Source organism: Salvelinus alpinus, chromosome 8, assembly GCF_045679555.1.
Source record: "Salvelinus alpinus chromosome 8, SLU_Salpinus.1, whole genome shotgun sequence".
In the NCBI taxonomy this organism is placed as follows: Eukaryota; Metazoa; Chordata; class Actinopteri; order Salmoniformes; family Salmonidae; genus Salvelinus; species Salvelinus alpinus.
In genome coordinates, this window is record NC_092093.1 from 30278374 (window position 1) to 30395085 (window position 116712).

General features: G+C 42.3%; 4 protein-coding genes across 33 annotated transcripts; 3 read left to right on the forward strand and 1 right to left on the reverse strand.

Annotated features, from left to right (window-relative positions):
* Nucleotides 1-1877: 1877 nt before the first annotated feature.
* On the forward strand, nt 1878-12738 carry LOC139582939 (uncharacterized). Of its 12 annotated transcripts, none has more exons than XM_071413451.1 (15): nt 1878-3082; nt 6422-6513; nt 6759-6823; nt 6916-7042; nt 7990-8184; nt 8328-8530; nt 8708-8779; nt 9001-9067; nt 9150-9277; nt 9427-9496; nt 9597-9806; nt 10046-10084; nt 10253-10504; nt 10670-10785; nt 11020-12738. In XM_071413451.1, exons 5-15 carry the CDS (start codon nt 8091-8093, stop codon nt 11056-11058), a joined length of 1290 nt encoding a protein of 429 aa, XP_071269552.1. In that variant the 5' UTR covers nt 1878-3082; nt 6422-6513; nt 6759-6823; nt 6916-7042; nt 7990-8090; the 3' UTR covers nt 11059-12738. The 12 variants fall into 12 exon arrangements, with proteins under 12 accessions (XP_071269552.1, XP_071269553.1, XP_071269546.1 ...); XM_071413452.1 differs by having other exon boundaries at nt 6916-7003; XM_071413445.1 differs by having other exon boundaries at nt 6916-6961.
* A 1803-nt stretch (nt 12739-14541) lies between these two features.
* Nucleotides 14542-25871, forward strand: LOC139582937 (uncharacterized). 12 transcript variants are annotated; one of them, XM_071413438.1, is made up of 15 exons: nt 14542-16411; nt 19753-19844; nt 20090-20154; nt 20247-20373; nt 21321-21515; nt 21659-21861; nt 22039-22110; nt 22332-22398; nt 22481-22608; nt 22759-22828; nt 22929-23138; nt 23581-23832; nt 23991-24110; nt 24345-24533; nt 24732-25871. In XM_071413438.1, exons 5-15 carry the CDS (start codon nt 21422-21424, stop codon nt 24938-24940), a joined length of 1614 nt encoding a protein of 537 aa, XP_071269539.1. In that variant the 5' UTR covers nt 14542-16411; nt 19753-19844; nt 20090-20154; nt 20247-20373; nt 21321-21421; the 3' UTR covers nt 24941-25871. The 12 variants fall into 12 exon arrangements, 10 of the variants coding, with proteins under 10 accessions (XP_071269539.1, XP_071269540.1, XP_071269536.1 ...); XM_071413439.1 differs by having other exon boundaries at nt 20247-20334; XM_071413435.1 differs by having other exon boundaries at nt 20247-20292.
* Nucleotides 25560-65217, reverse strand: LOC139582936 (atypical kinase COQ8A, mitochondrial-like). 6 transcript variants are annotated; one of them, XM_071413427.1, is made up of 15 exons: nt 65086-65217; nt 54209-54391; nt 53136-53534; nt 52976-53042; nt 40519-40581; nt 38070-38195; nt 34888-34973; nt 34503-34643; nt 32627-32708; nt 30719-30812; nt 29630-29771; nt 29244-29351; nt 28988-29053; nt 28818-28904; nt 25560-28601 (listed from the first exon to the last, which is right to left on the reverse strand). In XM_071413427.1, the coding sequence occupies exons 2-15, from the start codon at nt 54371-54373 to the stop codon at nt 28308-28310; spliced, it is 1920 nt and encodes a 639-aa protein (XP_071269528.1). In that variant the 5' UTR covers nt 54374-54391; nt 65086-65217; the 3' UTR covers nt 25560-28307. The 6 variants fall into 6 exon arrangements, with proteins under 6 accessions (XP_071269528.1, XP_071269527.1, XP_071269526.1 ...); XM_071413426.1 differs by having other exon boundaries at nt 29624-29771; XM_071413425.1 differs by having other exon boundaries at nt 40507-40581.
* A 3337-nt stretch (nt 65218-68554) lies between these two features.
* Nucleotides 68555-111397, forward strand: LOC139582901 (inositol-trisphosphate 3-kinase A-like). 3 transcript variants are annotated; one of them, XM_071413340.1, is made up of 8 exons: nt 68555-68960; nt 71889-73156; nt 100493-100592; nt 100983-101196; nt 102405-102609; nt 105503-105604; nt 106419-106490; nt 108562-111397. In XM_071413340.1, the coding sequence occupies exons 2-8, from the start codon at nt 72020-72022 to the stop codon at nt 108781-108783; spliced, it is 2052 nt and encodes a 683-aa protein (XP_071269441.1). In that variant the 5' UTR covers nt 68555-68960; nt 71889-72019; the 3' UTR covers nt 108784-111397. The 3 variants fall into 3 exon arrangements, with proteins under 3 accessions (XP_071269441.1, XP_071269442.1, XP_071269443.1); XM_071413341.1 differs by having other exon boundaries at nt 71892-73156; XM_071413342.1 differs by having other exon boundaries at nt 68555-68814.
* The last annotated feature ends 5315 nt before the right edge of the window (nt 111398-116712 follow it).

Here is a 116712-nt window from a genome sequence, read left to right on the forward strand (position 1 = left end):
CCTGAGATCCCAAGTTTGAGGGATCCCTTGTGCACGATTTGCCCAGATCTTCAGGAGCGGTCACCGAGTGAAGATTCACTTCCCATCCCCGTCGCCAAATGTGGTGGCATATTTCTGCTTTACCAAATGAGGAGAGTTACAAACTACACACCAGTCAGAGTTATACTTAAACTACATCTTTAATAATAAGAAGCTTTGCAATAGCATTTGACCTTCAACAATTCACTATTTCTAATGAAACGTTGAGAGTACCAACAGAAAAGTACAAAGATCTTTTATAGCCAAGATACACCCCTCTCAACTTACATGACGAATCACAGATCTTACGAACTGTTCACAAAGAAAGACTGCCACCACATAATGCAGTGACTCTCATACATAAGGCCTTACAGAAATACAACAGCAGTCCTTACAGAGTCTTGGTGGTTCCAAACTTCTTCAATTTAAGAATGATGGAGGCCACTGTGTTCTTGGGGACCTTCAATGCTGCAGACATGTTTTGGTTCCCTTCCCCAAATCTGTGCCTCGACACAATCCTGTCTTGGAGCTCTACGGACAATTCCTTCGACCTCATGGCTTGGTTTTGCGCTGACATGCATGGTCAACTGTGGGACCTTACATAGACAAGTGTGTGCCTTTCCAAATCATGTCCAATCAATTGAATTTATCCAAGGTAGACTCCAATCAAGTTGTAGAAACATCTCAAGGATGATTAATGGAAACAGGATGCATCTGAGCTAAATTCTGAGTCTCATAGCAAAGGGTCTGAATAATTATGTAAATAAGGTATTTCTGTTTTCTATTTTTAGTACATTTACAAAAATGTCTAATAACCTGTTTTTGCTTTTGTCATTATGGGGTATTCACTTTTGTCATTATGGGGTATTGTGTGTAGATTGCTGAGGGAAAAAAAGTATTTAATACATTTTACAATAAGGCTGTAACGTAACAAAATGTGGAAAAAGTCAAGGTCTCTGAATATTTTTTCGAAGGCACTGTATATAATTAATTTAGAAATCCAATGGATGTAGCAACTGCAGATTGCTCCTTTAAGTTCAGCACTATATTCTTATCAAAATGTGACTCCTCTGCAACAGTAATTTATGCTTGTCACATTATATTTAGCAATTGTCACTGTACTCATCCAGTTCTATCGTTGATGTTGACATGTATTTTGTTTCTCTCTTGACAGCTGGTAAACCTGTCATCCTGGTAGTGCTGGATCACACCTTCGATCCAGACTACACTGTACCTGACAGTAGCAGATTAGTGACCAGAGGTGATGTAATACTCACAGTGGACTGTCTCTTCCATGAGAGCAAAGGACTACTGAAGTGTCCACGCAATGAAGCAGCAGTCAATGACATTTTGAAGAAGCTTGACATACGCCCTGAGGTATCACCATTTGAAGTGTTTTAATTCAGTACTGTGTCACTCTGTAGATAATGTATCAGAGGAAGTCATAGAAATGTTCCTATTTTTTATCACTTATTTTTTCAGACTATAAATGAAGCACGAGCCAGTAGGGCTCATGAGAGGCAAACTGTACAGCCAATGGTAGTTTACTTTATCTTTGTTATATTCTACATTCACTACACTAGTAGTATGAACATGATATTTTTTTATATTATAAACTCCAAATGAAATATTTGTGTTACTCTAAACAGATATCTAATTATTTCCAAATGAAGTTGAGATGCAGTATGTTAATCTCTTCTCAGGAGACAAGCTGTTGTGACATTTTCCTCAATTACCACTGTTGCTGTTTTCTACCCTCCAGAGTATGTCCTACAGAGGACCAGAACACCCCTTATTCGAGAACAGAGGACAGACACATTGTGTGGTCCTCTTGTAATGCATCCAATGTCTATGACTGAAATCAATTGCAGGAAGTACATTTTCTGATGATTATTACATTGTGAGATATTTCTTTAGGGGGAATAGACACATGCATCTCAATCATCTGAAATTAGCCTACTATAACATGTAGTGGTATACTCTCTTTCCAAGCCGTGTACCTGTATATTTACTTTATGTGTAGGCCGCAGCTACAACATCAAACAAAAACAAGAAATGTGTGCTTAAAATACAATTTATACATTGATAATGACTGAGATGGTTATACCTGTGATAAAACAAAACAATATATTCAATATTATTATAAACCGGGAAGTTTAGCTCCTAGATGTTGACTGCCTGAAACATTTTTGTAGCGTTCATGTGCTGGTCGGAAATCGGAAATGTACGACTTGCTAACTGGTTGGTTGCGGCACGTGTAAAGACAATATACCACGGCTAAGGGCTGTATCCAGACACTTCACTTTGCTCTGTGCCTAAAAACAGCCCTCATGCTGCATTCATGACAAAGTTGGAAATTACCACATACAACTGGGAAAAATCCACTTGAATGGCCCCCCAACTGGTCATTACTAGTGGGAAACTCATCCATCATCCTGATCTCCAACTTCTCCCACATGCTGACCTCACCTACTAAGGAAATTACCTCTATAAAAGCATTTAACAGTTAAATGCAAAAACCAAACTATTTATAAAAAGCTTTCCAGTAATATGTTTACAAGAATGATAGCTGTACTTTTAGTTGATGGTTTAGGCATCTTGTTGGACTTTAGCCAATCATGGTTATGAAGGCAGCATCAGCTGTGGTATATTGGCCACATACCACACCCCCTCGGCCCTTATTGTTTAAATAATATACTGAACATGCTTTAGACATGCCTTAAACATTACTATGTCTAATATGTGAGCCAATGAACTCACAAATTCATGCAGATTATTTATGTTAAACCAATCAATACTTGCATTGTGTCAAGCTATTTGACCTTTACTTTGTCAGAAAATTGAGTATTGTTGTGACAATAATGACCTGCTGTGCAAGAAACCAATAAAAACGAATGAATAAAACTAAACTATTTATTTTGTCAGAGCCATAGAGACGGTTGGCTGATTGTGAGTTGAATGTCGTCCCCGACCGACCAACGGGCTGGGGCTGTTATAGCCTGACACTTTCACTTTCTGATTACTAGAAATCAGGAGGACGTTTCAAGAGTGAAAATACCGACACGTAAGTGTTTACATAAATTAAGATTATATTACTTTTGATCTGGTATTTGACGAACCTCTCGTCCAAAAGTGATTGTGACTAGTTTGTTTATTATCTGTGTTGGTTGACGTCGTGACAATATTATGCGGTAAGTAGACTACGAATTGGTCATCTTAATTTGTGTATATTTTTCTAGTTTGGGCAGCCGATAGTGCATGGGCGCTAGATCTGCACTATGGTCTGTCTAGGCTTGATATGCATTTTGTAAAGGTGTGTCAGGCAGGGTAAAGAAAGTGCATGTTGTGGAGGATATTATATATATAGAGAGGGATGCTCTGACAGAGAGGAACTGGTCTGCATCGTTACAGCTCACTCTCAGGGCCAGAAATGGTTTGTGCAGCTAAAACAGAATAATAAAAGACAATAATGCCAGTTTGATACAGGTGCAACATGTAATGAGTAGGAGAGTGAAAGAGAATATCACCAAATACCCCATTACAGGCAAGCAACACACAACTGAAGCTGTACTCAGGAGAGCTAATTTGATCAGTGGGCTGAAATCACACAGACTGTGTTTAAGGGGGTTAAGCACAAGCTAGTCTTTGAAGTTGTGGAGTTGGATCAAAACCCACTACTCTCTGGTTTTACGTGTGAGCACTTAGGACTCATAACTCACAATTCCAGCCGAGCTAAACAAAGTGGAGCAGTGCCCCAAAGAGCTGCTGAGCGAATATCATGACGTGTTCAATGATCTAGTGGAGTCTGTGCTTGGAGATGTCCATTTTCAGTCTGGTCTCATAGACTAGACATAACATAGTAAATGTACATCTGAGACACTCAAATTAGTAATGTTATGTTTGGTTACATAAAACAGATGGCTACTTAGGGTGGTTTGTCGGGGTCGGTGTATAAGGCGAACGTCTAGCAAATCAAAGGTTGCGATTTGGAATCTCATCACGGACAACTTTAGCTAATTAGCAGCTTTTCATCTACCTCCTACTTTTTAGCTACGCTGCAACTCTTTAGCATGTTAGCTAACCCTTCCTCTAACCCTGACTGAGGCCGGAAATGCTGAGCCGCATAAATGCAAGACACATTGGCGGGGAGGCACGCTGTAGACAGGCAAGGGACACACTTTTCTGGCCGAACATGAGAGGGGAAATCAAGGACATGTATCCAACTGCTCAGCCTGTAATGAATACGCACGAGCACAGCAAAACGAATCAATGATTTCACATGACATCCCAGAGAGCCCATGGCAAACAGTGAGCATGGACCTTTTTGCGTATATAGGAAAGGACTTCCTGATTATGGTTGATCATTACGCAGATTACTGGGAGGTGGAGCCACTGCCAGACGTGTCAGCTGACATGGTTGTCACATTCTGCAAAGTCCAGTTTGCCATCATGGACAACCAGACTGTGTAATCACAGAGAATGGGGGGTGCTATGAATCAACCAGATTTGTTTAAATTGCAGTGTGGATTCATTCATGTCACCTCCTCCCCTCACCATCCAGGAGCCAATGGAAAGGCAGAGTCAGCTGCCAAGAGAGTGAAATGCTTTTGCAAGAGGGCCAAGCTAGACAGTATGGACATATGGTCAGCTATACTGCAGTGGTGCAACACGCCACAGAGGGGATGGACAGTAGACACGCACAGCGTCTGATGTCGCGCAGACTCAAGTCATTGCTGCCGGCAGCACCCAACCTGCTGAAGACCTCTTAGGTTATGGGTGTCAACATTAGCTGTGTGTGGGTAAAATCCCTGGGAAGCAGTGTTTGATGCGTCACTACAGATGCGGGTTCGATCCCAGGCTGTGTCACAACCGGCCGTGACCCGGGAGTCCCATAGGGTGGCGCACAATTGGCCCAGTGTCGTCCGGGTTAGTGGAGGGTTTGGGTGGCTTTACTTGGCTCATTGTGGTCTAGCGACACCTTGTGGCGGGCCGGGCACCTGCAGGCTGACAACGGTTGTCTGATGAATGGTGCTTCCTCCCACACATTGGTGCAGCTGGCTTCCGGTTAAGCGGGCGGGTGTTAAGAAGCGCAGTTTGGCGGGAAAGTTTCGGAGGACGCATTACTCGACCTTCACCTCCTGAGCCTGTTGGGGAGTTGCAACAATGAGACAAGATCGCATATCACTAAATCGGGGTAAAAAAATAGAGATATTTTTCAGATCTGTGTTTCATAATTTTCCTTCAATTCGCAAGAGGGTAAACGTATCTCACCAGAGAAAGCATCAGAGTGAGCGAAACAAAAATGTGCTAATCAGCGTTGAGCTAAACTGAGTGAGTTCAACTGTGAATGGTCCTGGCGAAAAAAAACTAAGTCTAAAGGGAAGCCAGCTTGGATTTGGCGTCTCTCCTATCAAATCGCTTTGAGAGCATACGTCATTAACAGAAACAACTTGAATTGTTGCATCTCATTGTGTTGTTGTCCACCGGTGGCTAGCTAGCTAGCTAGCTAAAATTGGCCCTTTCCTAAATTAGCCATGGATGGATATAGGGATTTGGACTTGTGGTTTTACTTAATTCTCCGTACTGGCCAATGATTTTAAGATCGATTCTGATCCAAACATTTCTCTACAAATAGGGTGAGTCAGCATGTGTTTCTACTTTCACGAAGGCGCACGCACGCACACACGCAAGCGCAAACTAAAATCAGAACCATGTACAGCCATGGTTGGACTCAATTGTTTTTGGTATCATTTAGTTGTCACTGTATTATACTAAGCAGAGGTGATTTGATGATAAAATGTTGAAGTTGAAATGGTGCTGGAACAGTGGAGGCAGCGCCTGTTTTCTTTGTGACTTGCAGTAACTCTCTGTGGTTCTAAATCAATAGTTGTTTATTGGTCTGAAAATGTCAGAAACATTAACTTCCTTAACCATGCTGTAGGTCATGTAGGTCTGTTACATGCAATTTGCGTCATGGATTTCCTCAGACAGAGGTTGCTGTTATGTGATAAAACAAAGGTTTTGTTCAAATGTATTCTGCCACTGTGTCTTCTTATTGTCTCGGCCTTTAGGCCTATTTATCACACTCGCAAGGCATATGAATTAACAGCAAACAACGCAATTATCACAGCACATACAGTGTAGGATGTAATATGGCTTTTCTGGTGGTGGGGGGGGGGGGGGGCTTGGCTTCCCCAGTGATTTTAACCCCGCGACCGTGATACCCGGTGTGCATCTGCGTAGTGGTTGTCTGTCACGACCAACCAAGAGCACCATTTTATACTGGGTATCAAGCTTTTGTTTCTTCCTTCTCACCATTAAAGCTAGTATAGGAGGGAAATGATAACACGATCGATGTAATTAAGTGTTTCAGTAACAGGCAATCCTTTGTGTGTCTCTGCAGTGTCAGTATTTGACGTTCCACTCATCTAAACAGTGACTGTTTCTCCGTGGGTCTTACCTGGCAACGTAATAAAGGTTGATAAACAGCAGCAGGTGAGTTTATATTCGTAAGATTTTGCATCCTCAGCCTAATGACTCTTACCTTGCCCTAATCAGTGAATTTGTTATTTGATTGCCCAGGCTTATTGAATTATGAAAAACGTTGATAAATGTACCTTTTACAGCAAGGAACAGTAAGGAAAATGAATTCTCTGGGCACAATGTATTTTCTATCTGACAATGTTGTAAAGTTCAGTATCAGAATAGGCCTACCGTCCTGAATCTGTTATCTTTTCAAGATCAGAGCAGAGGACATCAAATCCTGTTTCCCTACAGCAGCATCAGTGTGACAAGTATGAGTCAGGTAACTACAATGAAATGATACAGTTAGCAGCTGTGTAAGCCTGTGAACAATGTTTTGGACTAATAAATAACCTATCAATCTCTTCCTCCTAGGCAAGGACAAAGAGTTTGGAAAAGCCATTCAGGATCCTCCCACCAAGTATGCACAGATTAACATGATCTGGGTCCCAATTAACTTGTGGTAACCACCTGTAGCAGGATATCAAAGAGTCTTAGCGCAGTAGGCTATTGCAATACTTTTCTATTTATTTAACACATCTACATGTCAAGGGAACGGGAACAATGGGCATCTTGGCAAAACAGAAGTGTCTGAAAATGTTAGGTCGACTAGCTATCAGTTTGCGCTGGTCGTGGCGCTGTCCACGGTGCTGAATGTTTGTGCGCCGGTAGAGAGAGCAATAGTAATGGCGTGTTTTTGTAGGCATTAACTCCGCCATCGTTCGTTGGATAAAGCTTCTTGGGAAATACATTTCGTTTTTGTAGGCTTTTTGAATAAATGCTGAAATAAGGTCTGTGGTAAACACAGGCCCAGGAGATCTTATACATTTATACAAAATATCTCCTTAGCCTGTGTTAAACGCCGTAAATAAGGTTTGAGGTTATCCCAAAACCCTATTCTTTCCCCATTAATTTACCCGTTAGGAATGGCTGAACGAACCAGAGGTAACTCATTTCAGTATTTTAGGACTTCAAGCGGGCGAGCTGTATATAGTTTGCGCTGCTGTGGTGCTGTCCATGGTGCTGAACATTTGTGCATCAGTAGAACAGTGTCCCCAATTGGTCAATTTCACCGCAATATCATCAGGAATTAACAAAGAGTTCCGCTATCTCCAACCTTTTGCATCGCTCTGTTCGCCGAACTTATCTATCCGTGCTCATTTTGGCGAGATCCACTTTCCTTTCATTGAAAATGAATGAGCTCCGTCATTTTGTCAGTGCACATCCATTTTAGTGGACATTGCCTGTAAGGGCACAATAAGGAATTCCAACAGGCTAGTTAGATGTCTTTATTGTAGCTGCGACTTCTACAGTACAATTTAAGTTAGCCTACAACACTGCCATTTATGGACCAGGCTAGCTGTAAGACACTTGAATATGCTAATGTAGTAACTGAGGTGTCACAGTTGCTTAACCCTAGACTTAAATCACATGCTTATTATTCTATAGAGTGGAGGACGGAGAAATTCTTCACCATTCTGACTGGAAATACTCTGCGGTCTCATAAGGAAATCAATCGCTGTCTCACTGCAAAAGGTTTAACTGAGGTGATGTCACTAGAGGAGAGTGATGTCATCATGGCTTTCTGTCCCATCGTCTCTCGTGCTGGGACTGATGTTGAAGCAGCACTGCAGAAGATTCCAGGTAATCTTGGCACCCAGAACCAAGTGTACTGTAACAATCAGTCACCAGGACTATTTCCAGGTGATCAATAATTCATAAAGAAACTTCTCAAAAAGTGACATCTAATTCCAAAAGCTCTTATTTGTCCCTCACTGTCTTGGCAGCTGGTAAACCTGTCATCCTGGTAGTGCTGCATCACACCTTCAACTCAGACTACACTGTACCTGACAGTAGCAGACTAGTGACCAGAGGTGATGTAATACTCACAGTGGACTGTCTCTTCCATGAGAGCAAAGGACTACTGAAGTGTCCACGCAATGAAGAAGCAATTATAAAGATTCTGGACAGGCCAGAAATACAGCCAACGGTAGTTCACCTTTATTAAATATGACAATTTAGATAAAGAGGAACATTGTGTCCCCAATTAATACAAATGGGAAAAGGTGAGCTTGAGTTGAGATTAGTAACGTCTAGGGAAATAACACGTAGTTGTAATACTCCTCATGCACACTGACCTGTATGTGTACTGTGTATTTTAACTCAGGTGCAGGATGATAAGGTCTGGGAACTAATTGGAGAAAAAGCCAGTGATGCCCCTGAGCAGGAAAACCTAGAGGTATGTCGTCTCATTTCAGACTTTGCTACTTGGTCAAAATACGAATGACAGGTCAGAGCAGAGGGAGGTGGTCAGAGTAGAGGGGATCAAATCCTGTTTCCTTACAGCATCATCAGTGTGACAATACAATATGTTTCAGGTAAATACAATTAAATGATACAGTTAGCAGCTGTGTAAGCCTGTGAACAGTAATAAATAGCCTATCAATCTCTTCCTCCTAGGCAAGGACAATGAGTTTGGAAGAGCAAATCAGGGACCTCTCACCAGTTGCAGCATCTGCCCTTGCAAGTAAGTTATCTCCCTGAGCTTTATGCATTGTATCGTCAGTTGTTGTAAACACTCTTCCTAATTAAATCATATTTGTTTTCAGGAGCTGGAATTGAAGAGGACATTGATATTCAAGAGTTAACAAGAGATGATCTTAACGAACTTCTGCCAGGCCTCAAGCATTTCAAACTTAGGAAGAAGATCAGTGAACTTCTAACCCAATCTAAACAGGTTGGTATAGCCCCAAAAGCTTCTATGGTTACTGTACCACTTTGTGGGATCATTCAGTATAGTTAATAGAATAAAGGTTTTTGATTCAATGTAAATTTCCATTGTATGTACTAATCCCCCCCCTGTTTTCTGTTATTTTTGTTTCTTAGGACACAGCTAAACCTATTGATTTAATTCTTAACGAGTTTGGGGAATTCCTTCCAGCTATTGTCATGAAGAGTAAGTCCCTTTTCAAGGACTTTCAGCATAGCTGTCACCCAATACATTTGTGGTGTATCTTTGGTTGTAATTGTATGCACTGGTCACTTTCTCTTTACAGATGCACTTGTTCCTGGGGGAGTGTTACATGGCTACGTAACTATTCTTAAAGATTTGGAGAAGCAGCTGGCCAAAGCCCTGCACTTCATTCAAGCACACGTTGAACTGCTTGAGAGCTACAATCAAGAAGAGCCCATGGAGGCTGAGGGCAATGCTGTGTCCCCATCAGCTGACTCTGCTAAAGCAGGAACCCAGCTATCCAATGTTGCAGGTAAGTGACATAACTGCTGTCTGTGTTGGTTGCAGAACATTGGGTCTCATCCTTCATGAATCTAAAGACATAGATAATGGTATAAATATTGTAAACAGGTAAATTTCATGAATAGTGTAGTTTTGTTGAGAAGTTAAACATTCAAGACATTCACTATTGGGACTTTAATGGAGCTCGAACACAGTCTTTTCTTAGCCTGAAATTACTCTGTTAACAGCCTCAATGTACATTTTTTCCAGTACATAAACAATCTGTTAAAGGCGCTTCAGAACGACCAGGTAACTCAACCTTAAACACGGCTCGTTTTTATCAAAACAGCAGAATTCTATAATGTTATTAAACCCTTTTACAGCTGTCAAAGCCAACCACAATAACGTGCACAGACTCACAAGAATGTGCTGCAAAAACATTGGATTTTAATTCATAGTACTTTATGTTGTCCTCAGCCTTAGGTGCTGTAGAGGCCCACCCCAAACGACCAAGAAAAGATGTGCCACTTACCACTGGTGGGCAGAACAGGCAAAACTTCAAGGACACCCCACCTCATACTTCAGGAGCAACTGGAATAACATATGCTTCTCCAATTACCACTGGTAGTGGGCAGTTCAGGTCGCAAGGCAAACTGGAGACCTCAAAATCATACTTTCCATACACTTCAGGAGCAGCTGCTGTTGAACCATCTGCAACATCCTACAAAGGTCATTATCAAAGCCTAAACACTGTTCAATGTCATTAAATCCTTTAAAGTATCATCAATTTATAAGTAAAAAAAAATTGATGTATCAATCACAGATTGCTCCTTTAAGGAATTGGAAACAATAATGTGTTGAGAAAGTTTGATTTCAATTGCTACTTTCAGATAGGTCCTCATCAGTACCTGGTAACATCCAGGACCCAAAAGAAAAGGAAGGAAAAGAACTTGGAAGTCTGTGGAATTTTTTCAGTGGATTCTGAGGAAATGAAACAAAAAATTTGCCGGGTGAGATTCTTGAGATATGCTTTGTACTAATCGAAAATAATTTGTTCATGCATTTCCTGTCAGTCAATCTAATTGGCATAAATCACTCCTTACCTCTCCGCTCTGATAGCTGATGTGTGATGAGCTTTCTAGTGTGAAATGTCTGCAATGGAAATCCACCACTTTGCTTTTGTATGCAACATCTTGGGGATATACTGTATGTAGTGTTGTAATTTAGTTATGTTTTGTTTCAAGAAGTTCAAGTCTATTCACAAGTGTGTGGAAAAACCCTGAACGCTCACCTTGCACTCGTGAAGCAAGTGGATGATTTGGGACTTAAATGAGAGGAGACCAGTGCAGAGGACTTCCAAGTCATAATGGTCTTCTGTCCTGTTACATCTGTATTGGTCCATGTTGTCCACCTTTAATCTACAAAAGGGTTTTGGGTTTTGGCATCATTTTGTCTCTCAGCAGGTAACAGAGATGCCATTCTAGTGGTGATGCACCATACTTTTGATAACTGCTTTGTCACAAGCCAGAGATCTGCATCTCACTACAAAAACGTAGTGGAGAAAGTTAATGTTCTCTTCCATGACTCTGTGGGACTTCTGCAGTGTAAAACAAATTATAATTGTGGCGGATTAATCAGAATTAGTTGGGTAACATAGATAATTAAGATGTTTTATTTGCATAATATGCTTATGTGAGATACTTGTCATTAGAATGTATCCTTTTGGATGTTGGCAGTTGCACTTTTCCCTCAGCTGGGGCTCAGTCACTTGGGGCCCAAAGAGGGGAGAGGTCAGGCTTGTCTTTCACATGTCCCTGGTGCTATGCAGAATATCAGAAAGGGAAGAGAACAGAATGGAACATTGTCTTCATATGTGAATGTGTCTTTACCTATTCTTAAACCATGTGAAGGGATGGCATGATTAATGGGGAAACAATTACTTGTCTCCACAATGTCTGTGCGCCAGTCACTCCCTCCTTTTCCCATTGGGGGGAGGTGTATGGCAGTGTCTGGAAACATTGTATGTCCTCTCTGATCTTACACTTATCCTGGGACAGTGTATGACCTAGAGGCTCACTCCCCTCAGTGAGCTTGTCCAGGAGTGGAGTCAAGAGGGGGCTTACTTGAGATGGGAGTATCTAGAGTTGATAATTGATATATGCCATTGGATGAGTTGGTGTTTTTGTACTATGTAGTACCAGGAACGAGATTAGAACCTCGTCTTTATCAAATTATCCATTAAAGATACCAACTCAAAACCTACGTACGTCTACGAATGGGTGGTTTAAGTTGTATCTAATTATATTCTCAGGATTACTTGCATCGTTATCACTAGTAATCGATTATACACACATATAATTGATCATGTTTTCATATATTCACAGAATCCATATAAAACGTAAGAAATTCTTAGTTACTCACACAGAACTTTAAGAATCACCCACACAGGATTGGTCAGATGTTCACACAGAACTGGTCAGATGTCCACACAGAACATCAGAACATAATTAAAAGGTTACCCACACAGAGTCAACCTACCGCGCTCACACAGAACGCTCCTACAAAGATTACCCACACAGGATTTCACACCCTGTCTATATGTACAGGGAAACCCATAATTGTCACGTTCCTGACCTTATTTCCTTTGTTTAGTCTTTGTTTAGTTGGTCAGGACGTGAGCTGGGTGGGTATATTCTATGTTTTGTGTTTCATTGGTTTAGGTGTGTCTTATTGGCCTGATATGGTTCTCAATCAGAGGCAGGTGTTTTACGTTGTCTCTCATTGGGAACCATATTAAGGTAAGCTGTTTTCACTGTTTGTTTGTGGGTGATTGTTCCTGTTCGTGCGTTCAATGTTTTTTATATGTTCACTAGTTCAGGATTGTAGCGTCGTTGGTTTCGTTCTGTTTATTGTTTTGTTCGTATTGAAGAGTATTCAAATAAATATGGATACATACCATGCTGCGATTTGGTCCTCCTCTCTTTCTCCTAACGACGAGCGTTACAATAATGTAATCAAAATATTACATAGTGGTCCCAAAACAAAATACTCACACAGAGTAACCCAGGGCATACCTGGCTAGCACATTTAAAATAATTGGAATTCACCACCTCTGAGGGTCACTTAGACAGTCACACAGACACTTTCAGAACGAGGTCCTTCTTCCAATAGGGCTTCACCAAGTACCGTGTTTCATACAGAACGCACAGTCACCCTGGCCCCTCACCCCCACAGACCGCACCAATCTCCACTGTGATCAATTCAGTGTCAGGACGGCTCTAGGTCGCCCGCAACCGACCAGTAGCAGAGTATCTTTGAGTCCGCAAACTCTCAGATTACTCTCCTCTGACTCGGCCCTGCTTACGCCTCCAAGGTGCCCTCCTCACAAAGGAATACACACTCAGAGCCGACGTAACAGAGGCTTATTTAAAAACCCGACTTCAAGTGTGGTTCGCTCACCTCTTTCTTTAAAAAAAACTAAGTTTGAGATGTGGTATCCACTCGGCTCGCCGCCTCTCAGATCAAAGGTGGGTCCATCTGCTTCGTGTGGTTTCCCTGAGATCCCAAGTTTGAGGGATCCCTTGTGCACGATTTGCCCAGATCTTCAGGAGCGGTCACCGAGTGAAGATTCACTTCCCATCCCCGTCGCCAAATGTGGTGGCATATTTCTGCTTTACCAAATGAGGAGAGTTACAAACTACACACCAGTCAGAGTTATACTTAAACTACATCTTTAATAATAAGAAGCTTTGCAATAGCATTTGACCTTCAACAATTCACTATTTCTAATGAAACGTTGAGAGTACCAACAGAAAAGTACAAAGATCTTTTATAGCCAAGATACACCCCTCTCAACTTACATGACGAATCACAGATCTTACGAACTGTTCACAAAGAAAGACTGCCACCACATAATGCAGTGACTCTCATACATAAGGCCTTACAGAAATACAACAGCAGTCCTTACAGAGTCTTGGTGGTTCCAAACTTCTTCAATTTAAGAATGATGGAGGCCACTGTGTTCTTGGGGACCTTCAATGCTGCAGACATGTTTTGGTTCCCTTCCCCAAATCTGTGCCTCGACACAATCCTGTCTTGGAGCTCTACGGACAATTCCTTCGACCTCATGGCTTGGTTTTGCGCTGACATGCATGGTCAACTGTGGGACCTTACATAGACAAGTGTGTGCCTTTCCAAATCATGTCCAATCAATTGAATTTATCCAAGGTAGACTCCAATCAAGTTGTAGAAACATCTCAAGGATGATTAATGGAAACAGGATGCATCTGAGCTAAATTCTGAGTCTCATAGCAAAGGGTCTGAATAATTATGTAAATAAGGTATTTCTGTTTTCTATTTTTAGTACATTTACAAAAATGTCTAATAACCTGTTTTTGCTTTTGTCATTATGGGGTATTCACTTTTGTCATTATGGGGTATTGTGTGTAGATTGCTGAGGGAAAAAAAGTATTTAATACATTTTACAATAAGGCTGTAACGTAACAAAATGTGGAAAAAGTCAAGGTCTCTGAATATTTTTTCGAAGGCACTGTATATAATTAATTTAGAAATCCAATGGATGTAGCAACTGCAGATTGCTCCTTTAAGTTCAGCACTATATTCTTATCAAAATGTGACTCCTCTGCAACAGTAATTTATGCTTGTCACATTATATTTAGCAATTGTCACTGTACTCATCCAGTTCTATCGTTGATGTTGACATGTATTTTGTTTCTCTCTTGACAGCTGGTAAACCTGTCATCCTGGTAGTGCTGGATCACACCTTCGATCCAGACTACACTGTACCTGACAGTAGCAGATTAGTGACCAGAGGTGATGTAATACTCACAGTGGACTGTCTCTTCCATGAGAGCAAAGGACTACTGAAGTGTCCACGCAATGAAGCAGCAGTCAATGACATTTTGAAGAAGCTTGACATACGCCCTGAGGTATCACCATTTGAAGTGTTTTAATTCAGTACTGTGTCACTCTGTAGATAATGTATCAGAGGAAGTCATAGAAATGTTCCTATTTTTTATCACTTATTTTTTCAGACTATAAATGAAGCACGAGCCAGTAGGGCTCATGAGAGGCAAACTGTACAGCCAATGGTAGTTTACTTTATCTTTGTTATATTCTACATTCACTACACTAGTAGTATGAACATGATATTTTTTTATATTATAAACTCCAAATGAAATATTTGTGTTACTCTAAACAGATATCTAATTATTTCCAAATGAAGTTGAGATGCAGTATGTTAATCTCTTCTCAGGAGACAAGCTGTTGTGACATTTTCCTCAATTACCACTGTTGCTGTTTTCTACCCTCCAGAGTATGTCCTACAGAGGACCAGAACACCCCTTATTCGAGAACAGAGGACAGACACATTGTGTGGTCCTCTTGTAATGCATCCAATGTCTATGACTGAAATCAATTGCAGGAAGTACATTTTCTGATGATTATTACATTGTGAGATATTTCTTTAGGGGGAATAGACACATGCATCTCAATCATCTGAAATTAGCCTACTATAACATGTAGTGGTATACTCTCTTTCCAAGCCGTGTACCTGTATATTTACTTTATGTGTAGGCCGCAGCTACAACATCAAACAAAAACAAGAAATGTGTGCTTAAAATACAATTTATACATTGATAATGACTGAGATGGTTATACCTGTGATAAAACAAAACAATATATTCAATATTATTATAAACCGGGAAGTTTAGCTCCTAGATGTTGACTGCCTGAAACATTTTTGTAGCGTTCATGTGCTGGTCGGAAATCGGAAATGTACGACTTGCTAACTGGTTGGTTGCGGCACGTGTAAAGACAATATACCACGGCTAAGGGCTGTATCCAGACACTTCACTTTGCTCTGTGCCTAAAAACAGCCCTCATGCTGCATTCATGACAAAGTTGGAAATTACCACATACAACTGGGAAAAATCCACTTGAATGGCCCCCCAACTGGTCATTACTAGTGGGAAACTCATCCATCATCCTGATCTCCAACTTCTCCCACATGCTGACCTCACCTACTAAGGAAATTACCTCTATAAAAGCATTTAACAGTTAAATGCAAAAACCAAACTATTTATAAAAAGCTTTCCAGTAATATGTTTACAAGAATGATAGCTGTACTTTTAGTTGATGGTTTAGGCATCTTGTTGGACTTTAGCCAATCATGGTTATGAAGGCAGCATCAGCTGTGGTATATTGGCCACATACCACACCCCCTCGGCCCTTATTGTTTAAATAATATACTGAACATGCTTTAGACATGCCTTAAACATTACTATGTCTAATATGTGAGCCAATGAACTCACAAATTCATGCAGATTATTTATGTTAAACCAATCAATACTTGCATTGTGTCAAGCTATTTGACCTTTACTTTGTCAGAAAATTGAGTATTGTTGTGACAATAATGACCTGCTGTGCAAGAAACCAATAAAAACGAATGAATAAAACTAAACTATTTATTTTGTCAGAGCCATAGAGACGGTTGGCTGATTGTGAGTTGAATGTCGTCCCCGACCGACCAACGGGCTGGGGCTGTTATAGCCTGACACTTTCACTTTCTGATTACTAGAAATCAGGAGGACGTTTCAAGAGTGAAAATACCGACACGTAAGTGTTTACATAAATTAAGATTATATTACTTTTGATCTGGTATTTGACGAACCTCTCGTCCAAAAGTGATTGTGACTAGTTTGTTTATTATCTGTGTTGGTTGACGTCGTGACAATATTATGCGGTAAGTAGACTACGAATTGGTCATCTTAATTTGTGTATATTTTTCTAGTTTGGGCAGCCGATAGTGCATGGGCGCTAGATCTGCACTATGGTCTGTCTAGGCTTGATATGCATTTTGTAAAGGTGTGTCAGGCAGGGTAAAGAAAGTGCATGTTGTGGAGGATATTATATATATAGAGAGGGATGCTCTGACAGAGAGGAACTGGTCTGCATCGTTACAGCTCACTCTCAGGGCCAGAAATGGTTTGTGCAGCTAAAACAGAATAATAAAAGACAATAATGCCAGTTTGATACAGGTGCAACATGTAATGAGTAGGAGAGTGAAAGAGAATATCACCAAATACCCCATTACAGGCAAGCAACACACAACTGAAGCTGTACTCAGGAGAGCTAATTTGATCAGTGGGCTGAAATCACACAGACTGTGTTTAAGGGGGTTAAGCACAAGCTAGTCTTTGAAGTTGTGGAGTTGGATCAAAACCCACTACTCTCTGGTTTTACGTGTGAGCACTTAGGACTCATAACTCACAATTCCAGCCGAGCTAAACAAAGTGGAGCAGTGCCCCAAAGAGCTGCTGAGCGAATATCATGACGTGTTCAATGATCTAGTGGAGTCTGTGCTTGGAGATGTCCATTTTCAGTCTGGTCTCATAGACTAGACATAACATAGTAAATGTACATCTGAGACACTCAAATTAGTAATGTTATGTTTGGTTACATAAAACAGATGGCTACTTAGGGTGGTTTGTCGGGGTCGGTGTATAAGGCGAACGTCTAGCAACTCAAAGGTTGCGATTTGGAATCTCATCACGGACAACTTTAGCTAATTAGCAGCTTTTCATCTACCTCCTACTTTTTAGCTACGCTGCAACTCTTTAGCATGTTAGCTAACCCTTCCTCTAACCCTGACTGAGGCCGGAAATGCTGAGCCGCATAAATGCAAGACACATTGGCGGGGAGGCACGCTGTAGACAGGCAAGGGACACACTTTTCTGGCCGAACATGAGAGGGGAAATCAAGGACATGTATCCAACTGCTCAGCCTGTAATGAATACGCACGAGCACAGCAAAACGAATCAATGATTTCACATGACATCCCAGAGAGCCCATGGCAAACAGTGAGCATGGACCTTTTTGCGTATATAGGAAAGGACTTCCTGATTATGGTTGATCATTACGCAGATTACTGGGAGGTGGAGCCACTGCCAGACGTGTCAGCTGACATGGTTGTCACATTCTGCAAAGTCCAGTTTGCCATCATGGACAACCAGACTGTGTAATCACAGAGAATGGGGGGTGCTATGAATCAACCAGATTTGTTTAAATTGCAGTGTGGATTCATTCATGTCACCTCCTCCCCTCACCATCCAGGAGCCAATGGAAAGGCAGAGTCAGCTGCCAAGAGAGTGAAATGCTTTTGCAAGAGGGCCAAGCTAGACAGTATGGACATATGGTCAGCTATACTGCAGTGGTGCAACACGCCACAGAGGGGATGGACAGTAGACACGCACAGCGTCTGATGTCGCGCAGACTCAAGTCATTGCTGCCGGCAGCACCCAACCTGCTGAAGACCTCTTAGGTTATGGGTGTCAACATTAGCTGTGTGTGGGTAAAATCCCTGGGAAGCAGTGTTTGATGCGTCACTACAGATGCGGGTTCGATCCCAGGCTGTGTCACAACCGGCCGTGACCCGGGAGTCCCATAGGGTGGCGCACAATTGGCCCAGTGTCGTCCGGGTTAGTGGAGGGTTTGGGTGGCTTTACTTGGCTCATTGTGGTCTAGCGACACCTTGTGGCGGGCCGGGCACCTGCAGGCTGACAACGGTTGTCTGATGAATGGTGCTTCCTCCCACACATTGGTGCAGCTGGCTTCCGGTTAAGCGGGCGGGTGTTAAGAAGCGCAGTTTGGCGGGAAAGTTTCGGAGGACGCATTACTCGACCTTCACCTCCTGAGCCTGTTGGGGAGTTGCAACAATGAGACAAGATCGCATATCACTAAATCGGGGTAAAAAAATAGAGATATTTTTCAGATCTGTGTTTCATAATTTTCCTTCAATTCGCAAGAGGGTAAACGTATCTCACCAGAGAAAGCATCAGAGTGAGCGAAACAAAAATGTGCTAATCAGCGTTGAGCTAAACTGAGTGAGTTCAACTGTGAATGGTCCTGGCGAAAAAAAACTAAGTCTAAAGGGAAGCCAGCTTGGATTTGGCGTCTCTCCTATCAAATCGCTTTGAGAGCATACGTCATTAACAGAAACAACTTGAATTGTTGCATCTCATTGTGTTGTTGTCCACCGGTGGCTAGCTAGCTAGCTAGCTAAAATTGGCCCTTTCCTAAATTAGCCATGGATGGATATAGGGATTTGGACTTGTGGTTTTACTTAATTCTCCGTACTGGCCAATGATTTTAAGATCGATTCTGATCCAAACATTTCTCTACAAATAGGGTGAGTCAGCATGTGTTTCTACTTTCACGAAGGCGCACGCACGCACACACGCAAGCGCAAACTAAAATCAGAACCATGTACAGCCATGGTTGGACTCAATTGTTTTTGGTATCATTTAGTTGTCACTGTATTATACTAAGCAGAGGTGATTTGATGATAAAATGTTGAAGTTGAAATGGTGCTGGAACAGTGGAGGCAGCGCCTGTTTTCTTTGTGACTTGCAGTAACTCTCTGTGGTTCTAAATCAATAGTTGTTTATTGGTCTGAAAATGTCAGAAACATTAACTTCCTTAACCATGCTGTAGGTCATGTAGGTCTGTTACATGCAATTTGCGTCATGGATTTCCTCAGACAGAGGTTGCTGTTATGTGATAAAACAAAGGTTTTGTTCAAATGTATTCTGCCACTGTGTCTTCTTATTGTCTCGGCCTTTAGGCCTATTTATCACACTCGCAAGGCATATGAATTAACAGCAAACAACGCAATTATCACAGCACATACAGTGTAGGATGTAATATGGCTTTTCTGGTGGTGGGGGGGGGGGGGGGGGCTTGGCTTCCCCAGTGATTTTAACCCCGCGACCGTGATACCCGGTGTGCATCTGCGTAGTGGTTGTCTGTCACGACCAACCAAGAGCACCATTTTATACTGGGTATCAAGCTTTTGTTTCTTCCTTCTCACCATTAAAGCTAGTATAGGAGGGAAATGATAACACGATCGATGTAATTAAGTGTTTCAGTAACAGGCAATCCTTTGTGTGTCTCTGCAGTGTCAGTATTTGACGTTCCACTCATCTAAACAGTGACTGTTTCTCCGTGGGTCTTACCTGGCAACGTAATAAAGGTTGATAAACAGCAGCAGGTGAGTTTATATTCGTAAGATTTTGCATCCTCAGCCTAATGACTCTTACCTTGCCCTAATCAGTGAATTTGTTATTTGATTGCCCAGGCTTATTGAATTATGAAAAACGTTGATAAATGTACCTTTTACAGCAAGGAACAGTAAGGAAAATGAATTCTCTGGGCACAATGTATTTTCTATCTGACAATGTTGTAAAGTTCAGTATCAGAATAGGCCTACCGTCCTGAATCTGTTATCTTTTCAAGATCAGAGCAGAGGACATCAAATCCTGTTTCCCTACAGCAGCATCAGTGTGACAAGTATGAGTCAGGTAACTACAATGAAATGATACAGTTAGCAGCTGTGTAAGCCTGTGAACAATGTTTTGGACTAATAAATAACCTATCAATCTCTTCCTCCTAGGCAAGGACAAAGAGTTTGGAAAAGCCATTCAGGATCCTCCCACCAAGTATGCACAGATTAACATGATCTGGGTCCCAATTAACTTGTGGTAACCACCTGTAGCAGGATATCAAAGAGTCTTAGCGCAGTAGGCTATTGCAATACTTTTCTATTTATTTAACACATCTACATGTCAAGGGAACGGGAACAATGGGCATCTTGGCAAAACAGAAGTGTCTGAAAATGTTAGGTCGACTAGCTATCAGTTTGCGCTGGTCGTGGCGCTGTCCACGGTGCTGAATGTTTGTGCGCCGGTAGAGAGAGCAATAGTAATGGCGTGTTTTTGTAGGCATTAACTCCGCCATCGTTCGTTGGATAAAGCTTCTTGGGAAATACATTTCGTTTTTGTAGGCTTTTTGAATAAATGCTGAAATAAGGTCTGTGGTAAACACAGGCCCAGGAGATCTTATACATTTATACAAAATATCTCCTTAGCCTGTGTTAAACGCCGTAAATAAGGTTTGAGGTTATCCCAAAACCCTATTCTTTCCCCATTAATTTACCCGTTAGGAATGGCTGAACGAACCAGAGGTAACTCATTTCAGTATTTTAGGACTTCAAGCGGGCGAGCTGTATATAGTTTGCGCTGCTGTGGTGCTGTCCATGGTGCTGAACATTTGTGCATCAGTAGAACAGTGTCCCCAATTGGTCAATTTCACCGCAATATCATCAGGAATTAACAAAGAGTTCCGCTATCTCCAACCTTTTGCATCGCTCTGTTCGCCGAACTTATCTATCCGTGCTCATTTTGGCGAGATCCACTTTCCTTTCATTGAAAATGAATGGGCTCCGTCATTTTGTCAGTGCACATCCATTTTAGTGGACATTGCCTGTAAGGGCACAATAAGGAATTCCAACAGGCTAGTTAGATGTCTTTATTGTAGCTGCGACTTCTACAGTACAATTTAAGTTAGCCTACAACACTGCCATTTATGGACCAGGCTAGCTGTAAGACACTTGAATATGCTAATGTAGTAACTGAGGTGTCACAGTTGCTTAACCCTAGACTTAAATCACATGCTTATTATTCTATAGAGTGGAGGACGGAGAAATTCTTCACCATTCTGACTGGAAATACTCTGCGGTCTCATAAGGAAATCAATCGCTGTCTCACTGCAAAAGGTTTAACTGAGGTGATGTCACTAGAGGAGAGTGATGTCATCATGGCTTTCTGTCCCATCGTCTCTCGTGCTGGGACTGATGTTGAAGCAGCACTGCAGAAGATTCCAGGTAATCTTGGCACCCAGAACCAAGTGTACTGTAACAATCAGTCACCAGGACTATTTCCAGGTGATCAATAATTCATAAAGAAACTTCTCAAAAAGTGACATCTAATTCCAAAAGCTCTTATTTGTCCCTCACTGTCTTGGCAGCTGGTAAACCTGTCATCCTGGTAGTGCTGCATCACACCTTCAACTCAGACTACACTGTACCTGACAGTAGCAGACTAGTGACCAGAGGTGATGTAATACTCACAGTGGACTGTCTCTTCCATGAGAGCAAAGGACTACTGAAGTGTCCACGCAATGAAGAAGCAATTATAAAGATTCTGGACAGGCCAGAAATACAGCCAACGGTAGTTCACCTTTATTAAATATGACAATTTAGATAAAGAGGAACATTGTGTCCCCAATTAATACAAATGGGAAAAGGTGAGCTTGAGTTGAGATTAGTAACGTCTAGGGAAATAACACGTAGTTGTAATACTCCTCATGCACACTGACCTGTATGTGTACTGTGTATTTTAACTCAGGTGCAGGATGATAAGGTCTGGGAACTAATTGGAGAAAAAGCCAGTGATGCCCCTGAGCAGGAAAACCTAGAGGTATGTCGTCTCATTTCAGACTTTGCTACTTGGTCAAAATACGAATGACAGGTCAGAGCAGAGGGAGGTGGTCAGAGTAGAGGGGATCAAATCCTGTTTCCTTACAGCATCATCAGTGTGACAATACAATATGTTTCAGGTAAATACAATTAAATGATACAGTTAGCAGCTGTGTAAGCCTGTGAACAGTAATAAATAGCCTATCAATCTCTTCCTCCTAGGCAAGGACAATGAGTTTGGAAGAGCAAATCAGGGACCTCTCACCAGTTGCAGCATCTACCCTTGCAAGTAAGTTATCTCCCTGAGCTTTATGCATTGTATCATCAGTTGTTGTCAACTCTCTTCCTAATAACATCATATTTGTTTTCAGGAGCTGGAATTGAAGAGGACATTGATATTCAAGAGTTAACAAGAGATGATCTGAATGAACTTCTGCCAGGCCTTGAGCATTTCAAACTTAGGAAGAAGATCAGTGAACTTCTAACCCAATCTAAACAGGTTGGTATAGCCCCAAAAGCTTCTATGGTTACTGTACCACTTTGTGGGATCATTCAGTATAGTTAATAGAATGAAGGTTTTTGATTCAATGTACATTTCCATTGTATGTACTAATCCCCCCACGTTTTCTCTGTTATTTTTGTTTCTTAGGACACAGCTAAACCTATCGATTTAATTCTTAACGAGTTTAGGGAATTCCTTCCAGCTATTGTCATGAAGAGTAAGTCCCTTTTCAAGGACTTTCAGCATAGCTGTCACCCAATACATTTGAGGTGTATCTTTGGTTGTAATTGTATGCATTGGTCACTTTATCCTTACAGATGCACTTGTTCCTGGGGGAGTGTTACATGGCTACGTCCCTATTCTTAAAGATTTGGAGAAGCAGCTGGCCAAAGCCCTGCACTTCATTCAGGCACACGTTGAACTGCTTGAGAGCTACAATCAAGAAGAGCCCATGGAGGCTGAGGGCAATGCTGTGTCCCCATCAGCTAACTCTGCTACAGCAGGAACCCAGCTATCCAATGTTGCAGGTAAATGACATAACTGCTGTCTGTGTTGGTTGCAGAACATTGGGTCTCATCCCTCACGAATCAAAAGACATAGATAATGGTATACAAAATGTAAACACGTAGATTTCATGAATAGTGTAGTTTTGTTGAGAAGTTAAACATTCAAGACATTCACTATTGGGACTTTAATGGAGCTCGAACACAGTCTTTTCTTAGCCTGAAATTACTCTGTTAACAGCCGCAATGTTAATTTTTCCCAGTACATAAACAATCTGTTAAAGGCGCTTCAGAATGACCAGGTAACTCAACCTTAACTCAACCTTTTATTAAAACAGAAGAATTCTATAATGTTATTAAACCCTTATACAGCTGGCAAAGCCAACCACAATAACGTGCACAGATTCACAAGAATGTGCTGCAAAAACATTGGATTTTAATTCATAGTACTTTATGTTGTCCTCAGCCTTAGGTGCTGTAGAGGCCCACCCCAAACGACCAAGAAAAGATGTGCCACTTACCACTGGTGGGCAGAACAGGCAAAACTTCAAGGACACCCCACCTCATACTTCAGGAGCAACTGGAATAACATATGCTTCTCCAATTACCACTGGTAGTGGGCAGTTCAGGTCGCAAGGCAAACTGGAGACCTCAAAATCATACTTTCCATACACTTCAGGAGCAGCTGCTGTTGAGCCATCTGCAACATCCTACAAAGGTCATTATCAAAGCCTAAACACTGTCAATGTCATTAAATCCTTTAAAGTATCATTAATTTGTAAGTAAAAAAATGGATGTATCAATCACAGATTGCCCCTTTAAGGAATTGGAAACAATAATGTGTTGAGAAAGTTTGATTTCAATTGCTACTTTCAGATAGGTCCTCATCAGTACCTGGTAACATCCAGGCCCCAAAAGAAAAGGAAGGAAAAGAACCTGGAAGTCTGTGGAATTTTTTCAGTGGATTCAGAGGAAATGAAACAAAACATTTGCCGGGTGAGATTCTTGAGATATGCTTTGTACTAATCGAAAATAATTTGTTCATGCATTTCCGGTCAGTCAATCTAATTGGCATAAATCACTCCTTACCTCTCCCCTCTGATAGCTGATGTGTGATGAGCTTTCTAGAGTGAAATGTCTGCAATGGAAATCCACCACTTTGCTTTTGTATGCAACACCTTGGGGATATACTGTATGTAGTGTTGTAATTTAGTTATGTTTTGTTTCAAGAAGTTCAAGTCTATTCACAAGTGTGTGGAAAAACCCTGAACACTCACCTTGCACTCATGAAACAAGTGGAGGATCTGGGACTTAAACGAAAGGAGACGAGTGTAGAGGACTGCCAAGTCATAATGGTCTTCTGTCCTGTTACATCTCGTGTGGGAACTGACATTGAAGCTGCCATGAGCCAAGTTCCAGGTAGGAAAGCCTTTTGGGATTACACCATGAAAGTAAAAGATTTCTCAACCGAATTCAATTGTCAATACTACTTCCATCATGGGATTTCATTTTACTCAACAGGATGTATTAATTCATGTTGTAGAACAACCTTTTGTCTCTAATGATTTTTTTGTGGAAGTACTTTTCTAACGCTTGCATCATTTTGTCTCTCAACAGGTAACAGAGATGCCATTCTAGTGGTGATGCACCATACTTTTGATAAATGCTTTGTCACAAGCCAGAGATCTGCATCTCACTACAAAAACGTAGTGGAGAAAGTGAATGTTCTCTTCCATGACTCTGTGGGACTTCTGCAGTGTAAAACAAATGATAATGCAGTGACTCTCATACATAAGGCCTTACAGAAATACAACAGCAGTACTTAGACATTATTAAGTGCCCCATTTTGGCAACACAAAGAAAGTGTCTGAAGTCTGTAACAAGATTACAATGCCACCAACATGATTTAAAAACCTACAACTTCCACCCAGGGCGTTGGTGACTCATTCTAGTTTAGAATAAAGCATATCACAATCTGTGTAGTGAGCCAAATGATTCTCAATAACTACAAAACTAGACTTCTCCCTGTAGAACCTCTGGTGTGAGTGAATCTTTGAAGATTAGATACCTCATACGTATTTGTTTGTTTCAGCTTGTTCTACTTTTAGTATTAGAAGCACTTTGTTTGAGGCAGTTTGTTTTGTTACATTATGCCTCAGAGATTGAACAGTTGTACCTACAGTATCATGAGAATGTGTTGTTTATGAATGTTTAGTCTTAATTCTATGAGAATAAATCAAGTACAAGTGTTGCATAAAATATTGAATAACTTAGTAATAATGACATTGATAACATTTTTCCTCCAAACTCTTCTGATATCAATAGACTTATTCATTTGTGTTGAGGAATTTCTGTCTCTGCAGATGGACTAATAAAATCTATTCCAAAGCTAAATAAAATAAAGTTGTTCTTATTTTCATAAAAAGAGTACACATGCAACATTGATTAGAACAAGTGTTGAGTCAGATATTTAATATTTATCATAACACTAATAACGTAATTGACTATAAAAATTCTGCTGATATCAATATAAAAGCTGTGTAGCAGCATTCATTTCTAAACATCCTTCTAGAAATACTTTAGGCACATTTGCATTTATAAATCACACAAAATAAGTGATATAGGATCACTTTTCTCTTGCCTCAGTCTTTCCATCACAAAGTAAAGACAGGCTTTAATGACAAAACAGCAGTTAGGTTTTGATAGTTGGTATCATAGTTTTGTCAACTCATGCGAACCCTGCTGTTGTCACTCCCCACTGTTAATAAAGGACACCATAGTCAAAATGTCATAAGCCCACCAGGCCACAAGAACAACACTTTGGTGCCAAAACACTCAATTTTGGTGCTACAGGCCCATGGTAAAGTAGATCAGTCAATGAGAATGCATGTTCTTATTTCCTCAGGCACAGAAAGTAAGGCCATGTCCCATGATCCATCCATCAACCATCTCCACCTCGCAGAAATAACTGTGTCATGACACAGTGCAGATCATTGATAAATCTATTATGATATTTCATGTGTCCCAAATGTAATGTGTTTATATGGACAGGCTTAACAGGAGATTGTCCTCAAATCTTCTCCCTCAACAGGAATTGGTCTGCAACCTGTTAACGTGTGCAGTATGCATAAGTGTGAATAAAAACTTGAAAAACATCCTTTTACACTTTGGTATGAATCACATGAGCATTTGTTTTGATTTTGTCCTCATAGGACACTAGAACTACAGACACATGCTGGAAAATATAGGTCATTAACAGTATATCACTGTTCTTCAATATATTTAACTCCTGTCTCATCACCACCACTGGTTTTATGCCATTAGACAGTATCATATCCCCACGCCACAAGAAACCAACTGTCTTGATTTCACAATAGCTTTACAATTCTTTCTCACACACATCATGGCATTTATCCCAGTTAACTCAACCTAGACAATCAACCATCTGATACGTCTTGTGAATATGTTAACTGGTCAGCCATGGTTAATATACTCCGAATAACACACACAAAAATATATACAGTACCAGTCAAAAGTTTGAAAACACCTACTCATTCAAGGGATTATCTTTATTTTTACTATTTCCTACATTGTAGAATAATAGTGAAGACATCAAAACTATGAAATAACACATACGGAATCATTTAGTAACCAAAAAACGATTAAAAATATATTTTATGTTTTAGATTCTTCAAAGTAGCCACCCTTTGTCTTGATGACAGCTTTGCACACTCTTGGCATTCTCTCAACCAGCTTAGTCACCTGGAATGCATTTCAAATAACAGGCGTGTCTTGTTAAAAGTTAAATTGTGGAATTTCATTGTGACAAGGTATATAGAAGATAGCCCTATTTGGTAGAAGACCAAGTCCATATTATGGCAAAAACAGTTCAAATAAGCAAATAGAAACAACAGGCCATCATTACGGAGAATGTCAAGAACTTTGAAAGTTTCTTCAAATGCAGCCGCAAAAACCGGCAAGCGCTATGATGAAACTGGCTCTCATGAGGACCTCCACAGGAAAGGAAGACACAGAGTTACCTCTGTTGCAGAGGATAAGTTCATTAGAGTTAACTGCATCTCAGATTGCATTCCAAATAAATGCTTCACAGAGTTCAAGTAACAGACACATCTCAACATCAACTGTTCAGAAGGGACTGTGAATCAGGCCTTCATGGTCAAATTGCTGCAAAGAAATCACTACTAAAAGGTCACCAATAATAAGATGAGACTTGCTTGGGACAAGAAACACGAGCAATGAACATTAGACCGTTGGAAATCTGTCCTTTGGTCTGATGAGTCCAAATTTGAGATTTTTGGTTGCAACCGCCTCGTCTTTGTGAGATGCAGAGTAGGTGAACGGATGATCTCCGCATGTGTGGTTCCCACTGTGAAGCATGTAGGAGGAGTTGTGATGGTGTGGAGGTGCTTTGTTGGAGACACTTACTGATTTATTTAGAATTCAAGGCACACTTAACCAAGATCTCTACCATAGCATTCTGCAGCGATACGACATCCCATCTGATTTGCGCTTAGTGGGAGTATCATTTGTTTTTTTAACAGGACAATGACCCAACACACACCTCCAGGCTGTGTAAGGGCTATTTGACCAAGAATGAGAGTAATGGAGTGCTGCATCAGATGACCTGGCTTCCACAATCCCCCGATCTCAATCAGATTGAGATGGTTTGGGATGAGTCGGACCGCAGAGTAAAGGAAAAGCAGCCAACAAGTGCTCAGCATATGTGGGAACTCCTTCAAGACGGTTGGAAAACAATTCCAGGTGAAGCTGGTTAAGAGAATGCCAAGAGTGTGCAAAGCTGTCATCAAGACAAAGGGTGGCTACTTTGAAAAATATAAAACATAAAATATATTTTTATTTGTTTTTTTTGGTTCTACATGATTCCATATGTATCATTTCCTAGTTGTGATGTCTTCACTATTATTCTACAATGTAGAAAATAGTAAAAATAAAGATAATCCCTTGAATGAGTAGGTCTTCTAAAACTTTGGACCGGTAGTGAATATACACACATATTCTGGTTCGGGGGAGGGACGGGCAAAAAAGTGCCAATCATATACATTAAATGAACAGCAGAGAAAGTCTGGCTAGGGTCAACATCCCTCCCCTTATAGTCCACACCCTCTGTAACCCTGATGCTGTAGCCATGCGATTGGCCCTCTGTGGTGTCCGTTACTGGCTCGGTCGGTTGGGGCGGCCCCTCCAGTAGTTGTTATAGGCCTCCTGGAACATGTTCTTGCAGCCGAGCTTGGCGTCAAGGCGGGAGCAGATGAGGAAGGAGCCGCCCATCTTGCGGTGGAGGGAGTAGGTCTCCTCGGGGGGCGGGGTGAGGCGCTGCTTCAGCATCACAGGGATCAGGTTGTGGATGCGCTCTGTGGTGCTCTGGGCTCCGAAGTTAAAGGGCTCCATAGAGGCAAAGGCCTCGCCCAGGATCATCACCGCGTCTACATGGGCATTCACCATGGACTGAGGGAGGGGACGGACAGAACATACTCAGAGAGAGTAATAACCTGTATGTGTGTGTGTGTTTTAGTGGGTTCAGGGGGAGCCATTGTAATGAAGTTATGGGTATTATTCACTACTCAGTTTATGCCATGGAGTAATGGAGAGCCTTCTCAATTCATTGTCTATGACTAAATAAACTAGTATGTGGCATTGTTTATTACGAATGAATTGACTCACCTTTGACTCATAACCTGTGAGGAACTTCATGTCTACTGATCTCTTCCGAACCCCCTCTCTGTCTCCCTCTGCTGCTGACTTGATGAGCTGATTAAAACAATGAATGTCACACACAAATAAATCATTTTGATCGGCTATGTTTTGTTGTGGGATATAGCCTAATATCTTACCTCAATGTAGATGTCAGTGAAGTCCTCACTAAATCCTCTCGTGGCTCCGAAATCCAACAATGCAACCTATGGATGGAACAGAAGTAATGTTTAGTCATTCAACAACATCGTGCTACTGGAGGTGGCTACTGCATAGGCTTGGCAGGCTCTACAGAAGACACCAAGAATGAAGACCCATTTAAACAGAGAACCTTTAGGAGGGTTAGTTACAGGACTCTAATGATGAAGTTGATAACAAGTTAAAAGGCAGACTCACCCTGTGTGTCTGCGGGTCGTAGAAGAAGTTGGACCAGTTGGGGTCAGTCTGCATGTATCTGAACTCAAACAGCTCCCTTAAACAAAGTTTCAGGATATTCTCACAGATCTGACACACACATAGCGAGAAAGAGGCAGAGAGAAAGAAAGATACTTTAAGAACACACATTTTTCAGGTTGCAATCTCACCACCAAGGGGCAGTAATACACTGTAGCAGGTGTTTTGGCGGGTGAGGTGACAGAAATGAGTTTGTTGTAGTGGAGTTTGTCTTACACATCAAAACAAGCTTGGGCAAGCAGAAAGCACACATCAAAATCCACAAGTACAATAAGTAAAATACATAATGGTGGCCTTTGTTAATGAACACAGTTGCAGCATACAGTGACCTCGTTCTTGAGCTCCTGGGAGAGTTGTTCAGCCTGGTCCAGAGGGAAGCCGGGGACCAGCTCTGTGGTGAGGACGGCGTTGCTGCTCAGCTCGTCTATTACATCTGGCACATAGAAGAACGGGTGGTCTTTCAGCAGCTCCCTGTACCAATCGCATAACCATCGTCAGACGCAGGAACAACACAACACACAGCTTTGAAAACTCAGCTCTTAGGACTCAATGGGAATATATGTACATTATTTATGTCATGACATTTCACAGGATATTTCCAGTGTTTTCAAATGGCATTATGTTACTGTATAAATTTATAATAACACGGTATGATCTTCTCTTCAAACTCCACAGATGTATCAGTGAGTGACCTCTACAACAACTCATTGCATCTCCACAATCCCTCAAATAATCCTCCAGTGTCTACACTCTAGCTGTACAAATCACAGTTTAATACTGTATGAGCATGTATAGAAGGGAGAGTGTCACCGGCCATGGTCAAGGTGAAAAAGCATGTCATCCACAGCTGGTGCGTACTGTATGTAACAGGAGCCTCCTCTCTGGACATAAATCTTATCTCACACCCTCACCCTGCCAACAAACCTGGGGTTCATGGAGCGGAGACAGGGGGCATGAGGAGAGGGTATGGAGAGGGGGTGCTTAATGTCTCCTTGTATTATGTCCAGATCAGTTATATTTAAATGCTGGCTGTAGACGAATGATGCACTTTTATATCAAAGGCGTCAAAGCAACACTCCCCAGAGTGGCTATTCGTAGACCCTACAGGCTACAGTACATTTCCTGATCTGGAGTCATACAATGACATGTTGTGTTGTCCTCCCACCACCATCTGGAAAAGGCACTGTGTTTAAGAGATTCATTTACCTTGTCCCTCTTGGGATTTATGGATTTACTAAGTGCTCACTAAAAAGCCACAGCTTGAGTCATCACAAATTCCTATTGCTTGGCTACATCCAAAAGATAAAGCAATCTTTCCCCCTTCATTTCTGGAGCTTGCAGTGACGATTAGATAATGAAAGTAGTTACGGGGAGGTGGTCTTTAAGAGAAAGCTCATCTGGTTGTTTTGATCACTCACTGGAATTTCTTGGCACATTTGGCCTCTCTTATGTAATCACATTCCAGTGCCAGCTCTCTGCTCATCACCTCAATCAGATGCTCAGGGAAGAGACCTGCACAAGATGTTAACAGAGGGAGAAAGAGCGAGAGAGATATAGAGAAACAGATGGATTATGGTTGACTGAGACCTAGAGGGATGTGTGCTCGGATCATTCCCAGAGTATAGTGGAAGTCCAGACTGATGGGTATTGGACACCACCATCGATCATCTGCTGGGTGACTCTCTGCTATCGATGACAGCGTTATTTTTGGCAGGCGGTAACTGTCAAACACACGTTAGTTAGAAATTCCACCCCTTAAGCCAGGTTCGACAATTTACCTGTAACATCAGCTTGTTTGCGCTGAGGTGGAGGTGTGGATATAAAATGTGCGCCAAAATGCCAATTTCAGTCAGCGCAACTAGAGATATTGAAGAAGGACCGAAAGCTGGTCTTAGCGGAATCACAATTGGTTATGGCATTGATTTTGCCAGCAGATGTGCACACAGTAGTCGTATGTACATCACCGATGTTTAAAACAGACTGCATATAGTTTTTCCTTATCTTTAAAAAAATGTCATGCATCTTGGACCAAACAGTCAAATCGCGGGAATTCCGATCGCTGTCTGTGGTGCTGAATCAGCTTGTAGACTATATTTGCCAGTTTTTTTGTTTACCTTTCACGTGGCTAAGTCACTACTGGCAATATCAACAGCGATGGTAGACTATAGCTACATATATTTGGGGGAGCAGTAACGATGAATGGACATTCACCCTTTCTTGTTATATTGGACATTTTACAGCTCCTGTGAAAAGTTTGGATGAGCGTTAGTCTCTTTAGTCTACATTGTCTTAGGACTAATATGCCCACGGGGAGCAATTATGGTAACTGTATTTAGACATAGCCTATTTAAAACATTTTTAAAATGTGTTTTTTTAATTATTAACTGTCTTTTTAGGTCTTATCGTTAGTGAATTTAATCTTGCTTAGTGCTCAGCAATGGTGGGAACTCCTTCAGGACTGTTAGAAAAGCATTCCAGATGAAGATGGTTGAGAGAATGCCAAGTGTGCAAAGCTGTCATCAAGGCAAAGGGTGGCTACTTTGAAGAATCTCAAATATAAAAAATATATTTTAATTTGTTTAACACTTTTTGGGTTACTACATGATTCCATATGGGTTATGTAATAGTTTTGATGTCTTCACTATTATTCTACAATGTAGAAAATAATAAAAATACAGAAAAACCCTAGAATGAGTAGGTGTCCAAACTTTTGACTGGTACTGTATATCCATATTTAAGCCATGCATATTTAGCAAATATGGGATAGGCCTAGATTTTGTTTCTGTAGGCTATTTAACAAACTAGGCTATAACGAACTAACATTCGAATTGTAGCAGATGACAACATAATACATAAAAGACCGTAAATACACAACTTGAACCAACCACATATTTATCAATGGAGCACGTTCTGATTGGCCAGTGAAGAGGGTCAAGCCTCAACATGCCTTCAACTTGTCTATTCATCAAAACCCAGCAATTTCGCACCACCGCCAGCTACTGCACCCATAATTCTGGTTGTAAAAATAGCAAAAATATTTCTGACACACTCCAAACCTATAGCGCTACCGCCTGCTCTTAAATGTATCATTGCGTTAGGGTTGTTAAAATAAAGCCCCGTATGTGTGTGTGAACAGGATCAGAGCAGGATCAGAGTGTGTGCTTACAGGGAGGGGGGCAGTATATTCCCCACGTTATGTTGTGCTGCATGTGTGATTCACGCTACGCCATAAATGTGATTACTACATCATGCTACAAATAAAAAACATTTAATAAAAAAAATCTAATTCTACAAAACAAATCTGAAATCCGTTCAGGGATCGTCACCTTCAGGCAGTGCGTTGCTCATGGTGAGGAGAGTCATCAGGTTGTTGATGTCACTGTCGATGCTTTTAGCCACTCCGGGGTACTGCATGGGACAAACAGAGCAGGAGAAACAGCATGACAAAACAACTATGTTTACCAGTTGGACTCCCTGACACCAAAAACCAGCCCTGACGACAAGCTCCGACGTGAAAACACTGCCATCATAAGGGACACCATAGTGCCCTCAAAGCTCATCACTAAGCTAAGGACCCTGAGACTAAACACCTCCCTTCTGCAACTGGATGCTGGACTTCCTGACGGGCCACCCCCAGGTGGTAAGGGTAGGTAATAACATATCTGCCACGCTGATCCACAATACGGGGGCCCCTCAGGGGTGCGTGCACAGTCCCTTCCTGTACTCCATGTTCACTCATGACTGCAAGGCCAGGCAAACTCCAATACCATCATCAAGTTTGTCGATGACACAACAGTGGTAGGCCTGATCCCCGACAACGATGAGAGAACATACAGGGAGGTCAGAGACCTGGTCGTGTGGTGCCAGGACAACAACCTCTCAACGTGATCAAGACAAAATAGATAATTGTGGACTACAGGAAAAGGAGGACTGAGTACATTCTCATCGACAGGGCTGTAGTGGAAAAGATTGAGAGCTTCAAGTTCCTTGGTGTCCACATCACCAACATGGTCCAAGCACACCAAGACAGTCGTGAAGAGGGCACGACAAAGCCTATTCCCCCTCAGGAGACTGAAAAGATTTGGCATGGGTTCTCAGATCCTCAAAAGGTTCTACAGCTGCACCATCGAGAGCATCCTGACTGGTTGCATTACTGCCTGGTTTGGCAACTGCTTGGCCTCCGACCGCAAGGCACTACAGAGGGTAGTGCGTACGGCCCAGTATATCACTGGGGCCAAGTTTCCTGCCATCCAGGACCTCTATATCAGGCGGTATCGGAGGAAGGCCCTAAAAATTGCCAAAGACTCCAGCCACCCTAGTCATAGACTGTCCTCTCTGCTACCGCACGGCAAGCAGTACCGGAGCGCCATGTCGAGGTCCAAAAGGCTTCTTAACAGCTTCTACCCCCGACTCCTGAACAGCTAATTAAGGGCTACCCAGACCCCTCTTTTACACTGCTGCTACTCTGTTTATAATCTATGCATAGTCACTTTAACTTTACCTACATATACATATTACCTCAATTACCCAGTACATAGCCTCGCTTGTTAATTTACTGCTGCTGTTTAATTATTTGTAACTTTTTTTCTTAACTTCTTAAAGCATTGTTGGTTAAGGGCTTGTAATTAAGCATATCACTGTAAGGTCTACACCCGTTGTATTCTGCGCATGTGACAAATACAATCTGATTTGGAATGCTAATGAGACAGGAATTTAAACTTCTGAAAGCACAAAGAGCCACGTCTATATACAATTTTGGAGATACATCTCTACAGTTTATGACAACAGACAACAGAGCTTACTCTAAAGTATTTTAAGATAAACAATACAGAGTTGACACACAACACATTCCCATGTGATTCAAAGGTCATGTTTTATCTTTTCAAGGAAAGACGAGCATTGCCTTAAATGGAGCCATGACAACAGCAGAAAAACAAGTCAGGTTGTGGAGCTAATGCTGCTGGTCACTGCTGATATTTCTTCTCTCATTCAACATCGGTCATTTCTACACTTTGGACTATTACGTCAATGCAGCAGATGAGGCCTTTAAAGTAAAAACAGAGGATATGAAATGCCTATACCGTGATGTAAGGTTTGAGAGGTTTGTTCAGGAGGGTGCAACATTACAGAATGTTCAGATATAGAAATATATTGGTGTAAAACACAGCAGCCTCCTGAATGACTCCCAGGTCTCCATCTCACCTGGATCTTCATGGCCACCTCCCTGCCGTCCTTCATCTTAGCCAGGTGGACCTGTCCGATGGAGGCCGCAGCAAACGGTCGCTCCTCAAACGAATCCAGCTTGTCCCTCCAGTTAGGGCCCAGGTCGTTGTTGATTGACTTCTACACAGGGAAAGGGACAGAGATACATAATGGCAGCTCCCTCAACAGTGTATCACTGCAATGGGCTATAGCCTTCAATGATGGTACCTTATTAGGAGACTAATAGGTATCTGTTATTCACTTTCATTGTCATGACTGACTGACTAATTCATGACTTTTTTTCTAGTACTCCCCTTTATAGCCAGGGGCTACAGGGCTAGTGACGAGGGGACTTAAGAGTAGGTTATTAAAGGTGAGACATTACCGTCATCTGCTTGATGGGCATGAAGTCTGCACTCTGTCTCACACGTTCAAAGATCTTGGCCAGCTGGGGGTTGATGAAGGCATCATCTGAAACACAGAACACAGGGAGATGGCAGTGAACGGCTGATTGATGCACAACAGTCAGAACAAAACATGTGGAGACAAGCCATCTTGTTGCTGTCTGTCAACCTGTTCATTACACTATGCACCAACACAGGAAATGACAGGTCTTAATCACAATGTCTTGTTCAGTTAAAAATGACCAATTAATATAAATAAAATCTAAGGCCTTGGTACCTCTGGGCACTTAGACAGAGTTTATCACAATTTATAGGTCCTTGCCAGTGTTCACTAAATGTCTCTGATAGACCAAGATGTTTGGCACAGCAACCACCTTCACATAACTGAAGCTGGCAGTGCCGTAAAAGGGCCCTTAGATTTGTTATAGCAACAGAGATGTCTGTGCATGTTAAACAAAACAAAGTGGTGTGAGCCGTGCTGCAGGGCATTGTGGGTAAGATCTACAACAGTATAAACATTCCGACAACAAGTGGGGAAAATGCACCGGAGGAGAACAGCAGCAAAACACATGACGGAGGTCAGAGGAAGAGAGTCCTGCCAGATCCAGCTGATCGTGAGTGAGGGTGACTTTACTCGCTATTTAGGCTTAGTTTGGCAGACCAAAAATCTATTCCCTGAATCACATCCATCCGTTTTCTGAACTGAGAATTACCGAAGTGGTGATTTTACCTGTCTTACTTTAAATGACAGTGATTATTATGGATGTTTATCATGACTTGTCTGAGGAAGACACATGTATCTGTTATGATCAGACAGCCATTGAGTCAAATCATTAAAGAGATTCTCTGGTACTTTTGTATACTTTTTAGCCAGTAGTTCTGAAAGTAGGCAAAAGTGGTCCCCTAAAATTGCATACGCGTCACATATGTGCACCAGGTCATTGTGCTCTCTCCCGCTCTGCTGTGTGTGCATCTTGCTAGCTGTCACTCAAACGGCGAGGGGCTGAAGCTCATTGGCTAGAACTCAAATTGCTAGGGGGCTGGCCCATGTTGGGGAAAATGGCGCACCACAGTGTACAGAAAAACAGTCACTTTCAAACTAGGGATTTAGTGGCTAATTAAGGTAAGAAAGTAATTCTGCTCATAGATTTTAAACCTCCAGCCCAAAGCAGGAGGTTTAAGTAAATACTTAGTAGTCGCCAAAGTTCCAGAATATGTCTTTAACCCTTTACACATGTAGAAATGGACCTATATGGATAGGGCCAAATTGAAATGATTCTAACAGAAGAAGTATAAAAAGCATATGCATGACCATGGTAGCAAATGAAAGAGAACACTGTGGAGTTCATGGGGAAAACAAAACAGTTCATCTGGCACAAGACTGAATCCAAACACTAAACCGTTGATTTCATGTGCATTTCACATTTACTGTACATTTCCCAGCAATGTATACTCTGGACACATTCAGTAACATAACAATATTCATGGGAATTTTGGGGTAGGTGCAACAAAATAAGATTACAAGGGTTTGAGTGTGAGGTCTAACTGGTGTCTCCAAGTGGCCACAAACACACCTCTCCAAACTGTGCACAGTTCCTAAGTAATTTCAATGCACATTTAGTCAATGTGCTGAAAAGAAAAGGCTAGGACCCATCCAAGAGAACCACCAACTTCTAGATAAGACACTGTATACTCAGGTGAACATTACAGTACAACTAGGTGGCCACATATTTGAAGCTGGAATAGTTAATGGTGAAACTGCCACGTCCGTTTGCAATATTACAACAACAAACACTGTTTTTCCTGTTCGGACTTCATTGCACAAGCGATAGAAAAGCCGAAAAAAAGCCGTGAAAAACACGGGAAACTGTTGAGCGTGAAAAACCCAGCAGCGTTGCAGTGCGCCTGGCACCTACTACCGTACACCATTCAAAGGCACTTAAATCTTTTGTCTTGCCGATTCACCCTCTGAATGACACAATCCATGTCTCAAGGCTTAAAAATCCTTCTTCAACCTGCATCCTCCCCTTCATCTACACTGATTGAAGTGGATTCATCAAAATCTATCAATAAGGGATCATAGCTTTCACTTGGTCAGTCCATGTCATGGTCCCGTGTGGCTCAGTTGGTAGAGCATGGCGCTTGCAACGCCAGGGTTGTGGGTTCATTCCCCACGGGGGGACCAGGATGAATATGTATGAACTTTCCAATTTGTAAGTCGCTCTGGATAAGAGCGTCTGCTAAATGACTTAAATGTAAATGTAAATGTGGAAAGCACAGGTGTTCATAATGTTTTGTACACTCAGTGTATGTCCCAGGTTGATAACAATAACTGAAATTCTACTACTAAATCTAATACTAAGATTCTGCATACAGTTAAGACCTACCTGTATGCAACACCTTCCTAGAATACCAAGCCAGTTTGAAAACCAGTTGTGTCTAAAAACAGCAGAGGACACTTGCTTAGTCACCTCTGTTTACATAGGGAAATATCAGCTGTTTTCTAACAAGCAGCGATTCTGGAGCTTTGGTAGAGACCGGCCACTTCAAAACTCAATGGTTGCAGTTCTAACATGGCTGGTGGCTTATTGTGAGCCCTGGCTATGCCTTGGCTGTTGCTGTCCCTCAATAGTACATTTGGTATGTGTTACACAACTGACATGACAATGGCAGGAGAATGCCTGTGCATTGAGTTGCATTAATCCTATGCTGTGCCCTGTGGCGCTGTTTACCAGCTAGCTGGAGCAGTTGGGAATTAAGGATGGGCATGTGTTGTTGTGAGCCGACCTGAGGTGAACTAGGTGATGCAGGAAGAGATGCCAGTGAGGTGGGAGAGGGCCAGAAATAACTCCAGTCTCCGTCACATACTAATCTACAGAGGCTGAATTAAGGCCTCACGGTATCAGCCCAGTGGAGGTTATGAAGATGACTCAAGACTGCCCTGACACGAGGGGAAGGGGTCATGAAGCCTGCCATGCTGCAGCACAGTAGACGTCGCTGGTGGGGGCAGTAAAAAGACGGAATGGCAAAGCCACACACAACAACCAACCATAGGTCAACAGAGCAGCATAGAGGGGTGACTGGGGTCGCAACGGGAGAGAACGTTTGGAGAACAGAGAAGGTGCTACTGGAGGTGTGTATTACAATGTAAGCCAGTTGTCACCTTGAATGCTGAGCATCTGGCCCAGTTTCAGTGCGGCTCCGCGGACCTTACACAGCGTCCTGACGATCCGCTCTGCGTTAGCCTCCGACAGGAACGGACTGGAGTCCAGAACGGCCTTCTTGTCAGCTGAGGGGAGAAACAACAGTCAGCTCTATGCTAAACTCTGAGGTTGGCATGGAAAATGTGATTTTCCTGGCGAGAGGTAAACTAAATGTTGAATCTCATGGGTTTAGTGGATAGGTAGTACAGGTATGGCTTAAGGGAGATAACTCTTTAATAAATGATAAGTAACTGCAACTCGAGTTGGGATCATGAGGTAAAGGTGGCCAGCTGTTAAGTCAAAACAGTGATATGATAACTCCTGACTGAGAAGGCCTAACGCAGTGAGAGAACAGTGAGAAGGGTCACTTCCACGTTACTAACACTTAACACATGGTGTAGAACACCAGCTCTCTTCCTCACACCCTGTCTAGAGCACCCCATTCCCATAGTAAAAACGTGTTTACTAGAAGAGTGCGGAGGCCTGACATGTGAATGTCTTCCCTGGCTATACCGTAGTGTGTTCAGTCCATGTGGGGTGTGTACGTCAATGTGTATGTGTTCTATATTCCTGGGTTTGTTGGTGTAGTGTAGTCTCTGGTGTAGTGTGGCGTCTACACTGGGGATCACCGTACTCCTCCCTCCCCCTGCCGGCTGCTCTCCCTGGACGAAGATACACCAGGGCACAGCCTGGACACAAACCAGCTTAAAGCCTACCCACATTCCAGACATTTAACCAAAAAATACTTTTCAAAAACGAGGCATTTTCATAAACCAGTGAGCTAAACAATCAGACAAGGAATCTTGACTCACTAGGTCAGGGAAGCCCAATTCTGGTCCTGGAGGGCCGAAACCTCATTTTTTTTGTTTCTACCTGGTAGTTACAGTAACAGCACACACCTGGTGTCCCAGGTCTGCATTAGTCTCTGATTTGGAGGATGACAACCAGAAGTGTTTCGGCCCTCCAGGACCCAAATTGGGCAGCCCTGTTCTAGGTAGTGCTTTGTGTAGCAGCACCAGTCGGTCTGGTTTGAAGCCCCCAGACACCCTCCAGCAGAGAAAGAGGACCGCCTGCCAGGCAGCCCAGGTGGAGTGGGGTGTCAGTGTGCCACACTGATGTCAGCAGTCAGAGCGGTGCAGACTAAGGCATTAGGAGCAGAAGGAGATTTAAAAAGGATTGTTAAGGTATCTTGAACCAAGATGACCTCAGCCACAGTACTGCTGCTACGTCATATCCCCCTGGACAGTCTTGATTAGCAGAATGTCAGAACCCCAGTAGATCTGCTCTGATGACCAACTACTCTACCACTACATACTCACTTTGTATTGTGCAGCAATTATGCTCATTTGAGAATGATGTGTACTTGTATATCATCTATGACTTAAGTTTGATTTGTATTTTACCCCCTTTTTCTCCCCAGTTTCGACCTTGCCTCATCGCTCAACTCCCCAACAGGCTCAGGAGGCCGAGTCATGTGTCCTCCGAAACATGACCCGCCAAACCCGCCCGCTTAACCCAGAAGCCAGCCGCAACAAAGTGTCGGAGGAAACACCGGAGTCGCTAGAGCCAAGTAAAGCCCCCCTGGCCAAATCTTCCCCTAACCCGGACGACACTGGGCCAAACGTGCACCGCCCGATCACGGCCAGTTGTAGTACAGCCCGGGAACGAACCCGGGTCTGTAGTGATACCTCTGGCACTGTGATGCAGTAGCTTAGACCGCTGCGCCACTCGGGAGGCCCTTATCAATCATTTCTGATCCATGGATCAGTTGGAGCTTCATTCACAGCCCTAGATTCAATGTACTTGTCTTTCTCCCAGGGCATTAAGGAGACAATGGCTCTGTGAATAGCTGTATAGTCGCCCATGCACTAGATTAGACTACCACACCACCTCCAGCGGTCCAGCCGTGGCATGGCAGAAAAATAATTGAAGAGTGCGCTGGAAAGGTCAGCTCAATAAACAGCCCTCTCCAATTATTCTCCCGACAGCTGCAGAGGGTAATATCACAGAGGTCCGTTTCATTAAGGGCCCTTGTAAGAGCTAAGACCACCCACCCACCCACACCTCAACTGAACCTAACTATAGCAGAGTCTAAGAACTATAGCCTAGTGTTTTCAGCTACGCTGAATGACGAATGATTGATTTTGATATGAATTATTATGGCTCTCTGCATGTCTGTATAGGTTCATCATCATCATATCATGCCCTTGTCCATTGCATGCTAATTGAAAGGTTGATGTCCTTCCTAGACGGGTTACATCCTGCAAGAAATGTCAAAGGGGCGATGCGTGCATGTTACTGCTGGGTTAAGTGGCTAGTATGCATGCATGTAAACGTAATGTCAAACATAAGCCCGCTTCCAGTTACCGTAGGAAACAGCTTATGTTAAACAGTTACCATTATCCTCACTTGGCCTCATACTCTTCTTGGCTACCTCAGCCAGCGCTCCGAAGCCCAGTCCTACAGCCAGACCTGTGAGGACACAACACACCAGTGTCATGACATCCTGTCATTATGACATCCTGTCATAACATGCTGTTAAGCTCTGGGTCGTTCAGTAGGGTACAACGTTATGGAGCATTCAGATAGAAATACATTGTGTAGAACAGACATGGTTCTCTGTCATGAAGCTAAGGAATCGTTCCAGCTCTATTCATGGCCTTTATCGACAACGTTCAGATTATTGTGCCCTCCAAAAAAGGTTAATAAACCTCATTTTTACATTCTTAAAATATTGCACAGTATAGCCCATTGGGTAAATTGCGTCGCCTAGCCTTTTGCTTTCCCCATGACACATCAGTTAGGTCAAATCAGTTCCCGCTAGCTCTAGGAACAGTCATTTATGCCAGTCTAGTCTATTTAAGACAGACGCAGTTCAGTCTTTTATTTACAGACAGATGTTAATAATAGAACTGCCGAGACTGTGTGACAGACTATTTTGTCATTTCAATAAAAACCTTGAACCCACCTGTCCCTGCCAAAATAATTACCGGGCCTCGAGGAGTACCAATAGCCACCAGTCTAATAAATCCATTTAACTAGAAAAGCCAGGCCTCATTGGACCCCCTTCGTACAAATGTAATTTGGTTGTGTTTATAAAAGGTGTCAGGTAACATTAGAATATGAAATGTAAATATTTGAAGGAACATAACCTTTTCATTAGTTTGTTACTGTGGGCTATACGTAAAAATGATTGTATATATATTTTTTTTACCGTAATTTCAAGTATAAAAGCCATTATATTCATGGAGTGCCTTTATTACAACTATGAAATAAAAAAACATGTGCATTGAAAACACAGTAACAGCATATTTTTAATAGTGACAAAACAAATAAAAATACCCACACAGTCACTAAAGAAAATATCAGTAGCCTAAACATCAGTATAGGCGCCAAGCGTGCTTGTGAATTGTGAAATCAGCACAAAAGCAAGAATGGCATTGAAAGGCAGTGAAAAAAAATACTCTATTATTGTCAGTTATTGGTCACATTATTTGTGGCCTCACTCGTGCTTACACTATGGTGTGCGTCTTAATGCAACAGTTAGGACAAAGAATAACGGCTAAATGAGATCTAACAGTCACCACAAATCTTTGTCACTTTCACTTGATCGCAACCCTTCCCCCAAACAACTCGCTTGCAGCTGAAACAGGTTTCGTAGGTTCTGTTCTGGGTGCATCTGCCCAGCTTGCAGTTTCTCCTCCCCAGGAGCTGTGCGCAATGTCTCTCACGTAGCCCATGTGCCAGACTCATGATGAAGTCTCTCCTGCTCATGGTGTTGTTCATGCACTGCTTTAACAACACTTGTGCGTTGATAGCAGCCAAGCATGTTGTAGAACACAGCAACAGGCCAGCGTGTTGAATTGATAGCAGAGTAGTTAACACTGACTGGATCAACCCTTTGGGTGTTAATTCTGGCATAGTTCTCGACTTGTGACTATGCAAGAATTTGGACACAGAAGAGTAATGTGTCACTGTACTGAGAATATGAGGGGCATCCAGATCTGCAGCACAGAATTAAGATCACACCTAACTGGCACATTCCATGGACTGTACGGTAAATGTTATTCAAGTAACGCACCCAAAACAACATTCAATAGTCCCGAGCTCGGCACATTTTGTGCCACAAACCGCATGGCACACAAACAAAAAACAAGCTTGATCAGACGGTACAGCCGTACAGTAGCGTGTTACATAACTCTACATTTGACAAATTTAGGATTAGATCACGGAGAGGAAAAAGTGGGGAAATACTGTTAACTTAATGTGGCCGATGAGCTGTTTGCACCATTTGAACCAGTGACCTTAGAAATCCAAAACAATCCCAGTCTTTTCCCCTCTGTTAGGGAGAATTCTAGGTCATATCCTGCCAATGATTAAACTACCAGACTGTTTTCCACAACACCAGGAGAAAGCCTTAGTCAGCCAACCATGCAGCCACACCTGTGGTCCAAAACACCATGTGTATTGTATACTTGTCAATGATTGAGTAGCACTTCCTACACTGGTTAGATCTAGGGCTGGGAAATGTGAGGGACCTCACAATACGACACTCCCGATACTTAGGTGCCGATACGATATGTATTGTGATTCTCAAGATTCTATATGTATTGCGATTCGATTCTGCGATTTTATGTTCCAAACATATTACTCACTATGTCTGCTTCAGAGAGACGGGAGCGCACGAGAAGGGAAATAAAAAGTGTTGAAAACATGTTGGCTCACTACTTTAAAAAATGAAGAACTCTAACTGCCGATCTGATGTTCCTTACTCCAATTCCGGCTCCTACTTGGACTCATCTGCCCTGGGCTCTCTAACTTCAACCCAATTTTCGCGCTATCCAAGAGGAAATGCCAGCATTACAGAGGCAAAAGGGGGGATCCTGGTGAGTAAGGCAATGGGAAAAAGGGCCACCTCTTCGCTCCATTCAACTGGCTAATGTTCAGTCACTTGATAATAAGATGGACCTCCGATCGCAGATTTTTTTAACAACGGGGCTCTCGGAACTGCAATATTCTTTGCTTTTCAGAGACATGCCCCTTGGATAGTCGTGGGGAGTATCTTGTCCAACTGGATGGCTTGTCCATTCAGCGGACGGACAGGACAGTGGAGTCGGGGAAAAGCGATGGGGTGAGGGGTTTGTCTCCTCATCAACTCCAACTGGTGTGCTAATTCCAGCACGGTGGAAGTGCAACCCACTGTTCACCAGTCTTGGAATACCTAACGGTTGAATGCCGACCCTACTCCAACCACATGGACGGGGCGACAGTGGAGCAGGTAGACAGCTTCAAGTTCCTCGGTGTCCAACTCACTAATGACTTAAAATGGTCCAACCCAACACACACACACGTGAAGAAGGTGCGACAGTGCCTCTTCCCCCTCAGGAGGTCGAAAAAGTTCACTGGGGCTGAGCTCCCTGCCAGACCCCAACCACCCAAGCCATTTACTATTTTCTCTGCTGCCGCACGGCAAGAGGTACCGATGCATAAAGTCTGACACCAACAGACTCTTCCACAGCTTCTATCCCCAAGAAATACAACTGATAAATAGCTACACGGCCTGAGTTCACCTTGTATCTTTATTGAACTTTTATTTCAATATTTGCACTCTATGCACACTCACTGGGCCCTACACACTGTCACTCCAACACACACACACACACTCCGTCATTTACTCACGCACACATAAGATGCACATACATTTACACTGACTCGACACACTCGCACAGCAAGCTGTTGCTACTCGGTTTATCTTATATCCTGTTGCCTAGTCCCCGTACACCTATGCAAATCTGGTATTGGATCAGATTTAAATATTTCCTGTATATAGTATGCTTATTTACTTCCTTTGTGTCTTTCATATTTCCTATTCTTATTTCTTGTGTTTTGCAAGAAAGACATTTCACTGTACTTGTGCATGTGACATTAACTTGAAACTCAATCCAGATTATAGCGTAAAATAGCAGCCTACCTGTTGGCTTTTGGTCATTGTAGCCTTTCTTTCGCATTTCACTTTTAAATTCTGTCATTTTAATTCAGTCTTCCATTGATTAGATATCCCCTACATGTTTTGTTCCACAAGCATGACAATTACAGGCAGACAAAAAGTCATGACAGCCACAACCCTTGCCAGGTGCACCGATGTGTGTCAAAAACCGCAACGCTGCTTGGTTTTTCACGCTCAACAGTTTCCTGTGTGTATCAATAATGGTCCACCACCCAAAACATATTCAGCCAACTTGACAACTGTGGGAAGCATTGGAGTCAACATGGGCCAGTATCCCTGTGGAACGCTTTCGACACCTTGTAGAGTCCATGCCTCCCGATGAATTGAGGCTGTTCTGAGGACAAATGGGACGGGGACGGGGTGATGCAACTGAATATTAGGAAGGTGTTCCTAATGTTTGGTATATGAGACAAACACACAGGTTTTTATTTTTACTATTTTCTACAGTGAAGAAATAGTGAAGACAACACTATGAAATAGATTCTTAAAAGTTGTCACAATTTCCTTGATGACAGCTTTGCACTTATTTGGTATTCTCGCAATCAGCTTAATGAGGAATGCTTTTCCAACAGTATTGAAGGAGTTCCCACATATGCTGAGCACTTGATCGATGCTTTTCTTTCACTCTGCGGTCCAACTAATCCCAAACCATCTGAATTCGGTTGAGGTAGGGTGATTATGGAGGCCATGTAATCTGATGTAGCACACCATCACTCTCCTTCTTTGTCAAATAGACCTTACACAGCCTGGAGGTGTGTTTTGGGTCATTACCATGTTGAAAAACAAATGATAGTGGGACTAAGCACAAACCAGATAGGACGGCGTATCGCTGCAGAATGCTGTGGTAGCCATGCTGGTTAAGTGTGACCTGATTTCAAAATAAATCACAGACCGTGTCACCAGCAAAGCAACCCCACACCTCCTCCTCCATGCTTCACGGTAGGAACCACACATGCAGAGATCATCCGTTCACCTACTCTGCGCCACAAAGACACGGCGGTTGGAACCAAAACTCTCAAATTTGGACTCATCAGACCAAAGGACAGATTTCCACCAGTCTAATGTCCATTGATGGTGTTTCATGGCCCAAGCAAGTCTCTTCTTATTATTAGTGGTGTCCTTTAGTAGTGGTTTATTTGCAGCAATTTGACCATAAAGGCCTGATTCACGCAGTCTCATCTGAACAGTTGATGTTGAGATGTCACTTGAACTCTGAAGCATTTATTTCTGAGGCTGGTAACTCAAACGTATACTCTGCAGCACAGGTAACTCTGGGTCTTCCTTTCCTGTGGCGGTCCTCATGAGACACAGTTCCATCATAGCGCTGGATGGTTTTTGCGACTGCACTTGAAGAAATGGTCAAAGTTTTTGACATTTTCCGGAATTACTGACCCTATAGTAATGATGGACTGCCGTTTCTCTTTGCTTATTTGAGCTGTTCTTGCCATAATATGGACTTGGTCTTTTACCAAATAGGGCTATCTTCTTTATACCACCCCTAGCTTGTCACAACACAACTAATTGGTTCAAACACATTGAGGAAAGAAATTCCACAAATTAACAAGGCACACCTGTTAATTGAAAAGCATTCCAGTTGACTACCTCATGAAGCTGGTTGAGAGAATGCCAAGAGTGTGCAAAGATTATCAAATAAAACTGTTACATGCGCCAAATACAACAGGTGTAGACCTTACAGTGAAATGCTTACTAACAAGCCCTTAACAAACCAACAATGCAGTTCAAGAAAGGCAAAAAATATTTGACCAAATAAACTAAAGTAAAAAATTCAAAAAAGTAACAAAAAAATAATAACGAGGCTATATACAGGGGGTACCGAGTCAATGTGCGGGGGTACAGATTAGTCGAGGTAATTTGTACATGTGGGTAGGGGTAAAGTGACTATGCACAGATAATAAAAAGTGAGTAGCAACAGTGTGGAAACTATGTGGGGGGTAATGCAAATAGTCTGGGTGGCAAGTTGATTAATTGTTCAGTAGTCTTATGGCTTGGGGGTAGAAGCTGTTAAGGAGCCTTTTGGTCCTAGACTTGGCACTCCGGTATCGCTTGCCGTGCGGTAGCAGAGAGAACAGTCTATGACTTGGGTGACTGGAGTCTGACAATTTTTTGGGCCTTCCTCTGACAACGCCTAGTATAGAGGTCCTGGATGGCAGGAAGCTTGGCCCCAGTGACGTACTGGGCCATACGCACTACCCTCTGTAGCGCCTTATGGTCAGATGGCGAGCAGTTGCCATATCAGGCGGTGATGCATGCGGTCAGGATGCTCTAGATGGTGCAGCTGAACAACTTTGAGGATCTGGGAACCCATGCAAAATATTTTCAGTCTGAGGGGGAAAAGGTGTTGTCGTTCCCTCTTCATAATGGTGTCGGAGTCATGTTTGGCCACACAGTCATGGGTCGTGGGTGAACAGGGAGTACAGGAGGGGACTAAGCATGCACCCCTGAGGGGCCCCAGTGTTGAGGATCAGCGTGGCAGACGTGTTGTTGCCTACCCTTACCACCTGGGGGTGGCCCGTCAGGAAGTCCAGCATCCAGTTGCTGAGGGAGTTGTTTAGTCCCAGGGTCCTTAGCTTAGTGATGAGTTTTGCGGGCACTATGGTGTTGAACGCTGAGCTGTAGTCAATGAACAGCATTCTAACATTGGTGTTCCCTTTGTCCAGGTGGTAAAGGGCAGTGTGGAGTGCGATTGTGTCATCTGTGGATTTGTTGGGGCAGTATGTGAATTGGAGTGGATCTAGGGTATCCGGGATGATGCTGTTGATGTGAGCCACGACCAGCCTTTCAAAGCACTTGACGTGAGTGCTACGGGGTGGTAATCATCACTTCCTTGGCCCCAGGGACTATGGTGGTCTGCTTGAAACATGTAGGTATTACAGACTCGGTCAGGGAGAGGTTGAAAATGCTAGTTGGTGCACGCATGCTTTGAGTACACGTCCTGGTAATCCATCTGGACCCGCAGCTTTGTGAATGTTGACCTGTTTAAAGGTCTTGCTACCGAGAGTTTTATCACATAGTCGTCCGGAACCTCTGCATGCTTCAGTTTTGCTTGCCTCGAAGCGAGCATAAACGGCATTTAGCTCATCTGGTAGGCTCGCGTCACTGGGCAGCTCGCGGCTGGGTATCCTTTTGCAGCCCGTAATAGTTTTCAAGCCCTGCCACATCTGACTAGTGTCAGAGCCAGTGTAGTAGGATTCGAACTTACTCCTGTATTGACTCTGCCTGTTTGATGGTTCGTCTGATTTCTTATAAGCGTCCGGATTAGTGGCTCACTCCTTGAAAGCGGCAGCTATAGCCTTTAGCTCAATGCGGATGTTGCCTGTATTCCATGGCTTCTGGTTGGGATATGTACGTACGGTCACTGTGGGGACGACGTCGTCGATGCACTTATTGATGAAGCCAATGACTGAGGTGGTACACACACAGATTGGGGTCACTTAGAAATGTCCTCGCTTTCCATGAAAACATACATGAAATTAGTTGCAAAATGAATAGGAAATGTAGTCAAGACATTGACAAGGTTATAAATAATGATTCTTAATTGAAATAATTGTGTCCTTCAAACTTCGCTTTCGTCAAAGAATCCTCCATTTGCAGCAATTACAGCCTTGCAGACCTTTGCTATTCTATTTGTTGAGGCACCTGAAGAGATTTCCCCCCCATGCTTCCCGAAGCACCTCCCACAAGTTGGATTGGCTTGATGGGCACTTCTTACGTACCATACGCTCAAGCGGCTCCAACAACAGCTCAATAGGGTTGCGATCCGGTGACTGTGCTGGCCTCTCCATTATAGACAGAATACCAGCTGACTGCTTCTTCCCTAAATAGTTGTTGAAAAGTTTGGAGCTGTGCTTTGGGATATTGTCCTGTTGTAGGAGGAAATTGGCTCCAACTAAGCGCCGTCCACAGGGTATGGCATGGCGTTGCAATATGGAGTGATAGCCTTCCTTCTTCAAGATCCCTTTTACCCTGTACAAATCTCCCACTTTACCACCAAAGAACCCCCAGACCATCACATTGCCTCCACCATGCTTGACAGATGGCATCAAGCACTCCTCCAGCATCTTTTCTGCATCTCACAAATGTTCTTCTTTGTGATCTGAACACCTCAAACTTAGATTAGTCTGTCCATAACACTTTTTTCCAATCTTCCTCTGTCCAATGTCTGGTTTCTTTTGCCCATCTTAATTATTATTATTATTATTATTATTTTTAAATTGGACAGTATGAGATATGGCTTTTTCTTTGCAACTCTGAGACTGGTGTTTTGCGGGTACTATTTAACGAAGCTGCCATTCGAGGACTTGTGAGGCGTCTGTTTCTCAAACTAGACACTAATGTTCTGGTCCTCCTGCTCAGTTGTGCGCCGGGGCCTCCCGCTCTTTTTTATCTGGTTAGAGACAGTTTGCTCTGTTCTGTGAAGGGAGTAGTACACAGCGTTGTATGAGATATTCAGTTTCTTGGCAATTTCTCGCAAGGAATAGCCTTCATTTCTCAGAACAAGAATACACTGATGAGTTTCAGATGAAAGTTCTTTGTTTCTGGCCATTTTGAGCCTGTAATCGAACGCACAAATGCTGATGCTCCAGATACTCAACTAGTCTAAAGGCCAGTTTTATTGCTTCTTTAAAATCAGCACAAGTTCAGCTGTGCTAACATAATTGCAAAAGGGTTTTCTAATGATCAATTAGCCTTTTAAAATGATCAACTTGGATTAGCTAACAACGTGCCATTGGAACACAGGAGTGATGGCTGCTGATTACGGATATTCCATTAAACAGCCGTTTCCAGCTGCAATAGTAATTTAGAACATTAATCTCTGCAACGTATTTCTGATCAATTCGAAGTTATTTTAATGGACAAAACATGTGCTTTTCTTTAAAAAACAAGGACATTTCTAAGTGACCCCAAACTTTTGAACAGTAGTATATGTGCACACTAGAGGTCGACCGATTAAATCGGGGTCGATTTCAAGTTTTCATAACAATTGGAAAATCTGTATTTTTGGGAGCCGATTTGCCAGATTTTTTTTTTTACACCTTTACTTAATATTTATTTAACTAGGCAAGTCTGTTAAGAACACATTCTTATTTTCAATGACTGCCTAGGAACGTTCTGCCTCGACAGATTTTTAACCTTGTCAGCTCGGGGGATCCAATCTTGCAACCTTACAGTTAACTAGTCCAATGCTCTAACACCTGATTACATTGCACTCCACGAGGAGCCTGCCTGTTAGCGAATGCAGTAAGCTAAGGTAAGTTGCTAGCTAGCATTAAACTTATCTTATAAAAAACAATCAATCAATGACGGTCATTGCTCCAATGTGTACTTAACCATAAACATCAATGCCTTTCTTAAAATCAATACACAAGTATATATTTTTAAACCTGCATACTTAGCTAAAAGAAATCCAGGTTAGCAGGCAATATTAACCAGGTGAAATTGTGTCATTTCTCTTGCGTTCATTGCACGCAGAGTCAGGGTATATGCAACAGTTTGGGCCGCCTGTCTCTTTGTGAACTAATTTGCCCGAATTTTAAGTAATTATGACATAACATTGAAGGTTGTGCAATGTAACAGGAATATTTAGACTCATGGATGCCACCCGTTAGATAAAATACGGAACGGAATAAACGTTTTGTTTTCGAGGTGATAGTTTCCGGATTAGTCAAAGGTATATGGTTTAGAGAGAAATAGTCGACGCGTTATAATTCCTGTAATAACTTGCGGCTGAACTTGAAAGGGGTTCCTTCGTTATTTTACCGTTCATGTCTTCCATAGAGAATGTCTTGATCTACTTCAAATGAGGTCTGTGTTTCGTGCAGGCTTAAACCGCTTCGACGTTTTGATACCTGTGTAAATCTCACTAGGATAAGGCAACGTTTGTCAACATATTTTCATAAATCCACTCTACAATTTGTTTTATCTTCGCTTATATTTAGCCAATATTGATCAGAGTTACCTTGTCCTATGGATATCTACACAGTTATAAAATTGGCACGGTGGTGTAAGCCTACACGAAACACAGACCTTATTTTAAGTGAATCAAAAAATATCCTATGGAATAAATGAAGGAACCGCTTTTCAGATTTTGCTAGGTGTCATGGGAATTATGACTCGCACTTTGGTCATCAATTCTTACCATGCCCATTATTAAAATAGGATTTCCTGCTTATAGAAATTAAAGTTTTTGTTTTCAACATTCATCACAGGTAACTTAAACTCTATTTTTATTCAAACAGTTGAGAGTATTTGTCTCCTAAGCAGACTCTTCAGTATCATTGTCACTTCAGAGCTGTGTGTGTGTGTGTGTGTATTTCTGTATTATATTAATTTAAAATAAAAGTGTTCATTGTTCATTCAGTATTGTTGCAATTGTCATTATTACAAAAATGTGTGTGTGTGTGTATGATATATATAAAATATTTATTTTTATAAATCGGCCGATTAATCGGTATCGAAAAATCATAATCGGTCGACCTCTAGTACACACATACCACTTTCTCCTGTTGTTTACAAACAGCTAGTCAAATATCAATTTAATATTAAAATTATCGATTTTCCCCCACCATCACTAGTGAGATCCCTAAGGGTTGTTCAAAGGACACAGTTAGCAGGGTGCATATCAATCAAATGTATTTATAAATCACTTTTTACATCAGCCGATGTCACACAACGTATAGACACTAAGTACTAAATAAACCGAATCTGGTTTTAGATAATTTCTCACTCTGAAAAAGGTTTAGTACTTGATTTCTTCACTAACTTTACATTGCCCTCTAAATAAATTCAAGCCAAAGCAAAAACACATTCAGAAAGCTTCACCATGATATGTGGATATGTTTTTTTTTTTACACCCATTTGAACCCCTCAGTATTAAGCCTTCCTGGTTAAACAGCATCCAATCAATGATTTCTACACTTCATGAGCAGTAGCTGACTAAGTCTTTCTGCCAGCCAAGTCTCAGTGAAGGCACAGAGGTTACACCTCTGTCATCTCCGGACACTGCCACACACAGCACTCACTGCTTCACACCCCCAAGTTAGGTTAGGACAAAGCAGCGAGACACACCATACCAGCAAGCTGCTGGCTCACCTGGATATCAACTTACAGAAATAGGGAATTGTGTTTAAGAAGGGGAAAAAAATAGATGGATTGTTTTGGAGATGACAATAATACCGGGGGTTTTCATAAAAGACAACTGGTTAGACACATTTTGAACTTCATGGTATGCTAACTTCAGTGGTAAGACTACAATAACAAACAGCTCTACATGGAAGCATGTGTACCCGTCAAAGGGAACTGAAACCCAGAGAGCATGGTGTTAACTTATGTATCCATGATCCAACCCAGAATAACAACCAGGAGAGAACAGAACAGGAAACATACATGGCTAGGCATTCCCTCGCATCGGTACACCGACATCAGGAACTGGATAGCCTGTCAGCAACTCTCTCTCAACGTGAGACCAATTTATGTTCAATCCTCAGGGGACAGCACATCACTTTTCCTCTGTAGGAGAGGGCCCTGTGGGGGGGGGGGGGCTACTAGGTACCCCCCTGAACCATGTAGTCATGTTGGGGAGGGAGAGCAAACCAATAGGGTCTCAGAGTGCTGTACTGGCAGGTGTCTGTCGAGACTCACATTACTCAAATGCCACCAAACCTGGCAATCCTAACTTCCAGCTGAAGGACGGTATTGACCAGTCAATACTGACCCCACCCCAAACCTCCCATGAAAGAGAGAGCATGCCGGAGCTGGCCCTGTAATGTATACAGATGGTGTCAGGGACATGTATAAACCCAAGGTAAACAGGTTCTCCTTAGTGGCTTTGCTCTCACTTGTGTATCGGCTCGCTGCCCCGGATCTGATAACCTCTCAAACAGTGACAAAATATGCAGCATGCTGACAGAGACAGGTGGCCCATGCCGGGGCAGGGCCGGGCCGTCACTCAGTCCAGGTCCCAGAGAACAGCAGGACCCAGACCCAGATATCAGATTGTCTCTTTTACCAAGAAGCTGCCTCCGTAAACTCAGCCTGTGTTTCTCTGAGGCGGCTTTACTAGTTAAGAACTCCAACGTAGCTAATCTGTAGTCTGCAGGTCTACTACTGGTCAAAGTGCAGATTAACCTCCAGGCCTCAATCTGACCATGTGGCCGTCAAGGGGAGAGGAGATGTCTCAGAGGAGATCTCACTCACGGGATGAAGACACACGGGCCACCTTTCACCCACTGGCCTGCAGTTTACAGGCAGTAGTTATATCAAGTTGAGGATAAACAGACACTAGGGTTGTGTTAGGCAGACACTGACAGGGAACATGGGGGCATGTGGGTGGGACACTTTGGTACACGGGTGGCTTGAGAAGAGGACATAATGTAACATAATAGGGTAATAAAAAATAAAAACAGGCCGAAACAAAGGCTCTATTTCTAGATATTGACACTGGTTACAGCAATAGTTGTCGCTGAAAGTTTTTGGCAGAAGAGTAGGTTTGCCTCGTGTGGATCGGTGGCATAAGACTTCCCCTTTAATGTAATGTGGATGAAATGGGGGATCAAAAAGGTGAGCTCAAGCCAGAAACAGTAGAATAGAGCGCTGTGTCAGAGCCTGATGTTGAGGACACCACATCAATATTCCCAAGTTAAAAAGGATCAAGTTCTTAATACTTATAGCAATGTAATAAAGGAGGGATATCTTACTGATCCAATCACATTTTCAGTACTTTCCCGACACTAACATAACAATATAATACATTTGTAATGGTAGCCTTTTGTGCACTTCAACATCGTAGACAGAGCAATAATAAAACAACATATTAGAAACCAAAATAATGTACAGCCTTACCTCCAAAATTAGCCAGTCTCCCTAACCGTGTCACTGGTACCTTTCTCTCTCGTGCCCTTTCACTGAGCTACAACAGAGAGAACAGCATGATGGTAGACAAGATACACACACACAGCACATCTCTGAGTCACAGGTAACAGTGAGAGAAGTGTAGACGTACCATTTGTTTGTGTGGTTTCTCATTCCTCTTGGCTTCTCTGGCCTTCTCTATGTCCTCGGCCGTGAGGCCCCCAACCCCCGAGCCGTCCTGGTGATAGGAGCGGTAGGAACTATAGGATAGGTAGGAACGGATCTGTCCTGAGAACTGGCTGCTGGGGTCCTTGTAGCCCTCAAACAGCTTGGATTTGAGTGAGGCCTGGCCGTTGAATGTCCCGCAGGTCGTGCCGTCTGTGGTCCCCATCCCCTCTGAGGAAACGCCTTGTCCCTCTTCTCTGAACCCTGACTCTACGTGTTCTCCACTGTCCACGCTGCTCCCCTCTGCTCCGGAGAAGTCATACTTACTGTCTATGTCTGCTGGAAAGTCATCAGACACACTTTGCTGCTGCTGCCCGCCAAACTCCTGGAACAGATATACAGATGTGTAAGGTCAATGAGGAGCTGTGGTTTCACTGGAGTGTCCTAACCAGGAAAAACTCATGGCCCGAGATATTTTCCATGTCAGGTCATGCGATCACAAAAATAAAATAAAAAATAAACCATTGGCCCTAACTAAGGGCCACCTTATTGATCCGCCTCAAGTCAAACTGTTTTACATCCACAGCAGGCCACTCTTAGTGGCTGCTTTGTTCTCTACTATTGGACTATTCCTACGCTGTGAAAACAAATAGGAGCCAGCTGTACAGACCGTAACTCAGCCATGATAAGACCACAAAGCTCTATGAATCAATCTTTTGTTGAGCTCACACAAAATTAAATTAGGCACAAAGAAAGGCTAGGAAGCTATTTGACACTGAAGCTCTGTCACCCATTTTACATCTGGCCATTGGTGGTGGTGTTGTCTGACAATGAAAAATACAATCTTTGTAACAATACCTTGCAGACATGATATGAGACTCATGAGAGATCATGTTTTACAACCCTAGATGCATTTGTACTACTACTACGTTCTACAGAAGCCTGAAGCAATCAGAATGGGTGACAAGAGACCCTTCTGAGATAGTAACCCATGTCTAGTGCCTATCCTCATGGTTGTCCACTACCCCCATAGAAGAGCCCCGTTCATCTCTCACCCACCTGCATCTTCTGCATGGCTACTCCCAGGCTCTGCTCTGCAGTCATCTGCATGCTCTGGGCCATGGCCTGGGCTCCTCCAATACACAGTGTGTTGGCCTGAGTGTCTATTACCGCCTGGCTCAGCTTGGCCAAGCCACGCATCACCAATATCATGTCGCCGGCCATGGTGGGTCTCCCTCACACCTAGAACACATAATTTTTTTGAGGGTTCGGAGTTACATACCAAAGTCGACTGTATGTACATACAACATAGCCTGAGGCTAGATGTAGTGAAAGTAGGCCTAGTCGTGCTGTAACTGTGTATAATCTAAGAAACCTTCAAAACAATGAATGTAATTTCAATAGTGAACATAAGTTTGAGGGAAAGGACATGAATTATACTGGTGAAATAAGAATTGTCTACAGTCACCAATGGCCTATTGGAGAATTTGAAAGTCACAACACTATAGGCCATTGGCTGAGGTTTAAGTCTCGCAGGCTAATGGCCAGCTATCCACTCAGCACTGCAGTCAGTCAACAACTAGAGAGTACCTGGCCGGGCACGCAGAAAAACACAGCTGTTATCAAGGATCACTGTGGCCATGACAAGCTCGCAAAGGTTAAACGCGTTTTCAATCTGAGACATGGGGACAAACCTTTAAGTAACGGCCGCCAACGCACGGGCTACACCGGGAATCAAAAGGTGTTACGTTACAACAAACATGAGCATGTCTCTACTAAACATTCTCTGGAAGGAAAATGGGAACGCTTGGCACGGAACGTATCCTTGCCTGGCTTTCAATGCAGGACTTTGATAGTATCCACTGCTGGTCAGTTATTTTTTGCTATAATCCTGTGCCATACTCACAAGTTCCTTTCATCAGTAAGTGATAGAAAAAGGCCACTGAAATGTGGCTTTACAACTAGATTATCTGGCCTTTTCAAATCTCATCATTTTAAAATAACATAACTGGGCTGGCCTTAACCAAACCCAATCAAAATACTTCTACCAGGTAATACCAGGACACAATTCAAGGATTTCAGTCATATTGATCAATGACATGGGTCTAAAATGCTAGGCTGAACTGGGACACTCAGGGACTGGGACACTGCTGAGTGAGGGCAGAACCACATAGGATTTAAAATGAACAGAGGAGTTAAGCTAGTCTAAAGGAAGGATTGTTTGTGCTTGGTGACAGCTTGGCCATCCTGGGACTCAGGGGGCTTTAGAATTAGCCTGTGTTCTGAAGTAGAACCAAGCAGGCTGCTTACTCACTGTAAGGAAACACCAAGGTCCCCTTAAAAAAATTGCATGACTTAATGTTAGTAATGGCTTGTATGGTTATTCATAGCTGGTGGTGAATTCAAATCATCAAGCAATGATATCTTGCGTATAGCCTTCTTCCCAGACACCATATTCTCTTTACAAATCAGGGCGCATAGAAATCAGTAAATTGTGTCACAGAGCTATGGATCAAATGGTTCTTCATATATTAGAGAAAACACTAACTTCAAGGACGTCCTCGCTTGAAACAAGGTCACTGTAACGTCGTCTCATTTATTTGGCAACAGAGTAACAACTGCATACTAGCCAGCCAGACTACCCCTGCATTCACACCCCTCGACTTATTCCACATTGTTGTGTTACAGCCTGAATTCAAAATGGATTAAATAGATTTTTCCCCCACCCATCTACACACCATAGCCCATAATAACAAAGTGAAAACATGTTAAGACATTTTTGAAATACAGAAATATCTAATTTACATACAGTACCATTCAAAAGTTGACACACCTACTCATTCCATGGTTTTTCTTTATTTTTTACTATTTTCTACATTGTAGAATAATAGTGAAGAGATCATAGGAAATTACTGTAACCAAAGTAACAAACATTAAAGATTAGGAATTAACAGTAAATCTACTACAAGTGATATATGTAATGGGGAATTAATATACACAAACAATTCACACAATGAAGTTATGAAACACTGACTGTGCACAAATTGGCAGGAGGACGCCCATTCTGGAGAGATTAGCGTATTGTGCATCTGGGCCAATGGTCAATCCGACTTCGATTTGGCCTCTGCATGCCCCGCAATTGCTTCACACCCACCATATGGAGCCTCGGACCACATTTTCGGATCAAGCATCAATTGGCTTTAAGTCTAGGCCTCCGCAATGGATTAGTTCACTGAGATGGGCGCAAATATATCTATCAATTACTGCTTGACTAAAACAATCTTGGTCGACCAGCCTAACGACCAAACAATCGACCAGTTGGCTAATTGGGGTCAGTCATAGAAGAAACTACAAGCTGTTTTGCCGAAATCTGTAATGACTGAAGGAATTTCAAGAGTTACCATACTCGGTCACAGTGATGGCTCTCGTACTTCTATAGGTTAGTATCGATGTTTAGTAGTACAATGCAGAAGGTTTTATAGAAGGGCTTTGTAAACAGGCCTCAACAGAATGCAATGATTCGACATACGTGACATCAGAGAGGGCCTGACTACTTTCTGATAGAGAATTCAGGGAGAGTGCAAAACCTGTCGCCCGTAATAAAACGAAGTGCGCTGTGGTAAACTGCAGCTTTAATGCAGTGGCAGCTGCATTCGTGTAGATGATGTTGCCATAGTCTACAACCGGTAGGAACGTCAACTGAAATTATCTGCTTTCTATTAAGCGAGAAACTTGTGTTTTTTTTTTAATTACATTTTTTTATAGAAAATGTATTGTCTATCCAAATGCCCAGATATTTGTAAGCAGGGACACAATCAATTTGGGCACTATCCAAGGTAAAGATACCTAAATCTTTAGCAATTCAATGTTAATTTAAGGTCAATTACTGTTCTTTGTAAGACGATGAAAGCAGTCTGTAGGTCAGACAGAGCCTGATCCACATGCACTTCGGTATTCAGAGAAGGAATTTGTTTGTGTCAATGGGAGATTCCAAGCCAGCGTAGATGGAAAATTTGTGTCGGATCTCAGATTGGTTATGGTAATTCTCGCAGAAACTTCATTGGGAGGAAGGATGTTTGAAATGCTTTAAGTTTGTATCACAAATAGTTTTCTTAAAAATCTTAATGAAAGTGGCCATTTTTAGACCTATACATCCCTCCTGTAAATCCCTATGATCCGTGAATGATACAGATAATATCTTGGTGTCATTATACTCCATATAGTGTGCTCTAACATGTAGAGTATGTCTAGATTCTGAAATACAATCTCACATGAATTGATTCAACATTAATATGAAAAATTACCCTTTTTGATTTTGTTAATTTTAAGACGTAACAATTAGTGATATGACATTTTTGGCCGATATCCGATATGTTCCTTGCCCCAATTTTTTTTGGATTACGATAACCGATATTTCAAATTTGAGCGGCCTTTTAAGCATTCTAGTTCAGTTAAATAGTTAACACACACACGGACGCAGTGGTCTAAGGCACCGCATCTCAGTGCAAGAGGAGTCACTACAGACCCTGGTTCGAATCCAGACTGTATCACATCCGTCCGTGATTGGGAGTCCCATAGGGCGGCGGACAATTGGCCCAGCGTAGCCCAGGTTTGGCCTTCTTTGTAAATAAGAATTTGTTCTAAACTGACTAGCCTAGTTAAATAAAGGGTACACACACACCAAAAAGTTATTTTGTTGGCATTTACGTATGTCCCCATTACCAGTAAAACATATTCAAAACCTATTTCTTTCACTTACTTGCTGTGCTGTTTCGTTGTTCATTTGTTCAGTCGTTTCATTCTCAACCAGGATTTCTATGGAATGCCATTTGGGTCTTTACGGGTCTAAAAAATATACTATTTGACATGTCAATTAAGCTTGTTGACCAATCAGGACCTGAATATGACTGCAAGTCACATAATTTAACGCGTTCATTAATTTTTACGTAGTTATTACACATTGATTACACTATCACTCGTATTTCATATGTAACAACGATTCGCCGATACGTATGCTATGATGCTGGTAAAGTTGTCTCGTGCACCTACAGTGCTGGTCATTAAAAAAAGCTAGCTAGCTCATGGATGCTAACAATGTTCTTCCCCAAAAACATAGCAAAACGACAATCTGTTTCAGTTAGCTAGCTAACTATATAGCATCATCTAAAATAACCCTAATTTATATGACAGTTCTTATTTGATTAATGGTGGTCGGACCCATCTATGTAAAGCTAGCCAAAATAAGGATTAGCCATAACAGTGGACTTTGCGGGTAGCTTTCAAAATAAAAATGGCATAATTCTATTATTTGTATTCACTGCATACTTTTATTTTGAAGGCAAACTGCAAATTCCTTTATTGTGCCTAATCCTTATTGTGGCTAGCTTCACAACACATTACTCAGTCCGGTCGAGCTTCTCTAGCCAGATGAAGCTAGCTGGCTGCTTATAACATTAGCTTTGGCCAACAGGGTTAAGTAGCTGGCTAGCTATTGATTTTCATGAACTGAAGTTTCAATAGGCGAACAACAAGTGGCAACCTAGCTAATACTTACTCACAAGGATTCCTAAATCACTGCTAAGAATAATGAAAATGACTGCAGTTTCTATTGGTCATTGTTTTCAGGCTGGTTGTATTATGCTTTATTACCAACGCGGTATTGAAAACCCATCGTTCGTGGCCTGAGTTGGCAGACTTCTTTGTACAGCTTTGACAGTGCTACTGTATCTTTTTTGACATGCAAAGACCCAAACGGCGTTCCATAGTATGCATGTCGTGAAGCTAATAGCAGGGATGCTATTACTGTGTAACTCCGGTAGGGCAACATCTGAAAAATAGCACACTTAGTAGTGTGTACAGGTGCTCGACCAGTCGGCGAAAGCCAACATCACCCACGACAGAGAACGGTTGATTGTCATGGGCAAAGTATTCCATTATCTTGGCTTTAATGGATTTCGTCTGAGTTGTCTCGCTGAAATGTTCTTACTCTTTCAAATGACTGCGCGATCCACACAGCAGGCATTGTGGGCTGAGTTAGGAATGCTGCGTTACACGTGTAGAGCAACATTTTACATGGCATCATTATGTCATACACTACAGTTCAAAAGTTTGGGGTCACTTAGAAATGTCCTTGTTTTTGAAAGAAAAGCACATTTTTTGTCCATTAAAATAACATAAAATTGATCAGAAATACAGTGTAGACATTGTTAATGCTGTAAATGATTATTGTAGCTGGAAAGGGCAGATTTTTTATGAAATAGCTACATAGGCGTACAGAGTAGAGGTCACCCGATTATGATTTTTCAACGCCGATACCGATTATTGGAGGACCAAAAAAAGCCGATACCGATTAATTGGACGATTTTTATATACACTGCTCAAAAAAATAAAGGGAACACTTAAACAACACAATGTAACTCCAAGTCAATCACACTTCTGTGAAATCAAACTGTCCACTTAGGAAGCAACACTGATTGACAATAAATTTCACATGCTGTTGTGAAAATGGAATAGACAAAAGGTGGAAATTATAGGCAATTAGCAAGACACCCCCAATAAAGGAGTGGTTCTGCAGGTGGTGACCACAGACCACTTCTCAGTTCCTATGCTTCCTGGCTGATGTTTTGGTCACTTTTGAATGCTGGCGGTGCTCTCACTCTAGTGGTAGCATGAGACGGAGTCTACAACCCACACAAGTGGCTCAGGTAGTGCAGCTCATCCAGGATGGCACATCAATGCGAGCTGTGGCAAGGTTTGCTGTGTCTGTCAGCGTAGTGTCCAGAGCATGGAGGCGCTACCAGGAGACAGGCCAGTACATCAGGAGACGTGGAGGAGGCCGTAGGAGGGCAACAACCCAGCAGCAGGACCGCTACCTCCGCCCTTGTGCAAGGAGGAGCACTGCCAGAGCCCTGCAAAATGACCTCCAGCAGGCCACAAATGTGCATGTGTCAGCATATGGTCTCCCAAGGGGTCTGAGGATCTCATCTCGGTACCTAATGGCAGTCAGGCTACCTCTGGCTACCTTATGGTTAGGTACATTGGTGCAACGACAGCGCTTTTTTTCGCGAATGTGCTTGTTAAATCATCACCTGTTTGGCGAAGTAGGCTGTGATTCAATGACAAATTAACAGGCACCACATTGATTTGCAAAGCAGGACAAGCTAGTTAAACTAGTAATATCATCAACCATGTGTAGTTAACTAGTGATTATGTTAAGATTGATTGTTTTTTAAAAGATAAGTTTAATGCGAGCTAGCAACTTACCTTGGCTCCTTGCTGTACTCGCGTAACAGGTGGTCAGCCTGCCACGCAGTCTCCTCATCAAGTGCAATATAATCGGCGTCCAAAAATACCGCTTACCTATTGTTATGAAAACTTGAAATCGGCCCTAATTAAATCGACCAACCTCTACTAGAAGGCCAGCATCCCGGAGTCGCCTCTTCACTGTTGAGACTGGTGTTTTGCGGGTACTATTTAATGAAGCTGCCAGTTGAGGACTTGTGAGGTGTCTGTTTCTCAAACTAGACACTCTAATGTACTTGTCCTCTTGCTCAGTTGTGCGCCGGGGCCTCCCACTCATCTTTCTATTCTGGTTAGAGACAGTTCTCACTGTTCTGTGAAGGGAGTAGTACAGAGCGTTGTAAGAGATCTTCAGTTTCTTGGCAATTTCTCGCATGGAATAGCCTTAATTTCTCAGAACAAGAATAGACTGACGAGTTTCAGAAGAAAGTTATTTGTTTCGGGCCATTTTGAGCCTGTAATCGAACACACAAATGCTGATGGTCCAGATACTCATCTAGTCTGAAGGCCAGTTTCATTGCTTCTTTAATCAGAACAACAGTTTTCAGCTGTGCTAACATAATTGCAAAAGGGTTTTCTAATGATCAATTAGCCTTTTAAAATGATACACTTGGATTAGCTAACACAACGTGCCATTGGAACACAGGAGTGATGGTTGCTGATAATGGGCCTCTGTACGCCTATGTAGATATTCCATTAAAAATCTGCCGTTTCCAGCTACAATAGTCATTTACAACATTAACAATGTCTACACTGTATTTCTGATCAATTTGGTGTTATTTTAATGGACTTTTTTTGTGCTTTTCTTTCAAAAACAGTGTATAACAAAACGTTGTATGTTATATAGGCATGCACATCAGCTTTGACATCGGTTTTGCACATCGGCGTTAAACTAGACATCAGCCGATACCGATGTTGGCATTTTTAGCTAATATCGGCCGATTCCGATATGTTCATCGATATATCATGCATGCATCCCTAGTAACAATATACTCTACAAGTACCTACAATTTCCAGTGGGCTTGCTGCTATTTCTGAAGTTCTGATACATTTTATGAGCACCCACAATACAGTGAATGGGAAAATGGATTCAAAGCAAACTACCTCTGCTGATTTGCAGAATGCACAATCCGAAAGGAGGGCCGTGATTGGTTAATGACCTATAATGTCAATTTATATGTATAAAATGGGTCCTAGTTTGAAGAGTATATTTTCAGACCTGTTGTGTTCACTGACATTTGGATAAGCTGTCCAGCTACTCTGATAAAATGTAGCTAATGTCATCTAGCTATGTCACGTTTCAAGGCAGCTGAGTTTGCTCAACTCCCCGTTATAGCTATACATCCTGTATGGAAGATATCCATATTACAGGGAACTAAACTAGAGAGAGTTAAGGCATATTTATTTTTAGATATCCAAACAACATCTAAAAAGAAGCCAAATCAAAAAAGGTTACTTTTGAGATATTAATATTTAATGTTGAATACATGAATGTGAATAGATTCTGAAATACAACTTCACATACAATTTTTTTTTGAGAGCACACTATAAAAGGAGTATAATGACACCAAGATGTTGTCTGTATCATGTACAGATCATAGGGTTTTACAGGAGGCATGAAAAGGCTTATAGGTCTAAAAATGGCCACTTCCATCATCATTTTCTCAAAAATTGTTTGTGACACGAATGTAAAAAGTATGTATGTCAAACATCCTTCCACCAAATTAAGTTCCTATGTGAGAATTGCCAGAACAACCGGATACCAAAAATAGTTTTAGTCTACGCTGGTGTGTAATTGCTCCAATCTCTTGCAAAACAGAATATTACCAAGGTACGGTTTATTATGAAATAGAAGAGCTAATCTAACTGAAGATATTTTTTAGCAGTAGAAATATTTATTCTCCATGTGTGCAGTTCATTCACCTGCTGAACAATTCACCTGCTGAACAATTCACCTGCACTAATATCCAATAATACAGTGCATTTGGAAATTATTCAGACCCTTTGACTTTTTCCACAAATGTATATGTTACAGCCTTATTCTAAAACTGCTAAAAATATTTAAAAATAATAATATTCATATTTACATAACTATCCAGACCCTTTACTCAGTACTTTGTTGAAGCACCTTTGGCAGCGATTACAGCCTAGAGTCTTCCTGGGTATGATGCTACAAGCTTGGCACACCTGCATCTGTGGAGTTTCTCCCATTCTTCTTTGCAGATCCTCTCAAGCTCTGTCAGGTTGGATGGGGAGCGTCGCTGCACAGGTATTTTCAGGTCTCTACGGAGTTGTTCATTCGGGTTCAAGTCCGCGCTCTGGCTGGGCCAGATCAAGTACATTGAGACTTGTGCCGAAGCCAATCCTGTGTTGTCTTGGCTGTGTTCTTAGGGTTGTTGTCCTGTTGGAAGGTGAACCTTTGCCCCAGTCTGAGGTCCTGAGCGTTCTAGAGCAGATTTATCAAGAATCTCTCTGTACGTTGCACCGTTCATCTTTCCCTCGATCCTGACTAGTCTCCCAGTCCCTGAAAAAACATCCCCACAGCATGATGCTGCCACCACCATGCTTCACCGTAGGGATGGTGCCAGGTTTCCTCCAGACGTGACACTTGGCAGTCAGGTCAAAGAGTTCCATCTTGGTTTCATCAGACCAGAGAATCTTGTTTCTCATGGTCAGAGTCATTTAGGTGCCTTTTGGCAAACTCCAAGCAGGCTGTCATGTGCCTTTTACTGAGGAGTAGCCACTACCATAAAGGCCTGAATGGCGGAGTGCTGTAGAGATGGTTGTCTTTCTGGCATGTTCTCTCATCTCCAGAGGAACTCTGGAGCTCTGTCAGAGTGACCATCGGGTTCGTGGTCACCTCCCGGACCAAGGCCCTTCTCCCCTGATTGCTCAGTTTAGCCAGCAGCCTCCTCTAGGAAGAGTCTTGGTGGTTCCAAACTTCTTCCATTTAAGAATGACGGAGGCCGATATTACATTTTTTTGTACCCTTCCCCAGATCTGTGCCTCGACACAATCCTGTCTCTGAGCTCTACGGACAATTCATTTGACCTCATGAATTGGTTTTTGCTCTGACATGAACTGTCAACTGGGAGACCTTACATAGACAGGTGTGTGCTTTTCCAAATCATGTTCAATCAATTGAATTCACCACAGGTCGACTCCAATCAAGTTGTAGAAATATCTCAAGGATGATCAATGGAAACAGGATGCACCTGAGCTCAATTTCGAGTCTCAAAGGGTCAGAATACTTTTTTAAATAAGGTATATGTTTGTTATTTTTATACATTTGCAAACATTTCACTTTGTCATTATGGGGTATTGTGTTGAAAAATGATGAGGAAAATAATTTAATCCATTTTAGAATAAGGCTGTAACTTAACAAAATGTGGAAAAAGACAACGGGTCTGAATACTTTCCGAATGCACTGTAACTCACCACAATTTTCCTATCCTTCCTGCCAATCTAGGAACCCACGTGCTGCCTAGCTCTGCACATCAACAATGGCCTCTTCACCAAAATCAACGTGAGACATGTCCTCTGCAGCTATGACTGGATATGATTGCATTAGGTCACTGCTTGCTCTATTGGTCACATTGATAAAAGCAACAGTTGATAAGAATACTTGCCAGAAAAGTTAAACCATTAAAAGAATGCAGAAGTTAACCCAATCAAGCAAACTATCTAATCTTGTCACGTCTGCTTTACAGTATGCCATTTAATGCCTGTACTGTATGATTCAAGGTCTTATCATTAAAGTCATGCAGCCACAAAACTGTCAAGTATAGGGCTGAACAACTTTGTTGAAAAGCTAACTGCAGGCCATAAACAGAGCCTCACACTGTACAGAGTAATTGCGTAGCAGCCTATCCACTTCATTTCAATGATACAGTAAAGGACAAACTGTAATAATAATAAGGTAAAGCAGCCCATTAGCAGACACACACTTGTAGGTATCCTCCGCTTTGAAAATAACCAGGCATGTAGTGTGAATGTGTCACAGCTGTCGCTGTAACACAATTTTGTTTATGGGCCAGCAAGCTCCTCTTCTAACCCTTCGTGACCGTTGAGAGCTTTGTCCTTCAGGCAAAACTACCAACACAGTGCAAACGATTCTTCTTCGTGCTTATGATTACTCTGCCCATTTACTTTCTCAAAATACAGACGTCATTCACTTCTACAAACTGATTTAAATATATGCAGAAATGAGCACTTATGAATTACCTATCATCGGCTAAATGTCACACCAGATATCAGAGCATGCATGCACGTGAAAGTTTGATGCCTGTAGTTACCGTACATGTTGTATTGCTTCTATTTTTTTGTAAGATTTATACTGCATCATGAGTTAAAATGTTTGGATTTCATCAGATTTGCATTCAATATCTCGGTGCAATGTCAGTAAACTAACTAACTACACTTTTCAGACATGCTGTATTCACTGACATTCGGATAGCTATCCAGCTAGTTACTCTGATAACATTAACGTTAGCCATAGTTTAGCTAGGTCACGTTAAGGCAGATGAGACGCATCGTTTTTTCGCCAATGCACTGTCCAAATTGTCAAACCAGGAAGAAGCAATATGTATTAATTCCATTATTCCAAACACTTGTCATAGAAGAAAAAACCCACTTACCGCCAGTAATTACAAATGTCTGGATTTATTTTCAATGCTATGCAGCCTCGTCCCCTAACAGTGTGCCTTCCATCATGAGGTCAAAGCTGTTTACCAACTCAGAACCGTGATTGTCAAAGGCATTTTACCCCGCCCCTGAACATCTTCTATTGGTCGTATACTGAGCGAGGCGGTCTGTTTTGAAGAGGTGGTGGCTGAATACTGATCCCTCATTGGTCAATTGTCAAAGAAAAGGTTGTACTCTCCAATGAAAAGTCAGAATCCTGTTATAAGGGCGGTTTTAGCTGTGGTTTCCACTAGATAGCACAGCCAGAAACTCAAAATTGGGTATATCGTGAAAATGCATGGGGGAAAAAAAGATTAGGGTTGGGCATAAGGTTAGGTTTAAAATAAATGTTTAAGAAGAGAAATTGTACAAATAGGCGGGGATTATGAGATTGTGGCTGTGGTAACTAGTGACGACCCTTATAAATAAGCTACATTGTAAAAATGTACAAAATTGTATACATGAGAATCCATGACATGAAAGATATTGAATAGTGTGATATTTAAAACAATAGCTAGACCTGCTCTATCATGTGTTAAAGTCCCAGTTCACAAACTAAATGTGGCTAATAGAGAGTAACAAGTCAAAGATGATCAGTTGCTCTTATTAGTTATACTACAGAAATATCGTAAAATTATATACCTGGTTGGTTAGTGATTTAAACAAAAAATTGTTGTAAAAAGACAGGTCTTTTATGTGAATATTTACCACCACCTACTAGTATTTTTTCAAAAATTTCCTCTTATAAAAACGTTTACACATTTGCCGTACCAATATCAGTCACGCGATGGCGTACGTGACTGGCAAATTACATCACCTGTGGAAAATATAGGCGAGCGAGAAAGGACTTGAAGAATTTATGAGTGGACTACACTTTTTCATTTATTTGACCTCACTTCTCATTCAGTTCATATTTGTATGTAGTATATTTATAGTGTTGCATCATCTGTATCTTTTTTTTATGCAGTAGCCATAACAGCTTCATTAACAATATTCTGTTGTTGATTGATATAATTTCCTATGATCAATATGGTTATCAGTCAGGTAGTTGAGAAATGAAATCACAGGCCCTCTCCTGGGATCTAATTTCTTTATTCGACCATTCACAGGATAAAGTCACCCTCCATGACATATATTAATAAAAATAGACTTAAATGAGAGACCATGTACAGTGGACTTTACTTGACATTTGACAAATGATAACCACCAACATCTGCATAGGTCAGGGATGGATATAGATTTTTCTTTCTACCTCAGTGAACAACAGATCTGGGTAGTGCCTCGCAGCCATAGTTTTTCCATGTGATTGGTCTTTATTGACACACAGGGCTATTATCTCAAAGTTCACCTCATGATTTCCCTCCTTATGGGGCCTAGAAAGTACTCATGATGTTGATGTCCGTGTATGACAGACACACACATTATACAGTTAATTTCTGACTACTTGTAAGGTAAACATGACACAGACTCAGTTGTAGGGAACACTGAGGTTACACACACACACACACACACACACACACACACACACACACACACACACACACACACACACACACACACACACACACACACACACACACACACACACACACACACACACACACACACACACACACACACACACACGTTTGTTTTACTATCCTTGTGGTGGACCAATCAATTGATTCCCATTCAAATCGTATTTTCCTTAACCCCTAACCCTAAACCTAACTCTAACCCTTAATCTAAACCTAATTGTGACCTTAACCTTAAACCTAACCCCTAAGCCTAAAATATCATTTTTCCTTGTGGGAACTGTTGAAATGACCCCACTTGTCCAAATGCTTTCTTGTTCTACTATCCTTGTGAGGACTTTTGGTCTCAAGGATAGTAAAACCAAACACGCACGCACGCACGCACGCACGCACGCACGCACGCACGCACGCACGCACGCGCACACACACACACACACACACACACACACACACACACACACACACACACACACACACACACACACACACACACACACACACACACACACACACACACACACACACACACACACACACACACACACACACACACACACACAGGTACATATGCAAACATTCACCCCCCCCCCAATGATCCAGTGTTTATATGCTGTGTCTTAATACAATCTTTCTGTCTTGGCAACAGAGACTACTATTCTTAAGTTGTTTCACTGAAGTATACACCACAGTAGATCTGTGACTATGTGTCTAAAGCTTGTGTAAATCTTCTCTCTTTATTAACTTCATAAAAGTGTCTGAGTTGTGTGGGGCTGCACGCTGGACATTGTGCATTAACAGACATTGTTAAATGCTGATGACACTAAAATTGTCAAACATGAGGCAATCATTTTAATTTGAGGGCCACAATGACCTAACCTGGTCTGAAATCTCAAGGGACTGGAAAGTTAATTTTCATACCACCTATCAGGGAACCAGGCTCATTCAAATCAGAAAGGCCACCAGCATTTTCCATCCAGTTTAGTCTGCCAGCTGACACACTTCCCTCCTTTCTACTAAATGGTCATTGGTCATTGGTTTGTCCGCTGATCTACACAATCATGAGCTAGAATTTTAATGGGTGAGTAATGACTGCTTTACAGCAAATTACTGATTGAATTTACGAAATAGATAAGTTAGTATGTGAATTTTACAGAGATCTGTTTCACACTCATTCTGCACAATGCCGTTTGAAGGGTCATACAGAGGCTTCCAAAAAGGTTCAAATGGTTATTGATATCACATTGAGTAACATAAATGATCAATTAATTATGAATTATTCAAATAACAATTGTGAGAAAAATGTTTTACAACTTGCCTACAAGACAGCAAGGTAGAATTATTAATGTATGGTCTGATTTGGTTGATAAGGGCCATTAGGGAAATTAACACTTTCCCCTAGAGCCATCTAAATAGCAATATGCTAAAGATATGTTAAGAGCAGGGGCAGGAAGTGATAGTCTCAATATAAAAAGGCTAATATTTACTGTAGGTAGTCCTATAATATTATATAATATGTATTCAATAAAACGTTTGCTTTAAAATCTAGAATAAAGTAAATAAAACACTGTTTGATTGAACAGTGATCAATTCTCCATAAAGTTATAAAATGTCGTTGTAGTGACAGGTAACATTTCACCTTTCACATTTCACCAACATTTCACCAACATGCAGAATGTGATGTGACTATAATATCAGATCACTAATATTACTAAAATGTTATATTGTTTTACATGATCGTTTATTATTATGATCCTGGGTTTATCGAATACATTTCACTCCAATTAGGTTTTATTATGTGATGACCCAATCCAGATGCACTAGCCCAGACAAAAACAACCAAAAACAACGTCGGTGACGTCTCATCTCAAGGCTGTGTGCGTATCAAGCTTTTTTCTTCCCTGCTAGGCAATTGGGAGAAAAGCTGTTTGTTGCGTAGTAATGACTGTCTGTGTCTACTTCCTTCCTGCTTTTTGTAGTAGCCTACACTAAGCAAACAACAGCCTAGTAGCCTACTACGCCGACGCGACGTGTTGAAGAACTCAAAGGGTCATAAAGAGCAAGTATTTTGGACACGCAGCGGGAGAAAAAGTTCATTTCTGGGAGAACTGGCCTTCATTTTGCCTGTCCGGAAATAAGAAGATTGTGTGTTATGTGAAGTTCGCTCAACAGGTATTGAATATTCTGAGACGCGCTGGATAGCACTTTGTGCTGTACAAATTCTCATCGGATTTGATGGTTGGTCGGACAGCCACGCGTTCGATATTTCAGAACTCATAGAGGGGTTTCTATTAGGACGAGGTGTCTGTTAGTACAAGGTAAGACACTCATCTCCAATGCGTCTGTTTCGTGTCTTTTTTAAACTTTCCAAGCAAATTGTCAGAATGAATTGAATTGCGTTGGTTAAAGCTATTTAGATATAACGTTCTTTATATAACAGCTTTTAGCCTTTATTTACACCCACACTGCTCACCAAGATAGTAATGTGAAAAATAAACAAGTGATATGAGGTACTGTTGTATTTAGCTATTGGAAACAAGGGAAAAAGCGAACAGTTTTTGTTGAATCATATTGATTGAACATGACAGAGTAACAGCAGAAACAAGTTGTTACTTTGTTGTTACAGTGTATCAACAATTTTGGAACTCTGTTACAACAACTGTAAGGATATAGCCCAGATACTGCTGATGATAATGATCATAATAATATTATTAACAATAACAATGATACATATGTTTATTATTATTGCTATTGTATCAAAGAAGGTCAGAGAAAATGTTACTAATGATAGTTGAGGCTTATAAACTACTGCACTTTTTCTCTTGGTTTCTTCTTGTTATTAGATTAGCTAAAATATTTATGTGGATTTGCTAAAGAATGTCATGATGGTAATGATCCAAGCCCAGTAAGCATTTGATAACAATGGCAAGTTGAGCTTGCAGTAAAGCTCACATGCAGCTATAGATTACCACGTGTTTGACAGAGATATGTAGTTATTGTACTGGAGATAATCTGCTTTATGTCATATGAACCAATTATTGTCAAAGTTAAACAATATATATAAATAAAACAAAACAAACTTGTAAATCATTGAATATTAGTTCAATCAAGTCCCAATGAAATACAGCCACCGCAGTCCATTTATTGTACGGACTCGATTTATCTTTGGCAAATCCTCATGTTTCTTTTCTTCTATTTGCGCTGTTTGCATTTGCATTTTTTTGTTGCCCGGTCATACAAAGAGAGACAATAATTTGAGTTAGTCAATGCTGACTAAGTTCCAGGGAGGTGATGGAGAGTTCATGGGAACCATCACAGGTTCTACTCCCTCTATAGAGGCTGGAAGTGCTACTTTGCCTCTGAGAGGTGTGGGTCTGACTGGGAGAGAAAGAAGCTAAGTAGTTGGTCAGAATTTGACCTGTCCCCAGGCACCTGGCCAGAGGCACAGTGGTGTGCCTGTCAATACCTGTTAAATAAATGTAACCTTTATTTAACTAGGCAAGTCAGTTAAGAACAAATTCTTATTTAAAATGACGGCCTACCGGGGAACAGTGGGTTAACTGCCATGTTCAGGGGCAGAACAACAGGTTTGTCAGCTCGGGGAGTCAATCCAGCAACCTTTCGGTTACTGGCCCAACACTCCAACCACTAGGCTACCTGGCTGACATCTCTAGCCTGGCTCTCCTCCTCTTCTCTGCCTCCAGATGGTTGGGACTGGGGAGGCTTGTGTGGGGAGCCACACTGCAGCTGTTATTCAAGCATTATGCCACATGTTAACCACCATTTCAGTTTGAGGTGAACGGTAGTATTTTCTATAAGGTAATAAATTGTTGTTCCATGGTGTGTCAGTGTAACGATATAGATCTACTGTGGGCTTGTGCAGAATATAGACAAGTGTGCCATTTTCAAAGCAACTAAAACTCATTTAGAACCATTCATAGGAAAATCCAAAGCCCAACTCTGTCTGGTAAAGTTAACAGGGACTCGTTTTGAAATGTTAAGTCAATGTTTTGTTTGTGTAACATACATTCAGCAGGGGTGATGATTTTCTGGGTTCTGATCCAGGGTGCCCTTTAAACAATACTTCTTAAATGTCTTACATCAGCTCTTTTCCCTTAAAAGGGAATACTTGATGTGTTCCTCTCTGCCTGCCCCCTGAAACACTAATCTTGTAGTATTTAATATAAATGTAGCTTATACTTAATCTTTCCTTCTGTCTTTTATGTTTATTATTATTCACATATTTTCCAGAGACTCTAGTCACTGCAGTTAACCTACAGTAACAGTATCCCACTAGACAAACACTGGTTGAATCAATGTTGTTTCCACGTCATTTCAATGTAATTACGCTGAACCAACGTAGAATAGGCGTTGAATTGACATCTATGCCCAGTGGGATACTTGTTTCTAGATCCCTACATTTGAGCTCAGTCACAATATGCTTACTCACTCTCAAAATAGCCTACAAGCCTTGTTATGGGATTATTTGTTTTGACTGTTTTGTGTCACAGGTTAACTAAACCAACGTTATGTGATATAAAGATTCAGGAATGCAGTCTGAAAGTATTACGCTATTAATCCCATTTCTGTCTCACTGAAGCATAGACATAAATGGCCGTGTGGATGTTCTCCTTCAGAAGCATATGTTTTAGGTATTTGGAATACACTTTGTATTTTGTCTAGCAGAAGACTTAAAACTCTATTTCCTCAAACGCTGCTGGACCTCCTTCGCAGACAAAATGTGGGGGCTGCCCTAGATTAAAAAGAAAACTGAGTAGACAAGCACGTCATATAAGAGCAAGGCCAAATAGCCGTATCATTCCTTTTCAGGAACATGTCGTTTACGGTAGAGAGCTACAGTGAATCTCTCTCTAAGACTAATGGCAACAAGTAAATATATTCTTTTGTCTCATTACCTACAGTAGATTTTAAGTAACAAAAGTTAAACTCTGGGTATTTTCTTAGCTAGAGAAAAAGCAAACACATGACTATTTCATGCAACATTGATTTGTATCTTGTATAGGCAAGTAATCCGCCTTGCCTTGGGAAGGAATGCTACCTTTGTGAGGGATTTTCTGGGTCATATTTTTAGAACAAAATGAAAGCTACACACTCATTAGTCCACACTCCACAGTGTGGGAAATAAGCGTTATTCTCATTCAAATGCAAGTCATATAATTTCAGCCTTTATTGAAGCTTTTACTGACTATGTTTTGTTTTTCCTCTCCAACAACTCTCCTCCATAGAAGATTCAGCAGGAAATTCCACCTCTCCTTTCACATACCCCACCAAATGCTATGGTGGTGTGTAGATGCCAGAGCACCAACCAGGACTAGAGCTAGATGGGAGCCCATACTGACAGTACCAGTCTGATACTATGGCTGCTTATGCCCTGAGCAGTCTGATTATGATGAATAGCAACAATCTGAAGAGTAAGAGCAGCCCTCGGACTGGGAGGCCTGTGCTGCCTGTGCCAGACCGCTCCACCTACTGCCAACTCCTGGTGACTGGGGGCCCCTACAGCCCTAGCAGCCTGAGTCCTGGCTCCCCTGGGGGCTCCTTCATCTTTCCCCCCTCTCCAGGCCCCAGCAGCCCCAGGGCCCGCTCCCCTTGCCGCCACCCTGATACCCTGGGGGTGATCGTGGGCAACCGTGTCCGCCGGCTCAGCAGCAACGGAGATGATGAGGCCCCAAACGGGGAGGTGAAACGCACAGTGCAGCTCCTGCAGATCCACCGGGAGCTCCTGAATGTGGAGGTCAACAAGAAGGTGGGTCTGTTCGAGGCCCAGATCTCTGGCCTGCGCACCCAGGTTCAGAACGCTGAGATCCAGCGCAGTCCTAGGGCCCCACGCAGAACAGGCCCAGCCTCCCAGGCCAGTCAGCCCACACAGGTGCCCACCCTCAATCCCCCACAGAGAGACTGCTCTCCAAGCATTCCCAAGGAACTCCAGAATGGGAAATTGTGTCTCCGCTCGGAGCAGGGAGTAACGGGGAATGGCAGAATAGAAAATAGCACGGCTGACCCAAATACGGAACAGGGAAGTCTGCTTGTGAAGAAATCAGCAGGAACTTGGTCCGAAGCTGACAGTTCAGCAAGCAGTCACTCCCCGAGTTCACTGGGGATTGGCAGCTTCTTGGCAGGCAGCGACAGTGAGCGCCCTGCGGAGAGGGCCCAGACCTGCCTGACAAAGGCAGGAACGGAGCCAACGGAAACCCAGCTGCAAGCAGCCTCGGCCTGGGCCGACAGAGAGGGGAGCTGCCCAGAGGTGGGGACCACCATCCCAGCCGTCATAGTAACGGACCACGGGATGGAGGCCCAGGGAGAAGGTTGTGATCCGAGCAGCGAGCCCCAGCACAGCCCCAGGTCATCCCGAGCCCTGAGGAAGCTGTCCTCCTCCTCAGCCTCTTCCACAGGCTTCTCCTCCTCCTGGGAGGAATCAGAGGACGACATCTCCAGCGACCCGGAGAGAGCCGAGGGACTGTCACCTGCCCTCCTTAACACCCAGCAGAAAGCTGTGAGTAACTCCTTTTTATTATGGAACAAACTCATTCATTATTTAGTCTGTCACTAATCAATGTATCTTCTCTTTCACATTGAATGGGTAGATAGATAGAAATCTAATTTTACCCAAAACATTTAGTTTATTGTTCAGTGAAATAGGGACTGAAGTTAATAATAAAAGTTTTAAGAAAGCTTTTTAGATAATTGGGAAATTCTGTTTTGAGACATTTAAGTGGCATATGTAGGTCCGTGACACTCCCATCTCTAAATTAACATGTAAGTTTGCTAGAGGGCCTCTCTTCATCAAGTTCTTTGTCACACGGCGCTCTTGCAACAAACCGGTCCGCTTCCTCCCTGAATAACGGTTGACATTCTCGCTAACAAAGGTACTTCTGTGTCCCGTTGTCAGCCTCAGACGCTATGACTCTGACCGCTGTTGGACGGTCTTCAAAGAGAAGGCTTCTGGCAAGGTTTATAAATGAGGGGATGTGTATACAGGTGTAGGATCTTCATATGACCAGTTTCTCACAGCAGGAAAATAATCCTGCAGCAACAGGAAATGCAAATGATTGTGTGGATTATAATTAATGGCCATTTTTGTAGGGGTTGACACATTTTTAGTTAGGGCAACTAAAGTCTGAAATATTTAGGGGAAATTACAAACTTTAGAAGCCTTTTAAACCTAAAATACATTACAAGTTGGCATTTCCTACTGTTCAGGAAATGTCTTGCAACAACAGGATGATCAATTTAAGATCTTACATCTGTACGTTAAGGGAAGAGTTTGCTTCAGAACAATGCACCAGGATTTGCTTACCCTAAGTGTTAGAACCAATAAATGTTATTAGTGGTGAGTGTGCTACTGCTGGGTGGTCTGAGATATTAATTACAATATATCTTGGAAATCGTCTGTGAGAAATTGTAATCTCATTAAAACCTTCTTGGCCTGTCTACGTCTGACTCTGACCTTATGTCTGAGATGCGTCACTGATTACCGCCATCACAGTGTTGTATTGCTGGGTTGCAGCTGGAGCACACACACAGACACAGGCCTCCAGTGGCAGACTAAAGTGGCAGGATGAGGATAATGTGTTCCACATGCTGTATGGGACGTGTGCCAGGAGATCCATGTGATGTCTTGTCTGGGATAAACAAGTAAATCAGAGGGAGAAAACACTTCATTGTGCCCATCTGGGCTGACCATAGCAAACAAAATAAATATATGAATGCAGAGCACAGCCGCAAGGTCTAGATGGCCCAGATAGCCTTGAAGTTAAGTGAATGGAACTGTGCTGGTTTTGTGAAGGCTGTTTACACCGTAATTGATTTGCTTTGTAGAGGAATGTGTTGCCTTTATGTATCCATGACAGGGAGGCAGTCCTCTTTTACTGGCCTATGTCTGAGGAAAGTGTGAATCCCAGAAAAATAGAAAATACACTTAGCAAGCTACTTGATGATGATTGATGGATATAATAATTAATTGATATATTGCAGTGAGCTCAGATTGGTGGATAAGGTGTCTGGAGTGCAGACAGGAGAAATTAACCCAGCTGGAAAGGGCATCTTTTATTTTATAAAGCAGTTTATTGGTACTTTCCAAATTATTCATGCTACTTTCCAATTAGTTCAAGTTAACTGTTTGTAAATAGTAGGTTTCTGGAGTCTATTGGCTATAGTTTATACTTACCTTTCACAGTATTCTCTTATAAGGAATTAGTTATATGTGGGTCGTTCCACCAATTAGGTGCCTTTGGAGTCATAAAAAGCACGTTCCCATCTCAAGAGGTCAAATAAAAAAAATACTATAGTAACTGCCTATTAAGTGCCAATTAAAGTTGACCATAACACGTTTGACTACTTCCTCTTAAATCATCCATAAATCCCCTTGTGACAGGGGAAATGGAAGCTTATTTTGTGCAACAGGGATGGGCAATTGAATGCAAGCGTCACAACAAAATGTCAATCGTTAAAACATTTCTAGCCTGTCTATCTCTGGGTAACAGGATTACTGTGTTATGCTCAACCCGCTCAGGTTTCCACCACAAAACACCAGAAAATGTCCAAAAAGAGTGGAACCAGCTCACCTGCTTTTATACTGTGATTTGACTATTAGATGTTCAATGTTTCTTTTGAAAAACAAATATTTAAAAAGGAATTGTTTCACCATATTAAAACGAGAGTTCAGTTCATGTAACAGGGTTGACCTTAATATGAGGGACAGGTTTTTTTTCAACTTTAAAATCAATCACTAATAACATTAAATAAATAATCATCTTTGGAAATGAGTTTGTCAAAGCAGCAAAATAACTAGGGCTTAACAGTGATGGTGAAAACTTGGATAAATGTTGGGGTTAAGATCTTCCTAAAGTCACAGAGGATGCACAGAGTGAAATGTCAAAATGCTGCATTTTGGAACTTTAGCAAGTATATTCATATAGAAAATCTGACTTATTGAATTGACCATGTGGTCTATATTAAATGTAGACTCCGCGAAATGACGTTGCCATGTGCAGCACCGAAGATATTGAGCGATGAGCGAGACGGAAGACTTTCCTCTCACACATTGTATCTGCACATGTGCATGGGTTCCCTTCACGTTGTTCCAGCGTGGTAGCCACGGAGAAGTTAAACCTCGCGCTTCAACACCTTAAGTTGTTGTGGAAATTGACACACTATGAATGTCCCTAGGCAGGTAGTATTGTTTACACACAGACTGAAAACCCTGGTGTCTTCTAAACACTTCAACATGTTCTAGCATCTGCCCCCTTCCTTTCTTAGTCACAGCAGTAGATTACACCAAAATGATGGCAACTACCTTAAGTAGAATACCAAACTATAGCCATGGGAAGGAAGTAGGGTGCTGATTGTGCTGCAGAATACCCTGAAAATTAAAAAAAATATATATATATTTTTTTTTTCTTCACAAAAGTAGTGCACCCGGCCTTTACTAGCTAGTCCTGTATTAGCGGACCAATATAGCCTTCTGTAGCACAGCCCCCCCAAAAATGTACAACGCCACAATATATCTCAGTTTATTGCATACATCGTGCATGCATTGGATTGCAATGCTGGTGCGGTAAAATAATCTAGTCCAGTTTAATGAATTACAGTGTAGGATAATCCAAGTATAAACTATGACACAATGTAAATGGAGAAGACTGAAAAGTGGTTAGTGACAGATCAAAAAAGTCTCCATGTGAAAGGAGGAGTTGTCCATAATGCTATCATTCAATGTCCTTTATTTACCTTGTTCGTAATGAGCACGGTACGGTTGCATTTAGGCTTTGTTTAGATGGATGAAACCAGTGGCATACAGACACCACCGGCTACAGACCTACCACAGATTTTACTTGCAGTGGTGAGGTTCTATTTGTTTAGATGACGGAGCGCAAAATATATGTAAATGACGTCATCATTTCCTCAATCAACGTTTGTACCGGCAGCCTATTGAGTAACCTATCATGGCTCCCCAACCCTGTTCCTGGCGTGCTACCGTCCTGTAGAATTTCACTCCAACCCCAGTTGTAACTAACCCGATTCATTTTATAAACCAGCTAATTATTAGAATCAGGTGCGCTAGATTAGGGTTGGAATGAAAACCTACAGGATGGTAGCTCTCCAGGAACAGGGTTGGAGAGCCCTGTATAAAACATGATTAAAATGCATCCTCCAATTGCAACGTCTGCCAATGCTCACACACGTTGTCTCAAGAAAATGTTATACAGTGCATAGCAAAACATTCTAAAAACCTGTTTTGCTTTGTCATTATGGGGTATTGTGTGTAGATTGCTGAGGAAAATTTTTATTTAATCCATTTTAGAATAAGGCTGTAATGTAACAACATTTGGAAAAAGTCAAGGGGTCTGAATACTTTCCGAAGGCACAGTATTTTTAGTACCCTAACACCAAAGTAGGCATACCTCATTTCAAAATAGGCCATCATCACTGTCAATCATGAATGATAATTATTTACGTTTTACCAGTGAAACTGCATCTGCATGCCAATCATTTGATTGATCTCAATCAGTTTCATGCATTTCGATCTTCTTGAATTACTGTTTCATGAGCGAATTAGAGCAGATGATGTTAACAAACTATAAAGCGTTCTTGAATTTTGTTTCAATCAAAGCATAATGTATATCCTGCATAGTGGCTCTGAGTTTTGGCACGTGATCATTTTTTGGGGACTATTCAGCTTCAGCTAACCATCCTAAAATGTAATTAGAAATTAGGTGTTTTGGTGGAACAGTAATATTATAGGCCTACTATGCTATTCGGTTCTGTTATATTAAATTCTAATGAATCGTTATGTGATCTTGCAAGACATTGATTCAGCTTTGATCTAACTTTACTAAACGAGCATCATTGTGAGAAGTGAGGATCTTCTGTAATGATAATAATAATAATAATAAGTGATGAGGACTATTAGGCGTAGGCAACAGATCTTGATGAGTGTTATTTTAAACGATTGGAGCGCCCTTCGTGGTGCTGAAAGGACTGCGCTAAATAAACTTTGATTTGATTAGCTTGAACACATGGTTACAATATACCCTATTACAGAATAAAAGAAAACAGAGGGCTGAACTATGAATTCATATAATTTATTTGCAGATATTTAATCATCAAATCAGTGGATGAACATAAGTAGTGAACATAAATCATTATTATGTAGAATTGCAGGAAATTTGTTTTAAAACAGCCATAAAATGTAAGGACCTCAGCCAGACAGGAGAAGCAGGTACGGGGAGTCAAACATTTATTCAGGAACGGACAAAGACCACAACAGGAGCAGCGTCAGCACACGGGTAAACAAGGACATATGACAAACATCAATCCCGAAGCAGGGAACAGAGCTAGGGAACAGACAGTTATAGGGAAGGCAATAACACAAGTCATAGAGTTCAGCTGAGTCCAATGAGCGCAGATGCGCGTGACGGGGAAAGGCAGGTGTGCGTACTGATGGTGGCTTGATTGCGTAATCTTGGGGAGCCTGGCGCCCTCGAGCGGCAGGGGGAGGAAGAGCGGGAGCAGGCGTGACAGTACCCCCCCCCCCCTAGTGTCCCACCTGGGGGAGCCGGCCGAGACATGGGCGCTGGGCAAGCTGGCTGGGGGTAAACTCCCGACGAACTGGCAGGGGTGTGGGAGCCTGGCGAGCCGGCTGAGGCATGAACGCCTGTCGATCCCGCTGCAACGTGGAAGCCCGATGATCCGACGGAGACGTGACAGTTTGACGAGCCGGCTGGGCGAACAAGACCTGGCGATCCGGCTGAGTCCCGACGTGGGATGGGCTCCTTCCGAACCAACCGGGGCAAGGAACCTCTCGAGCCAGCTAGTGCGTGGAAGCCCGACGAGCTGGCTAGGCACCCCGGTTCCATCGGCGGCGACCCAGAACCAACGTCTCCACCAACCGGAACGCCAGTACTCCCAATGCTTCGTGTGATGGCTTTGGGATTCTGTAAGGACCGACGCCGGACAGGAGAAGCAGGTACAAAGAACATGACAGGAGCAGCGTCAGCACACGGGTAAACAAGGACATATGACAAACATCAATCCCGAAGCAGGGAACAGAGCTAGGGAACAGACAGTTATAGGGAAGGCAATAACACAAGTCATAGAGCTGAGTCCAATGAGCGCAGATGCGCGTGACGGGGAAAGGCAGGTGTGCGTACTGATGGTGACTCGATTGCGTAATCCTGGGGAGCCTGGTGCCCTCGAGCGTCAGGGGGAGGAAGAGCGAGAACAGGCATGACAATAAAATCAAGCTTTTGGTGTGGTGTATTCATGTCTCTCAATGAACTAGAACCTAAAAGCATTATTACCTCCAACTTGGCCCAATTCACATTTCCAATTTCCCACCCTGACATAGCCTACCTTAACGGGCCCTGCGTCTCAACCAATAGTCAATATAGGTTAAAGATCCAAAGCAGAGCTACAGCAACTTGGGCTTTACAGTGGCCACTCTGGTTTGCGTGTCCTCTGCAGAATGGTGCCGCTGTAACCAAGTGGTCACATATCGTTCTGGGTTCCACTGCGCAAGAGCAGATCGGTGGAGTTTTATAAACATCAAGGCACACAGGTGATTTATTTTCTTTTTTCTATACGTTCTGAAGTTGTCAAGCCTCTAATGGGCCTCTGCATTGCACACATGTAGCCTACAGTTATTCGTAATTCACCAGAAGAAAGGGAAGAAACCACTATTTACCTACCTCTAGGCTGCTGTAGTCTACATATTTATTTGGTTTGTCATTCTATCGTTTTTCATGAAATTTGTGGTAATTAAATAGAATTGATTTAGAATTGATCAGAATTTATTTTCATGCTCCCTCACGCTCCCCCAGCACTACACACCTGATTACTTGTGAAGCTAAGGCAGTTGCACTGCACTATTTCATCAATAAAAATATATATTTTGGGGGGAGAAAATTATTTGTTGCGACCCCCCTTCCCCCGCAAATAAAATCGTAGCACCCCCAACTCCGAACTACTTCCCGTGGCTATGCACCAAACCTATTGTAAGATGCCGCTTTAGTCAGGAGCTGTCTGCTCTGCCTCCAATGAGGTTTCCCAATCCCAACAACAAAAAATAAAGCAAGTTTATCACTAAACAGTATCAGTCAAAAGTTTGGACATACCTACAGTACTCATTCCAGGGTTTTTCTTTATTTTGACTATTTTCTACTTTGTAGAATAATAGTGAAGACATCAAAACTATGAAATAACATATATATAATAATTTGGTAACCAAAAAAGTGTTAAACAAATCAAATTATATTTTATATTTGAGATTCTTCAAAGTAGCCACCCTTTGCCTTGATATAGTAGGTTTGTCCAAACTTTTGACTGGTACTGTATTTTGGCTTATTATATATTTGTTAATAAAAGGTCATTATAGCTCTATTGTTTATATTATCAAGCATTCAGATGGCTTTTTATAGTCTGGATGCAAATCTAATGCTTTAGCCAAGTTCTTTGTCATGGGTTATTGAGCTTATTAGGAAGGGGTTCTCTGGGCTGCGGGCACAGTGACACCCATCTGGAACCATGTCACGGTGGTGTCTCCTTTTCCTGTGTCGGCCAGAGGAGGGAAGAGCCCTGCGCGCTACAGCACAGTGTAGCCTTGCTAGAACTACAGTGCAGATGATGCAGGCTTGCGGTTGCCTGTTGCAACAGGCACAACAACAAGTGCCCAGGGGAGCTGCTGTCAACAATGTGGTGCAGTCAGGTGTTTCTCTAGCGTTGTCAAAAAGTTGTGCGGTGGTGCAATAACATTAGTCATTAGTTGGACTGACTGTTGTAGTCCAACAAAGCTCCCTGTTGTCCGAATTATCTATCTAAAATATTATTACTCACGTGATAGAATATATACATATTTGAATGATATCTTTGTCTTGGACTGTGGCCAGTAGTTTTTTTCTAACTGACATCCGGCTTTATATTTGTCTGCGAATTGAAGTTCACGTCAAGTCCAGGGATAGTCCTGCATGGCCAGACTCAGGAAGACTGAAGATCCAGGGGTTCCCCATTGGAAACCCCATGGAGCGTTATCTGTTGTTTTTGCAGTTTGTTGTTGTTCTTGTTGGTGATGATGCATGGGATGGCAGGGCTGGGTAGCTAATAAGGCTGAATTTAGTGATGGCAGCTTCCTGTCTCCAACAGGAAGGATGAAGGGGGCTTATCACAACCACATGGCTGGACATGCTGTTGTGGTGCCTGTGCAACAGGATGTGATGTGTTATGGTGCCTTGGTCATTAGCAGAATGGTGACACTCACTCTGGCTTCATATGACCTCCTGTCCTTCAGCTGTGAACCAAAACAGCTGGGTAACACTTCAGACGAGTTCTAATGAGAGAGATTGACACGTTTTTATATTATTGTTGTTGTGCTTTTATGCATTCCCTTGAACTCAGTGAGAGGGACGTCAGCGGTGATGTGAACAGAATACGCACACACACATTTCTCACACACACATATACCCCAAAAGCGAACTTTCATTTAGGTGAAGGATCTTGAGGGTTCAGAGCAATGGAAAAAGTAACACCCCTGTGGTAGCCTGTTGCCTGGGAGACCATGTGACGTCAAGCGAGGCCTGCTTCAAACAGCTGGGTTTTGTGTGTGTGTGTGTGTGTGTGTGTGTGTGTGTGTGTGTGTGTGTGTGTGTGTGTGTGTGTGTGTGTGTGTGTGTGTGTGTGTGTGTGTGTGTGTGTGTGTGAGAGAGAGAAGTGCTGCTAGGAGGGAGGGACCCACTTTCTTATGCATGAGACAGGAAGTGCAACACTTTTTACATTCCCCCTCTTTTAGGTTGTATGAGGCTGACCCTAAAACTCCATGGCAGAGCAGAGAGCTTAGCCTGGCTGGTTGGGTACCCACTAAAGGGAAAGTATCAGTGGACTCCTAAACAGTGTTTTTGTTTGCTATCTCACTCTGTCGAGATAGAAAGGCAATTGCATTTCTCAAGTGGCGTGTTGGCGGTTGTACTCTACTTTTAGTCGTGGAGATTCCTTACTAGTTCTATATCTATGCCAGTTGTGTTATGAATGGTTTGTGAGTAATTGCCACTCACTCAACGACCTTGTGTTTAGAATTGCTAAACCTGTTGGATCCCCTTGTATAGCTGATGCTGCCTGCCACACAATTACCTACAGTGACATGTCGAACTCTAGTAAATAATCAGAGAGGTGCTGCTTTGATGCTCTCTGCATAGATGTCTTCCTTTAAGGTGATTGATAGAAGTTGATTCACAGCCTCTCCTTGACTTTTATGTCTATAACCACCTCCCATTTTACCAGCACAGTATACTATACAGATACAGGATCTTAATTTGACCGGTTTCAAGTAGCAGGAAAATAATCCTGCAGCAACAGGAAATGTGGATTATTGTGTGGATTATAATCAATGGACATTTTTAAAGGGATTTATACATTTTTTGTCTGAAATGTTAAAGTGGAAATAACAAACTTTATAAGTCTTTTTAAAACTTGAATACACTACAAGTTAGCCTTTCCTGCTGTGCAGGACATTTCCTGCAACAACAAGGTGATCAAATTAAGATCCTACATCTGTAGGTATAGTAGATGAATCTTATCCCCGGTGCTAGCTCACTGGAATGTCTAAATCTCACTGTTATTGAAGGAACAGCAATAGTGTGCATCAAACAATTCTCATTACATTGAAGCAAGTAATTTACCTAGCATGGGACAAAAGTAGGACATTGAGTCCTCTAGTCTAGTCTATTGTGTGCATGTATTCACTGCAGGTTTGTTATTTTCACAGGTTTCCACATGTCTACATGTTACATTTACATTTACATGTCTCTGGGTATCAGCATTATAAAGAGAAGGCATGATGTCAGAAGAGGCCTGTTAAAGGATTCCCTTGTTTATGGCCCATTGCCAGTAGATAGGTCTCTGTCTGTCTGTGGAGCTAGGTCTCTGTCTGTCTGTCCTGCTTCTGTATGGTTACTGCTGTGATGCTGCTGTGGGAAGACTAAAGCTGGATGAGCTTAGGTCACATTCTCCGGCTTTGCACATGGTTAGTATATAGGAAGCAGAGTTTTAACACGTTCACTGTTATTACATTCTACAGAACGTTTCACCTGAGGATTAGAGATGAAAGTATACTTAAGTGAATTCATTCCTCATTTAGTAGAAGAGTGGTGAGATCAATACCATACAGTAATATGACAGAAACCTTTTGCGTGTTTGAAGAGTGGCTGGATGGACCTGAACTTTTCTCAGATAAAGGTCAGACAGACATATACATAGATCTTATTGGCCAGTGGAAAGTGTCTTCTTCTTATCTTCACAAGATCTATCTTTTTTTGTCACTCGATCATTTTTTGGTCGCAGATGTGGAAAATACTGTCGCCACCAACGAGCCCCCACCACTTTCCTGTCTCTCTGACAGAGGTTCCTCTTCAGGGGTTAAAAACCACTTCCTCCCTGTGCTCGGCGCTGTGTTCAGTGGAAACTTTAACAACACCAATGAGGTCGAGGAGTCGCTGAAGAGCGGCATCCCTTTCCTCCTGCTCAATATAGAACGCTGCCTGGGTCTATTTTATCAGAACAATAGCACGACGCAATGAGGTTACGTGCTCTCCCCACGATACGGTTCTGCCTCTTCCGGTCCCCAACTAACAAACCTGCTGGGGCTTTTGATAGCGTGTATGTAGAATGGCTGGAATGGAGATAGAGGGATGGACGGATGAGAGAGGGGTAGAGAAAGAGAGAGATCTTCTGGCCCATGGCTGTCCTGAGAAGAGTGGCTGAAGATGTTTCACACCAAAAACAATTTAGTCAGGGCCCCTGTATACACTGGATGCCAAAACATAGGTTAATTCACTACAAATAAATGTCTTGCAGTATAATAGGGTGTTTGACATGTATTCACTGGGGACATATATTCTCTGGGATGGACTATGTTGAGAATGGCCGTAAACAAATCCCAACCCATCATGGCTGTGGTTTATTCACAGTAGGATGGCACAGTCATACAGGATTATCGGGAGAAGGGAGGATCTGTGGGCCTTTTATGATGGATGAAGGCTGTGGAAAGTTTGTTGAGAGGTTATACTGAGAATGTGCCCGTGGCCTCTGCCCTGCTGTGTTGTTTGTTTTGTTATGGTCTATTTTGACTATTTACCTCCAGCACTGGCCATGTGATTCTCATCACTGAACCAGTCCATTAAATGACTGTGACTGATGCGTTGAGGAGCACTTCATATCCCAATTAAAGTGATAAGATCCAAATGCCATGAGCTCGACTACAAATCACCAGATCTTTCTGTACTGAGGATGTGATTGAGGAACAAAGGGCACAGTGTATGTATTTGGAAGCACAAAGTCAAAGGCCCTGAACGAAATTAGCAAAATCTACTTTTGATCAACAACTATCTACATCTATTATCTCCAGAACAAAATTAATGCTGCTTGCCTGCTGTGCTAGGATGAGGGTTGCAACGCTACCGGTAATTTACTAAAGTTACCGGAATCTTCTGTAATTTTGGTAATTAACAGAAAAATCTATAGCAATATATCGTAATTTTGGTAATTTATACTTGAATAACTTAACTTTTTAAAAAAAGATTCATAAATAGTATTTATTTTTATTTTATTTTATTATTTTAAATAAACTCTTCCACTACTGACTTTTTTCACAACTGCCACCAGTTTGAAGCCAAGACATTGATAACAAATAGATATTGACAGGGGCGCAACTTTGGTTTTAGAAGTGGGGAGGGCATTTTTTAAATATTTTTTTTATTTAACCTTTATTTAACTAGATACAGTGCATTCGGAAAGTATTCAGACCTCTTGACCTTTTCCATATTTTGTTACGTTACAGCCTTATTCTAAAAATGATTAAACAATAGCCCATAATGACAAAGCGAAAACAGGTTTTTAGAAATTGTTGCAAATGTATTAAATATAAAAAACAGATATCAGATTTACATAAGTATTCAGACCCTTTACTCAGTACCTGAAGCACATTTGGCAGTGATCACAGCCTCGAGTCTTCTTGGGTATTTTGGGGGGGAATCGATAGCTAATTTCCTGCATTTCCACACAATCCAATTTGACCAATGGCCCTTCTAGCTGTCTCTATTTAGAACAACAAAAAGTAAGCAAAAATGCCCCCAGTCACCAAGCTAGGTAAGAGATCATTGTTAAATATGTTTGTTGTGGGAAGCTCCTACAGACCACCAAGTGCTAACAGTCAGTAGCTGGATAATGTGTGAAATGCTAATGTTAATGTATGTGATATATGTGGTACACTTTCTGGGTGATTTAAATATTGATTGCATTTCATCAAGCTGCCCACTCAAGAAAAAGCTTCAAACTGTAAGCAGTGCCTGCAACCTGGTTCAGGCTATCAGTCAACCTACCAGGGTAGTTACATTACAGTTAAATCATCAACATGTATTGATCACATCTTTACTATTGCTGCAGAAATTTGCTTTAAAGCAGTATCCAAATCCATCGGATGTAGGAAAACCAAAGTTACAAAGGCTGGGCCTAATATAGTGTATAAGAGGTCATACAATAAGTTATGTAGTGATTCCTATGTTGGTAATGTAAATAATATTTGTTGGTTTGTGGTGTGTAATGAGGAGCAACCAGATGCTCCACTTGACACATTTATGAAATTGCTTATTCCAGTTACTAATAAGCATGCACCCATTAATGACTGTAAAAACTATTAAATTCCCGTGTATTGATGAGGAATTGAAAAAATATATATTGTTGAGAGGGATGAGGCAAAAGGAATGGCAATTACAGATTCAGTGTGAAAAGTAGGGAATTAGCTAGGGAAACTGACAAATCAATAACGTTACATTGCTATACTGACTCTAATAAACTCACATTGCACAAAAAAATAATTATCGGTCTTCAATCGTTTAGCCGCTGGTTTCATCATTTGATTCAGGTCTAGTATGAATGAGGCAAAAATAATAACTTTACCTACCTTTGGCCAGCTCACTCTCTCTAACGGTACATCAACTGGCGAAAGCTAGCTAAGTTAATTTACTTCTGTTGAAATGGGACAGAAAGGCTACAAAATATTTCCATACAAACAACAGCTGTTAGATAGCAATAATAGCCCCCTCATATCATTATCTGACAGATAGCTACAGGCTAGAGCTGAACTGGCTGTGGTAGCTAGGAGCTAGCTAATTCACCTCAGTCAAGAGGGAATGAAACATTAGTAAGCTAACGTTACATGTCAGTTACACTACTAGCTCAGCACTGAGAATAAACACTAATTTATTTTTTTTCCTGTTAAGTTAAACAGTGGTTTCCTTGCCATCTACATCAGTCAAATAAAGAGTAGCCAGTTTCTGCTCTGCTTGCTTTTACAACTCGGAGAAAAGCGCAACACATACACACAGACATCAGCTGCCTCTGTTCATCTCTCCCATGCGGGTCTTATGCGCCAGCCTGTCTGCACGCTGTGTGGTGTCCTAAATCCAGCCGGGTGAAACCTCCAAACAGTCTACCCAACCGCTCTAAGGTGCCCACATGGCCCTAAAGCACACTGACACCATTTTTGGTATAACAGTGCAATGATAAAATAGAGCGGGACAAAAATGCTATTTCTGAATGTGTATGTGGTGTGGGGTGTGTCCCCAATGAAAGTTGCGCCCCTGCATATTGACATAGTAAAATAAATACAAGTGTGTAAAAAAAATGATATTTAATGCTGAAACCTTCATATTAAACACCAATGGTATTCACTAAGTTGATGATTTATATTTAGGAGAATGTTTTACAGCTTTGTCATTCTATTTTAAAATGTTTAATCATCTTATTTAATTATGTGATAATGCCATACAGAGGGTCAGAGATAATTACAGACACCTGTGATAGTTTGAAGTACCACTAGATGTCTTGTGATAGAGTCCTTGAAAGTTCCCAAAATTCTGGTAGTTCACTGGTAAACTTTGAAAGTTTCCAGTAATATACCCTCGCTTTGCAACCTTAACTAGGATACAATGGCAACTTGCTTATACCTCTATTTATGCCTGGCACTAGGTGAGTGATTGTTTACCCAGGGTGCATTGCTGTAGCACGGTGGATATGGTAGTAGGAAAGTATTGTGGTTTCACATGGTGCTAGCTGTGCTGTACTGCACTGAGCAGACTCTGATATAAGTCTTCTTACCTGTTATCTGACTGTGAGGTTGGCGCCAATGTTTGTCCTGTCTGTGAAATTAAGAGTTTAGATGTACAGACAGAAACTTGGGCTGATCAAATCATTCAAACCACATCACCGGGAGCCACGATCTGGAAGTGAACGTTGTGTGTAACATTTCTGCTTTATGAGAGCACAAAGCAGGTTGAGAAAATAGAGAGAATGTATGCATAAGAGTTGCAAATGAGTTGAAGGACAATTTGCCCATAACCTTAACATTTAACTAACTTAGTTTGATTATGACCAATGCCCACAACTGTGACGTTGTCAAAGATACCCAATGATGTAGACTCAACTCATCTGAATACCTGGTGTTTGGCCTGGTACGACCTTATGTCTTTAACTAAAGAAATCTATTCAACCTCTGTCGAATTTAGTAGATCATTATGTAAAATGGCCTCAATAACATAATTGAAACAGATTGATACAGCAGAAACTACTCCTCAGTAGTATAGTCATGTAAATCTGTCTCTGAGTCTGCATGCAAATACCTGATTATCATGTGGTACGAGATCAAACCCTTTTCAGCTCTGCCTAATGACAGAGAGTGCATGGCCTCTAATGTCTGTGGACACAATGGTTCATTATGTAATGCAAATAATACACAACTTCATAGGTACCATAAGTATTCCATCAAAGATTAAATGTTGCTAGAAAGTAAACAATATATTGCACAAACAGGCCACAATATGCTATGATGGAAGTTGTTCCAATAAAGAAATTCCAGATTTCACTTGAATTGATCATTCTGTCAGTGTTTCCCTCAAAACACCGCTCTGCAGTGCTTGGCATGGCTGCCAGAGTGGGTATAAGGAGAGGTATATTATGTTCTTCCTACATTTTATCTAAGAGGAGATCATTATTTAGTCCAGAGAGGAGTAGTAGAGTTGGGGGAATCCATCATTCCAGGAATACAGGAAAAGGAAGTCTCACAGGGACAAATCACCCAAAATACATCACACCACCACAGTGACCTCAGATCCTCTCTGAAGACAACCCCAGAGACTCCTCAGGAAAGGAGGTTATGTAAATAGCCTATATATTATGGACTGCATTTGTCCTCTCTCTCTCTCTCTCTCTCTCTCTCTCTCTCTCTCTCTCTCTCTCTCTCTCTCTCTCTCGCTCTCTCTCTCTGTGTGTCTGTGGTTAGCTCACATACTTAAAAATGTATTCTAGTACTGTAGTTAGCTAAACCGTATGCTGTATCTGGATTATAAGAGCCATGCTAACAGAATCACTGTGTGTTTTATGGATTTAATGCCAGTTATAAAATCTGGATATGAAAATAAACAACGATAACACAGCTCTTTTACTACCAAGTGTTTGCCAAGTATAAATACACTGACATTAGACAGAGCTGGGATTCTGTATGTTCACTGTGTGTTGTTGAGTGTTGGTCGGGGTGTTTGTCTGTCCGTCTGTTTGTCCCACCCTGTCCTGGCGTGTGTCTAACATGCTGCAACCTGAGCAAACTCGTGTTTATGCAGTTCCCACATGTTTGTGATTTGTGTGTTTGAGGAACTGGTGATTTGCATGGGTGAGCAGGACACACAGACTCAGCCCGGCCACAGGCAGCAGGGCCGTGTGGACGGACGCCGGGTGGCCTCTCAAGTGCTCACTCTCAAAGTCATACCAGCTCATTTGCATGGCCCTGATTTTGGTTTTCCAAGGTGGCTTTGTGAAACAAATGAGCCATAAGCCTGGTTGTCCTGCCCCTGTGAAGACTCTGATTATAGCAGGCAGCTATATCTGGAGAACCAGAGTGCAGCATCCATCCATCTGTCACCATGTCGTCTTTTGTCTCTCACATGTGGAGCCTGATTGTCCCTATGCTGGGTGTTGTCTCAGCATCTATCCTCCTCTTCCTCAGACAGCTGCAGGTACTGTAACAAAAACATGCTTTGGCTTTAGAGGATAGATTCTACTGAAGTTATAGTGGTTTCCTGCTACTGTATAAAGAGGTGTTACTCTCATTTATTAAACCATTACCATTACAATTATGTGTTCTATATGGTTCTTATCTCTGTCCTGATAAAACGTTATCATGGTTTGAAAGTTATGTTGAGTGGTCATTGGATGTAAAAGGAATTCAGTGACAAGTACCTCAAATTTGAATTGTAGTGCTTTTAGATATGAAGAAATGAGTTATGCCTGCAGTGCTTATATATTTAAATCCGCTATGCATTGTTGTGCATGTGCTCCTATTTATTCAGCATGGAAAATATTGAATGAATAAATGCATAACAATTCTCTGTCACAAACTTCCATTCATTCTTTTGACCACCCATCCTGACTTGATCTCCTCCCTCCCCATCCTCCCTCTTCCTTCCCTCCGTCCCTCCATAGCAGTCACTCCAGTCAGTTCCTGTCTCACAGACTTTTCCTGCATCCTCTGTTTCCCATGTCTCCACCTCATCTCCATGGCTCCACTGCTTCCTCCAGACTCTGACTTGTTTTAATCCGTCTCTCCAGTCTGTGAGGGGACTGTCGTCTACTTTCTCTCCCCGCTCCTCTCCCCCTTCCCCTGCACCCTTCATGTTGGCTCGGTGCTGTGGCCCAGTACCTGTCGGTCTGTGTTAATAAAACAATATACACTGCTCAAAAAAATAAAGGGAACACTAAAATAACACATCCTAGATCTGAATGAATGAACTATTCTTATTAAATACTTTTTTCTTTACATAGTTGAATGTGCTGACAACAAAATCACACAAAAATTATCAATGGAAATCAAATGTATCAACCCATGGAGGTCTGGATTTGGAGTCACACTCAAAATTAAAGTGGAAAACCACACTACAGGCTGATCCAACTTTGATGTAATGTCCTTAAAACAAGTCAAAATGAGGCTCAGTAGTGTGTGTGGCCTCCACGTGCCTGTATGACCTCCCTACAACGCCTGGGCATGCTCCTGATGAGGTGGCGGATGGTCTCCTGAGGGATCTCCTCCCAGACCTGGACTAAAGCATCCGCCAACTCCTGGACAGTCTGTGGTGCAACGTGGCGTTGGTGGATGGAGCGAGACATGATGTCCCAGATGTGCTCAATTGGATTCAGGTCTGGGGAACGGGCGGGCCAGTCCATAGCATCAATGCCTTCCTCTTGCAGGAACTGCTGACACACTCCAGCCACATGAGGTCTAGCATTGTCTTGCATTAGGAGGAACCCAGGGCCAACCGCACCAGCATATGGTCTCACAAGGGGTCTGAGGATCTCATCTCGGTAACTAATGGCAGTCAGGCTACCTCTGGCGAGCCCATGGAGGGCTGTGCGGCCCCCCAAAGAAATGCCACCCCACACCATGACTGACCCACCGCCAAACCGGTCATGCTGGAGGATGTTGCAGGCAGCAGAACGTTCTCCACGGCGTCTCCAGACTGTCACGTCTGTCACATGTGCTCAGTGTGAACCTGCTTTCATCTGTGAAGAGCACAGGGCGCCAGTGGCGAATTTGCCAATCTTGGTGTTCTCTGGCAAATGCCAAACGTCCTGCACGGTGTTGAGCTGTAAGCACAACCCCCACCTGTGGACGTCGGGCCCTCATACCACCCTCATGGAATCTGTTTCTGACCGTTTGAGCAGACACATGCACATTTGTGGCCTGCTGGAGGTCATTTTGCAGGGTTCTGGCAGTGCTCCTTCTGCTCCTTCTTGCACAAAGGCGGAGGTAGTGGTCCTGCTGCTGGGTTGTTGCCCTCCTACGGCCTCCTCCACGTCTCCTGATGTACTGGCCTGTCTCCTGGTAGCGCCTCCATGCTCTGGACACTACGCTGACAGACACAGCAAACCTTCTTGCCACAGCTCGCATTGATGTGCCATCCTGGATGAGCTGCACTACCTGAGCCACTTGTGTGGGTTGTAGACTCCGTCTCATGCTACCACTAGAGTGAAAGCACCGCCAGCATTCAAAAGTGACCAAAACATCAGCCAGGAAGCATAGGAACTGAGAAGTGGTCTGTGGTCACCACCTGCAGAACCACTCCTTTATTGGGGGTGTCTTGCTAATTGCTTATAATTTCCACCTGTTGTCTATTCCATTTACACAACAGCATGTGAAATTTATTGTCAATCAGTGTTGCTTCCTAAGTGGACAGTTTGATTTCACAGAAGTGTGATTGACTTGGAGTTACATTGTGTTGTTTAAGTGTTCCCTTTATTTTTTTGAGCAGCGTATATATGTATACTGTATATGTATATTTATTAAGGTCCTTCCCAGTTTTCATATTTCACATTTCAAGCCATTACACATTTCATAATTCACAATTTCAGACAATTTCAGACAATCTCATGGATATTTTTACACTGCTCAGAAGCAGTGCTTCTCAATCCTGGTCCCGGAGACCCAAAGGGTCACTAAACACTAATGTGTTTTTAATAACTCCCAACCATATCCCAAGCCACCGCGGCCTGGTTGGTTCTGTTTCCCATCAGCCACCTTGATACAGACCAGAACCCCCAGTGTCTGAGCTGAGCTGTGAGAAATGTAGATGAGTCACTCACTCTCCTTTCATCTGAACACACATAAATATGACAGAACACAGAGATACTTTCTCTTTTAAACCGTTAACTCAAAGGGCGAATGGTTTCACAATTTTCCAACACTAATGATGGATTGGGTTTTTTAAGGGATATCTTTTGACCAGAACTAGGTGGAGCCGTTATATTGTAGTCGCTACTTACTGTAGCTACACTACTTTCTCACTATGGATGGAGTAGCACCAGGAAAGCAAGTGCTTATCTGATTATACGTCGGATGTGTGTATACATGTGCATGAAAAAGATGACGCTGCAGTGGATAGCAGCCGTTTCACAGGCTCCTGACCAATTCTGCTATTTTGTGTTTTTTTTTTATGCTGATCTTTTTTTGTACATAATGTCTCCGCCATCATTTCCTATGACCGAAAACAGCTTCCAAACATCAGAACAGTGATCACCAACCTCAATTTGGATGAAGATTTCTACTTCAATGAGTTGCCAGCTCTGGATGTTCTGCTGACTCCGGACCAGGCCATAATCCCCGGGACTCAAAAGAGGATGCGACGGTGAAAGAGAGGCAAACGAGCTGGCATTCTGATAAGACTTCGTTGGCGAGAAAATAAACCGCCTCTACCCTTCGTTCTATTGACAAGCGTACAATCACTAGAGAACAAACTAGAAGAGCTCCGCTCAAGACTGTCCTATCAACGGGACCTGAAGAACTGTAATATTTTATGTTTCTCTGAGTTGTGGCTGAACAAGGACATGGATAATATACACTGAGTGTACAAAACATTAAGAACTCTGCTCTTTCCATGACATAGACTGACCAGGTGAATCCCGGTGAAAGCTATGATCCCTTATTGATGTCACTTGTTATTTTTCGTAGCTGTCTATTTACCACCACAAACCGATGCTGGCACTAAGACCGCACTCAAGGAGCTGTATAGGGCCATAAGCAAACAAGAAAATGCACATCTGGAGGCATCGCTTCCCATGGCCGGTGATTTTAATGCAGGGAAACTGAAATCCACATTTTTACCAGCATGTCATCTGTGCAACTAGAGGCGACAAAACTCATCATTATCTTTACTCCACACACAGAAACGCATACAGGGCTCTCCCTCGTCACCTTTCTTTGGAAAATCTGACCATAACTCTATCCTCCTGATTCCTGCCTACAAGCAAAATCTCAAACAGGAAGTACCAGTGTCGCGCTCCGATGAAACGGATGGTATGCTACCGGACTGTTTCGCTAGCACAGACAAGAATATGTTCCAGGGTTCATCTGATAACATTGAGGAGTTTACAACATCAGTCACTGGTTTCATTAATAAGTATATTGACAACGTCACCCCAACAGTGGCAGAACATATCCCAACCAGAAGCCATGGATTACATTCAAGAAGCGGGACACTAATCCAGACTCTTATAAGAAATCCCGCTACGACCGTCAATTAGCCATCAAACAGCCAAAGCGTCAATATAGGACTAAGATCGAATTCTACTATGCCGGCTCTGACGCTCATCGGATGTGGCATGGTTTGCAAACTATCGCAGATTGCAAAGGGAAATCTAGCCGCGAGCTGCCCAGTGATGCAAGCCTACCAGACAAGCTAAATGCCTTCTATGCTTGCTTCAAGGCAAGCAACACTGAACCATGCATGAGAGCACCAGCTGTTCCAGGCGGCTGTGTGATCTCACTCTCCGTAGCTGATGTACATTCACAAGGCCACGGGGCCAGAAGGATTACCAGGACTTGTACTCAGAGTATGTGCTGTCCAGCTGGCAACATGTCTTCACTGACATTTTAAACCTCTCCCTGACTTGGTCTGTAATATCTACATGTTTCAAGCAGACCACCATAGTTCCTGTGCCCAAGAATGCCAAGGTAACCTGTCTAAAAGACTATCGCTCACATCTGTAGCCATGAAATGCTTTGAAAGGCTGGTCATGGCTCACATCAACACCGTCATCCCAGACACCCTGGACCCACTCCAATTTGCATACCGCCCCAACAGATCCCCACATGACGCAATCTCTATTGCACTCCACCCTGCCCTCTCCCTCCTGGACAAGAGGAACACCTATGTGATAATGCTGTTCATTGACTACAGCTTAGCGTTCAACACCATAGTGTCCTCCAAGCTCGTCACTAAACTCAGGACCCTGGGACTGAACACCCCCCTCTGCAACTGGATGCTGGACTTTCTGACGGGCAACCCCCAGGTGGTGAGGGTAGGCAACAACACATCCGCCACTCTGACCCTCAACATGGGGGCGGATCGAGAGCTTCATGTTCCTCTGTGTCCACCTCACAAAGGAATGGTCCACACTAGGGCTGACCCCATATACAGTGGGAAGAACAAGTATTTGATACACTGCCGATTTTGCAGGTTTTCCTACTTACAAAGCATGTAGAGGTCTATAATATTTTATCATAGGTACACTTCAACTGTGAGAGACGGAATCTAAAACAAAAATCCAGAAAATCACATTGTATGATTTTTAAGTAATTAATTTGCATTTTATTGTCCTTTTGTTCGATTAATTCCGTCGATATATATCCAAAATGTCCATTTATTTGGCGAGTTTGATCCAGAAAAACACCGGTTCCAACTTGTGAAACGTGACTACAAAATATCTCAAAAGTTACCTGTAAACTTTGCCAAAACATTTAAAACTACTTTTGTAATACAACTTTAGGTATTTTTTAACGTAAATAATCGATAAAATTGAAGACGGGATGATCTGTGTTCAATACAGGATTAAAACAAACTGTAGCTAGCTTTCTGGTCATGCGCCTCTAACTAACAGTACACCTCAAGTGACCCTCGTTCAAGATGGCCGTACTTATTCATTACACAAAGGAAAAAACCTCAACCAATTTCTAAAGACTGTTGACATCCAGTGGAAGCGGTAGGAACTGCAAGAAGCTCAATTAGAAATCTGTATTCCTAATGAAAACCCATTGAAAAGAGAGTGACCTTAAAAAAAAAATCTGAATGGTTTGTCCTCGGTGTTTCGCCTGCTAAATAAGTTCTGTTATACTCACAGACATGATTCAAACAGTTTTAGAAACTTCAGAGGGTTTCTATCCAAATCTACTAATAATATGCATATCTTATCTTCTGGGGATGAGTAGCTGGCAGTTGAATTTGGGTATGCTTTTCATCCAAACGTGAAAATGCTGCCCCCTATCCTAGAGAAGTTAAGGAGCGCGGTTTGGCGGGTCATGTTCGGAAGGACGCATAACTCGACCCTCGCCTCTCCAGAGCCCGTTGGGGAGTTGCAGTGATGAGACATTATTATAATGTCTATAATTATAATTATTATTATAAAAATGGTTTCTACAGCAGCACCATTGAGAGCATCTTTACTGGCTGCATCACTGCTTGGTATGGCAACTGCTTGGCATTCGACTGGAAGGCGCTACAGAGGGTAGTGCGTATGGCCCAGTACATCACAGGGGCCGAGCTCCCTGCTATCCAGGACCTCTATACCAGGCGGTGTCAGAGGAAGTCCCTTAAAATTGTCAAAGAATCCAGCCACCGAAGTCATAGACTATCTGCATTGACCCTTTTTTGCACAAATTATTTTTGATTCATCACATACGCTGCTACTGCTTATTATCTATTCTGTTTCCTAGTCACTTACCTATATGTACAAATCTACCTCAATTACCTCATACCCCTGCACATCGACTCAGTACTGGTGCCCCGTGCATATAGCCAAGTCATTATGTATTTATTCCTTGTGTTATTATTTTTCTATTATTTTTCTCTCTGCATTGTTGGGAAGGGCCCGTAAGTAAGCATTTCACTGTTAGTCTACACCTGTTGTTTACGAAGCATGTGACAAATAAAACGTGATTTAGATTTTACTGCATTTATGAGTGTACTGTATATCTGGTGTGTGTCCTCTGTGGAAATGGGTGTGATGTTATTACTACATAATAATACTTGCACTGCTTACTTTTTTTTAGACAGAGTAACGTCAGGAAAGCATTAAAGCATGTGGTCATCTAATTGTGTCGTTGATGTATGTATTCTTGTAGGCTGTTGGCGTGTGATTGGGCTGTATCTCTAATGTTTGTCATGTGAGGGTGTGATTGTGTTGCTTTTATGATCGTGGGTAGTTGAGAAACACGTAAACAGGCCTAAGGGGAAAGCTCACACTCAGGCCTGTCCCTGGTGCTGCTGTTATCTGATGGTCTGGCCCTGCCTCTTCCTGAGCGCCACTGCTACGCAGCTGACCCCTGGTTCAGTCAGTTTCCACCACGTGAAACAGTGTGTGTGTGTGTGTGTGTGTGTGTGTGTGTGTGTGTGTGTGTGTGTGTGTGTGTGTGTGTGTGTGTGTGTGTGAGTGAGTGAGTGAGTGAGTGAGTGAGTGAGTGAGTGAGTGAGTGAGTGAGTGAGTGAGTGAGTGAGTGAGTGAGTGAGTGAGTGAGTGAGTGAGTGAGTGAGTGAGTGAGTGCAGCATTTGTGTGTGAACCAACCCCTAGCCTCCCAGATATTCTCTTACATCTACTGTGAAGAGCAGTATGAGTGGATCTCCCCACCATTGGAGCACAGCTCAAGTGATGGAAAAAACTCCAGTGCCTTTTATGAACTTCTTAATGTAACTTAATCTACTTAATGAAAACAGATATTTCCATCTGGGGCACGCGCACTGTTCAAAGATAGTCATATACCTTGTCATCACATCTAGATATAGATTGTTCCATGGATGGGAAGTTGCTTTGTCAATGTTTTTTCAAAGTCAGACGAGAGAATATAAACATGGCAAGTATAGCCAGTCATCTGAAAGAAAATAAACCAAATATCTCTTAATTATGTGGAGTAAGATTTCCCAGCAATTATTCAAGTGCTGAAGTGCGTTTTAATGGTCTTAACTCTTAAGAGCTGCTCTTAAACATCTCACTGTGTTTGCCAGAACGGCTGTTGTTTGTGCGTTCGTCCTTGCTTTTGTATGTGTTTGAGTCCCTGAGTTCAAAGTGCACCCTGGCTCAGTGTGGGAGAGCACCCTGAATGGTGTGTGTGTGTTAGCTCACAGTGTGTCTTGGAGAGCACTCTGCTGGCTCTGGTGCTTGGGGGGGGGGGGGGGGGGGTAAAGGCTTCCCTGGCCTTGGGCCGAGAGAGACCAGAGTGCTGTTGTCGGTTGGTGGCTAAGGGAAACCCCACATCCATCCGAGGTGGAGATCAGCTAGCGGAGTGAAGAATGCACTGGCCATGCCAAAACGGAAAATTAAAGAGAGCTCTCTCAGGGACGTCCAGTGAGGGGGGAATAACATAATGTTACCCATCGGCAGAGCACAGCAACTAGGCTGGAAAACACACTCTGCCGTTAACTGTTATACGTGTGGCTCATAATGCCTTGGCGCCGACCCTTTGCACTTAGTTAGATTGAGACCATCCTAATGATTTGGCAACAGCAGCAGCAGACTCCTTAAACCTCTTCTCTGTACATTTTTAAACATGTTATGACCTTAGATTCCTTTGTGAACAAAGCATGCGACACACAAGGTTGTCTTTTACCAACACCAGATAGCATACTGCAACATTTTCTCTCATCTTCATTGCAAAATGTGAAGAATAGCAGATGAGCTATAAAACAGCACATGTGTTGAATTGCAGGAAGTTAGCTTTAAAACTGCAAAATGTTCTCACAGTCTCATGATAAAATGCATAAAATAGCATTACAAATCTGCAAATTTTTCTCTCTGCCCATGGCAAATGTGTTGGAATGTGGGAAGTTAGCGGTTTTCCCCAAAAAAAATCTATTTTCCCCCCAAAATGTTTTTGTTGTTGTTGGTTTTTGGGTGGGGGGCCCCGTGGTGGTAGGTGTTCCCCAGAACACAGCAAGGACAAGGTAACAGGAAGATGGCTTTTAATGCCACATGGTACAAAGACTATTCATGGCTGGAATATTCAGAAAGCCAGGACTCACCAATTGTTTTGTATGCAGACACATTTCACTACCCAAAGTCCCTCCATCTGCCTTCAAATTATCCTAGAATCGTCCCTGATTTCAGTGTGCTGCTAAGCCTCACCCAAGGCAGCACTTGCCATGCAGTCAGATGTGTATGTCAGTCACCTTTAGAGCACAGCCTGGAACCAGTTACATATACCCTCAAGCTTCAGTAGCAGTAAGTGAAATATTACTCCTGGACTAATTTACAGTTTCAATGGAGACTCCCTGACTCTCTCTCTCTCTCTTTCTAACAGGCATTTATTGTCCTCAGTTCAGCTCAGACCACACTGAACCCTGAGGTGTCCCAATGCCATAATGACCATAAAATGTACATAGGATATCATATACTAAGTTGATCATATAGTTGAAGTCAGAAGTTTACATACACTTAGGTTGTAGTCATTAAAACTCGTTTTTCAACCACTCCACAAATTTCTTGTTAACAAACTATAGTTTTGGCAAGTCAGTTAGGACATCTACTTTGTGCATGACACAAGTCATTTTTCCAACAATTGTTTACAGACCGATTATTTCACTTATAATTGTCACGTTCTGACCTTAGTTCCTTTGTTTTGTCTTTTCTTTTAGTATGGTCAGGGCGTGAGTTGGGTGGGTTGTCTATGTTAGTTTTTCTATGATTTTCTATTTCTGTGTTTGGCCTGATATGGTTCTCAATCAGAGGCAGCTGTCAATCGTTGTCCCTGATTGGGAACCATATTTAGGTAGCCTGTTTTCTGTTGGGTTTTGTGGGTGGTTATTTTCAGTCTTTGTGTGTCTGCACCAGACAGAACTGTTTTGATTGTTTCTTTGTTGTTTTGTTATTCAGTGTTCAGTTTTGTTTATTATTAAATATCATGAACACTTACCACGCTGCACCTTGGTCCTCACCTTCTAACACTGACGACAGCCGTTACAATAATTCACTGTATCACAATTCCAGTGGGTCAGAAGTTTACATACACTAAGTTGACTGTGCCTTTAAACAGCTTGGAAAATTTCTGAAAATTATGTCATGGCTTTAGAAGCTTCTGATAGGCTAATTGACATTATTTGAGTCAATTGGAGGTGTACCTGTGGATGTATTTCAAGGCCTACCTTGAAACTCAGTGCCTCTTTGCTTGACATCATGGGAAAATCAAAAGAAATCAGCCAAGACCCCTGAATTTTTTTTGTAGACCTCCACAAGTCTGGTTCGTCCTTGGGAGCAATTTCCAAACGCCTGAAGGTACCACGTTAATCTGTACAAACAATAGTACGCAAGTATAAACACCAAGGGACCATGCAGCCGTCATACCGCTCAGGAAGGAGACGCGTTCTGTCTCCTAGAGATGAACATACTTTGGTGCGAAAAGTGCAAATCAATCCCAGAACAACAGCAAAGGACCTTGTGAAGATGCTGGAGGAAACAGGTACAACAGTATCTACAGTAAAACGAGTCCCATGTCGACATAACCTGAAAGGCCACTCAGCAAGGAAGAAGCCACTGCTCCAAAATCGCCATAGAAAAGCCAGACTATGGTTTGCAACTGCACATGGGGACAAAGAGGAAAAAGGGGGAGGCTTGCAAGCCGAAGAACACCATCCCAACCGTGAAGCACGGGGGTGGCAGCCTCATGTTGTGGGGGTGATTTGCTGCAGGAGGGACTGGTGCACTTCACAAAATAGATGGCATCATGAGGGAGGAAAGTTATGTGGATATATTGAAGCAACATCTCAAGACATCAGTCAGGAAGTTAAAGCTTGGTCGCAAATGGGTCTTCCAAATGGATAATGACCCCAAGCATACTTCCAAAGTTGTGTCAAAATAGGTTAAGGACAACAAAGTCAAGGTATTGGAGTGGCCATCACAAAGCCCTGACCTCAATCCGATAGAAAATTTGTGGGCAGAACTGAAAAAGAGTGTGCGAGCAAGGAGGCCTACAAACCTGACTCAGTTACACCAGCTCTGTCAGGAGGAAAGGGCCAAAATTCACCCAACTTATTGTGGGATGGTTGTGGAAGGCTACCCGAAACGTTTGACCCAAGTTAAACAATTTAAAGGCAATGCTACCAAATACTAATTGAGTGTATGTAAACTTCTGACCCACTGGGAATGTGATGAAATAAATTAAAGCTGAAATTAATCATTCTCTCTCTATTTCACATTCTTAGAATAAAGTGATCTAACTGACCTAAGACAGGGAATTTTTACTAGGATTAAATGTCAGGAATTGTGAAAAACGGAGTTTAAATGTATTTGACTAAGGTGTATGTAAACCTACGACTTCAACTGTACATTGACAATCAAGTTTTGTGGTTTTCATAGTTTACAGGTGGGGTCTGAGATAAAATATACCTTCCAGTATATTTAGAGTCGTGATATTCAGTCTAACAAACAGCTGTCATTTAAGACAATAGTTAAAAGGTGGCTTTTTAGATATTTAACTTATTAAAGAGATATTCAATATTAAAGAAATATTATTAATGTCAAACTCTAGAATTGCAGGAACTTTTTAATGTAAATATTCATGTGCATCATTATAATAAAACTCAGTATTCATCTTTTGTGTCTTGATTTAAATAAATATGCATGAGTGCATCATTATAATACAACTCAGTATTTTGTGTCTTAATATTTGCCTTGAAATACCTTCATTAATGATGGTGACGACTTATCCTTCCACTTATACTGTGTTTTTAAAATACCCCTCCATATACCCCTCAAGAGAGGCATCATAAGTCATGTCAAACTGTGTAGAATTGCAGGAAATGTGTTTTAAAATGTCAAAACAAATTCTGGGGAATCCCCGGACACCCCTTCTACTGTTTGCCCTTCTCCCCTCCCAATATCAACACCACAATTTCGCCCTTGGTTTCTATTATTCCTGTGGTCTGTAATAATTCTGTGGTGTATGCTAATATTAGTTAAGATGTGCGCCTGACTGTGACCATCTCTTGAGAGAAAAATCTCTGTTTTAACCATGAACTGCAAAAATAATACATTCAACTACATTAGTGATTGACAGGAAAAGGAGTCAAATGTTAAAGTGTGGTGGGTTGGATTCTGAATGGATAATAAATTAACACTGACATCCATGCACAACAGAGCACTGTTCTGTTTTTTTCTCTTGTAATACTACAGTGTTTGCTATGAAAACAGACTGAGTACTGTGCAAGGAACACAACACAGTGTAGGTTTACTCAAGGCATCCTCTGTTTGCCATCCATACAGCACAAGTCATGGAAGAAGATCAAGAACATGGTCCACTGGTCTCCGTTCGTCATGTCCTTCAAGAAGAAGTACCCTTGGATCCAGCTGGCGGGTCATGCAGGTAAGCCTTGACAACGCTGCTTCCGGAATGTGGGGATTCTGGGATAAGGCTATGGAAGGAATGTGTGTTCTGTGTTCCGCTCTCCTTCTCCCGGCTGGATTGGATACGCTACAGTGACCATTGTGTTTGGAATTCAAATATAGTCTCATGCTAAGCATCAGGATATACTTGTACATCATATTTTCAAAGGCTCAGTACTACAATTATGGCATAGCTAAGAGTTTCATAATATTAGTATTTACTTTAACTAGGCTACCTGTAATTGAATATTTCACTCAGAATCAGATAAGACCTTTTCTTTAGCAACAGGACCAAACAATGTAAACCAGGCCTACAACCTCTACTGTAGTTTGTCTAAATGTTTTTATTGCATGTGATGGTTCCTCTCAGGCAGTTTCAAGGCGGGGGCTAACGGGCGGATCCTGAAGAAGCACTGTGACTGTGAGCAGCGCTGCCTGGACTGGCTGATGAATGACGTGCTGCGGCCCTACGTACCGGCCTACCACGGAGACGTGGAGAAGGACGGGGAGAAGTACAACCAGATGGACGACCTGCTCTCTGAGTTCGACCTGCCCTGCGTCATGGACTGCAAGATGGGCGTCAGGTGAGTGTCAGACACTGGAACGACACACTTTCATAGGCAGGTGCATCTCTGCGTTGAAGTTGCAATTAGGCACAGATCGAATCTCAGTTTACCCTGTGGATATCCTAAACTAAAGTTTTAGGGGGTTAAATCAAAATCAGACTGTTTTACTAGCAACGTAAACGGCATGGTAACTCTCAGATCTCTTTGTTCCGGTTTGACAGGTTAGGGTAAGGTCCAATATTTAGTCAGGCACCCTCCCCTACAGTGAAGAGATCGTCCTGTAGCTAGCAGACAGCCAGCTGGCCCCGCTTTCACACCATGACTTAAATCAGCCTGTGGGGAAAGTGTTGTGAATCCAATTCCATTCCTTTGGATTCATTATTTGGCTGCTGAACTCCACATATGTGTTACAGTTGTCAAACTCTCCCTTGTTCAGTTTACATCAGATGTATACCATATATGGGTTATAATTGTTCTCTCAGCCACTTTGTAATGTCATTAGTGACCAGTGAAGTATTGGAGTGTCTTCCGAGCCACTTTAAACTGTATGCTAACAGGTCAGGCCTGTTTTGATACAGTATCCTATATTGCTGAAATGAATAGCCGTGTTGCTTTCTCCAGCTCCTCTCTTTTCCTCTCTAGCACAGCTTTGTTTGCTCATTTGAACATTTTCTGGAAGGGCACTGCACTGCAGAGATGGACAGAGTTAGAGATAACCAGATGGCCAGGATATTAGCAAATGATAAACCGGCCTGTCCAAACACAACAATGTGGTGCAGCTCTAACAGGCTAAAGCCTGGCCTGTTATTGAGGTAGCTGGCTGCTGCAACACGAATCAGAATTTTAATCTGCAAAGGAAAGGTTGAGAAAACAGAGGCCCTGAGGAACTGAGGAAAAGGGAACCCCTCCTGTCTTCTAAAGTATATTATGTGAAATAAAACAGTTGCTCTTCTTCATTCACATGGTGGCTCCTGGGATATGATCACTCACTATAGCCATGACAATACTATAACAACTTTGTCAAACAAGAATTACCGGTATAGTATTTGACAATGTTTGTATTCTAAGATGTAGAGTACAAATATCCTTTATATTGTCCCATAAAAGGACATTTATTCTGTTGCTGGACTGGTAACACCATAAAACCATAAAATCTCATTCAACAAGTCAGTACCAAACAGATAGGAATGAGTGAGTCATCTCTTTTGCTTCTCTGTCCACCAAAGGACATACCTGGAGGAGGAGCTGACCAAGGCCCGTAAAAAGCCCAGTCTAAGGAAGGACATGTACCAGAAGATGGTGGAGGTTGACCCCCTGGCGCCCACACCAGAGGAGCAGGAGCAGCAGGCGGTCACCAAGCCCCGCTACATGCAGTGGAGAGAGACCATCAGCTCCACCGCTACACTAGGCTTCCGCATCGAGGGCATCAAGGTGAGGACAGCTGAAATGCTGTGTGAATGGACACTACTATGCATCATGATATACAGTAGAGTGATGCATTGTAACATTTACATTTCAGTCATTTAGCAGACGCTCTTATCCAAAGCAACTTATAGGAGCAATTAGGGTTAAGTGCCTTGGTCAAGGGCATATCGACAGATTTTCACCTTGTCACTCGGGTATTCAAACCAGCGACCTTTCAGTTACCTGCCCCATGCTCTTAACCACTAGGCTACCTGCCATCATACTCTCTAAAACTCACTTAATAGTTAATTGTTGAGAAAATTAAACACTATAGGGAAGATGAAAAAATCCTACATATGCCAGTCTGTACATTCGGTAGATACTAGTCAAAATTATAAACGGTGAAAAAAAAACAAAGATTTCAAAATCTATCCATAAGGAAAAAAGTTATAATGGGAAATCAAGAGTGTAATTCTGCTTGTAAGGGCTGACCATGATGGTCCTGCTTGGTTTGCGTACAGACATAACCTGCAGTCGCCCCTTAATAGCATTCCTCATACTGAGGGTTGCCAGGGCCAACAGGAGGGGATCCCTTCTCTTTAGTCTCAGTGTGTATAGGCTGTGTTGAGTGTGTTTGTCACACATAGGGCCTGCTTGTGACACTTCTATTGACAGTAACATCAGTTGCTGAAGCATCCCATTCACTCCCACATCAGTCTCCTCCAAGCTGCCATTAATAGATTCAGTGCAGCAGACAGACAGACAGATGGTCTGATTGTGTGATTCTGCCTCAGTAAAGCTAAGCATACTAATAATCTTATTTGTAAAAAGCTGGGAGCAACAACAACAAAAAAGAGCATATCTGCAGCATATCCTTCCTAGGCAATTAGATTACACGAGGGGAGTCTAATTCCTCCTAAAGCCAAGAGGGAGACATCCTGGCCATGTTTGGGCCGTAACACTGTCTTCCAGAATCTGTCTCCTCTAATGAGGGCCTGTGGTTTGACTCTGGAGGGCTACAGACAGATGTGCTGGATGAATAGTTCAGACTGGATCGGCAGCGTAGAGAGCAGCGGCAGCGGCAGGGCTGTCCGGAGTTTTCCACTCCAACCATGTCCATAGATGGCCGCGGCCCGCGGGGCTCCTCTGGCTCTCTCTGTTGTCATGACATCAGGGGTTGCCCTCGGAGACTGTGTGTGGAATCAAAAGGCTCTCTGAGTTTTTTGAGTGCACACAGCTGCTATTGTGTCTGTTGGGTCCCAGCTCAATGCCCATATTATTGTCTGCTTGCATATTTACGTTTGACAGACGCTCTTATCCACAGTTACAGTTAGTGCATTCATCTTAAGATATTTATCTTATGCTAGTTGAGACAACCACCTACATTATTTATATATATGTATATATATATACAAAAGTATGTGGACACCCCCTCAAATTAGTGGATTCGGCTATTTCAGCCACACCTGTTGCTGACAGGTGTATAAAATAGAGCACACAGCCATGCAATCTCCACTGACAAACATTGGCAGTAGAATGGCCCGTACTGAAGAGCTCAGTGACTTTCAATGTGGCACCGTCATAGGACCTTTCCAACAAGTCAGTTTGTCAAATTTCTGCCCTGCTAGAGCTGCCCCGGTCAACTGTAAGTGCTGTTATTGTGAAGTGGAAACGTCTAGGAGCAACAAAGTCTCAGCCACAAAGTGGTAGGCCACACAAGCTCACAGAATGAGACCGCCGAGTGCTGAAGCGTGTAGCACGTAAAAATCTTCTGTCCTCTGTTGCAACACTCACTACCAAGTTCCAAACTGCCTCTGGAAGTAACGTCAGCACAATAACTGTTCGTCGGGAGCTTAATGAAATGGGTTTCCATAGTGGAGCAGCCGCACACTAAGATGACCTTGCGCAATGCCAAGCGTCAGCTGGAGTGGTGTAAAGCTCGCCGCCATGGGACTCTGAAGCAGTGGAAACGCGTTTTTCTGGAGTGATGAATCACGCTTCACCATCTGGCAGCCCAACGGACAAATCTGGGTTTGGTAGATGCCAGGAGAACACTACCTGCCCGAATGCATAGTGCTAACGGTAAAGTTTGGTGGAGGAGGAATAATGGTCTGGGGCTGTTTTTCATGGTTCGGGCTAGGCCCCATAGTTCCAGTGAAAGGAAATCTTAACGCTACAGCATACAATGACATTCTAGACGATTCTGTATTTCCAACTTTGTGGCAACAGTTTGGGGAAGGCTCTTTCCTGTTTCAGCATGACAATGCCCCCATGCACAACGCGAGGTCCATACAGAAATGGTTTGTCGAGATTGGTGTGGAAGAACTTGACTGCCCTGCACAGAGCCCAGACCTAAACCCCATTCAACACCTTTGAGATGAATTGGAACGCCGACTGCGAGCCAGGCCTAATTGCCCAACATCAGTGCCCGACCTCACTAATGCTCTTGTGGCTGAATGAAAGCAAGTCCCTGCACCAATGTTCCAACATCTAGTGGAAAGCCTTCCCAGAAGAGTGGAGGCTGTTATAGCAGTAAAGGGGGGACAAACTTCATATTAGTGCCCATGATTTTGGAATGAGATGTTTGACAAGCAGGTGTCCACATGCTTTTGGTCATGTAGTGTATCTACTGAGACAGTAAAGCACAGCGTTGTGGTAGTGTTTGAATATGTGCACATTAAGTACGTGCAGACATGTCCTGCTGTCTAAGCAATATGATGCAAAACATTGGGCCACTTTCCTGTTTTGTTCACCTCTTTCAGCAGGGTTTTCCTGCGTAGAGAAATATCTACAGTATGTAGAATGGTATAGTAAGTTCCACGGTATGGGTCTGACTTTTGAAGTTATTTTGCCTCCCCTCAGACATAATGTAATGTTGGAGGCCCCATCCTCAGCTCTTTCTTTCCCTTCCTCTTTGCAGAAGGAAGACGGGACGGTAAACAGAGACTTTAAAAAGACCAGGAGCAGGGAGCAAGTGACAGAGGCATTCACTGACTTTGTCAAAGGAAACCAGAACATCCTGGTGAGTATGTGTGCATGTGTGTGTGAGTCTCTCGGTGTGTGTGTGTGTGAGTGAGTGTGTGTGCGTGTGTGCCTCCATCTATGTGTCTGTGAGCCAGAGCCCCCTACCGCTGTGACAGACCTCCCTCTCACTTCGCCATGGTCTAAAGGCCTCTGGAGGGAGCTCCCATGGACTTCCCCCTCTCTAATGGCCCAGGAAGTGAGGTCATCGCCAGGGGAGGCTGTGTGTGATGTGGGCCTCCCAGGGTTCTGGAAACAGGGCAGGGAAAGGGAAAGTAAAGAGAAAGGGGGATACCTAGTCAGTTGTACAACGGAATGCATTCAACTGAAATGTGTCTTCCGCATTTAACCCAACCCGAAACTAAACATTCAAACAAGATTTCCTCCATTCCATTCCACATTGGTTTGTCATATGTTTATCTGGCACCACTAGGCTCAAGCCAAGGCTGGCAAGCCCAGCCAAACCCACTATATCTGTCATTGTGTGGTGGGCCTTGTCCCCACTGTTGTGTACTTAACTGTCACTCATGTGTGATCTTCATCTCTCTCTCTACTGAGCTGATCTGTTGGCCAATAAGGTTTGCACTATGGAGTTATCAAAATTCACACAATGGTCTGTTTATGAGTAACGTTGTGTAATGAATACAGATTTAAATTCAGTTCAATTTTGGGGTATTTCTAACATAGTTTGTACATGAAATAACACACTTTCACCTTGAGCCTTGAATTAATGAAAGCTTTTCAGCTCAGATTTTCCCACATCTCCCTGGGTAGATTGAATAATACCTATTTTGTTCTCGCCTGTCTGTTTTCAGAACTGTTATCTGGACAGACTGAAGGAAATCAGGAACACTCTGGAAATATCAACCTTCTTCAAGACCCACGAGGTAAACAAAATCTATTTTATCTACAGTTGTAACATTTACTGAAATGAATGCCACTCAACTGGTACAGGAGGCTACAATCTGGGCAGTGGAAATACATGAACAATGGCATCTATACAAACACCTACTAATCACAGGACATTGTTATTCCAAACAGGAAGCGTAGTCAGGCTCAGGCACGTGAACAGATAGGGCTCAACCAATGCCAGAGTACATGCCCTTTTGCCCTCCACTGAAAAGTGCCCTTGAAGCTTGGTGTATTTTTTAAATTTTATGTATTACATTTTAAATGTAACGAATTTCACATCAAACTAGCTAATTTCATAAGCTCTTGAATCTCAGAAAATGTCCCCCGCCCCAATAGCTCACTCGTCTGACTTGCATGCAGTGGCTACTGGCACCGGGCGGGGAGACTTGAATACTGGTAGGAGGCTACTTTTGAGTTGGATCTGTCCTATGTGTCTCTCACTGTTAGTGACAAAGAATGGGGCATTTCCACTGCTTCTTAGTAAGATTCAGATTTCAGCTGCAGAACAAACTGAAATTAAGTAAAAACAAGTTTGTTTCAATAGCATAGCTAACTATTACATCATCATTCACTCTGATCAGATGATATTTATTTAACTAGGCAAGTCAGTTAAGAACACATTCTTATTTACAATGATGGCCTACCTCGACCAAACCCTAACGACGCTGGGCCAATTGTGCACCGCCCTATGGGACTCCCAATCACGGCCGGTTGTGATACAGCCTGGAATCAAACCAGGGTCTGTAGTGACGCCTCTGGCACTGAGATGCTGTGCCAAATAGGTAGACACTCTTCCCGATGTCAATCATCTAGGCCTGGCATTAGCTTGCTTACAATGTGGGATGATGGCTGTTGTTGCAGATAGGCCTATAAATTGTTACCCCCCCCCCCCCCAAAGGGGCACCTTCCCCCCCAAAGTTCTTGGTGCTGTGGCGTTTCAGAGGAAATGTTGAGACACAGGCCCTAGAACAAACCTCCCAGGAATAACCTATGTTCTGCTGCTTAGCTGGAGTCAGATACAGGCTGTGTATGTTAACCCCTCAGATATACCTACTGTATGTGACACCAGTGGGTCTTTATAGTGACATTTGATCTAAACTCAGGAATAGCTGATCAATAAGATTATTTGGACTCACATTTGACATCAACCATCTGTCCAGACATACTGTAGTAAGACCATAGAGATGTATAGAGATCGCAACGCTGTATCTGTGCCATTATGTTAGTCAATTTTCTTCCTCTTTTGATGTTTGAAAAAAGTGTAAAGCTAATATTGTTGACTTACTGCCACCTGCAGTGCTGGAGTCTTGAATCAAATCTTGTGTTTCATTTGTTGTGACCACTAGATGGCCGTCATAGCTTAAAGCTGTTAAACTAGGCAAACCAATTTGAAGAAGAAGATAAGGCTCTGATCATTGGCTGATAGCTCCTAACCCATAGAAATCCCCACCCAGTTGACTACTTTAAAATGGAGGAAGCCCTCAATGGCTAAAACGGGTTATTTCCAAGTAATGAGCTCTGTACATCTCTATGAGTAAGACACACCTGTAAAATTAATCATCTGGATTGCACTGGTATGTACAGTACAATGTTTTTTCCTTGTCAATGCCTTAATGAGTATTTAACTACAGAAAGCATAGGATCATTAGATCAAATAAGTATCTGAACCTCCAAGTCGTAAGGTGAAGTTTAACAGTAAAAAAATGTGTACACTGTAAATACAGTGAAGGATGTTGATTTAATGGGCAGTTATTTACTCAATGCCGATAACAACCTTTACAGGATTATATATGGCGATATAGACCATACAAAATGTTTCATTAGGCTTCTCCCTCTTTATTCTTAGATGGCTACCATACACACATTTCAACTATATTTAAAAATTCTGTCTTAGCCTATTCTAAACAGGGGGGAAAGTGTTCTTTTAACTAAATGTTTTCATCCTATTGGTATGGGTCCGCTGCTAGTTTGTGTATTTGGTGCTGACAGAGATCTCAGTGTTTTGAGGGCTAAGATGGATCCCTCTCTCCTTCTCTTCTTCCCCAGGTGATTGGCAGCTCACTGCTGTTCGTCCACGACAAGCGGGAGCAGGCCAAGGTGTGGATGATAGACTTTGGGAAGACCACCCCTCTGCCTGAGGGACAGGTCCTGAGTCACAGAGCCACCTGGGAGGAAGGCAACCGTGAGGACGGCTACCTCTATGGCCTGGACCACCTTATAGACATTCTCACCCAAATGGTGGTGACCCCAGAGCCAGACTCACTCTGAGAGGACCGTCCTGTCAACCCCTCCCCACCTCGACCCTACCCCCCTGGCAGGACCACCACCTCGCACTACAGTGATGCCTCTGGTGTCCCCAAAAAGCTACCCCTCTCTCCGTCCCTCCCTTATTCCCCCTCTCCCTGGCCCCAGAAAAAAACTGTAACCACACAAGTGAAATGTGAACACTGTTTTGTGTAAACTTGTAGATTCTGTACATACTGCTGTACAGTGTGTTTCTGTTCTGATGAGACCATGGGTTAGGTTAGGTTCTTTCTCTGCAGCTAGTCCCGTGACAAGCCTTCTTGAGATTTTAGTTGGTTTTGTTTAATGAGAGTTCTTTTAAAAATTATTTTAGTGTTAGCTAACATTGTAGAGCACTTCTTGCTTTCATAGAGGATTACATTTCTTATGAGTTACAACTTCTATGGTGCTTGGCCTTGTGGTGAAAGAGAGACAATTGAAATAGTTATATTCAGCACCTCCTGTGTTTTTAAACTAACATACAATTTAACATTGACAGAAAATGTCAAGGGTCAATATTACCCTTTTTAGCTGTTAGGATTGCCATATTCCATTTCCTTTATATGATTGTATTTGTGACCCCCTTTCCAGAATTCTCCAATGTTTATTATTAGTTTGTTTCTCATTATGTTACAAAAGCTATTGTAATAGTGCACTTGAGACTGTGTGCCGTGATGTGCCTGTCTATATTCATTTCAGTGCCTTCAGAGTGAAAGTAGAGAAGGTAGCATGAGTAGATTGCCCTCCGATATGCACTAAGAACCTATTTTATTAAGGCTAATGTTGACATTCCTGGAATCAACCATTGAGGAGTGACTATCAGTTCAGAGGTAAATGTACATGAAGCAGAGGGAGTGGGCGACTGCCTGGTCTCTAACAGGAAGTGGCCCTTAACCAAGTGAGAATGAGTTTGCATTCTAAATATTCCAAGTTCTTCAGCCATTCAGAACACTTAAAAAGACCAGGTTTTATTCTCTTATTGTCATGGTTCCCTTAGTCAGAGGTGGCATCACCTGTGATACTCTGTCATTAATGTATATGGCCTAGCATTGTACACCCATAATAATCACTGCTCTTGAATGAAACCATCCCATCCTGTTTTCCAAGGAACCTGTTCTTGAGGGGAGTTTGTTATTGTGCACAAGGCAGCTTGTGATTGCTGTTTGCATGGCTATTTGCTATTCAAATCTACCATTCCTGCCTCTTGCCCAAACATCCTGAGGTAGCAAACAAACTAATGGGATTTCTGTCTATTGTCTACCAGGTTTATAAACAGGGAGACACTTTCATCATTGTCTGATTGGATTAAATTAGCATTAAGTCATGTTTTGGTGACAATCAGGTCACACATGCATGACATTGACCATAAAAAGAGTGACTGACATTGTATGGTAGTTTTTATGGCAGTTAATATCTCTCACCTTTATCTGAGGAACTGAGAGGGGTGTGGTGTGGTGTGTTAGAATGGCAAACATAATGTCCTAAGGAAACAGAGCTCACTTCTTCAAGGCCTTCAATTGTTTAAGGCAGATGATTCTAGTAGGACAAAATAGACACATAGTTTTGACCAATACTGTAGGTGTCAAACTTGTCTTGTCTTTGAGTGCCATTGAACTACTTTACCGATGTAGCAGGGATAACAATCAACTTGACACTTAAAAAAAGCAATTCGGTTGGTAAATTGAGAGTGAAACTATAGGTCTACTGCATTGGACCAGAAAGCACAGACATAAAGAGTAGAGTGCCCTCTGCTGTTACTGAATTGTATTACATTGAGCAGCATAAAACAAATTACATGGGTGTATTTTACAGAAACACTTTTTGACTTTGATTTAAAAATGTTACCTTTATTCTCTTACTTCAATATTTCTGGAGTACCTTCTTTCAAATCCCTACTCTGTCATTGTGCTTGTAGTTTTTGTGAAGTCTCTTAGAATGATGTACTCATGACCATATTTATTTCTTTGTGACACTTGCACAAGAACACTAAATGTAGCTAGCTGCATGTGATTTTTATTTTTTACAATCCTGTCATTTTGTTGAAAGTCAGTCATGATATAATAATTTAGTAGGTCACTGTAACATAGGCCCGACTCACTGCTTCTTACAATATGTAAATAATACTGTATGTTTTAGAGATGAACAATAAGTCTGTGTTCTGTGCACTCTACCAGGTGTTCTTTGTGCCTATGATCTGTGAGACCTAGTTTCGGGCTATGCTGGCCACGGAGTGGTTGGTTGACGTGGAGATTGTCATGGCAATGTCATCTGTCATCCCGGTCCAGGTTGACATGATTGTGTCCTTCGTCTCCTAGCCTTGTGCTGTGACTGATATACACACACACTGTGCCTTTAGGTCCTCTGGTCATTGTGCTGTCATTACCCATGGATCTTCTTATGTAAATCATGCCATCATGTCAATACTGCAAGCAAAACTACCCACTGGGCACACACTGGTTGAATCAACTTTATTTCCACGTCATTTCAATGAAATTACGTTGAACCAACGTGGAATAGACGTTGAATTGACGTCTGCCCAGTGGGTATGCTTGGCTGTACAATTTTTCCGTAGTAAATTTGAACAATGGTTTAAATGCTACCACGTGTTTGTGCCTTTTATTTCAATGTACAACATGCTCTCTGTCACGGTTACGACACATGTAAATTTAGGTATTCCACATCGACTTCTTGTCAAGCACTTTTCACACAACCGGTTCTTAATGAATCTTTACACCATGTCATGTGTGGGACAAATCTCCCTAGCCCCGTTTATACCTGATTCTAACTTGAGACCTTTGTCTGGATCTTGTCCACATTCTGATTGTGCGCACATTTTTAGACAGGTGTGGACAATCAAAAATCACATTGTGATCTGATTATGATCAGATCATCCTGCCCGCCTTCGGAGCTAGTCAGACATGCATTGTGTCTGGATATCTTACAAGTGTAGACAGATCTGGACAGAAAAAACATTTAAATCATTTTGACAGGTGGCACCATTGAATGATTACATCAATATGTGTCTTACATTAAATAAATAATATTTTGAAAGAATAGCTGTGAAATAATTTGCTTAAAGGAAGGGACCAGGAAATCTAGTCACAATGCAAACACAGTGGATGGATAACAGGCGCATTTTTAACCATATGTAGACACATTTCTGGAGATATGGGCACAATCAGAATGTAGAAAAGATCAGGACAAAGGACCTATGTTAGCATCAGGTATAAACGGGGCTCCTGTCTCTTCATCTCCCTGTTCTGCCTGACCAATTTTCATCTCATAAGAGCCTGTTCAGACATTAGGCCACAAGCACAGGAAGATGTAGCCTAGATAAGGTACATGTAAGGATGTACATGGCAGCATGCTTTCAGATCCCCCTCAGAAAGGAGAAGTGCGTAATCCCACCCCTAGGCTCTTAACAGCAACAGTACATTTTTTAAATGTAACATTTATTTAACTAGGCAAGTCAGTTAAGAACAAATTCTTATTTACAATGACAGCTTATCGGGGAACAGTGGGTTAACTGCCTTGTTCAGGGGCAGAACAACAGATTTTGACCTTGTCAGCTCAGGGATTCAGTCCAGCAACCTTTCAGTTACTGGCCCAACACTCTAACCACTAAGCTACCTATTAAGCATAAAATAACTTAGAAGAACCACAACCCTAGATGAGGCAGTCATTTCCAACATGGCATTGTAGCAGATGAAGTGTTGTTAGTATGTACTTCTATAGCTACAGTTTGGCCACCAGCGTAGATCGTATAATGTCAACACTCCCAAGCACTGGGAGTATAAATAGAGATGATTCTAATGCTATGATATACAACACATTCATTTTTTGAATTTTACTAGGCAAGTCAGTTAAGAACAAATTCTTATTTACAATGACAGCCTACCCCAGCCAAACCCTAATACCACTGGGCCAATTGAGTGCTGCCCTATGGGAATCCCAATCACAGCCAGTTGTGATTGGGATACCCAGTGCCCCCAGCACTGAGATGTAGTGCCTTAGACCGCTGCGCCACTCAGGAGCCCATTATTCTGAAGAACATCTCCAACACATTCAACCCAAAGTAGCTTACACCACAAAATACACCATTGATCAATTACTGTATAACAAACTGTTGATTTCCTCTGAAATAGTTACATCACCGAAATAGCACCAGATCGATCAAAATCATGATTTGCTCATGATTGTAGATCAGGCTCTTTTGTTTTTTAGATGCACCTGTTGCCACCTTGTGGCCAAACTACACATTAACAAGCAGATGTTACAGGTAGATGGAAGGCCAGGGGGCATGAGAAACATTACATTTCCACAAACACAACTCTGAGAGTGCGTCAGAGTTACAGGTCAATACAAGCACTATATATATATATATATATAGAAAATAGTACAAATAAAGAAAAACCATGGAATGAGTAGGTGTGTCCAAACCATTCCATGGTTTTTCTTTATTTGTACTATTTTCTAAATTGTAGAATAATAGTGAAGACATCAAAACTATGAAATAACACATACGGAATCATGTAGTAACCAAAAAAGTGTTAAACAAATCTAAATGTATTTTATATTTGAGATTCTTCAAAGTAGCCACCCTTTCTTTGCCTTGATGACATGATGCCAGATGTGTTATTTCATAATTTTGATGTCCACTATTATTCTACAATGTAGAAAATAGTAAAAATAAAGAAAAACCCTTAAATGAGTAGGTGTGTCCAAATTTTTGACTGGTACCGTATATATGTGTTTGTGTGTGTATAACAACAGAGCTAAAACATAAAAACTAGAAAATAAGTGAGTGTGAGAGGAGGTGGTGTGGCTGTGTGAGAATGATGATGATCTTATTGAGTTACTTGGGTATTTATTCCCCAAAGCAGGAGGAGAGGACTTCCTTATTTAGTAACGCTTGGCCTGAGTCAGGCTGCTGGCAGGGAGCCTAAGAAATGTTGCTGGTCTGGAGACAGGGAGGCTTGGAGAGGGGCCATGCATAAAACCCACCCACACATGTTTACATACTATTTGTATATCTACAGCTGTACAACATTTTGGATACTTTTTTACATTTTGGATTATTGTGTGCTTGTTGACATTTAAAGCATTGATTGAAAGGAACTAGTAACATAAGCATTTCGCTGCACACGCCATAACACCTGCTAAACTGTGTAGGCAACCAATACAATTTCATTTGACACCGTCCTCTTCTTTCTCCTCTCTTCTCTCCTCCGTTTCTTCCCCTTCCCATATTCCCACCTGCACTAGGCGCAACATACTGTAGCCAATGGCTGACGTGTGTAACAGGGTAACCCTTTCTGCCTGTCATCTTGTGAAGTGTCGCTATAACATGGCACAGGGCTCATCGTCAGCGACAACAACAGATGACAGACAGTGACAAGGCAAATCTCAGTCATGGGGCAGGATGGCATGTCAGCTGTCATCAACTGAACTGGGTGTAATATGTTTAGAACATTTAAAAACTGTACTTTCTATGAATGTTACAAAACTACGAGTAAAGAAAAGGCAATCTTTGAAGTTAGTTTGCTCATACATTTTGCTGGGAAGTACAGTTCTGTGAATACACACATCATTCAACAGAAGTTGGTCATGAATGAACACAATCTGTCTAGAGAACTGGCAAGGCTATGTTGTGACGTGTTGTAATGGCTCTCTCCCAGACCTGTGTTTTATTACTGTGGTTTTATAACAGCTCCGGTTGTGGAGGAAGAGATATGACCCCCTCAGATTGACTGATGACAGGCTTTATGTGGCCCTGGTGATACATGTTTCACTGGGCTGCCTACAGGAATCAGAAGATGTTACTGTAAGAACTTGTGTGTGTGCGTGTGTGCGTGCGTGTGTGCGTGTGTGTGTGTGGGGGGGGGGGGCTTGTATTACTATCCTTGTGGGTACCGGAAATCCCCAAAAGTCCCCACAAGGATAGTAAAACAAGGAAAATCCTCCCCCGTGGGGACGTTTCCCAGGTCCCCACGAAGTCAAAGGCTATTTTAGGCTTATGGGTGAGGGTGTGTGTGCATGTGTGTGTATGTGGGTGTGTGTGACATGGGGACATGAGCGAGAGCAGAGATCAGGTTATGGGAATTTCCCTAGATGGTTATGAATCACTGTGATATGCCCAATTTCCTCCTGGGATAGGACTATCACTTGTCTGTATGAATCACCCGTCCCCTACTGTAAACGACAGTAAAATCAATCAATCAATCTCCTGATCAATCAAACAGAGAAATCGATGAGGTCAATTTGGAGAGGTTTGGGTTGCATTTTAACGAAATCCATTAATGCCATTCAATGGTCCTAGCTGACTGCATTAGTGTGAGGGACATCACGTCTATGGTAGAAATCACCCAAGATGCATGCTGCTGTCAGAACATATTGGGTTCCCGGCTTCCGACAGTAGGCCAAACAATGATGTACAACATACAGGTAAGTGACAAAATAAAGGAAACACTTGAGTAAATGAGGGTTCTGGCGGGTCTGTTATGGTGTGGGGTGCTTTTTCTTGACATGGTTTAGGTCCACTCAACCACTTAGAGGGCAAGGTAAACACCAATTAATACACAAACATTCTGAGTGATCACCTTCAACCTAGGGTTGGGAGTGTTTTCTTCCAGGATGACATTGCCCCCATCCACAGGGCGAGAGTGGTCACTAAATGGTTTGATGAGCATGAAAATGATGTAAACCATGTGCCATGGCCGTCTCAGTCACCAGATCTTAACCCAATTGAACACTTATGGGAGTTTCTGAAGTGACGCCTGAGCAGCCAGGTCACCTGTGATACGAGTCAGTAGTCTACATCCATCCATGACTGAGGACATTGAAAGATGACATCTCAGTGTAGCCCTTCTGGCTCGTGGTGGCCAAATGGCGCTATTAAGACACAATGTTGTTTCATTTATTTTGGCAGTGGCCTGCACATCACCAAGTATTACCTTTACTTTACATTTGTACACTCCATACAGATTCTGGGCCAGCTGTACACATGTGTTGTTTACTCAGTGATACCACTGAGAAACAGAGCAGCTGCTGGTAGAGAATACGTCTTGCACATTCCCAGAGCCAACAGCATCGTGGGAAACAGAGAGTGGAATGCTGGAGACCCACTTGACAGAAACACAGAGGAATGAGGAAATGTACGTCACACCTGGAAGAAGCCTCAGACTGAGAAGCAGAGCTGTGTCCTCACCATATCCGTAGTGTTGATGAAGCATTGTTTCCCATTACATCACATTCTCTGATGCAGAAAATGAACATAAGATAGGTGCTGTGAAAAGGAATGATATTAGACATCTATGTCAACCAGTGATGTTGAACAAAACTCCTTTGCTATTAGTGGTATTGTAAATACAAATGAGTCTCTCCAGGCCAAGGTCCCATGTTACTGTAGGTGCACACTACAAGTATGAGATGGTGAAGATGCATGAACCGAGAAATGACTACCGAGACCTTGCATAGTTAGGGTATCAGTGACACCATTGTTGATGTGAGCAGTCTCCTATTGTCTTTTAATGAAGTTTAGAGCGCTCCCTACTGGCCTGTAATGTCATGGTTGAAACAATAACCCAATGCTTTTCTCGCACCGAGGCTTTGGGATCAAATCCCGACTGTCTCTGTGTATCACCGTATTGAAAAACCAAAGACAGAGAATTTGAGTATGTTTATATTTGTTGGTATCTCCAGCACTGTTATAAAATGATTTAATATCCACTACCCTAACCTCAGATAGCTTAAAAATGCAGAATAGCACTTTACTGTCTCCCAATCAGCAATGGAATGCTGTGTATTGTCTGTTGCTGCCTGAAAAGATCTAGCATGAAAGCCCGTTCTACTAGGAGATAATTACTTATTTGGAGAAAAGCGATCCATTAGCCTGCCATCAGAGGGAGGGAATTC

Coding starts and splice junctions, on each gene's coding strand:
- LOC139582939 (XM_071413440.1), top strand. CDS start 7,887: ATGGACCAGGCTAGCTGTAAGACACTTGAATATGCTAATGTAGTAACT. Junction 9,068..9,149: donor TGCAGCATCTGCCCTTGCAA/GTAAGTTATCTC, acceptor ATTTGTTTTCAG/GAGCTGGAATTGAAGAGGAC. Junction 9,807..10,045: donor CCAGCTATCCAATGTTGCAG/GTAAGTGACATA, acceptor CATTTTTTCCAG/TACATAAACAATCTGTTAAA.
- LOC139582937 (XM_071413430.1), top strand. CDS start 21,218: ATGGACCAGGCTAGCTGTAAGACACTTGAATATGCTAATGTAGTAACT. Junction 21,516..21,658: donor AGCACTGCAGAAGATTCCAG/GTAATCTTGGCA, acceptor CTGTCTTGGCAG/CTGGTAAACCTGTCATCCTG. Junction 22,829..22,928: donor TCCAGCTATTGTCATGAAGA/GTAAGTCCCTTT, acceptor TTATCCTTACAG/ATGCACTTGTTCCTGGGGGA.
- LOC139582936 (XM_071413424.1), bottom strand. CDS start 54,373: ATGGCCGGCGACATGATATTGGTGATGCGTGGCTTGGCCAAGCTGAGC. Junction 34,974..38,069: donor CCAGATGCTCAGCATTCAAG/GTGACAACTGGC, acceptor TCTGTGTTTCAG/ATGATGCCTTCATCAACCCC. Junction 30,813..32,626: donor GAGCAACGCACTGCCTGAAG/GTGACGATCCCT, acceptor CATCTTGTGCAG/GTCTCTTCCCTGAGCATCTG.
- LOC139582901 (XM_071413340.1), top strand. CDS start 72,020: ATGGCTGCTTATGCCCTGAGCAGTCTGATTATGATGAATAGCAACAAT. Junction 73,157..100,492: donor TTAACACCCAGCAGAAAGCT/GTGAGTAACTCC, acceptor CCATCCATACAG/CACAAGTCATGGAAGAAGAT. Junction 105,605..106,418: donor AAGGAAACCAGAACATCCTG/GTGAGTATGTGT, acceptor GTCTGTTTTCAG/AACTGTTATCTGGACAGACT.